Below are 144,179 nucleotides of genomic sequence, written 5' to 3' on the forward strand. Positions count from 1 at the left end.
ACATAGACCCAATCATAAATTGGATCCCCATATTTTAGCTAGTGCTCCCATATTTTCACTGTTCAGCACATTTTCCCTGTGACATGCTAAACGGAAACCAGCAGCTTCCAAGGAGGTGATCAAGCAGTGTACCATTTTTTCAATCAGATGTTGGAACATTCTGTATGAACCGGGACACGGTAACACAACTTTCAGAGTTCCCCTGCCCATTGTCTACAAACAATGTAAGCCATATGCCATAATTTCCACCACATGTTGTCATCACTTGAGTCATCAGTTCCATTGCTGTTTGGAGTGTTTTTCCCTATGTAGACTCAATAAGATATGTGTATGCAGCTTTAGGGGAAACAAAATGTAAACTAGATCAAACACAATATGCTAGACCAATACCTATGTGTTTGTTAAGTGAGGTTTCACCTATATCCGTGGTGTCTCATAAGTGAAGTCTAAATAAATCTTGACACAATTGATTCCATAAAGAATGTCAAGTTGTCCTATGTTTTATGGCAGACAGCATCCATTGCTTTGTATGAAGGGACAGGGGTCACTGTCTTCACTCATCCCTTGGAAATATTTGGCAGATTGCATATTATGAATGGTTTCATTCAAATTCAATGGATCATTTTTTATTTATTTTTTAATAGGAACACTATAGTGAATATGTGCGGGAAAAGGGACATATTTTAAAGTATGCAAAGTGATGCACTCTATTGCCAGCTGGAGACACCATTATAGAGGAAGAGTGTGTGATATATATCAAAACCTGTGTTGATGTAAAGTTGCACATTTTCCAATAGCAACCAATCAGATTGCTTCTTTCAATGTGCTGAGGCCAAGTTGAAACAGTGGTAAGCATGTAATTTGTTAGCTTTGTTAAAATAAGCAACTTTAGATCAAGACAGGTTCCCCAAAATCTCCACTATTGTTGCATGAAATTGCGCGCTAAACAGCACCTTACGTCCTTTCTTCTGCGATTTGTTTGCCCATGTAGATGTTGTGAGATTTTTTATTAAAATAATAATGGGGGACATTTATCAAGGGGTTTAGTCAGGTTTTCTTTACTATAATTGTCGCAACTGCGACTATGTGTGTTTTCGTGCGACAATTTGCGTGAAGAACAAGAAAAGCAAGAAAATTTTAACTTGCTTACGTAGTAAATTTTTCAAAATGGATTTGCTTTAGTCAGGTATTTATTAACTGCGACAGTCGCAGCTGCGCAATAAAATGTTGCAACGGCCGTAAAAAATTTACTATATTTACTCCAGCTCAAACATGGAGCAGGAAAAGCTACTGCCGCCCGGGTTCCGACATACTTTCTCCCCGCTACCCTCACTTCGCTACAGGGACACTGCAGTGATTTACATCCCACCCCTCTCACCTGCCAGCACCACACATCTCCCATTTGTCTGCTAACTGTTGCAAGACTACATGTCCCAGCATGCCCTTACAGTGAGGATGCTGGAAGTTGTAGTCTTGTAGTAGCGGGAGCTGAGCGGCGCGGGCGGGAGACAAGGGGGGGATGTATATCAGTGTCCCCATCATTATTAAGTGAGGGTAGCGGGGAGGCAGTATGAGGAGCCCGGGCGGCTGCACTGTAATTTCAGCCCGGGCTCCTTATAACTTATACCGGCGCTGCAGACTCCAAAATCCCCTGCTGTCATTTCACATTTCCCGCTGGGTCCTGTGATTTGCCAGGACCAGCAGCCAATCACAGGACCCGACCGGAACATTGACATAACATTAGGGGATATAGGAGTCTGTCAGGGGGGGGTCAGTCAGCACCCCCCCACGGCTTTCACCTCCGCTGTGCCTGTCTGTAACACCCAAATCCCCCCCGCCTCTGTCCTTCACCAGCACTGTGCCCGGCCTCCGCCCCCACCAGCACCCCCCCCCCCATGGCTTTCACCTCCATTGGGCCTGTCAGTAACACCCAGATCCTCCCCCCCGCCCCTCCGGGCCTTCACCTGCACTGTGCCCGGCCTCCGCTCCCAAGTCTTCGGTTGCGCCAGCCTCCGCTCCCACGTCTTCGTTTGCGCCGGCCTGACGTCCCTCCGTCAGTGACGTCACTCGCAGGGCGCCCGGAGAGGAGCTCTGCGCTGGATGGTGAGTGTGTGTGTCTGTCTCTCTTTCTGTCTCTATCTCTGTCTGTTTGTGTGACTGTGTGTGACTTTCTGTCTGTGTGTGTGTGTCTGTGAGTGTGTTATGTGTCTCTCTGACTGTGTGTGTGTGTTTGTGTGTGTGTCTCTCTTTGCAGGACTACAACTCCCAGCATGCCCTAACTGTAAGGACATGCTCACAGTTGTAGTTGTGCAGTGCAGGCGAATGACATGCTTGTCCCCTGCCCCCAGCTGCAGGACTACAACTCCCAGCATGTCCTTACTGTAAGGGCATGCTTTGAGTTGTAGTCCTGCAGCTGGGGGCAGGGGACAAGCTTGTCACTTGCCCACACATCTCCTGCACCACACAACTACAACTCCCAGCATGTCCTTACTGTAAGGGCATGCTAGGAGTTGTAGTCGTGCGGGGCGGGAGATGTGCGAGCAGGTGATAATAAATGTACTAACCCATTTTTTGTGTTTTTTTTTCTCTTCTCATTTCTGATCCGTGTATCCTGTGGACTCCTTCGGATTCGGTGGACTACTTCGATGACCAGCGTTTTTCTTTGTTTGATTTTAATAAAATGGTTAATGAGGGCTTGTGGGGGAGTGTTTTTTGTAATAATAATTATTTTTTAAACCTGTTGTGTTTTTTTCTTACTTTACTTGACAGGCTTAGTAGTGGAAGCTGTCTTATAAACGGAGTCCATTACTAAGCTGGGCTTAGCGTTAGCCACAAAATCAGCTAGCGCTAACCCCCAATTATTACTCCGGTACCCAACGCCACAGGGGTGCCTGGAAGAGCCGATACCAACATGCCCGGAGCGTCAAAAATGGCGCTCCTGGGCCTAGGTGGTAACAGGCTGGCGTTATTTAGGCTGGGGAGGGCCAGTAACAATGGTCCTCGCCCACCCTGGTAACGTCAGGCTGTTGCTGTTTGGTTGGTATTTGGTTGGCATAGGGGACCCTATGCGTTTTTTTTTTTTTTAAATAAATAAATATTTTAAAAAACGCATAGGGTCCCCCCTATTTTTATTCTCAACCAAATACCAACCAAACAGTAACAGCCTGGCGATACCAGGGTGGGCGAGGACCATTGTTACTGGCCCTCCCCAGCCTAAATAACGCCAGCCTGTTACCGCCTAGGCACAGAAGCGCTCTTTTTGGCGCTCCGGGCCTGTTGGTACTGGATCTTCCCGGCACCACTGTGGCCGTGGGTACCAGGGTAATAATTGGGGGTTAGTGCAAGCTGTTTTTGTGGCTAACGCTAAGCCCGGCTTAGTAATGGACTTCGTCTATAAGACAGCTTCCACTACTAATCCTGTCAAGTAAAGTTAGAAAAAAACACAACAGGTTTTAAAAAAAAAATTATTACAAAAAACACTCCCTCACAAGCCCTTGTTAACCATTTTATTAATATTGAGCAAAGAAAAACACTGGTCATCGAAGTAGTCCACCGAATCCGAAGGAGTCCACAGGATACACGGATCTGAAATAAGAAGTAGCAAAAAAAAAAAATAATGAGTAAGTACATTTAGGTAGAAAAATCAGTGGTAAATTTTTTTTTATAAATACACACAAACACACGTATATGTGTGTATATATATATATATATATATATATATATATATATTGCTGCAAAGTGGTGTTCTGTAGTCATTATTTGGTTTTTGCTTATGTGTGCTAAAAAAAATGGTATTTAACCCGATAACGACCACCGACGAGTATAGACGTCCAGGTTGGCGGCTGTTCCCGCACCTGGACGTCTATACTCGTCAATTATTCTCGTGGGTGCTGCCCAGTGCACCCACGAGATTGCGGCAGGGACTCGGCTGTATCACACAGCCGGGACCCTGCTGCACTGCCAGGACCGAAGTAAACTTCGGTCCCGGCAGTTTTAACCCTTACAGCCGCGGTCGGAAGTGACCGCAGGCTGTAATTGTTATGACAGAGGGAGGGGGCTCCCTCTGTCACTCCTGCAGCACCCCGCATCCCGATCGCGGGGTGCTGTGTGTGGCCGCAGCTGGCCAGGACCTGCCGCACTGCCGGGAGTGAAGTTCACTTTACTCCCGGCAGTTTAACCCTTACAGCCGCGGTCAGAAGTGACCGCGCGCTGTAAGGAGTTCTGACAGAGGGAGGGGGCTCCCTCTGTCTCTCCTGCAGCACCCCGGAGCATCGTGGGGTGCTGCTGCATACCTGGGCAGCCGGGGGTCCTACAAAGACCCCCAGATCTGCCCTGGGTATTGCCTGAAAGGACGTGCCAGAGGCACGTCCTGATATGCTGCCTGCTAGTGAAAACTGGCAGGCAGTATATAACTGCAATGCTTTGGAATACTAAGTATTCCAAAGCATTAAAAAGTGTAAAAATAAATAAATAAAATAAAAGTGTAAAAATAAATAAAAAATGTAATAAAAATAATATAAAAAAAAAATATATATATATATATATTAAAAATACATTTATTAAATGAATCTAATTAGAAAAAATGCATAATGTGTAGGATCGCATTGGCGGACATCCGCAGCATGTAATATGCTGCGGATGTCCACCATGTGAACCTACACATTATGCAGCAGTCACAGTAATCAGCTCCCTGCTGCGGCTGGGTAGCTTTGTGTGTCCACTCATAGCGGCGGATTTCCCGCCAGCAGTCATGAGCGGACACACTGAGCTACCCAGCCGCAGCAGTGATGGATATATTCGCCATGAGCGGGTGCTTATTCCCACAACATGGCGGATACATCCATCAGGAGCCTTAACTGTCACAGACAGACGCGTTATACTGCCAGCCGACCAAGGACCAATCAGAGTGGTCCCTGGTGCAGCCAATAACTTGTAGGGGTGAGGTATATAAATGGGGTCACTTGTGGGGGTGGGGGTACTGTTCTGCCCTGAAAGCCAAATGGCGCTCCTCTCCTTCTGAGTCCTACCACGCGGCCAAGGAACCATATATGGCCAAAGCGGGGGTATTTCCGAACATAGGACAAGCAGCTAAATAAAATATAGGGTGCAATTCTTTCAATATCAGAAGTGATTTACAAAAAATATGCCCCCCAAATGATGCATTTGTGAAAAATAGCAAATTTCGAATTTTTAACACTGACTTTGCAATAATTCCTGCCAAAAAACTATGGTGTTAAAATACTCACTGTACCCCCTAGCGAATACCTTGAGGGGTCTAGTTTTTAAAATGGGGTCATTTTGGGGGGTGTTCCTATTTTCTACTACCTTTTAATTTCTGCAAACCTTGCATAGCACACAAAAAAAGATGTACTTTTCAAATTTTCTAAATTTTCAAAATTTCAAGTTAAATTGTTAGGCTTCTAACTAATTTAAAATGTTAATTAAAAACAAAAAAATGACGTCAAAATAAAGTAGACATCTGAAAGTATAAGTTTCATAAACTATTTGGTCAGTATGTATAAATATATGCAACCTATTAGTGTTAAAATAGCAAAAAATCTTCATTTTTTGTAAAAATTTCATGATTTTTTGCATTGTAAAAAAAAACTACAAATGATATCGGCTTACTTTTACTATTTACATGAAGGACAACTTGTGACAAAAAAACAATGTCAGAATTATCGTGATTGGCAAAACGTTACCAGAGTTATTCTCTAATAAAGACAGACATCGCCGATTTAAAAAAACAGGCCTGGTCTTTCAGGGGCGTACAGGTTTATTTGTATTGGTCCTTAAGGGGTTAAAAGTGATTTATTGGTTTTTGCTCATGTAAGCCAAATTTATCAACCCCCTGTGATAGTATGATAAATATGTCGTACATAAGCAAAAAAATAACAAGAAAAAAATGACTACAGAACTTGCTTACCAAAGCAACGGTGATAAATGTCCCCGATAGTCGTTCATTTTGGGTTACAACATATCTCAGACTACTGCGCCCTATATGTGCCTCAAGGTCACAAAATTGCTATCCTGACCTTACACTCTCCTCTCTCTCTCATGTCATGTCATTATGTCACTCATTAAATTCAAAATGCATGTTGAAGCTATTGCAAACAAAGTTCCAGTATAATTACTAGTTTAGAGCATAAGCATATTTTACCAACACATTTTGTTTGAAAAAATCTACACACAATTGCCCAATGGGTTATGTTAGCTATGTCCAAACTAAGAATGTAAAGATGTGTCAAAACATCTGTCTAGGCTTTCTTGATGCATGTTGTGAGTTACAGTTGTGCCACATCTGTAGAGACACATGGGTCATGGGTGTCCAATCTGCCACCTACAAGATGTATCAAAACTACAACTACCAGCATGCCTGGCCAGATATTGTCTGTATGGCAATTATGGGCTTTGTAGTTTTAAATCATTTTATGAGACGCAGTTTGGACAACACAAAGACAAATTGTTATCTACATTCTATGAGTGCGAAATATTCCGGAAAAATGAAATAAAATAAAAAATCTAAGGGAATAAATAAATAAATAAATTTCAAAGTAAATCTACCTTAGCAAAGAGATATGCAAGCCATGCAAATAGAAGGAACAAAGTATGAACAGAAACACGGCAGCCAGGAGGATTGTAACAGTACAATTTATTGAACCCCCAAAAAAACCTTTATAACAAGGTATAAACGGGAGGAGTCACTAGGCAATTCAATCCATAAATTACTTACACCTGGACATTTGAAGACAAACTACATGTCAAATGTTAGCTAAAAAATGTCTAGCATAAAAAATGTCTAGCATAAAAATAATTAGTGTTCTGGGGAAAAGTGTCTAATGCCAAGGGCAGAAAGCCTCCGGCAACCCAATCCGCCAGTGTTATGTCTTAGTAATGTATAAAGTGTTGTCATGCATAGTCAAATGTCAGAGTATGCATATCCATAGTCTAATATTATGATATATATAGTCATAGGGGGACATTTATCAATGTTTGCTTAGTATTCCTTTTTTTAGTAATTTTTTTCTTACAATTTTTTTTTGCTTATGTGCGACGTATTTATCAACTGGTTTCAGCCTGTTGATACATTTCGTTCACTTAAGCACTTTTTTATTTATTTTTTTTGCTTTGGTAGTGGCTTTTTCTGCTCCATGTCTGAGCTGGAGTAAATTTAGTAGGTTTTTTTATGCAATGCGACTTTTTTTGCGACTGTCGCACTTCATAAATTTCTGACCACTTCAAGTCAATTTCTTTTTTCTACAAAAAAAAAAAGGCGGGAAAGAAAATTTGCTTTTCTCGCTGTCTGTAAAAAAAAGTCGCACGAAAAAATCACGCAGGCGCAACTGCGACAATTATACGACAAACTTAGCAGAAAAAACATGACTAAAGACATTGATAAATGCCCCCCATAGTCCATAAGTTGTGTTATACCATATATAGATAAAACTTAGCACACTACTTTTGAATTGAATCAAGGTAACTTTATTTGCAATCCCAAAAATTATGATGTTTCGGTCCACATTGGACCTTCATCAGACCTATGAATTATATGAACATAAACAGAAATCAGAAAAACATGTCTAGTAACGTGGACGTTTAAGGAAAATTTACAGAGACTGATGGAAATCGTAAGTACCGAGTGAGTGAATAACATATATAGAACAACATAGAAAAAATTACTGTCTATGTAAAATAAATCAAATAACAAAATATGACACACATGGCCATAAGAAATCATGAAAACAAGCATCCATTTATCTGTACCTGAGATACAAGCTATGGAAAAATATATTCAGGAAAACCTTCTAAAGGGATTCATCTGGAAATCAACCTCCCCTGCTGGGGCTGGATTCTTCTTTGTAGGAAAGAAGGATGGTTCTCAAAAACCGCTATCCTTTGCCCTTGATTTCTGAACTCTTTCATCGGCTATGTGGAGCCAGAATCTTCACTAAACTTCACTTTGCATTCGAAAAGGCGATGAATGGAAAACGGCTTTTAACACCCGAGACGGCCCTTTTGGGTACCTAGTCATGCCTTTTGGACTCTGCAGTGCTCCTGCAGTCTTCCAAGAATTTGTAAATTACATTTTCCGTGATCTATTGTATACCTGCGTGGTGGTATAGCTGGACGATATTCTGGTTTTCTCTCCCAATTTGAGACTTCATCGTGTTCATGTTCGCCAAGTCCTGCAACGACTCCGGGAGAATCGTCTGTTTTCTAAATTGGAGAAATACTTCTTTGAAAGAACAAGTCTTCCTTTTCTGGGTTATTTAGTCTCCCATCTTGGACTACAGATGGATCCTACCAAGCTTTCTGACGTTTTGGACTGGCCACGTCCTTCTGGTTTGTGTGCAACTCAAAATTTTGGGGGGTTTGCCAACTACTATTGTCAATTCATTCCCCGTTTTTCTTCTTTGGTGGCCCCAATTGTAGCTCTTATCAAAAAGAACAGCAACTGCAAAAATTGGCCACCAGAGGCTGAAGAGGCTTTCACTCAACTAAAATCTGCCTTCGCTTCTGCACCTCTTCTCTCAAGACCTGATAGGAGCTGGCGCAGTTCTGATGCAAAAGTCTCCCAAGGGCAAAAACATAACCATGTTTTTTCTCCAAGACCTTTCTGCGGAAAGAAACTATTCCATAGGCAAACAGGAACTCCTCGCCATCAAACTTGCCTTAAAAGAATGGCGCCATCTTTTGGAGGGTTCAACACATCCTGTCAACATTTTCACAGATCACAACAACCTTTTATATCTACATTCTGCACAATGCCTGAATCCCAATCAAGCAAGATGGTCGCTCTTCTACTCTCAATTCAATTTCAACATTCATTTTCATCCTGCTGAGAAAAATATTAGAGCAGATGCTCTTTCTCGATCCCCTGATATTGTTGGTCAGGATTTCACCCCATGTCATATTATTCCTCCCCAGTGCCTTATTCCTGCGGCCCCAGCTTCTCTCTTTCAAGTCCCACCTGGGAGGACATTTGTACCTCCCCATCTCAGACATCGTGTCCTCAGTTGGGGACACTCCTCACTGCTGGCTGGTCACTCTGGAATCAAGAAGTCTTTGCAGATTATCTCCCAACTTTATTGGTGGCCGCATCTCAAACGGGATATCACCGACTTCGTTAGGTCTTGTACTACCTGTGCTTGTGACAAGACTCCACGGTTGAAACCTGCAGGACTTTTACAGCACTTACCCATTACGGATGCTTGGTGGACTCATACAGCCATGGATTTCATCACCGATCTTCCTCCTTCCTATAACAATACCATCATTTGGGTGGTCGTTTATCATTTTTCCAAGATGGCACATTTTATTCCTTTGCCAGGACTTCCTTCTGCTCCTCAGTTGGCCAAACATTTTATTCAACAAATCTTTCACTTACATGGTCTTCCTTCCCACATCGTCTCGGATCGTGGAGTACAATTTGTTTCCAAATTCTAGCGTGCCCTCTGTTCTTGTTTAAAAATGTATCTAGACTTTTCTTCTGCCTACCATCCACAATCCAATGGGCAAGTGAAGATAGTTAACCAAATTCTCGAAGGCTATCTGCAACATTTTGTCTCGGCCCAGCAAGAAAATTGAGTTGATCTTCTACCTTGGGCAGAATTGTCTTATAATCACAGAGACTCTGAATCCACAAAGAATTCTCCCCTTTTTATCGTCTATGGTCTTCATCCTGGTCCACCTCTTCCCCTACCTGATTCCTCTGGACTGCCGGCCGTAGATGCTTTAATTAGAGATTTTGAATCCATCTGGCAGGAGACTAGACTTTTCTTGTTTTCTGCTTCCTCCCAAATGAAGTCTCAAGCAGACAAGAGGAGAAGACCTCCTCCAACTTTTTCTCCCGGTGACAAGGTCTGGATCTCCTCCAAGTATATTCGTTTCAAAATTCCCAGTTACAAGTTAGGTCCTCATTACCTGGGTCCGTTTGAAGTTCTTCAAAAGATCAATCCTGTTGCTTACAAATTACGTCTGCCCTCCTCTCTTCGCATTCCTAATTCTCTCCATGTTTCTCTGCTCAAACCTCTGGTCATTAATCGTTTTTTTCAAAAAGTCATTGCTCCCACTCCTGTCTCTGGTTCTTCAGATATTTTCAAGGTGAAAGAAATTCTTGCCATGAAAACTGTGAGAGGAAAACATTTTTTTCTTGTTGACTGGAAAGGGTTTGCTCCTGAAGAAAGGTCCTGGGAACCGGAGGAGAATGTTGTGGATTACAGCTTGGTTCGAGATTTTCTTAGACCCAAAAAGAGAGGGAGACCCAAGGACTGTTAAGAGCAGCACTCCAGCCATTCATTCTGGCCATCAGCACTCCCTCCTCCCTGGTGGATGCAACCCCGGCACTTGCGGTGTGGGACGCTCCTGCATGCGTGTCCCTGGCATTGCTATAGGTAACGCTCCGGCCGTTCAGTCCGACCGTGAGCACACCCCCTTCCTACCTACGGTGGCTCTGGGACTTGCTTTGCGGGACGCGCCTGCATACGAGTCCCAGGCATCCCCTTACCTCTCTCCCCGGACCTTCTCCTTCTGCTCATCGCTGGCGTGAGCATCCCCTCACCTTGGAGCGTGTACGCGCTGGCACTTTTTGATTTCCAGCTCTACTGTCCCACATATACCCTGGCATAGTGGACGCCTGTTGGAGGTGTGGTGAGCCAGGTGGTACAATGTCTCTAATTTGGTTACACTGCCCCTCACTTATTCCCTTCTGGAATAGGATCCTAGATACCATACACAAACTAACCTCAGTACGACTTGATCTTGCCCCGACCCCTCTCCTCCTTTCCATTCTGCCTCCCTCTGTTTCTAACCTGTCTGATCAGATTTATGCTCCTGGCTGCCAGATCAGTAATTCCGACACTGTGGAAATCCAGTCTCCCCCCCACCTCTTTCACCTCCTGGATTCAGGAACTCTTGCATTTACATAGAATGGAGGAACTCATTGCCGACTCCAGACATCATTTAATGAAGCATCACATGATCTGGGGTCCTTGGACCAATTATCTCTCCTCCAATGACTTCAGATCCCTACATTTAGTGCCGTAATAATCTGTTTCCCTCTTACCTTTCTCGTCCATGTTGCCCAACCCACAATGCCATGCTGCCCGTCCCCAGGGGTCCCTCCGGCACTCGCTGTCCTCCGAGGTACGTACCATACTTAAATTTCCTCTTCTGTCCCTCCCTTCTCCTTTTCTCCCTCTCCCTCCTCATTCTCTCTCGTCTTTTCTATTCATCTTACGTTCTCTTGCATCTTTATCTTTACTACTTTACATATGCAAACTCTACTTCCATTTCTGGCCTCAACTATCCATATGTGGTTTGTTTCTCCCGGTTAGGTTTACTGTAAGAATACACTCCTGTTACTATATTGAAACAATGCCTGACTATCAGTTTTAGTGTTGTACCGAATGACCAAACCCTCAATGGATGCTACATGTCATTATCATGAGCGGTCTTGTTGTTTTGTCATTTGTTGTCAATACCCTTTTGATTATGACTGTGCTTGTTTTATTGTTATGTTTTACTGAAAACTTTAATAAACATTTACTATAAAAAAAAAATTAAAAACACGCCACTAGATAGCTCTGTTTTGTTCCCTGCCACAATTAATACAGTGAGTTTGGTCTCCTCCCGGCCTGGCAGGAGACCAAACTCAGGAAGTGTTTCTCTGCACTGAGCTTGATTGACAGCTGCGCAGAGCCTTACTGAAAGATGCCTAGAGGCTCACTGAAACATGCACAGAGCCTCACTGAAAGCTGCAAAGAGCATTAAAGGCTGCACAGAGCCACACTGAAACATGCACAGAGCTTGAGGTCTTCTATTCATCACAGCACTGCAACCATGTGAGGAAAAAAGTGCTCCCCCAGCAGGCTTCAGTGAAACACCCACTTTATCCTGCTGGGAGATTGCACTATGTGAGCAAGAATAAAGGTATGATACACAGCTTTTTAAAGCTCTGACATTTTTTTAAGGGTGGGAGGAGTGTTAGGAGTAGTTAGGGAACATAGCTAGTTTAGGAAAGTTTATTTGCGGACAGGTACTTTTTTTTAACATTATTGTTGACAAGATTCGCACTAGCCTCAGTTTGAAGGTTTAAAAAGTTACGTTAACAATTTTGGTTTCTTATATGACATCTCCTCTTTATGCATGAAATCTGATGAAGTCCTTTCACAAAACCGCAAAGAACCGCAATTTTTCTGATTCTGGCATACGGGGTCTATAAATGTACAAAGAGCTACGAATGTGTACTTGTACTATACCTCAGAAATTGGATATGTGCGGTTCTGTAAAATATCTGGTTTATAATAACTGATAGCTGATGTTTATCCAAACATTTATGTAGCATTAAGAGTCATCTTAACATTTCCAGTTACTGTTGGGTTGGCAGAGAGAAGCTTTTCAAAACTAAAATCAATAAAAACCTCATATCAACAGAGTCAAAAGAGATTATCTGCCCTGCTAATGTGCTGGATCAAAGATGTGGTCCTGTAAAAGATTAAAACTGTCAACACCTCAGCAGTTTTTTCAATTTTTTCAAAATGAACTGGTTCCAGAAAGTTAAACAGGTTTGTAAATTACTTCTAATAAAAAAAATCATACAGTACTTATCAGCTGCTGTATACTACAGAGGAAGTTGTGTAGTCCTTTTCAGTCTGACCCCAGTGCTCTCTGCCGACACCTATGTCCATGTCAGGAACTGTCTAGTGCAAACAGAGATTTGATATGGGGATTTGCTCCTACTCTAGACAGTTCCTGACACGGACAGAGGTGGCAGCAGAGAGCACTGTGGTCAGACTGGAAAGAACAACTCAACTTCCTCTGGACCATACAGCAGCTAATAAGTACTGGAAGGATTACGATTTTTTATAGAAGTAATTTACAAATCTGTTTAACTTTCTGGCACCAGTTGAGTTTAAAATAAATAGTTTTCCACCGAAGAACCCCTTTAAAACGACACAAAAGCATTGGTCCATCTTGCCTCTCATCAACAGTTCAGGCTAGTGGTGATGTAATGGTGTAGGGGACGTTTTCTTGGCACACTTCGGGCACCTTAGTACCAATTGAGCATTGTTTAAACGTGACAGACTAGGTATCACATATTCCACTATGGCCACTTTGGTACTGCGCTGCTTTCTATGTTTTTAATTGCCAGTCTGACTTCTCTTTAGCTGTCTGTTTGCTTATTCTCTATGTTTTGTTATTGTCTCTAGTTCTGTGCTTGTTAACCATCTGTATCCTGACCTGTTTCCCTGACTTCTGTACGATGTTTGTTTATTTGTATTGGACATCGCTACTTCCACCCCATGAGACAGAGGTTTGGGTGAGCTCGAGGCTTCACTTATCCCTGCTCGACTTCACACTACCTGAGTATTGTTGTTGATCATGTCCATCCCTTTATGACCACAGTGTACCCATCATCTCATACATGACAATAGACTCAAATGGCTTCCACAGTCACCAGATCTTTATCCAATAGAGCACCTTAGGGATATTGTGGAATAGGAGATTCACATCACAAATGTGCAACTGACAAACCTACAGCAACTGCATGATGCCATCATGTCCATATGGACCATAATCTATGGGGAATGTTTCCAGCCTTGTAGAAAGTATGCCATGAAGAATAAAGGCAAAATGGGTCCAACCAAGTACTAGTATCCCTAATAAAGTGGCCACTGAGTGAAAGTCTTGACAGAGACTCTCAACAGCTGCCAGTTTAGGTCATCAGATTCATGGTCAGGCCAGGACTTGCGCCTGTAATATGTCTGTGTGAATCCTGCCTAAATGCAGTTATTAGGAAATGCAAAATCTACTAGTGTTGCAACGCGGGAGAAATGAATCGGTATGGCCATTAATATCGCTCTTTCACAGGGATTTCCAGTATCATACAGCAGTACATCAATGTACACAACCTGATCTTTTTAACAAGATAAAACAAGAGTTAAAAATAAACTCACAAGCTCTTTAGTCAGTGTAGGATTCTAAGCTTTATGTCATTTGTGAGAAGAATCTGGAAATATAAACAAGGCCATTCAATGAAAACTTGTCTACTCAGCCGTGTAACTCACCATCACTATAATGAATTGTCAGGACAGTAATAGATGTGTATAAAGAAAGACACACAGGGGTAACAAAGGGGCCATAGAAAGGAGCAAGCGGCAGAAGGGGACGCTAAAAATATCCACAATTTAATAGCCTGAAAATAAATGCTTTGATGGGCAACACTTAATTGGTGCTGATTCCTCGGTGGAGTCTGGCACTAGTAAACATAACACTTTTATTCTATTGTATCCATCTTCTAATAATGGCTGTAACCTGTCTACTGTTAACTCTGTAAAGCTAAGGAGAATCTCTGGCAGAAAAAGACCTCTTCAAATAAGAGCATACATCAAATGCCCAACTAACAAAAATCTAGACGGCGCAATAGCACCCAATAGACTGCTCCCAAACCTCCAATAAGCGTCGTAAAGAAATGTGTCCTGTACCAGAAATGGTGATTTTTTTTTTTTACCCATACGTACGTGGTGAGTGCTGCCCGTTACTTCTATGGACTTATGCTTTACGGATGCTTTGCTACTGGGTACTAGCCACACCTGATTTGGTAAATTGGTAATAATTGGGAACCTGATGATTTTGAGCTGCGGGAGGACTTCTATTGATATATTAGGCTTGAAATGCAGACCTCTTTGCCTGTATACATTGTCAACAGGGGCAGACTAACAACACCCAGGCCCCCAGGAACAAATAAAGTAAGGGCCCTTTGTGAGACTCTGACCCTGAACATACCTCTGTCACACCCCTGTCCCACCCAAATCCCTCCTCATGCCCAACCCCTACACACAAAATAAAATTATATATATATATAATAATCATATACACATTAACAAAGGTAGGATAGTTTTCTATGATTAATAATACCGGTATACAAGAAGGAAATATATATCACCACACAATAAATGGATAATACCATCCTACTGTACTGAATAAAACCACTATACACAGACCAGTATTCCCCCATACAGTGACTATATAGCAGTAGATACCAGCTGTACACAGGATCTGTATACCATATAAGTGATTATATACAGGACCATGTGGTGGTAGATACCAGTTGTACACAGGATCTGTATACCATATAAGCGATTACATACAGGACCATATAGAGATAGATACCAGCTGTACACAGAATCTGTATACCATATAAGCGATTACATACAGGACTATATAGAGGTAGATACCAGCTGTACACAGGATCTGTATACCATATAAGTGATTATATACAGGACCAAGTGGCAGTAGATACCAACTGTACACATGATCTGTATACCATATAAGTGATTACATAAAAGACCATATAGAGGTAGATACCAGCTGTACACAGCATCTGTATACCATATAAGCAATTAGGACTATATAGAGGTAGATACCAGCTGTACACAGGATCACTATACTATATAAGTGATTATATACAGGACCATAGAGAGGTAGATACCAGCTGTACACAGGATCATTATACCATACATATAAGTTATTGCAGTTACATCTAGGGACTCACAGACATCTTTTATGATTGGCGGCATTCTCTTTCCTTTTCTTCTTTGTTCGGATCAGACAGCCATGATTACTTCTTCCATCCAAAACTCATCTCTTAACATCTGCAGGACAAACATGTTAGACTCTGCATTTTTCCAGTGCCATTCCCTCTTCTACACAATCTCCCCATCTATAGGCCCCAAGTTGTTATAATGCCCTCCTTGGTGTCCTGCACAGAAAAGAGCAGGTAGGTAGGTAGCCAGGTAGGTAGCTAACTATGTAGTTGGGTAGGCAGATATGTAGGTAGGTAACTAGCCAGGTAGGTAGGTAGACAGGCATGTAGGTAGGTATGTAATTAGGTATTTAGGTATCCAGGTACCTAGCTAGCAAGGTAATTAGGAGTAGGTACATAGGTAGTTCTGATGCCAGGTATGTAAGTAGGCAATTAGACAGCCAGGTATGTAGGTAGGCAGCCAGGTATGTAGGTAGGTAGCCATGTATGTAGGTGGTTAGGTAGTTAGGCAGCTAGGTATGTGGGCCAGTAGTTAGGCAGCCAGGTATGTGGGCCTGAAGTTAGGCAGCCAGGTATGTGGGGGCCCCCTCCCCTCCACAGTGCAGGTGCCGATGAGTGACATTATCGGTGCCTGCACTGAGCAGCAGGTGCGGAGGTCACATCTCTCAGTGTAAGCCCCACATGTAGACAGTGAGCCATGGATACAGGTAAAAGCAGCGCTAGCCTGGGGATCCGGGATAAGTGTCCGAGATCCCCAGTAGCAGCGGCGGCAGTGGGCCCTTTACCCGGCCGGTCAGTCTGCCCCTGATTGTCAATTTTGTAATGATGTTACTCATTTTGCCTCAATATCTACGCAATGCTAGAAAAATTCTTTATGAGGAGGAATTGAAAAAACTAAATTCAATTTTGCAACTTTTGCAGTTTTTTTTTCTACGCAGTGTAGAAATAAGGAAGATTTATCAAAACCTCTGCAGAAGAAAAGTGGTGCGGTTGCCCATAGCAACTAATCAGATTGCTTCTTTTATCAGTTTGGCTGCTATGGGGAACTGATCAACTTTTCCTTTACACGGGTATTGATAAATCTCCCCAATTATCTTCTATCTGTAGGTTAATCCAATTACAATACTTAATTTATATACCGTATTTATCGGCGTATAACACGCACTTTTTAGGCTAAAATTTTTAGCCTAAAGTCTATGTGCGTGTTATACGCCGATACCGCCCCAGGAAAGGCAGGGGGAGAGAGGCCGTCGCTACCCGCTTCTCTCCCCCTGCCTTCCCTGGGGCCTAGAGCCGTGCTGCCGGCCCTTCTCACCCCCTGGCTATCGGCGCCGCTGCCCGTTCTGTCCCCCTGACTATCGGTACCGGCGCCGATAGCCAGGGGGAGAGAAGGGGCAGCGGCACCTATTGCCGGCGCCGCTGCCCCGTTGCCTCCCCCCATCCCCGGTGGTATAATTACCTGAGTCGGGTCCGCGCTGCTGCAGGCCTCCGACGTGCGTCCCCTGTGTCGTTGCTATGCGCTGCACGGCGCGGCGCATGACGTCAGTGCGCCGCGCCGTGCATAGCAACGACGCAGGGGACGCACGCCGGAGGCCTGCAGCAGCGCGGACCCGACTCAGGTAATTATGCCACCGGGGATGGGGGGAGGCAACGGGGCAGCGGCGCCGGCAATGGGTGCCGCTGCCCCTTCTCTCCCCCTGGCTGTCGGCGCCGCTTCTCTCCCCCTGGCTATCGGCGCCAGCACCGATAGTCAGGGGGAGAGAACGGGCAGCGGCTCCGATAGCCAGGGGGAGAGAAGGGCCGGCAGCATGGCTCTAGACCCCAGGAAAGGCAGGGGGAGAGAAGCGGGCAGCGACGGCCTCTCTCCCCCTGCCTTTCCTGGGGGTGTATCGGGGTATACACGCACACACACGCACCCTCATTTTACCATGGATATTTGGGTAAAAAACTTTTTTTACCCAAATATCCTTGGTAAAATGAGGGTGCGTGTTATAGGCCGGTGCGTGGTATACCCCGATAAATACGGTAGGTTTGTTTTATTTTATTACTTTTAAATAATTATATTCTATCTGTTTGTAAGAAAATGAGTATGCTAAAAATTGTCCTCTTTTGACCCATATACACAATTTTTTTCTGTATACACAGATCTATGAAGGCTCATTTTTTTTGTACAGGGATCTGTAGTTTTTATTAGGACCATTTTTGCTTAGATCTTTTTGATCATGTTTTATACTTTTTTTCTGGTATATGAAGTGACTAAAAAAACTGCAATTCTGTAATTTTTGTCATTTAGGAACAGTCACTGTTCGGTTCCATTAATGTTGATTTTTAATAGGTCGGACATTTCCAAATCTTTATTTTATTAGAAAAATGGGAATTGGCAGGTGATTTAAAATTTTATTGGGTGAGGGGCTTTTTTTTCCTCTATTTTTTTGTCACCATAGGGGACTATTACATGTATTACATGTTTCAATAACAAACACTGTTCTATCATTTGCCATACCAATGCATTGATCAGTGTTATCAGCACTCTGTTTATATTAGGTGCTGAAGCTGCCTGTATTTACAGAGCGTTGATCCAACTGTACTGAGGCAGGTATAGACACTCTGGACCCCGCAATCGCACTGCTGAGGTCCCGATCAAGCCATTGAGCTAACCGGCTACTTTTCTTTTTTCAACATTTTAGATGGATCATTTTCTGAAAGGTAATGCCTGGTATCATCAACAATGCTGGTGTCTGGCTTTAGCGGCCGGTGCTTTAGCGGCCGGGTATAAGCCCTGTGCCCTATTTTTTTAAAATTTTTGAAAATAATCTTAAAATCTTGAAGTTTCTATTCTGGCCACTAGGCCTTAACCCCTTAACAACCACGAGCGTAAACTTACGCTCGTGGTCAGCTACCGTTATGTGAAGCACGCTCAGGAGCTGAGCGCGCTTCATACCCGGCAGGTCCCAGTTGCTATCAGCAGCCAGGACCCGCGGCTAATACCGGACATCGCCGATCGGGCTGATGTTCGGTATTAACCCTTTAGACGCTGCGTCGGCTAAAACGGGAGAAAATTGTTGCCGGTTAACTCAGTGGGCTGTTCGGGACCGCCGGTGAAAATTAAATGGCCTCTTGAAAAGCTGAGAGGACAGCGGGGGGCTTCTTACCTTGTCTCCCGCTGTGGGATCGTCACTCTGCTGCTCCGTGCCTGAGATCCAGGCTGGAGCAGCAGAGCACCGATACCATTGATCAATGCAATGCTATGGCTTTGCATTGATCAGTGTCTGCAATCCAGGTATTGCATGTTATAGTCCCCTATGGGAGCTATAACATTGCAAAAAAAAGTGTGATTTAACCCCTTCCCTAATAAAAGTTTGAATCACTCCCCTTTTCCAATTAAAAAACTAAATGTTAATAATAATAAACATATGTGGTATCGCCGTGTGCAAAAATGTCCGACCTATGAAAATATAATGTTAAGTAAACCGCACGGTTAATGGCGTACACGTAAAAAAAAATTAAAGTCCATAATTGCGTATTTTTGGTCACTTTGTATACCCTAAGAAAATTTATAAAAGGCGATTAAAAAGTCCCATCAAAACGAAAATGGTACCGATGAAAACTTCAGATCATGGAGCAAAAAAATTAGCCCTCATATATCTCCATATACGGAAAAAAATATATATAGGGGCCAGAAAATGATAATCTTACACATACTAATTTTGGTGCATGTAGTTATAATTAATAAAACCTATATAAATTAGGTATCCTTGCAACCGTATGGACCTACAGAATAAAGATAAAGTGCACTGCATAGAATTGGAAGCCCTCAAAAGTTACAAAATGGCGTTTGTTTGTTTTTTTCAATTTTGTGCCACAAATATATTTTTTCTGGTTTTGCTGTAAATTTTGTGGTGAAAGGATTGATGTCATTATAAAGTACAATTGGTGGTGCAAAAAATAAGCCCTTATATGGGTCTGTAGGTGCAAAATTGAAAGTGTTATGATTTTCAGAAGGCGATGAGGAAAAAACGAAAATGCAAAAACTGAAAAAGCCTGCGTCCTTAAAGGGGTTATCCAGGAAAAAAAAATGTCATATATATCAACTGGCTCCAGAAAGTTAAACAGATTTGTAAATTACTTCTATTAAAAAATCTTAACTTCAGTAGCTCATAAGTACTGAAAAGATTGAGTTGTTCTTTTCTGTCTAAGTGCTCTCTGATGACACCTGTCTCAGGAACTGTCCAGAGTAGAAGCAAATCCCCAAAGCAAACCTCTTCTACTCTGTGCAGTTCCTGAGACAAGCAGAGATGTCAGCAGAGAGCACTGTTGCCAGACAGAAAAGAACAACTCAACTTCAGCAGCTGATATTTATTGGAAGGATAAAGATTTTTTAATAGAATAATTTACAAATTTGTTTAACTTTCTGGAGCCAGCTGATATAATAAAAAAAGTTTTTTTTCCTGGAATACCCCTTTAACCCCTTAACCCCTTAAGGACTCAGGGTTTTTCAGTTTTTGCACTTTCGTTTTTTCCTCCTTACCTTTTAAAAATCATAACCCTTTCAATTTTCCACCTAAAAATCCATATTATGGCTTATTTTTTGCGTCGCCTATTCTACTTTGCAGTGACATTAGTCATTTTACCCAAAAATGCACGGCGAAACGGAAAAAAAAATCATTGTGCAACAAAATTGAAGAAAAAACGCCATTTTGTACATTTTGGGGGCTTCCGTTTCTACGCAGTGCATATTTCGGTAAAAATGACACCTTATCTTTATTCTGTAGGTCCATACGGTTAAAATGATACCCTACTTATATAGGTTTGATTTTGTCGCACTTCTGGAAAAAATCATAACTATATGCAGGAAAATTTATACGTTTAAAAATGTCATCTTCTGACCCCTATAACTTTTTTATTTTTCCACATACAGGGCGGTATGAGGACTCATTTTTTGCACCGTGATCTGAAGTTTTTCTCAGTATGATTTTTGTTTTGATTGGACTTTTTGATCACTTTTTATTCATTTTTTAATGGTATAAAAAGTGACCAAAAATGCGCTTTTTTGACTTTGGAATTTTTTCACGCATACGCAATTGACCGTGCAGTTTAATTAATGATATATTTTTATAGTTCAGACATTTACGCACGCGGCGATACCACATATGTTTATTTTTTTTTTTTTACACTGTTTTGTTTTTTTTATGGGAAAAGGGGGGTGATTCAAACTTTTATTAGGGAAGGGGTTAAATGACCTTTATTAACACTTTTAGTTTACTTTTTTTTGCAGTGTTATAGGTCCCATAGGGACCTATAACACTGCACACACTGATCTTTTACACAGATCACAGGCGTGATTAACACGCCTGTGATCAGTGTTATTGGCGCTTGACTGCTCCTGCCTGGATCTCAGGCACGGAGCAGTCATTCGCCAATCGGACACCGAGGAGGCAGGTAAGGGCCCTCCCGGTGTCCTGCAAGCTGTTCGGGACGCCGCGATTTCACATAGCGTTTTTTGCACATATGACCACTGTCACTTTAAACATTAATAACTCTGGAATGCTTTTAGTTATCATTCTGATTCCGAGATTGTTTTTTTCGTGACATATTCTACTTTAACAAGGTGGTAAATTTTAGTGGTAACTTGCATCCTTTCTTGGTGAAAAATCCCCAAATTTAATGAAAAAATTGAAAATTTTGCATTTTTTTAACTTTGAAGCTCTCTGCTTGTAAGGAAAATGGATATTCCGAAAAAAAAAATTTTTATTCACATATACAATATGTCTACTTTATGTTTGCATCATAAAATTGACATGCTTTTACTTTTGGAAGACACCAGAGGGCTTCAAAGTTCAGCAGCAATTTTCCAATTTTTCACAAAATTTACAAACTCACTATTTTTCAGGGACCAGTTCAGGTTTGAAGTGGATTTGAAGGGTCTTCATATTAGAAATACCCCATAAAAGACCCCATTATAAAAACGGCACCCCCCCAAAGTATTCAAAATGACATTCAGTAAGTGTTTTAACCCTTTAGGTGTTTCACAGGAATAGCAGCAAAGTGAAGGAGAAAATTCACAATCTTCATTTTTTACACTTGCATGTTCTTGTAGACCCAATTTTTGAATTTTTACATGGGGTAAAAGGAGAAAATTTATACTTATATTTGTAGCCCAATTTCTCTCGAGTAAGGAAATACCTCATATGTCTATGTAAAGTGTTCGGCGGGCGCAGTAGAGGGCTCAGAAGCGAAGGAGCGACAAGGGGATTTTGGAGAGTACGTTTTTCTGAAATGGTTTTTGGGGGGCATGTTGCATTTAGGAAGCCCCTATGGTGCCAGAACAGCAAAAAAAAAAAAAAAACACAAGGCCTACCATTTTGGAAACTAGACCCCTTGAGGAACGTAACAAGGAATTAAGTGAGTCTTATTACCCCACAGGTGTTTCACGACTTTTGCATATGTAAAAAAATAAAATAAAATGTGTGTTTCCCCCCAAATTTCAAATTTTTGCTTGAAGAAAATACCCCCCAAAATTTGTAACCCCATCTCTTCTGAGTATGGAGGTACCCCATAAGTTGACCTGAAGTGCACTACGGGCGAACTACAATGCTCAGAAGAGAAGGAGTCATATTTGGCTTTTTGAGAGCAAATTTTGGTCGGGGGGCATGTCACATTTAGGAAGCCCCTATGGGTCCAGAACAGAAAAAAAAACACATTGCATACCATTTTGGAAACTAGACCCCTCACAGAATTTAATAATGGGTGCAGTGAGTATTTACACCCCACTGGCATTTGACAGATCTTTGGAACAGTGGACTGAGCAAATGAAAAATACAATTTTTCATTTTCACGGACCACTGTACCAAAAATCTGTCAGACACCTGTGGGGTGTAAATGCTCACTGAACCCCTTATTACATTACGTGAGGGGTGTAGTTTCCAAAATGGGGTCACATGTTGGGGGGTCCATTGTTCTGGCACTATGGGGGCTTTGTAAACAAACGTGGCCTTCAATTACGGACACATTTTCTCTTCAAAATCCCAATGGTGCTCCCTCTCTTCTGAGCATTGTAGCTCGCCCGCCGAGCACTTTACATCCACATTTGGGGTATTTTCTTACTCAGAAGAAATGGGGTTACAAATTTTGGGGGGCTTTTTTCCTATTTTCCCTTGTGAAAATGGAAAATTTTGGGTAACACCAGCATTTTAGTGAAAAAATTTTTTTTTTCATTTTCCCATCCAACTTTAACGAAAATTTGTCAAACACCTGTGGGGTGTTAAGGCGCACTATACCCCTTGTTACATTCCATGAGGGGTGTAGTTTCCAAAATGGGGTCACATGTCGGTATTTATTTTTTTGCGTTTATGTCAGAACCGCTGTAAAATTAGCCACCCCTGTGCAAATCACCAATTTAGGCTTCAAATGTACATAGTGCGCTCTCACTCCTGAGCCTTATTGTGCACCCGCAGAGCATTTTGCGCCCACATCTGGGGTATTTCCCTACTCAGGAGAAAATGTGTTACAAATTTTGGGGGTCTTTTTTTCCTTTTTTTTTTTCACTAACAGGCTGGTGTAGACCCCAACTTTTCCTATCATAAGGGGTAAAAGGAGAAAAAGCCCCCCAAAATTTGTAGTGTAATTTCTCCCGAGTACGGAGATACCCCATATGTGGCCCTAAACTGTTTCCTTGAAATATGACAGGGCTCCCAAGTGAGAGAGCGCCATGCGCATTTGAGGACTAAATTAAGGATTGCATAGGGGTGGACATAGGGGTATTCTATGCCAGTGATTCCCAAACAGGGTGCCTCCAGCTGTTGCTAAACTCCCAGCATGCCTGAACAGTCAGTAGCTGTCCAGAAATGCTGTGAGTTGTTGTTTTGCAACAGCTGGAGGCTCCGTTTTGGAAACACTGCCGTACAATACGTTTTCAATTTTTATTGGGGGGACAGTGTAAGGGGGTGTATATGTAGTGTTTTACCCTTTATTTTGTGTTAGTGTAGTGTAGTGTTTTTAGGGTACATTCACACTGGCGGAGGTTTACAGTGAGCTCCCTGCTAGGAGTTTGCGCTATGGCGAAAAATTTGCCGCAGGTCATACTTGAAGCAGAAAACTTACTGTAAGCCTTACTGTGTGAATGTACCGTGTACGTTCACATGGGGGGGGGGGGGGCAAACCTCCAGCTGTTTCAAAACTACAACTCCCAGCATGTACTGACAGACCATGCAGGCTGGGAGTTGTACTTTTGCAACAGCTGGAGGCACACTGGTTGGAAAACCTTCAGTTAGGTTCTGTTATCTAACTCAATATTTTCCAACCAGTGTGCCTCCGGGTGTTGCAAAACTACAACTCCCAGCATGTACTGATCACTGAAGGGCATGCTGGGAGATGTAGTTATGCAACATTTGGAGGGATCGCAACTACAACTCCCAGCATGCTGAGACAGCTGTTTGCTGTCTGTGCATGCTGGGATTTGCAGTTTTACAACATCTGGAGAGCTACAGTATAGAGACCACTGCAAACTGTGGCCCTCCAGATGCTGCAAAACCACAAATCCCAGCATGCCCTGACAGCAAACAGTTGTGTGGGCATGCTAGGAGTTGTAGTTTTGCAAAATCTGGAGGGCTATAGTTCAGAGACTACCATATAGTGATCTCAAACTGTAGCCCTACAGCTGTTGCAAAACTACAACTCCCAGCATGCCCAAACAGCTGTCTGGGCATGCTGGGAGTTGTAGTTTTGCAACACCTGGAGTGCTACAGTATAGCGACCACTATATAGTGGTCTCGGACTGCAGCCCTCCAGATGTTGCTAGGCAACTTACCGGCTTCTGTCGGATCCAGGGAGCCTGCTGCACGACATCGCCGCTCCCTGATCGTCGCCCGCAGCCTCCGCAGATCGGTAAGTGGACTCCGGCGCCAGTCCCCTTCGGCTTCCCCGTTCTGCCCTGCCTATTGTGGGTGGGCAGGACGGAGGAAAACGAAAGTTAACCCCCCCTCCCCCGATCTGCTATTGGTGGTCACGTCTAGACCACCAATAGCAGGGATAGGAGGAGGGGCACCCCTGCCACCTCACTCCTATCTCTTCAGGGGGATCGTGGGTGTCTTAGACACCCGCGATCCCCCTTATATTCCGGGTCACAAGGTCACCATAGACCTGTAATGACCCAGAATCGTGCAAATCGCAAGTGTGAATTCACTTGCGATTTGCGCCGATCGCCGACATGTGGGGGTCTGATGACCCCCCTGGGCATTTGCGCGGGGTGACTGCTGATCGATATCAGCAGTCATCCCGGTCCGGTCCCCACCCGGCGCGCGGCGGGGACCGAAATTCCCACGGACGTATGAGTACGTGCCTGGTCCTTAAGACCCAGGGTGCAGGGACGTACTCATACGTGCTTGGTCCTTAAGGGGTTAAACTAAGCTGAGACTTCTGTACTGATGATTTCCCAGCAGTGTCCTCCTTATCCTCACCGACAGGAGTAAAATTAAAGGTGACACCAGTGTATAGATAACATGCTATTCATGCGGATAGGACAGCTTCAGTCTATTGTTGCTGGCATCTCCCCTGGACTTATGTAAGGATGATGGTGCCCCTTTCCCACTGCCGGTATGCTTTTTATATTTTTTTGCATTTTGCCGGAGCATACTGGCAAATAACGGGTCCCGATGGACCCCATTGTATTCAATAGCAGCCGTTGTTTTTGGAGAGAAAAAACGGAGAAAAAGTCGGTGCAAGCACTACCTTTTCTCCGGATTTTCTCGATCCTAAAATAACGGGCTTCACACTGCCGAAGACAGCCGTATGAATGTAGCCTAAGCAGGCATGTTATTTGTCTAGAATGCCGGCCATGAGACATATTAAACAGGAATCATTTTATCTGCTCCTGAAGCTCAGGGAGGTTCTTGGATGCGTTTTTCTATGCATACTATGTGTATACTACTACTACTACATCACAGCCATGATAAAGGACTATAGGTCCGAAACCCTTTGGCTTTGTTTTTGAGGATATAATCTTAAAGTGCACCCGTCACATATTTTATGGGCGACACCTAAGGCTTAGGTGTCACAGACTTGGTGTATAGGAGGAGCAGGGTACAAATTTCTGTAATAAGCTTGCGCTGTCTTTTTCTCCCACTACTCCGCTGAAAAACAGCAGCGACCAACAGACCCCATTGACTATAATGGGGTCCATCGGGACCCTCTCCTGCCCGTCAAATGGCGGCCATCAAACTCGGGGGGAAAAAAAGAGCGTGTTTGATGGCCGTTCTTGACGGGGTGCAATGGCAATGTGAAAGAAGTGTCTGTTAACTTTCACATCTGGCAGTGGAGGAGAGTTTATAACTGATAACATCTGTAAAGGCCGGCGGCCGGCAGCATGCTTCATCCGCATCTGGGCAGCAGCCAACTGGAGGTTGAAGTGTTAAAGGTTTTACAAAATAATGTGAACAGTTATTTATACAAATAAAGCTGTGGCCCACTCCCATCGTCCATCAAAGAAATGACTGTGTCATGGTTTTATTGGTTAGATAGGGACTTATCCCACCATGTTCAGGGTTAATGTCATTCACCTAGTCTTGGTAAACAGGCCACACAGTGTAGAAGGGGTTAATATTTTAAGTCAGGCACACCTTTCTTAGTTGAATTCCTTACTTTTTTTTCCTTTTAAACAATTTTTCTCTCTGATCCAGGAGATGTATTTTTTCCTGTGCATGCTCGTACCATGGGTATTAGGGCACACGCACAGCGAGTACGAGAAGCTCTGAATCCCTCCCAGACTTGTGCGCCGTTATACACATTAAGGGTGCGTTCCCACCTGGCGTATTTTGCTGCGTATTTGCTCTGTATTTGCTGCTGCGTATTTTCTTGACTTCAATGGGAAAATAAAGTACGCAACAGCAAATACGCAGCAAATAAGCAGCAAATACTCCAGGTGGGAACGTACCCTAAGGGTACATTCACACGCCCTGATTTTTTTGCGGGCTTTCTGCTGCGTATTTGAAAGTGGACAGGCTCTTCTTGGCTGTCCGCAGCAGATTTTCCGCAGCGGAATTTACGCTGCAGAAAATCCGCCACAGTCCCTACTGACTTCAATGGGGCTTGCGTCGGATTTTCCGTAGTGTACATTCCGCAGCGGAAAACCCTTTCAAATACGCAGCGGAAAACCCGCTAAAAAATCCGCACGTGTGAACGTACCCTAAAAGTACCTAGGGCTGCTGCGGGCAGGCAAGCCCTGTGTGTCAATCACAGGCAGGACATGGCATGACATCTGCTTAGAGCACTGTTTCCCAACCAGAGAGCCTCCAGCTGTTGCAAAACTACAACTCCCAGCATGCCTGGACAGCCTTAGGCTGTCCAGGCATGCTGGAAGTTGTAGTTTTGAAACAGCTGGAGGCACCCTGGTTGGGAAACACTAGCTTAGGCTAAGTTTGTACTTGAAAAAGCACCAGTGCAATTTCCTGGGCCTGGCGTTTTTTCTGTAGTTGTGTGGAGATTGCATTTTTGGCCCCTTTGGCATTTTTTTTTTTATTTTATTTTTTGTACCAAAAATTTGTTGGGTAGCGAAAAACAAATAAAAAAGTAGTGGTGGGAAAAAAAAATGTATTTAACGAAATTTATATTTTTTATAACGAAATTTTATTTTTTTTACAAAGTATGTGTGTGTTTCACTTTTCTCTCTTTTTTTAAAACATTTTTTAGGTAGTACTACTATTCCCAGCATGGAACAGACTGTTCCATGATGGGAGTAGTAGTACCTGTACTAATAGACATATCGCCCGATGCAATCATCCATAATATAGCAGAGATGTGGAGTGGCTCTATATAGCGCTCACATCTCTGCTCTGTACTCCGGCCAGTGATGTGAATAGAACATCACTCATTCATATTTTTTTCCCAGAGTGGTGATTGGCCGGATGGTTGCAGCCAATCACCGCTCTCTGAGGGAAATATGAATGAGTGATGTTCTATTCACATCACTGGCCGGAGTACAGAGCAGAGATGTGAGCGCTATATAGAGCCGCTCCACATCTCTGCAATAGATAGGACGATGGCATCGGGTGTCAGGAGTGACACCCGCTGTGATCTTTCCTTAACTGCAGGTACTACTCCTCCCATCATGGAGCATGCTCTGTTCCATGCTGGGAGCTGTAGTACCTGCAGTTGACAGATCGCAGCAAGTGTCACTCTTGATACCCGCTGTGATCTTCCTGTATAATGTATAGATGTGGCGGCCGCTCTTCTATGGTCCCCTGCACTGACGTGTATATATATACACATATTCGTATTTCCCACAGAGCTGTGATTGGCTGGAACCCTCTGGCCAATCACAGCTCTCTGCGGGAAATATGAATAGATGTATATATACGGCAGTGCAGGGGACCATAGAAGAGCGGCCGCCGCATCTATACATTATACAAGAGGATCGCAAGGGACCCCGGCGATCTGTCAATTAGTACAGGTACTACTACTCCCATCATTGAACAGTGTGTGTTCCATGCTGGGAGTAGTAGTACCACCTAAAAAGAAAGAATAAAAAGTGAAAAACGCACACACTACATTTTTATTATTGTTGGCTATATTTTTAGGTCCCTGCCCGCCCACATAAATTGATCCCTGTTTAAAAATTAATAAAAATGTTGTTATGAAAAAAGATACATTTCGTTAAATACATTTTTTCCATCACTACTGTATCTATTTTATTATTTTTCTTTAATGGTACCCTACAAAATATTATTAAAAAAGGTATCTCCATCACATTTTTGGATCGCTAAAGTCCAAAAGAGAATAAAAAACGCCTGAAAAAACGCCAAAGTTAAAACACACATGGCGTTTTTCTTGGCGTTTTTTTTTTACTCCCATAGACTTCTATGGGAGAAAAACACCACGGTTTCAGGGGGAAAAATGCCAGTGGCTCAACATGCTACGATTTTGCAAAACCGCCAAGGAGCTGAAAAATGTCAAAAGGATTACAAAAAGCCAAACTGAAAAACACCAAGTGGAAAAAGAATTTTGCAATTTCTGGCCGCAGCGTTTTTTTGGCCGAAAAAACGCCATGCGGCAGAATTGGCGTTTTTCTTGCCGTTTTCCCCCCCAAAAAAAACAAGTAGAAACTTAGCCTTAAAGCAGGCATAGGCAACCTTCGGCACTGCAGATGATTTGGACTACAGCTCTCATGATGCTTTGTCAACATTTTGGCTGCAAGAGCATCATGGGAGATGTAGTCCAAATCATCTGCAGTGCCGAAGGTTGCCTATGCCTGCCTTAGAGTATGGTTGCAATCCCTGGCATGGTAGACCCTGGACCACACCTCTTTGATACTCCTGCACGATAGAAAAACCTTTTTTTCTTTCCAAAGGAAATAAGGCAAGAAATTCTACTAATAAAAAAAAAAAAAAATATATATATATATATATATATATATATAAACACATATATATATATATATATATATATATATATATATATATATGTAACCCCTTATAAACTGAACAGATAAAAGAAGATGTTTCAGATGATCTAGCTGTAAACAGCAAAGAAGCCAATGGCTGTCTGGGCGAGCCGAGAGTTGTAGTTTTGCAACAGCTGGAGAACCACAGGTTAGAGACCTCTGATCTAGGCTGTCCAGGCATACTGGGAGTTGTAGTTTTGCAACAGCTGGAGAACCACAGGTTAGAGACCACTGATCTAGGCTGTCCAGGCATGCTGGGAGTTGTAGTTTTGCAACAGCTGGAGATCCACAGGTTGGAGACCACTGATCTAGCCTGACCGGGCATGCTAGGAGTTGTAATTTTGCAACAGCTGCAGGTCCCCAGTTTGGAGATTACTATTCTAGGCTGTCCGGGCATGTTAGGAGTTCCAGTTTTGCAACAGCTGGAGGTCCACAGTTTAAAGACCACTGATCTAGGCTGTCTGGGCATGCTGGGAGTTGTAGTTTTGCAACAGCTGGAGGTCCACAGTTTGGACACCACGGATCTAGGTGATACATTCCTATAAGACCCAGTGCCCTTGCAGTAAAGTTGGCAGAGGCGGTAGACCAGGTCATGCCCACCTCCCAGTCAGCACACTTCTCAGAAAGAACTTTTCATTCCATAAAATAAGACGAGCTCCCAAAATGCCCCGTTACCCATAGCAACGCGCATCCTGCCCAGACCTGTGATCCTCTGCCGGCGCGAGTCTCTCTGGGTAATGTAGTCCGTTCTATTAGATGGTCCATCTAGCTAATCCCGTCCTGAAACTACAACTCCCAGGTAGCAGCGCGCAAAGCTTTTGTTGTTGTGGGACAGCTGATTTCTGAGTGCGGGGGTAAGCGGTTTTGTTTGTTCCTATGGGGGGTGCGGGGTGCTCTGTGCGGTGCCGCAGCTTCCTGTATGAGGGCGGGTCGGGATGTGTTGGGTTTTAACGATGCGTGAAGCCGGGACACAAGTGCTGCGCAGCCAGTCTGCAGCGCTGTATAGGCCTAGTACAGCAGATGGAGGAGGTGCAGCAGCAGCGGCGGCGCCGGGGAGTTCTCTGTCCATCATAAGTTTTTTATTTAGAGTAGCCCAATGACTATAGCAGTGTTTTCCAACCAGGGTGCCTCCAGCGGTTGCATAACTACAACTCCCAGCATTTTTTTCATTTTGCAACAGCTGGAGGCACCCTGGTTGGGAAACACTAGACCAGTGGTCTTCAAACTGTGGCCCTCCAGATGTTGCAAAACTACAACTCCCAGCATGCCCGGACAGCCAACGGCTGTCCGGGCATGCTGGGAGTTGTAGTTTTGCAACATCTGGAGGGCTACAGTTTGAAGACAGCTGCACTAAACTAAAAAAAAAAATAAAACAGACACCTGTGACTAGTCCTGGCCCCGCCTCGTCTTCTGTATGAGACCTGTTACCATGAGGGTGGTCACCCAGCTTTCCTGTGCCCCTGTAAACCAGCAGTTCACACCTGGCCAACATCACCAAGCATTTTGCTGCAGAGATTTAACCCTTTGCAAGCGTTTTGCACCACAAGACTCCCAGCCTGGTGACATGGAAGCAGTAATGCATTCATGTTGGCTGCCACCCAGCTTTCCTAGACAGGATGTAATACGAGAATTTGTAATAACATATAAGCACTTATCATCACTTACATCACCATTCAGTAGTGAATACTTGGAATTGTCTATGTTCACACCATGCAGATCTGCTGCAGATATTCTGGCAGAAAGCTCCCTACAGAATTTCAGCTTTGGATATTACGGTGCAGTAGAAATTCTGTAGTGTGAACACATGCAAACTACGGAATCTCCACTTGAGTGTGCTTGGCGCTAGGACCCCACGATCATTGCTGGTTCACATAGCCGGCAATGCATTCCACTTAATATTCCACCGAAAGAATGACCTTGTGAATTTAAGCTGTGTGAAGCTCTTTTTCTTTCCATGCATGCTGGGAGTTGTAGTTTTGCAACAGCTGGAGGCACCCTGGTTGGGAGACACTTCTTTATATCAGTATTTCTCAACCAGGGTGCCTTCAGCTGTTGCAAAACTACAACTCCCAGCATGCCCGGACAGCCAAAAGACGTTTACCTAGAAAACGCAGTTTTCCCCTGTATATACTACAAAGGTGGGACAGTATCCTACTTGCAGGTTATGTAGTTACCTAATATCTGTGGAGGGAATTTACTTGTAAAGGCCAAGATTTTACAACTGCACGTAGAACTTTCGGCTTCTGCAAATGAGAAGTGCAAAGTTCAGTCTATATAAAACTTAGGAATCAAAAACTCCTGAGGATAGGCCATCTTTTTCAAAGGTCGGATTATCCCTATATATAACCCCCTGGGATTTTTTATTTTTTTTTCTTCTAAAAACCATCTGTTTTCAGTGTGTGTGTGGTATTACACCAGAAAGAACAGCCTAAGGCTATGTTCACAAGGCATCATTTCTGTGATTCCACTCAAATTCTGTTCTTCAAAGCTGACTGCTGATTTTTTGCAGAATTTTTGTGCACTAAACACGAGTCCCATTGACTTTAATAGGAGTCATATTGACTACAATTGACTTCCACAGAATTCCACAAAATTTAAAGACTGGTTTAATGTTGTTGAATAATTTCCGTAGTGGAAATTCCGCCATGTGACTGGGACAGTGGAATCCGCTTTGTGGAATTTCCAGCTGATTTCAGTGTGAACATAGCCTAAGGGTACGTTCACATTCGCGGATTTTCAGTGTATTTTACGCTGCAGATCCGCTGGTGAAGGCCCGCTCTATGCTGGCAATATGTTACTACCAGCAGACACACTGCGATGTGTGAGTCTCAGTATAGTCGCACATCGCGGGAGCTCTCTGCCTAGCTCAGAGCAGGGAGAGCGGCCACGATGTGCGAGTACGCCGCACACATCGCTGCACTGTGTCTGCTTGTAGCGGCGTATTGCCTCTACCAGCAGGCACATGTAAAGCCAGCATATCACCAGCGGATCCGCAGCTAAATACGCTGAGAAAATCTGCGCGTGTGAATGTACCCTTAGGCTATGCTTCCATATCAAACTTTATGTGGAATGTCCATCTGGAAAATTTCTGGTGGACATTTGGCAAACAGCAGGTGCCAGCAGAACATGCTCATGCTAGGACCGCTTGTTAATGCGCTGGCTTCCTAGACCACAATGCATTTCATGGAGGATTCCACAGAAAGAATTTGCCATAGCAATTCTTTCTGTGGAGGTAGGAATCGATTTTTCCGCGGCAGGTGTTTCCATGGAAGAAATTCCCCTGTGTGCACAGTGCAGCAGAATCTCATTAAAAACATTGGATTTCTGCTGCAACTGAATTTCCGGCAGAAAAATTCAGCTTGCAAGTTCTGCTGTGTGAACATGGCGTAAAAATCTGCCAGCAGATTTTTTTGGCCTTAGTCAGCGCGGAGAGCTAGTCATGGAGCTTCTATTGATTTCCGCGGGAATTTTAGAGCATAGCCACGCAGAAAAGAAAAGGACACTTTTTTTCACACACCCCCCAGTCTCCCATTGAAGAAAATAGTGCAGGTGCCACGGCTCTTCAGAACAGCTGATCAGAAGGTGTGCAGGGTTTTGGCACCCTGCTGATCACATATTGATAGCCTATCCCGAGGATAGGCTATCAATATCTTTTCACTGGAAAATCCCTTTAAATATCAATTGGAACCAGTTACTCCTAGTATATATCAGTCATCCATAATTTCGTAGGCAGATAAGCTACTTGGCATCTGGAATATAAAGAGTTAACACTGCATTTGAAGAGAGGAAAGGATGATTCATGACTTGGCAAACCTCACGTAAAATTATGGAAAGAAGCGAAGCTTTGCCCACAAATGAAATCCTGATTCATGTCCTTTTGGTTTTCGTGCAGAGTTTAATTGGGATTAAAAATATTAAAGTCAATTCATTATAAAGCGCACTATGAGGACCTAGCGAAAACGGCCGCCACAGGTTAGGGCACCGGCGCAGTAAAACAAAGCAACAGATTTAATTTTTCTCCATGAGATCTGGAGGAGGTCCAAGCTGCATGAACCCATTGGCATTGAGCTAAGAGGCTTTATTCTGAATGCACGGCTCTATTATTTTTATAAAGAGACCGGTGGACTATAAATTTAAGGACCAGGCTATGCTTACTGAATACTTCTGAATATGGAATCAATGTTAGTCAGTAAAGCTTTATTATATACTGCAGTATTACTCTACAGCAGTGTTTACCGACCAATGTGCATCCAGCTGTTGCAAAACTACAACTCCCAGCATGCCAGGACAGCCGAAGTTTTGCAACAGCTGAAGGCAATGGTTGGGAAACAGTTCTCTACAGACTGCATTTCTAAATACAGAGCATGAAATATAGGAGGCCTCCTTCTTCCCACTGAATTCTATGAAGCCTAAAAAAACAATGAAATAGCATGGAACTTTAAAGCGTACCTGTCAGATCCCCCCCCCCCCCAAAAAAAATTTTTTTTTTATATGTTCCTGTGTCTACAACCTATATTTTTCTCAGAATTACCTTTATTTACTTGCCATAATTTTCTCAGTGAGGTTTCTGTCCATGCAGAGGCATATGGGGCGTGTCCTTCTCTTCTCCTCACTGTGATGCCTCCTCCCTCACCTGCCTGCAGCCATTCAATCACTCATGGTGTCCAAGACGTGTCGATAACCTCTGGACACTGCAGGACTGGTATGTGTCCCAGGAGGCAGGGGGACCCCTAGTGGCCAGTTTTTTGACTGGCTTTTTCAGTATAAAATATTTTCTGATTAAAGCAATTGCAAAACATATTGTTTTTTCATGCTTTACAACATATCAAAAGGTATTGTATCTGACAGTGCCCATTTAGGTGGTTATCTCAAGATTTTAACTTATCACCTAGCTGTCACGCCCCCTCCCATAGACTTGCATTGAGGGGGCGGGGCGTGATGTCACACGGGGGCGGAGTCGTGACGTCACGATCTTCCGTCCCCGTGGTCGGGAGGAATTAGCCTGAGAGCCTCCAGCGCTTCCGGAAGCAGTTACAGATGGGTGCTGCTTGCTATAGGGGATAAGATGTCTAGGGGAGGAGTACCCCTTTAAGTGATGTAGATTTGCAACTCTTAACATATGTCTCAGTTATTAAATAAGTGAACACTGCGTGGTGAAAAGGATAAATGGTTTACTACAAAAAAACATTGTGAAGAATGTCTATTTGAAAAGCTACAAAAAAATTTGCAAAAAAAAAAAAACACTGCGCCCAAAATGTGCCAAATATAGACAACAAAACAGCTCTAAATGGAATGATAAAAGTCCCCTATGTCTCTAATAATAGTAGTTTTTTTTTTCCAATTTTACTGATAGGAGATCACTGACAAATATGGAACTGAACACAGTGTTTATATGTATTTTATTAGACTTGTGTGTATGAGGTCTAAATATTTACATTGCTTATAAAACATACAGCATGAAGAAATGTCAAAGCACTTTTCCAAAATTAGACTTTTATGATGTACTGTCACTTTAATACTGATTAAATGTGTATTCCAATTTTTTTTTCTTTTTCTTCATTATTATGAAGCAGTTAATGTCTAATTGTTTTCAATAATCTGCATTAAATGAAAATAACAGTTTTATTTGTTGTTATCCATAGACATAAAGAGTGACCACCATGGAGGAGTCTCTATCTCAGGTGTCATGCATAAGCTTCTTGAATGTGGCCCAAACCTATGTGCCCAGTACCAAAGTAGAATGCCACTACACCCTGCCAGCCAGAATGAAGAGTTCTACCAGCGACTGGATCGGCATTTTTAAAGTGAGAAACCTGAGTTGTGTTTTGTATATGAATTTGCCTATGTCTTCAAGTACTGGTTACCAAAATGAGATATAGTTATCTGAGTTATTCTGTTTACTCAGAATTATTGGTTTTCTATCTCTTTATAGGAGCAGAAAACCAAACATAACCGCAGTGCTGGATCTCTTACATGTCAGACACCAGTGGTGCCGAACAAACGTCACCTATTTTAAAGGGGTCTGTTTGGTTTCTTGGACCAAAAAATGCTACATGCTGCATTATTTAGTCCTGTATTATTTTTATTTTTTTTTAGAAAAATCTGCAATGGAGGCTCCAGCACAGGTGTGAATGTGGCCATATGTCTCTGGTTGTCAAGGCAGACATTTTGGCTAGGTTCAGACTACGGAATTTCCGCCTGCAATTCCGCTTTGAAATTGCAGGCGGAAATTCCGCTTGATAAAATGTATAGTGTAGTGAATGGGTTTCCGTTCACAAATTCACACTTCGGAATTTGTGAAGCTGAATTTATGAACGGAAAATCCGCTTGGAAATTTCCGCCAGAAGAATGGCGTTGCTCTTTCTTCAGGCGGAAATACTTGCGGAAAACATTGCAATCTATTGGAGACTGCAGTGTCCACACGGTCCTAGCGCCAACTCATTCAGTCGGCACTGGCCGCACTCGGAATCTGCTGGCGGAAATTTTCCGCCCGGAGATTCCGTAGTCTGAACCTAGCCTTAGGCAACTGTTCCATTAATGAAGAATTGAAGAAGAAATCCATGCAGACACAACACCATTCAGATGTACAGAGCTGATTTTCATCTGCCGAAATTTCTGCAAAAATCCGCTGCTGTGTGAACAGACCCTTACAGGGTGATAGATAGATATGGCATAGATAGATAGATAAGGCTTCTTTCACACTGCCGTTATGACATGCCAGTGTGACGGCCATCGGGGGAGTCGGGGAAAATAGCGGGAGAAAAAATACTGCAAGCGCCGTCTTTTTCTCCTGCTATTCCCATCAAAAAACAACAGCACCAGATGGCCCCCATAATAGTAAAAGGAGCCGTCGGGACCCATTGTTGCCCATTTCTCCCCATCACGAGAACGGCCGTTAAAGTCACACACAAAAAAAAAGAGACTTTAACGGCCGTTCCTGACGGGAAGCAACGGCAGTGTGAAATAAGCCATATCTGTCTAGGTAAGCATTAATATTTTCTAGTTCAGAACTCTTAAGTTAAGCAATTTATGTGTTGTCTCCATAACAGGTGGAAGTTTCTTCTATACGGGACTATGAAACTTTTGTCTGGGCAGGGCCCTGTGAAGCACCTGCAAGTGGATCCAAATATCACTGCAATGTTCAATTTCAAGGTTAGAAATGTATGAGTAACACATTACAGAAGCTTTTTCTATTCTGGGACATTTTGGACTGAAAATGAAAATTCATGATGCACTTGGCCAAAAACCCTTTTCCCCAATCACTTTTTTTTTGTATTATATTGGACTTTTTAAGAGGCAGTAAGTAACACAATAAAGGGCATGTACTGGTATGGAGCAGTGGTCCGCAACCTGTGGCTCTGCAGCTGGGGCAGAAGTACAACTCCAAGCATGCTGAGAGGGTTCTGCACCAGCTGCAGAGCCACAGGTTTTAGGCTGCAGTTCCCTGTTCCTCCACTAGGTAGTCAATTTAGAGCTGCCTGGATTGCCTATAACCTCAGCAGGGCCATTCCCTCTATGGTTACTAGGGTCAGAGGCCACTCAGCTGAGTTCCAGCCATAATAAAGGGGTAAATGTTTGTCTACTCTTACCAAAAAACAGAACATTGTGTATGCCTTATTACAGCATCTAGCGCCTTCTGCAGCCTTCCCATTGTCCCTCCCTGGGTGTCCTCCTCTTACTATCACAACATTATGAAATCTTGATTAACATATAAAGATCCATAATTAACTTTATACTGTTCATCATCTTCGTATGTAAATTTCCCCACTAGAAGATGCCCTTCCTCTAAAGCCGCCTGCAATATAGATTATAAGCAAATGAAAACGTCTCATGTCAAGTTTTACAAAACATGTATTAACCCACAGCCTGTTATTTACCGCGCCCTGGTGAGCAGCAATATCATTTTCGTTATGTGGATGCCCACGGAGTGGTGAAAGGGGTCAGTGACCCTTTTGTATTCAATCTACCACGTCCCATAGAAGACTTGGTCACTTTGGAAGATGAGGAAGCATCTCTGGACATGATCTTGGTTATCCCAAAAGCTACTTTCCTGCAGGTACTTTAGTGTCTTATTACCTTCATGTTAACTGAAAACAGAATCTGCCATATCTATGTGAAAGTTCATTTAGATGGATCAGTTTTACCCATCATGTTATGTTCTGAAATGGTGAAGAGGACTAACACCAGCAACGTTTACTAGTCTAGACATAAGTCAAGAATACCAGACACAATCCATGGACAGGTTTGGTGCTTTTCCAAAAGGAAATTACCATATTTTCTAACCTTGGACAACCCTTTTAATGCCTAAAGTTATTACCACATAAGCAGAAATGCCAGATTTAAATGGGCACTGTCAGATCACAAAACTTTTTATATGTTGTTACTGATACAAATTAAAGAGCTTTTATATGATTAAAAAAGTTTGAATATTTAATAAAGAAAACTAGGGGTCCACCAAGCATCAGGCTTGTCCTTGAGTCATGGACAAGAGATGACTCATGGACAAAGCTACATGAGCAGACACACCAATCACCTCCCACCACCACAAGAGAGGAGCATGCCCTGAGAGGATTTCTAACACTGTGAACTAATGAAAAAAGGTATTTTTTTATAATAAATATAGGTGATAGAGGCATACAAATTAGATGTACATGGTCAGGATTAGGTACTAAGTAACAGATATATATATATGTTTTTTTTTTGTGGAATCTGACATGTACGCTTTAAAAAAATGGGGCTGTATTGTTAACCCCTTAAGCACAACGAGCGTATATTTACGCTTGTGGCCGGCTCCCGTTATGTGAAGCACGCTCAGGAGCTGAGCGCGCTTCATACCCGGCAGGTCCCGGTTGCTATCAGCTACCAGGACCCACGGCTAATACCGGACATCGCCGATGGGCTGATGTCCGATATTAACCCTTTAGACGCTGCAACCAAAGTTGGTAGCGGTGTCTAAAACGGGAGAGAAGTATCGCTGGTTAGCTCAGTGGGCTGTTCGGGACTGCCGCAGTGAAATCGTGGCGTCCCGAACAGCTGAGAAGACAGCGGGAGTCTTCTTACCTTTCTCCCAGCTGTCCAATCGGCACTTGATTGCTCCAAGCCTGAGATCCAGGCTTGAGTAATCGACCGCCGATAACACTGATCAGTGCTATGCTATGGCATAGCATTGACCAGTGTATTCAATCAGTGTAATGCATGTTATAGTCCCCTATGGGGGCTATAACATTGCAAAAAAAGAAAGAGTTAATAAATGTGATTTAACCCCTTCCCTAATAAAAGTTTGAATCACCCCGTGTCATTTTAATCATATGGATCTACAGAATAAAGATAAGATGTAATTTTTACTGATAATTGCACCACAAATGTCTGACCAGTTGGACCCCCTACGATCTCCTGCATGACGCCCCGGCTCCCTGCATGAATGACGTGTGTCGGCACAAAGCTGTGGCCGGCATGCCCACTTCATGCCTCTTTATGGGAGAGCTGGAGATACCCAAACGCTGTATCTCTGGCTCTACCATAGAGATGCATAGAGGGGGCATGTAAGCCACAGTTTTGTGCCGACACATGTCATTCATGCAGGGAGACAGTTTTTTTAAACTCCTTTAAGGAAGCAAAAAAGGTCTTACCTCTTCTGCTCCCCAGCTCTCACTTTGCACCCTCTGTTAAAGGGGTATTCCGTCACGCCCCCTACTATAGACTTGAATGGAGGGGGCATGGTGTGACGTCACTAGGGGGCGTGGCCGTGCCGTGACGTCACATCCCTGTCTTAGAGGCAGCAACCAGCACAGAATTCTGAGGGTTCCGAGATTGCAGGGGTCCCCAGCAGCGGGACCCCTGCAATCATACATCTTATCCCCTATCCTTTGGATAGGGGATAAGATGTATAAAGCAGGAATACCCCTTTAAGTTTTGACATGTCGATCACTGCTGAGTCCCACTATGATCGTGACTGGCCTGGGAGTGGAGGGCAATTTCACCCAGACATATATGTCATATTTGTGGGTAAGCCACTAAGACAACTCATTTACTTTTTATTGTTTTCTTACCCATTACCATTTCATTTTTTCTCCATGTAAAATATTTTACATTTCTTTTTCTGATGTATTACTGATCACGTTATATAGGAGGTTGGTATTGTAATTCCTGGCCTCTGTATCTGAATTGGTTTAAAGAGTACCTCTCATTTGAGCCAGGCAGCAGAACCCCAGCACAAAACTCAGTTTCTGCAGCTAAAACAATTGATATATATGCAGGTGTATTGCAATGCAAGTCTACAGGGCTTCCAGCAGTTTCTTATACCACGCGCTTTAGGAGTGGAGAATGGAGTTGCCAGGATTTTGCGGTGGGACTTCTCCGTCTGGTTTAAATGAGAGGTAGCCTTTAACATCTTTCTGTTGTCTATCTATCTTTTGATTTACTACTTGACATTTGTTTAATAGCAACAGTTGGAGCTCTCCCAGCAGGAGAGGAATGATCTGATGAGGGTCAGACTTGCCCTGGAGGAGGATGTCGGCTCTCTTAAGAACCAAATCAAGGAACTTGAGGCTGCATTGGAGACATCAAACAACAAACATGCCAAACTCAACCACCAATATCAAGTATGCTATTTAATTACACAGTAGTAGCAAATGCTTAAATTAATATGTTTTCATCAATATACATTAATCTTATTAAAAAAGTTATTTTTAGTTGGTTACCATATCTACGTGCAAACATCCAGGTTTGCATTATTTTTCAGTATAGCATTTACTATATACAAGCTATGAAATTCATAGTTTGTGCATAGACAGAGTAGTCTTGAGAATTTGGAGTTGTACATACCATGAAACTGCCAAAAAACTGCCCAAAACTAGTGAGTGGGCCATAGTGAAATGGGACAATGAGATGTAAATAATTGGATTAATAGATTAATGGGGTACTCCACTGGAAAACATTTATTTTTTTTAAATCAATTGATGCCAGAAAGGTAAACAGATTTGTAAATTCCATGTCCAGAGTAGGAGCAAATCCCCATAGCAAACCTATCCTGCTCTGGACAGTTCCTAAAATGGACAGAGGTGTCAGCAGAGAGCACTGTGGTCAGACAGAAATTCAAAAAGAAAATAACTTCCTCTGGAGCATACAGCAGCTGATAAGTGCTGGAAGGATTAAGATTTTTAAATAAAAGTAATTCACAAATCTGTTTAACTTTCTGGCACCAGTTGATTAAATATATATATATATATATATATATATATATATACACACATTTTTTTTCCAGGGGAGTAGCCCTTTAAATAAGGATAAGGAATAAGTGTATAGATTTCATTATCTATTATATGATCTAACTTAGTAGTGGGCCAGAAGTAAGATTGTTACCAAGAAGGAAAAATGTCTGTTTTGTCTACTATCTTAAATGTACTGTAGTAACAATGATTTATTTCTTTGAAGTGTACAAATTTAAAGCTTTCTTGGCAACTTTCTTCAAAAGTTTAACTTGCTAAGATATCATTCTAATCATTTTGCAGGATCTCTACGTGAGAGAACAGCAAGTAAGGGAAGAACGTGATGTACTGAGCTGTAAGGAGACTGAGAATAAAGATCAAATCGCGAAACTTGAGGGCGATCTCCACATCATGAGTTTAAAGCTGATGGAAAAAGCGAAGGAGCTTGAAATGTAAAAACTTTGTTCTACTCTTAGTAGTCTGATTTTGTTATACACACCAGTCATTATACATGTACATCTAAGCTGCTTGTTCAGGATTTTAGAATTTATGTTCAGTAAAAAATCTTTGAAATCTGATTAATTTCTTAACTTTACTTCTTTATCACAAGAAGATATGTGTTTATTTATTTATTTTTTTACTCTTTTCTGGCTTTTTTTCTGAGCTCCTCCAGATTACCTGCATAACCATGGGTAAATTATCTAGTTCTATTTGCCTGCAGCCTCAACTAGAGCCAAATTAGAAGCTATACTGTTTTCCCCTAAATATCAGTATGCAGTATATACTTAAAGGGGTACTCTGCCCCTGGACATCTTATTCCCAGAGGATAGGGGATAAGATGTCTGATCACGGGGGTCCTACCTCTTGCGATCTCCCTGCAGCACCCGAGGTTCGTTTAGAATGCCGGCTGCGGCACTGGAGGCTCGTGACGCTGTAACAATGGACTAGGCTCAATGTCAATGGACTCGGCTCTTTCAGACGCAGTCATGCCCAGCATTAAATAATTGGGAAGGTGAGGATAACGATTTTAGCATATATAACGCATTGTCAAGCGTTATATATGCTAAAATCTGCTGATTGGTTCCCTTTAAGCATCCAAATTCTATGACAATAGATAAGTTCTCTGAGATACAATAATTCAGTAAAGCCTGTTGTGTGTTGTGAGATGTACTTGAATACTTTACAAAATATGTCCAGTTTCTCAAGTTTTCGAAACTCTAATACTAAACATTTTTATATATTTTTTTTTATCACTTAGGCTGGGAACAAAAAAACTGTCTCTGGAAACTAAGAAGGACGAACTAAAACAACGTCTTACAGAGACAACATCAGAGTTGGAACGCTCCCAGGTATGTTTCATATGATAGACATGACATGAGGGAAATTCTCTTGGGCATTCTGACATCATGTTTCTGCCATGTTTTTTTATCCATGTATAACCTTTCCATGTTTCCATCTTTGCCTGTACACAATCAGGCCTTGATCATTATATCTTTAAAAGGGTTATCTGGTCAGGGAGGTGGGGGTTCCAATTTCCCATTGTGTGGAATAAAAAAGAAAATAAACCTTTACTCACCCCCAGAGCTCCCGTTGAGCCTCTAGTTTTCTGCTTCAGTCCCCCAATACAATCATTTTTTGAACGAATCGCTGGCTAAGGCGGCACATTGGCCAGGTATTTGCAGAGTGTCGGAATGGGCACGGGAGTTTCCGGGGCCAGACATGTCACACTGCAGCTCAGATGGACAATCGCACCCGGAGACTGGAGCAGGACACTGGAGGCATCACGGGAGTGATGCAGGTGAGTACAGATTAATTTTTTTTAGATCTCATAGCCCCTTCATCCTGATGATCAGCATATGTTCTAAATGACAGACTCCCTGACAATCACTGATGGCCTAACTTGAGGTTTGACTCTTAGAAAGCCCCTTAAATCAGCTATTGGTAAGGCCCACACCCCTGATGGCTGTTTCTTCCTATGTCTCCAAAGTGCCATACTAAGTATTTTTCTGTGAGTCAGGAGAAAGCGCAGTCGGCACTGCTGCACCTATCGCAATCACACACACCTTGCTGGAGACGACCCTCGATGCAATGGTAACAACACACTCTGAGCTTGACCGTACCGGTGCTCAGTGAGTAGAGACAAGTACTGCAAAAACTTGATAGTAGAAGAAGGAAAATAACTCACGGCACCCGATGGTCATGCTTCTTTCTTTTATTCCACAAGAGGTATCTTCACATGTCGGGAGGGGGTGGAAGTGAAACGGGATGACGAGCGTTCGTTTTGCGGCTACAATCCGCTTCTTCCGGTCCCTGGGGACCGGCAGAAGCAGCTTTTAGCCGCGAAACGAACGCCCGTCGTCCCGTTTCACTTCCACCCCCTCCCGACATGTGAAGATACCTCTTGTGGAATAAAAGAAAGAAGCATGACCATCGAGTGCCGTAAGTATTTTTCTACTGGGAGTCTTTAGGCTATTTTTATAATACTTACTTTCTTAACATGCTGACGTTATTTATGTATTTATAAAGCTACAAATGGACTCGCTACGTGAAAAGCTGCGCTGCACACAGGATCTACTCTCAGCAAGCCAGCAGAAAGTGATGCTACTGGGAGAGGAGCTAACCACAGTCTCCTCCATACGTGACCGTACTATCTCTGACCTTCACAAGAGTCATCTTGAAACGGCCGACCTTGCCATTAAAGTATCTGACTTGAGTCTGAGATATAAGGAAGGTATGGGGCAGTGGTGGCAAGAGAAGACGGCACTTAATCATAGCATGGAGGTAAACCTGATGATGATATAAAACTATACTATGTATAAGTATTTACACTCTTCCACATATCACCTCACTTTTTCATCACCTTATTGCTGATTTTTGGTGAATGTAATATTCAGTAAACAGACCCTGATAAATTCAAGTTTTTGAATTAAAGGAGTTTTTTTGGTCACAACCTTTTGATGATCTATCTTCAGGATGGCTCCCTGCCAGACTCAGTCTCTCCTTATACCAAATAGGGATCAGTAAAGATGAATTGGGTGGGGAAAGCCCACAAGAACACCTCTTAGACACTTCCTCGGTGCCACAGCCTGGATTTTAAACTGTTTTTCTCTGAAACATTTAGCATTTCAGAGTTAAACTTAGTTATTAGTAATGAGAGAGCCTATCAGGATTTCATGCTGCCCATGTTTCAGGCAGCATAAATCTACTGACAGACTCTCTTTGAAGGTGTATTATCACGTACAGTATCCTATGCTCATTTGATGCACATGATTTTAAGCATTTATACTGCAGAGTTCAGTGTAAACCAAATGACTGAACACCGCTTCAAATCCTGCACATTAAATATGCACAGGATACTGTGAATAGGCCCTAAAGTTATATTCACATCATGTTTGAAGCCTATTTTTTGTGTTTAAGCCAGGAAAAACATATTCATATGGCTCTATTCACTTAGTAGAGGCCAATAACGTGTCCTTTTGGCATCTGTTGGGCCACTGTATCTCAGATATGTTTTTATGCAATATGGTATAGCTTAGTAGAGTACAAAAATCCATATATACCATTCTGTATGCCTTTTTATACAATTGGAACCTATTATTGAGTTATTCCTCTGTATACTTATACAATGGGATAGATCACTGCCATCCATCAGAGACAAACTTCGGGAGACCTCCCAATGTTTGCTTTTGAAATAAGCTCCAAACTTAATTTGAACCGTTTAGACTACTTACAAGTAAATATTGCTCTGCATTCCAGGCTAAGAGGGACCAGATCGTCAATCTGAAAGCTGAAAAGTTGAATTTGGAGAGCAGCCTACATGAAGAGAGAAGTCAGAGGCATTCACTTCAGTGCCAGTTAAACCAGCAGAAAGATGCCAGTCAGGTACCAGATATACATTACAATAGAAAGCACTTAGAGGGTCAACCGCTATTAGTTATGTTACATTCAAATTCATTTTTTAGACTTTGTTCATATTCATACTTCACAGTCATCTGTCCACAATCTAGTAAAAAGTTAACTTTTATTTTTGTATTTGATAACTAACTGGGGTCTTGCAAAGTCAAATTTGCTATTTTGCTACAGTTTTTGCAGAATTGTGGTTCTGTTTTGCTGTAATTCCATAAACACTGCAATTTGACTGTGACATGCTAACAGACCCTTACATCATTCATACTGACAAATTACAGTACTTGTGTGGTACAGATCCTTTTTTTATTTTGATCTTATACAAATAATGCCTGCCTCCAAGGTGCTTTTCCAGGAATTTTGTGAATGCATGTCAAAATAAATCCCCTAGTAGATTCTGAGTCTTTCACTATGCTTCCTTAAGTAAGCTGCTGCCCCCCTGAAGAAATAACTATCCAAAGTTGTAGATACTTATAAAACTGGGTATGTGATAAAGCAAATTTAGTTTTGAGTTGCTCATAGAGTTTCAACTGGCCACCGGAATAAAGCTAAGAAACACTCAGCATCTCTCCAAATTTCTTGAATTTCAGAATATCCATGGAAACAGAGACCCCCAGATATTTAAAGGAAAACGTTCACCCATTCACCCGCACTATAACCCAGTACACCGGGTTATAGTGCTAGTGAACAGGAGACTGATGCAGGGTCTCGGACTGCTATACCTACCTGCAGTCCAGAGCCCCGATCCCCCGAAAGTCCCCCCTCTTCCAGCGCTGACTCGCGCTTTGAGGCGGGCCGCCGGCTGGATTTACATATTCATAAGCGCTGGTCACGTGAGCGCTCAGTAGGCCCGAGCGCACACTTGACAAGCGCTTATGAATATTTAAATCCTTTCGGCGGGCCCGCCTCAAAGCGCAAGTTAGCGCTGGAAGAGGGGGACCTTTGGAGGAGTGGGGCTCCGGATTGCAGGTAGGTATAGCAGTCCGAGACCCCGCATCGGTCTCCTGTTCAACCACACTATAACCGGGTGTATCGAGTTATAGTGTGGGTGAACGGGTAACCGTTTTCCATTAAAAGTTAAGAAAATGTAGCTTGAATGTGACTTGGGATTCTACAGGTATAAGTGTGCACTTCTGCCAATTTATACCCAGATCTAAGTAGTAGCCAGACTCATCTACAAGGGAAATTGCTGTAAGAAGGGGAGTAGAGGCATTACTGAAATAAAAGATTGTCAGCATGCAACGCCAATTTATCTTACCAATTTATCTTACCTTGAAGCCAACCACCCCACAATGAGAATGCCTCAGGGAAGTCAGAGGCTCAATAGTCAAGACAAAAAGTAGAGGCGAAATGGGACATTCTTGCTGCACCTCCCGGTGGAGTGGGAGAGGTCAATAAACCTCCTTTAAATCTCAACTAGGTCATATCAGACTATTAAAGATGTCTGAGAAAGAGAAAAAAACAGGAACAAAATGCATCTTATCCAGGACAGCCCAAAAAAATGCCCATTCAACGCTTTTAAATGCCTTGACTGTGTCCAGTGAGCAAACAAGTCTAAATTTTGTATCTTAATAATTTAGGGTAAGTCTCTCGCATTGGCGATAGTGGTACTGATTCTTAAAGTGTACCTATCATTTCAGGTGATTTTTCTGGATAAACTACCCTGTGTGTGCACATGAGGAGCAACACTATTTTTGGCAATTATATAACTTGTATATGGTATTTTTCAGCAGATTTCTTCTCTGTGGGCTAAATCTCTAATATGCAGTTCTCTCAGAGCTGGTGGCTGGAGCTCCCTCCTCCCCCCTCCATAGACTTGTATTGCTTGTCTTGAAGACACAGGACAATGTTGAGATGATTTTCAGAGATGATTTTGCCATCAGGAGGGAGGAAAAAGTTTAACAGGAGAAAGAAGCATTTTTTCTCTTATACGATATATTACAAAGTGTCTTATATGTTTGTACTATTCACCTATGCAAAGTTTTTTCAAATGACAGTGCCTATTTGATATCTGCTTTTATCTATAGAGTCTTAATATAGACTGTTGTTTGCTGTCCCACAGGGTCCACTTATTGCCATGTGCATAGTGTGAATAACACCACATTTTAAAAAATGATTGTCTTTTTATATACAGGTGCAGCTGTCAGAGAGCAGGAGAGAGTTAAGTGAGCTAAAATCTGCACTGAAGGTTGCTCAAATGGAAAAGGAGCAGCTCAAAGAGGAAAGACAGGTGAGGCATTTGCCACTGTATACCCAACACTGCTTCTCTTTCAATTGGTCTTATTTTTCTTTTTGATTGATCTCTTTTTCTGTTGCCTCTTTAGGAATTGATGCAGTATGTGAGGAGGCTGGAGGAACGTCTGGACAAACTTGCAGATGAGAAATGGAAAGAGGATAAAATCGCTGAAGAAGATCTGCCAACAGCATTAAGTACGCATATAAATAAATATATATCATTAACCCCTTAAGGACACATGACGTTCTCATACGTCTCCATTTCCGAGTCCTTAAGGACACATGACGTATGAGAACGTCATGTGTTTTACCGGCCCCCCGCAACCATCTGGAGCGGAGCCGGTGCCCGATGCCTGCTGAAATCGTTCAGCAAGCATCGGGGCATATCGCCCAGGGGGGTCATGATGACCCCCCATGTCGGCGATGGCCGCAGATCGCTGGACAATTCAGTCCAGCGATCTGCAGCGGATTCCGGGTCAATCGGGTCTCCAGTGACCCGGTGACCCGGAATTATTGGCTGATCGGGGCTGTCAGAGACGGCCCCGAACAGCCATAGCCAGCAGGGGTGAGGTGGCACTGGTGCCACCTCACGATCGCCCTGATTCGTCGGCCGGATTACCAGCCGACCAATCAGGGCGCCTGCTGCGGGTGTCACTCCCGCAACCCGCTCCGCCCTTCTTCCGGAGGACGTGAGCGGGTGCGGGACGTGCACCCCGAGTGCTGGGGACCCCGATCCCCGGCGTCCCTGTTGGGATCGGGGCCCCAGGAGCAGCGACGGCGGTGGCGACGACGAGGGACTGACCTGTGCGGCTGGATCGTTGGAGGTGAGTGACAGCCTCCTGCTGTTGCTTAGCAACAGCTCCCAGCATGCAAAAAGGGCATGCTGGGAGCTGTAGTTATGCAACAGCAGGAGGCAGACCACCACAACTCCCAGCATTCCCTTATGGGCATGCTGGGACTTGTAGTTTTGCAACAGCTGGAGGCACATTCTTTCTATGGAAAAGTGTACCTTCAGCTGTTGTATAACTACAACTCCCAGCTTGCACAATCAGCTAAAGTGCATGCTGGGAGCTGTAGTGATGCATCTGGTGGTTGCATAACTACAACTCCCAGCATGCCCGTTGGCTGTCGGTGACTGCTGGGAGTTGTAGTTTTGCAACAGCTGAAGGCACACTGAGTTAAGTAGCAAACCAGTGTGTCTCCAGCTGTTGCATAACTACAATCCCCAGCATCCCCAGCCAAAGTAGTATGCCTCCAGCTGTTGCATAACTACAAGACCCAGCATGCCCTTCCGCTGTCCGTACATGCTGGGGGTTGTAGCTTTTTTGCAACAGCTGAAGGCACACTGGTTGCAAAACACTGAGTTTGTTACCAAACTCGGTGTTTCACAACCAGTGTGCCTCCAGCTGTTGCAAAACTACAACTCCCAGCATGCACTGATAGACCGTACATGCTGGGAGTTGTAGTTTTGTAACAGCTGGATGTTCCCCCCCCCCAATGTGAATGTACAGGGTACACTCACATGGGCGGAGGATTACAGTAAGTATCCGGCTGCAAGTTTGAGGTGCAGCAAAATTTCTGCCGCAGCTCAAACTGCCAGCAAGAAACTACTGTGAACCCCCCGCCCGTGTGACTGTACCCTAAAAACACTACACTAACACACAATAAAATAAAAAGTTAAAAACACTACGTATACACATACCCCTACACAGCCCCCCTCCCCAATAAAAATGAAAAACGTCTGGTAAGCCACTGTTTCCAAAACGGAGCCTCCAGCGGTTGCAAAACTACAACTCCCAGCATGCACTCATAGACCGTACATGCTGGGAGTTGTAGTTTTGCAACAGCTGGATGTCGTCCCCCCCTAATGTGAACGTACAGGGTACACTCACATGGGCGGAGGATTACAGTAAGTATCCGGCTGCAAGTTTGAGCTGCATCAAATTTTCTGCCGCAGCTCAAACTGCCAGCGAGAAACTATAGTGAACCCCCGCCCGTGTGACTGTACCCTAAAAACACTACACTACACTAACAAAAAATAAAATAAAAAGTAAAAAACACTACATATACACATACCCCTATACAACCCCCCCCCCCCCTCCCCAGTTGACTGTCTAGGCATGCTGGGAGTTTTACAACAGCTGGAGGCACCCTGTTTGGGAATCACTGGCGTAGAATACCCCTATGTCCACCCCTATGCAAGTCCCTAATTTAGGCCTCAAATGCGCATGGCGCTCTCACTTTGGAGCCCTGTCGTATTTCAAGGCAACAGTTTAGGGCCACATATGGGGTATCGCCGTACTCGGGAGAAATTGGGCTTCAAATTTTGGGGGGTATTTTCTGCTATTACCCTTTTAAAAAATGTAAAATTTTTGGGAAAACAAGCATTTTAGGTAAAAAAAATATATATTTTTTTACATATGCAAAAGTCGTGAAACACCTGTAGGGTATTAAGGTTCACATTACCCCTTGTTACGTTCCCCGAGGGGTCTAGTTTCCAAAATGGTATGCCATGTGTTTTTTTTTTGCTGTTCTGGCACCATAGGGGCTTCCTAAATGCGGCATGCCCCCAGAGCAAAATTTGCTTTCAAAAAGCCAAATGTGACTCCTTCTATTCTGAGACCTGTAGTGCGCCAGCAGAGCACTTTTCACCCCCATATGGGGTGTTTTCTGAATGGGGAGAAATTGGGCTTCAAATTTTGGGGGGTATTTTCTGCTATTACCCTTTTTAAAAATAAAAAATTTTTGGGAAAACAAGCATTTTAGGTAAAATTATTATTTTTTTTTTTACATTTGCAAAAGTCGTGAAACACCTGTGGGGTATTAAGGTTCACTTTATCCCATGTTACATTCCCCGAGGGGTCTAGTTTCCAAAATGGTATGCCATGTGTTTTTTTTTTGCTGTCCTGGCACCATAGGGGCTTCCTAAATGCGGCATGCCCCCCAAAAACCATTTGTTACTCCTTCCTTTCTGAGCCCTCTACTGCGCCCGCTGAACAATTAACATAGACATATGAGGTATGTGCTTACTCGAGAGAAATTGGGTTTCAAATACAAGTAAAAATTTTCTCCTTTTTACCCCTTGCAAAAATTCAAAAATTGGGTCTACAAGAACATGCGAGTGTAAAAAATGAAGATTTTGAATTTTCTCCTTCACTTTGCTGCTATTCCTGTGAAACACCTAAAGGGTTAATACACTTACTGAATGTCATTTTAAATACTTTGGGGGGTGTAGTTTTTATAATGGGGTCTTTTATGGGGTATTTCTAATATGAAGACCCTTCAAATCCACTTCAAAACTGAACTGGTCCCTGAAAAATAGTGAGTTTGAAAATTTAGTGAAAAATTTCAAAATATCTGCTGAACTTTGAAGCCCTCTGGTGTCTTCCAAAAGTAAAAACTCATAAATTTTATCATGCAAACATAAAGTAGACATATTGTATATGTGAACCCCAAAAAAATATATTTTGAATATCCATTTTCCTTACAAGCAGAGAGCTTCAAAGATAGAAAAATGCAAAATTTTCATTTTTTTCATCAAATTTTGGGATTTTTCACCAAGAAAGGATGCAAGTTACCATAAAATTTTACCACTAAGTTAAAGTAGAATATGTCACGAAAAAATAATCTCGGAATCAGAATGATAACTAAAAGCATTCCAGAGTTATTAATGTTTAAAGTGACAGTGGTCAGAATTGCAAAAAACGCTCCGGTCCTTAAGGTGTAAAATGGCCTGGTCCTTAAGGGGTTAAATGAGTAACAGTCAATGGCATTTAAGTGGAAATTCCACTGTTTTGGCTATACATGTAAAATGGTTGTATTGGACAAAATCATCTACCTATTTGTCACTAGTATTCAGTACTGGACAACGCACGTGCTGATTTATTTGTCAAAGGATACATATTAACTGAATGATTTGTGTACATCAAATTGTCTGATAATTACAGTTTTATTTATTTATTTAAATAAGTTTACTTTAGGTAGTTCACCTCATATAAACACTAAGGGTTTGGATAAATAGCTGACAATATATACATGTAGGAGTTCTATTAATGTCTTGGAGTCTTGTTTATTTGCATTACGCAGGTTCATCAAATTCATTACAGGGTCTCCCCGACTCAGATGATGAGTCTGTAGAAAATATGGCACTACCTCAAGAGGAAGACCTCTACAAAATGAGTGAACAACTCTCTTCTAGTTTACCTGTCTTCCCACGCGAGTGTCAGAGAGTGGTGATCAACCAACCTGCCCCTATTGCCTGTCAACTGCAACCACTGCCTGAAGACAGCTCTGACTCTGTGAGTATATTTCAGCCTGATTAAAATGCACTTAAAGTGCATCTGTCATGTACAAAACACTTGGGCTTTACAAGTGTAATCCAGTTATACATTTGCTCTTACTTTAAGGTGTTTATATATACATAAAAAAACCTTTGAAAAGTGTCCATAAGCTTCAGAGAAGCGGGATCAGCAGTGCCCTGGGTGTGCAATGCCTCTCTCTGCCAATGTCATGTCCACTCCTCCTCTTGATTGAAACACAGGGCTCGCTTGCCCGCTGTGGCCCTGTGTAGTTGTCCTGTGCACGCACCATCCTGAAAATGAGCTGTCACGAGTGGCAAGAAGGATATAGATACTCTAGAGAGAGTTCAGAGAAGAGCTACTAAACTAGTACATGGATTGCAGGATAAAACGTACCAGGAAAGGTTAAAGGACCTTAACATGTATAGCTTGGAAGAAAGAAGAGACAGAGGGGATATGATAGAGACTTTTAAATACATAAAGGGAATCAACACGGTAAAGGAGGAGAGCATATTTAAAAGAAGAAAAACTACCACAAGAGGACATAGTTTTATATTAGAGGGGCAAAGGTTTAAAAGTAATATCAGGAAGTATTACTTTACTGAGAGAGTAGTGGATGCATGGAATAGCCTTCCTGCAGAAGTGGTCGCTGCACATACAGTGAAGGAGGTTAAACATGCATGGGATAAGCATAAGGCTATCCTTCATATAAGATAGGGCCAGGGACTATTCATAGTATTCAGATTATTGGGCAGAGTAGATGGGCCACATGGTTCTCATCTGCCAACACATTCTATGTTTCTATAAGAAGCAAGCAAGCTCTCTGCCTCTAGCTATTACAACCAACATGCAGTGGGTCATAGAGGTTCTGAATTGTTAGTAGACTCACCTCGCATATGCCGTGATATATCACGGTGCATGTGCGGGATAACTAGAGAGGGCCGCTGCGGGCAATCGAGCCATGTGTGTCAATGAACGCCTTATAATTTTTTTTATGGATAAAAAGCACCCTAATGTCAAAGCAAATGTATGACTGGATAATATTTGTGAAGCCCTAGTGCAATGTGTGGACAGCCCAGCAAGTTTTGTTCATGATAGATGCTCTTTAAGTGCATATTTGTGCAAGACACCATACTTTAGACCTAGAGAAAATGTGAACTAAATGGAAAAAGCTTTTGTAATTGTGTGCTAATATTCAGTCATGGCTGTAAATGTTGGCACCCCTGAAATTTTTCTAGAGAATGAAGTATTTCTCATAGGGCTGGGCGGTATACCGGTTCATACCGAATATCGAAATTCTTTCCCTGCACGATATGAATTTTCCCCATACCGCAAAAGCGGTCGGGCCCCTCCCCCTCAAATGAATGAATTATCAGCCGCAGCGGCTGTCCCCACATCGGGGAAATAATCATCATCATAATCCTGTGAGCCGCCCGCGCTTTAAATTAATGAGATGCAGGCCACGGTGCTATAAATGGTTAAGATGCCGGCCACGGTGCTATAAATGGTTAAAATGCCGGCCGCAGTGCTATAAATGGTTAGAATGCCGGCCGCCTGCGCTATAAATGAAATGCGGCCGTGGCAAGCTGTCACCTCCCCCTACAAGCGCTGAAATCCTGGCTTTTAGCGCTTGCATGGAGAGCTGACAGCTTTCCGCTTGCAACTTAAAGGAAACCTGTCAGATATTTTCTCCCATACTATCCTGGTGGATAGTACGGGAGACGCTGATTAAAACGAGCCCTACCTTACCCCTACCCGGATCCGCCCAGCCGTTCGCCCGCAATTGTAGTTTTATTCTCTGTGTATATCTTGCTGTAACTGGTAAGATCGGGGCTTCTGCAGGTTAACTGGCACTGACCTCAGCGCCGCTTATGACTATTCATCCCCCCTCCCTCCAGCTCTCCCTCTCTTCGCCGCTCCTAACTGGAGGGGATGAATATTCATAAGCGGCGCTGAAGTCGCAGAAGCCCCGCCCATGGCAGTTACAGCAAGATATACACATAGAATAAAACTACAATTGCGGGCGAAAGGCCGGGCGGATCCGGGTAGGGGTAAGGTAGGGCTCGTTTTAATCAGCGTCTCCCGCACTATCCATCAGGATAGTGCGGGAGAAAATATCTGACAGTTTTCCTTTAATCGTTTCCAGCACCGCGGCCGCATCTTATTAATTAAAAGCGCATGCGGCTGGCATCTTAACCATTTATAGAGCATGCAGCCGGCATCTTAGCCATTTATAGTGCAGCGGCTGGCATCTCAGAGCAGCGCCAGAGTCACACATGATTAGTTCCCCAGGGAGGAGGAGGGGGGGTGGATACCGTTAAATACTGTGGAACCGTCATAACTTACAAAAATACTGTGATATGCATTTTTGGTCATACCGCCCAGCACTAATTTCTCACAGAAAAAGATTGCAGTAACACATGTTTTGCTATACACATGTTTATTCCCTTTGTGTGTATATGAACTAAACCAAAAAAGGGAGGAAAAAAAGCAAATTGGATATAATGTCACACCAAACTCCAAAAATGGTCTGGATAAAATTATTGTCACCCTTAACTTAATATTTGGTTGCACACCCTTTGGGAAAAATAACTGAAATCAGTCGCTACCTATAACCATCAATAAGAGTGTTGGACCACTCTTCCTTTGCAAACTGCTCCAGGTCTCTCTTATTGGAAGGCGCCTTTTCCCAACAGCAATTTTAAGATCTCTCCACAGGTGTTCAATGGGATTTAGATCTGGAAGCGCTTTGTTGCCATCCATTTCTGGGTGCTTTTTGACGTATGTTTGGGGTCATTTTCCTGCTGGAAGACCCAAGATCTCAGATGCAAACCCAGCTTTCTGACACTTGGCTGTACAGTGCGACCCAAAATCCTTTGATAATCCTCAGATTTCATGATGCGTTGCACACATTAAAGGCATTCAGTGCCTGAGGCAGCAAAACAATCCCAAAACTTCATTGAACCTCCACCATATTTCACTGTAGGTACTTTGTTCTCATTCCGTTTTCGGTAAACAATAGAATGATGTGCTTTGCCAAAAAGCTCTATCTTGGTCTCATCAATACACAAGACGTTTTCTCAGAAGGATTTTGGCTTACTCAAGTTCATTTTGGCAAATGAACTTGAGCCTGCAGGACAGCTTGAATATCTTTGGAACTTGTTTGGGGCTGCTTATCCACTATCCTGCGTTGACACCTTTTATCAATTTTTCTCTTCTGTCCATGCCCGGGGAGATTAGCTACAGTGCCATGGGTTGCAAACTTCTTGATAATGTTGCGCACTGTGGACAAAGGCAAATCTAGATCTCTGGAGATGGACTTGTAACCTTGAGATTGTTGATATTTTTCCACAATTTTGGTTCTCAAGTCCTCAGACAGTTCTCTTCTCCTCTTTCTGTTGTCCATGCTTAGTGTGGCACACACAGACACACAATGCAAAGACTAAGTGAACTTCTCTCCTTTTTTCTGCTTTCAGGTGTGATTTTTATATTGCCCACACCTGTTACTTGCCCCAGGTGAGCTTAAAGGAGCATCACATGCTTGAAACAATGTTATTTTTCCACAATTTTGAAAGGGTGCCAATAATTTTGTCTGGCCCATTTTTTGAGTTTGGTGTGACATTATGTCCAATTTGCTTTTTTTCCTCCCTTTTTTGGTTTAGTTCCAATACACATAAAGGGAATAAACATGTGTAAAGCAAAACATGTGTTACTGCAATCCTTTTCCATGAGAAATACTTCATTTTTTAGAAAACTTTCAGGGGTGCCAACGTTTACGGCCATGACTGTGTGTTCCCTCCAAAAATTACCTGTTTTATATTGCTTGAATCTGAAGGACTTTTTTTTTTTTAACCATTCTTACTATGTAACAATATTTTTACTGTATTTTATATGCAGTGTTGGCATCAGTTTATAGACTTAGCAGAGTACTTACTGGGTTCCTCTTCCCTAGACATCCAAAGGATAGGGGATAAGATGTTTGATCGCTGGGGACCCCCGCAATATCTCCTGCAGCACCCACTTGTCATCAGCCTCACGGAGCGAACATAAAGGCCGTCACGCCCCCACCCATAGACTTGCCTATGTCTCGAGGGGGCAGATCCGTAATGTCACGATACTCCGGCCCCTGTATCATGAGTCATTAGACACGGAGCGATATTCGCTCCATGAGGCTGATGACAAGTGGGTGATGCAGGAGAGATTGCGGGGGTCCCCAGCTACAGAACCCCTGCGATCAGGCATCTTATCCCCTATGCTTTGGAAAGGGGATAAGATGTTTAGGGCTGGAGTACCCCTTTAATATAATTTTCACATCCCAGAGAATCTGGAGATATTGCAAGCAGACACAGGGAGAATATAGATACTTTATGGAAATAGGCTTGGTTTATTTACACCCATGGCTCCAAAGCTACAGGGCAATACTGTTACCTCACCACTATGGATGTCCATCTGGCAGCTGCTCTACATTCCTGAACTTAATTTTAACCAAGAACAACAAATGCATGGAATGGAGTTTTCTCCAGATACAGTGATCCCTCAACTTACAATGGCCTCAACATACAATAGTTTCAACATACAATGGTCTTTTCTGGACCATTGTAAGTTGAAACCAGACTCAACATACAATGCTATGGACAGTCCAGATCTGTGCAACGTGTCAATGGCCGGAAGAACTGACCAATCAGGATGGGCAATTTACTGGTAAAACACCTGTATTACTGAAGCGTATGCACTGACTGATGTCTGGTAGTGCCCCCTACAGTACAGGGAGGTATTACATGTTCTGTACTACTCTTTACCTGTACCAGGATTAGCTGCTCCTTTGGACACCAGGTGAGGGCGGCTCCATGTTACTTTTTTAGGACATTGCATGTACTGTACAGGACCCTGAAGAAGCTCCTGTCCTCTACATAGACCAGTGTTTCCCAAGCAGGGTGCCCCCAACCGTTGCAAAACTACAACTCCCAGCATGCCCGGACAGCTGTCCGGGCATGCTGGGAGTTGTAGTTTTGCAACAGCTGGAGGCTCCCTGCTTGGGAAACACTGACATAGATAGTGATTTACAGCTCCCAGCAGATCTTTCTTACTTTTATATGTAAGGATTTGCTTTATCTATATTAGTTATCTACTTATTTTTCTTTAATTCTCACTTTTTCCTATTTTTGGATGACATTTTGGTGCCTTTAGAACCGATTACCAGGTTTCCATAGAGTTATGGTCTCAACATACAATGGTTTCAACATACAATGATCGTCCTGGAACCAATTCATATTGTAACTTGAGGGACCACTGTACTCAGGTTTCCTTCCAAACTCTAAATAAAGCACACATACTGATAAAACAACTGACTTCTAAAGAAGTTGTCCCTAGTTGTTTTTTTTTTATGAAAAAGAATTTCAAATTTTAGTCTCACCCTGAACAGTGACTGGTATAAATGATGTCAATCTCTGTACAGTGCTACACAATATGTTGGTGCTATGTAAGCCTCAATAAAATATAGTAACATACAGTGGTCCCTCAAGTTACAATATTAATTGGTTCCATGACAACTTTTGTATGTTGAAACCAGCGTATGTTGAGATCAGAATTCTATGGAAACCTGGTAATCGGTTTTAAAGGCACCAAAACATCATCCAAAAATAGGAAAAAGTGAGAATTAAAGAAAAATAAGTAGATAACTAATACAGATAAAGCAATTCCATACATTAAAAATGTAAGAAAGTAAGTAAGTAATCTGCTGGGAGCTGTAAATCACTTTCTATGTCAGTGTTTCCCAAGCAGGGAGCCTCCAGCTGTTGCAAAACTACAACTCCCAGCATGCCCGGAAAGCCAAAGGCTGTCCGGGCATGCTGGAAGTTGTAGTTTTGCAACAGCTGGGGGCACCCTGCTTGGGAAACACTGGTCTATGTAGAGGACAGGAGTTTCTTCGGTGTACTGTACAGTACATGCAATGTCCTAAAAAAGTAACATGGAGCCACCCCCACCTGGTGTCCAAAGGAGCAGCAAATCCTGGCACAGGTAAAGAGTACAGAACATGTAATACCTCCCTGTACTGTAGGGGGCGCTACCAGACATCAGTCAGTGCATGCACTTCAGTAATACAGGTGTTTTACCAGTAAATTGCCCATTCTGATTGGTCGGTTCTAGAGATGAGCGAACTTACAGTAAATTCGATTTGTCACGAACTTCTCGGCTCAGCAGTTGATGCCTTTGCCTGCGTAAATTAGTTCAGCCTTCAGGTGCTCCGGTGGGCTGGAAAAGGTGGATACAGTCCTAGGAAAGAGTCTCCTAGGACTGTATCCACCTTTTCCAGCCCACGGGAGCACCTGAAAGCTGAACTAAATTATGCAGGAAAAGTCATGAACTGCCGAGCCGAGAAGTTCGTGACGAATCGAATTTACTGTAAGTTCGCTCATCTCTAGTCGGTTCTTCCGGCCATTGACACGTTGCACAGATCTGGACTGTCCGTAGCATTGTATGTTGAGTCTGGTTTCAACTTACAATGGTCCAGAAAAGACCATTGTGTGTTGAAACTATTATATGTTGAGGCCATTGTAAGTTGAGGGATGACTGTATACATGTTATAATATCATTAGGTATTGCCACAGCTGTGTGTTGTCCACTATGGCAAACAACCTCTGCAGCTTTTAGCTGCTGATATTTTTAATCTATGTCCTGTAAGAACGTCCACGTTTAAGCTTCTTGGGGGAGATTTATCAAAACCCGTCCAGAGGAAAAGTTGCTGAGTTGCCCATAGCAACCAATCAGATTGCTTCTTTCATTTTTAACAAGGCCTCTGAAAAATGAAAGAAGCGATCTGATTGGTTGCTATGGGCAACTCAGCGACTTCTCCCCTGGACAGGTTTTCATAAATCTCCCCCAAGCTTGTTTTTCACCTTTGCCTTATCTGTAGATCCTCGAGGGGAACGTTTTGCTGCCTAATGCTGACAGCTTGCCAATGCACTTTGTCAGTTTTACCATCTGAAAAGATGTCTGTGTCTACGTCTTCTACCTCCCCACCATTATCACAAAGGCAGTAGACACAGCTTCAGGGGCATTAAAGCTAACAAAGACAGAGACAGTAGTAAGGACAGGAGACAACTTGCGGTCAGCTACTCCCTGTGCGCCAAATTAAGATCTGCGGCCATTGACGAGCACACAAAGTTCAGAATACAGGGGGAACGATAGCGTAGTGCTCTCTGGACATCTCAAAGCATTAACTTTTAATGTTTAGCAGATTTTGTGAAGCTTCCTTATAGGTCGTTCTGGAAGGGAAGTGCAGCACTTACTTGCCCACCTTAGTGTGTAACCCTTTTGCTGCCAGAATCAGGCTTTTCTTCTACACAAGCAGCAGTTTTGCATTCTGGAGCTTTTAGTAGAAGCAATTTGCTTATTGCCGTCTCCAGCTGGAACCGAAATCATTGATCTGTTCATGCTGGCTTCTTTCTTGTTTTCTATCACCCATCTGCTCTGTAGTTGGAGCACATTGTTTTTACAGCACTCTGTACTACCATATCCCTGTCCTTTGCAGTTATATGTCTCCAGTGCTGGGCTTTACATCAGAAACACCTTTCTCATACTGTAGAATATAAAAATACCTCCTGGTACTGCAGGTAGGCATCTCCCTTATGTCTTTCTGTACTCTGCGGGGTTATACACATCGTACAAGAACAGAGTGCTTATAAATCTGCAGTGTGGGGTGCGTGCTGGAAGTGCCAGCCGTCAAGGGTCAAATGAAATGTACCTCCATGCCTAGTTAGTTTGCAGGTCCATTAAGCAGGTTATAGCAATTTATGATCACACGAAGCACACTTACTGCGGAACATTTTTGATTGTATGCCTTGGTAACACTTGGCTGTCTGAGAATCACCACTTGTGAAATTAAACATACTGAGCTCGCATTGCTTCTGTAGAGCATAGAGATGAGCGAACTTACAGTAAATTCGATTCGTCACGAACTTCTCGGCTCGGCAGTTGATGACTTATCCTGCGTAAATTAGTTCAGCCTTCAGGTGCTCCGGTGGGCTGGAAAAGGTGGATACATTCCTAGGAAAGAGTCTCCTAGGACTGTATCCACCTTTTCCAGCCCATCGGAGCACCTGAAAGCTGAACTAATTTATGCAGGAAAAGACATCAACTGCCGAGCCGAGAAGTTTGTGACGAATCGAATTTACTGTAAGTTCGCTCATCTCTAGTAGAGCAGTTCCTTTCTGTTACAGTGGTCCCTCAAGTTATAATATTAATCGGTTCTGTGACGACCGTTGTATGTTGAAACCATTGTATGTTGAGACCAGAACTCTATGGAAACCTGGTAATTGGTTCTGAAGCCACCAAAATGTCATCCAAAAAAATAGGAAAAAGAGAGGATTAAAGATAAATAAGTAGATAACTAATATAGATAAAGCAAATCCTTACGTATAAAAGTAATAATGATCTGCTGGGAGCTGTAAATCACTGTCTATTTCAGTGTTTCCCAACCAGGGTGCCTCCAGCTGTTGCAAAACTACAACTCCCAGCATGCCCGGACAGCCTTCGGCTGTCCGGGCATGCTGGGAGTTGTAATTTTGCAACAGCTGGAGGCACCCTCTTTGGGAAACACTGGTCTATGTAGAGGACAGAAGCTTCTTCAGGGTCCTGTACAAAACACGGAATGTCCTAAAAAAAAAAAGGTAAAGAGTACAGAACATGTAATACCTCCCTGTACTGTAGGGGGCGCTACCAGACACCAGTCAGTGCATACGCTTCAGTAATACAGGGGTTTTACCAGTGAAATATCCATTCTGATTGGTCGGCTCTTCCAGCCATTGACACGTTTCGCAGATTCCATAGCATTGTATGTCGAGTCTGGTTTCAAGTTACAATGGTCCAGAAAAGACCATTGTATGTTGAAACTATTGTATGTTGAGGCCATTGTAAGTTGAGGGATCACTGTATACATATATCTGATCTCAACCGCTTACTTGTTTTATTAGATCTATTGATTCTCAGAATTACATCCAATGCCAGGGGAGCAAAATCTCTTCCACCCTTAAACAGGGGGAATGTTTAAGCCACAGATTGATCACTTGTCCTCGGCACAAGAACCTTACACTGATAGAGATCTAGTCTTAAAATACTTGAACATTTTATGGCAACCTTTTTACAGCCAGGACCCAAGGGGCAGGCCCCTAATAAGTGGTGGCTCTCTCTCTAACAGCCAAAGTGCACCATCTATTGAATTGTATTTGTAATTGTAAAAGCAGAGTTCTAGTTATAAAACAATTTTAAGGTTATAGGAAGGATCGTCATACTAAATGTAAAATTACAGCATAGCTATAATCCATTTACACCGGACAATTATTGTTAAGGTTCGATTTTTAAGTGATCGTAACAATAATTGTCCAGTGTAAATGAAGAAAAAGCTGAATTTATCGTTGATCTTCTTTTATTGTGTCACCGTAAAAATTGTTGGCATGTTCTGTGAATGTAAATGCTGCTTGTAGTGATGTTAACCGTAACATTAGACATAGCTTGCCTTGTGTACAGCTCAGTCAGCAGTGATACCCCATTGGCCAGCATGAAGAAGCTACCTCCTCGCCAGCAGTGAGGCTTAAAGGGGAACTCCGCTCCCCAGCTTCCGGAACATTTAGTCCCGACTGCTGGGTGCGGGCTTTCGTGGTTGCCCCGCCCCCTCAATGCAAATCTATGGGAGGGGGCTGTCATGCCCCCTTCCCATAGACTTGCATTAAGGGGCAGGGGTGTTGCGTGACATCACGAGGGGGCGGGGATACCACTGAAGCCCGCACCGAGCTAAATGTTCCCTTTAACCGGATAGGAATGACCATTATACCCTTGCCGTACACCATTTTAAATCACTGATAATTGATTAATGCTTTAAAACGCTTGTCCTTTAAAAAGTATCTTTAAAGGGAATCAGTTGTCATCAGTGTCACCCACACTAACCTGTTGGTACAGGCTGGTAGTGTGGATAACACTAATGATAATGATACTTACCTATCCCCGATCCGTGGCCGTTTACCTGTTATCCTCCTCATTTGGGCGACAGCCTTGGTGCACGGGAGGCACTCTAGGAGCACGCTGATGTCACATCTGCTGTTTATTCCAGCCTGCTCTCAGCCAGGCCTAGTTACAAATCTGCAGCAGTGATGTCAGCGTGCTCCTGGAGCACTGCCCGCGCAACAATCCTGCCGCCCGAATAAGGAGGATAATGGAAGAGCGGAATGAATGATCGGGGATAGGTAAGTATAATTTTCATCAGTGTCACCTGCACTACCAACAGGTTAGTGCAGTTGACATTGATGGCAGATTTCCTTTAAAGGGGTTCTTTGGTTTAGAAACAAGTTTTTAAAGGCATTGCCGTCTATGGAAACAGCACATTTCTTAGCGGTCTTAGCGCCATGTCTTCTGGTGGACATTCCACAAATATTCTGCTGTGAACATAGCCTATTAGAAACATTGGTATCATTGTTAACTGTGTAGCTGAATTCAGTCTATTGTTCCCTGTTATCAGTGACTTGACTGCAATCTCTTTAAAATGGAATACTGTGCTCCCATGATCACGTTATCTCATATTTATCTAGTTTTTAGAAGCCCCAGAAATATTTCCATGCATACGGTATGGGTATAGTAAAAAAAAAACTATGCGTATATAGAAAACTCATGACTACAATTGTTTACGTGAAATGTTAAGTATACTAAAAATATGTATTTTCTGGAATCAGATTCCATTTTCTACAAAGCATTGGGATGCCTGCAGGGTTCAAGTCCTGCAGGAACGCATGGGAACAGAGTTCCTGCACTTTTTCCACAGCAGGTACACTGTTCCCATTAGCAGGACCAAAAATTGAGTGGATATCTTGGGTGAGTTCCCACACTTTTTTCCCCCGGGACTTAACCCCTAAATGCCTGTAACATATTTTAGTGAATAGTTTTTGCTGGCCCACTTCTTATTCTTTCAGAAGCTTATGATAATTTATCTGGCTTCTCCTGAAACAAGAGTTTGAATATAAAGATAAACAGATGCAGTTTGGCTTTTACATATTGATGTTAATGTGAATGATCAGTGATATATATCAGATCACACAACTGAAGCGATTTCCTAACTATGTATAGTAGTTGTAGTATTTTCACATCAACGAATGTGGAACAACCTTTTCCTCTTTAGACCGAGGTTATAGTTGATGTGTGTTTGTGGTAGGTGACCATACCAGTCATTGTGACCACACAGCATTGCCAACAGTGCTCCCTAATATTGCCATCCATAATTAATGCCAGTTAGGACCCACCCAGTACAGCCAGCAACAGTGTCTCCAAATAATAAAAATTCCTCTACATATTGTAGTGCTGGGCGGTATGACCAAAAATGCATATCACGGTATTTTTGTAAGTTACGGCGGTTCCATGGTATTTAACGCTATCCCCCCCTCCCCCCACGATAGGGAACTAATCATATGCGACCCTGGGGCGCTGCTCCCCCTGCCCTACTGTGAGCCGATGGTGCTTTAAATAAATGAGTTGCGTGCCGTGGCGCTGGAAATGATTAAAGGACATCTGTACTGATGAACTTTAGATATTCCTGTGCCCAGGCTGCAAAAAAAATAAATAAATAAACTTTGACTCACCTTCATATGTTCCCCTGTTGCCCCAGATATCAGTCTCATGGTCCTCCGCTGTCCTCATGGTCCTCCAGGCCAACATGGTGGATTTTACACCACAAAGCCACCACAAATTATAGTAAATGGGATATATATGTGGTTTTTTTTAAATGTCATTTACATATCACCCAATTTTTCCAAAGGAAATTTTAGAGACTGACAAATTTCACAATATGTTCACAGTACTTGTCAGCATGAAGGTGTATACTGTCAGGTATAGGCAGCATCTCCTTTACCACTCACGCACCCTGTTTGCTGCTTTGTGGCAAGGCAGCATATTCTTCCCATACGGGAAGAATATGCTGCCTCGCCACACTACTTTTGCAATAATTTTCAGGTGTATAGCCTCCCATGTTAAAATAAAGGTATCATGCAAAATATGCGTTTTGGGGGGAGATGGGTCTTAATACCATAACCTACTCAACTACAGTGTTTTGTCCAGTGAAAAAGGGAAAACAGATATTAAAATATACTGCTCCAACTGAGGCCAAAAGGTCACTCTTTTTGTCCCTGTTGGGTCAATGGGGACTGTGGAAATTGGCACCGACAGATTCAAAAACATTTTGATGTTGTACATCTTGGCAAAACATTAATCCATTAAATATACTTCATAATAAAATGTATCTTCTGTTTATAGAAATCATGGCTTATAAAAAAGACCACTGGGAGTCCCCATACCATTCAGAACATAATCCTGTCTGGCTGCAGCATCATCTTTGTCCCAGCTGAAACACAGACTGGGACCAAGTCCAGGAAGTGAGAGTAGGACTAGCTCCTCTGTGCTCACTCCTGTCTTGTCTATCAGACTGCAGTATGGAAACAGAAAAGAGTGGGTTACAGCGCAGCCTGCAGTGATTGGCTTTGGATACTAAAACATGAGACATCCCAAAGTCAGGGATGGTTCTGCCTATAGGCAAAATAGACAGCCGCCTAGAGCGCCCTCCTGATGGGGGTGCCACTCTGCCTGCTGCAAGAAAGTAACCAGTCAGCATCCAAAGCACCCGCTGCTCATCCAAAGCACCCGCCCAGCCAGCACCACTGTCACAACCCCCCCCCCCCCCGTACCATAATAATCTGCATTTTTCAGCCTGAGGAGGAGGCTTGCTACAGAGTCACAGTGCATTGTGCACCCTACCTGTATCAACTCAGCAGACTCAGGGAGGAAGTGAAAGTATGGTGAGTGAGGGCGGGCTCAGTGCTTGGCTCAGACACGTTACTTTCTGAGCAGTTGATGTCAGAATGAGTGAGCAGCAGAACAGAGGGATTTTTGAGGCAAATACAGAAGCTAGATACATAAAAAGGGCATGTAAAGAATCTGCATGACCTAGTGAGTTACATATATAAGCTATATATATATATATATATATATATATATATATAAAAAACAAAAGGGCAACAGCACTCAAAAAGTCCAAACGATATATAAGAGAAGGTGCAGGCAACCTGTAAAAGGATCAAGTCCAACGATCCATCCAAATGTAAAAAAGGAAGATCAGGGCAGCACTCCAATAGTGTGAAAAAAAGATAAAATTTATTCCATAAAAAAAAAGTGTGCAAAACAGCAGCGACGTTTCGATCCTCTCCAGGATCTTTTTCAAGCTTGAAAAAGATCCTGGAGAGGATCGAAACGTCGCTGCTGTTTTGCACATTGTTTTGATGGAATAAATTTTATCTTTTTTTCACACTATTGGAGTGCTGCCCTGATCTTCCTTTTATATATATATATAATATATATTTTTTTTTTTTCTGGTATATGACATGTATGCTTTAATGTATAGGTCAGAAGTTTTTACATTGTAAATTATTTATTTAAGTGAACTCAAAAGAGAAGGGTATACTAGGCGCTCCTACATGCCTCTTTGTCCAATATAAATATTATATTATATTGGACAAAGATATATATAAAATTCTATACATTACCCCAGACTGTTCACTTTTCACAATAGAGGGAAAAAATAAAACTCATTAAATATCCCAGCTCTTGCAGGAGAACAAACATTTTCTACCTCCAACAAGACATTATATACTCCTCTTAATTACTACCGACTAACTAACTCTCCTAAACTGAGTCTACCCATTCATCCTCTCCCCTTCTGAGTTCAATTTCCTCCAAATATATCACCACAAACAACACAAAGCAAAAGATGACAAAATGGAAAAAGACAAAAAAAAGAGAGAAAGGGAGAAGAAATAAAAAAAAATTTGCCTATGTCCCTCCTGCTCTTCCTCACATTATTACCACTTCTATCCCCCAGTTCCAAGTAGGTCTATCCATCTCCCCTCTATCCCTTTTCAAAGCCCATCTGTCCTCTCAGATCTAATTAATGGAACCCACTATATCAGCATATTCCTCCTTCTCTCTAAATTCCATCCATGGATACCAAGTCTGGAAAAACCTCTCTGATGTCCCGTGAATGGCAGCTGTCAAATCTTCCATCCGCATCAGATCATTCACCTTAGATACCCAAAGCACCAAGGATGGATTGCATTGCATTGATCCAGCTCCTCAGCCAAATTATCGCTTGACAGCCATAATTGGTCTTCCAGAAAATGGCAGACCCCAAATTTCCCTGCTGTTGTCCATGCCCGAAACACTGGATCCTCCAGCCCCGGCGAGAATGCCGGATTGCCCAATACGGTTGTTAATAGGGACCCCTTTGGAAGTAGATAAGTACCCACCATTTTGTCTCTTCATATCGATAGTGTGAGGCCCATAGTTGTATGTATACATAACTGTGAAATCTCCCTAGGTCGGCACCAAGGTATGCAGTTAAGAGGGATCTGCGTAAAAGATTGCTCTATTGCCACCCATTGCTTCAACTGGGCATGAGGACACCAGTCCACAACTCTTGTCAATAAAGCCGCTTGGTGGTATGTCTGAAGATCCAGTAAACCTACCCCGCCTGCCGACCTTGGACAACACAACACTGACCTCTTTAAACATGCTGCCTTTCGACTCACACTAAATTTGTTTTGAAGAGAGACCAGGGATCTAAAAAAAAAACAGGAGGGATCTTCACTGGCACACACTGAAATGCTTACAAAATTTTTTATAAAATCGACATCTTAAATACCGCACATCTGCCGAACCAGGTGAATGTCCCTCTAGCCCATGATGTACGGCGAGCCCGTACTTCATTCAATAATGGAGGAAAGTTTGACTGGTACAGCTTACTCAGATCTTCTGAAAGAAGCACTCCAGATACTTTAAGTCCTCCCTAGCCCAGCGGAAAGAGAAAGAACCTTGCAATACCCTAACTATGTGGCGCCCTAGAGATAAATTCAAAGCCTCCAACTTTGAAAAATTAATTTAAAAATTTGAGTGCCTTGAGAACCATTCCAATTCTTTCTTAAGGACCGGAAGGGATATCTGTGGCCTCGTAAGAAAAAAACAAAAGATCGTCCGCATATGCTGCCACCTTGTATCTGGTCCCCTATACTGTAATTCTCCCTATATCCACATTCGCCCTGATTCGGCAGAGAAACGTCTCAAACGTCAAAATTAAAATCAATGGAGATTCCGTTCTGTATGGGGAAGTCTTCAGAGAGGATGCCGTTCACCCAGACACAGGCGGAAGGTGAAGCATATAAAGCCATTACCCAATTTAAAAAAACGGTACGTAGCCCCAAAAATTTGTGTCTCTACCATAAAGGTCCAATTAACCCGATCAAATGCCTTTTTGCACCAGTTGACAATAGCATTGCTGGAGTTCCCAGACTTTTAGCTTTGTGGATCAGGTTAATTGCCTTAACGGTATTATCTTGGGCTTCTGTTCCCTGCTTCTCTTCCCTGCATGAAACCCGCCTGGTCAGGGTGAACCACATCTCCCAGAAGACTCGCTAATCTAGATGCCAAAATTTAAGTGAAAAGTCCACATTTAGGAGCGAAATTGGGCGGTAATTGGAACACTGAGAAGCATCTTTCCCCTCTTTAGGTATTACTATTATCAGGGCTCGGACGGCATCCCTTGGGAGTGTAGTCCCTTGCGCCACTTCATTAAAAGCCCTCAAAAAGTGCAGGGAAAGTAAATCCACAAAACATTTATGATAATCCAAAGTGAAGGCATCAGGCCCCGGGGCCTTCCCTTTTTGAGTTCTTTTAATTACAGAGAGTAGTTCTTCCTCGGAGATTGGGTTCTCCAATAGGAGAACATCTTCTTCCCGCAAAACAGGCATACCTGAATCCCTAATGTACTCCTGTATTTTATCTCTAAAATTTAGACTACTAGTCCCTAAATGCTTCAGCTATTTCTGATGTATTAATGTATGGGGTCGGTTACGTATTGAAGGCATAAATGGTCTAGCCTGTTATTTACACAACGTCCGGACTAATGTCCTCCCACATTTATTCTCAAATTCGAAAAAATGCCGTCTCACCTTGAATAATGTTGCTTTTGCCTTATGTAATAAAAGGGATCAAAGTTCTTCCCTTTTCTGCAGTACTTCCACCTTCTACTCTACCAATGAGTGTGACTTTGTCGTATCTCCAGTTCCCTCAACTCCCATATCAAATTAACAAGTTTATACATTGTACACATTCAGTGTGTGTGTCACGATGCCGGCTGGCAGGTAGTGGATCCTCTGTGCCAGAGAGGGATTGGCGTGGACCGTGCTAGTGGACCGGTTCTAAGCCACTACTGGTTTTCACCAGAGCCCGCCGCAAAGCGGGATGGTCTTGCTGCGGCGGTAGTGACCAGGTCGTATCCACTAGCAACGGCTCACCTCTCTGGCTGCTGAAGATAGGCGCGGTACAAGGGAGTAGGCAGAAGCAAGGTCGGACGTAGCAGAAGGTCGGGGCAGGCAGCAAGGATCGTAGTCAGGGGCAACGGCAGAAGGTCTGGAAACACAGGCAAGGAACACACAAGGAACGCTTTCACTGGCACTAAGGCAACAAGATCCGGCAAGGGAGTGCAAGGGAAGTGAGGTAATATAGGGAAGTGCACAGGTGATTACCCTAATTGGAACCACTGCGCCAATCAGCGGCGCAGTGGCCCTTTAAATCGCAGAGACCCGGCGCGCGCGCGCCCTAGGGAGCGGGGCCGCGCGCGCCGGGACAGAACAGACGGGGAGCGAGTCAGGTAGGGGAGCCGGGGTGCGCATCGCGAGCGGGCGCTACCCGCATCGCGAATCGCATCCCGGCTGGCAGCGGGATCGCAGCGCCCCGGGTCAGAGGACGTGACCGGAGCGCTGCAGCGGAGAGAGTGAAGCGAGCGCTCCGGGGAGGAGCGGGGACCCGGAGCGCTCGGCGTAACAGTACCCCCCCCCTTGGGTCTCCCCCTCTTCTTGGAGCCTGAGAACCTGAGGAGCAGACTTTTGTCAAGGATGTTGTCCTCAGGTTCCCAGGATCTCTCTTCAGGACCACAACCCTCCCAGTCTACTAAAAAAAAATTTTTCCCTCTGACCTTTTTGGCAGCCAAAATTTCCTTGACCGAGAAGACGTCCGAGGAGCCGGAAACAGGAGTGGGAGGAACAGATTTGGGAGAAAAACGGTTGAGGATGAGTGGTTTGAGAAGAGAGACGTGAAAGGCATTAGGGATACGAAGAGAAGGAGGAAGAAGAAGTTTATAAGAGACAGGATTAATTTGACACAAAATTTTGAAAGGACCAAGATAGCGTGGTCCCAACTTGTAGCTAGGGACACGGAAGCGGACATATTTAGCGGAGAGCCATACCTTGTCTCCAGGGGAAAAAACGGGGGGAGCTCTTCTTTTCTTATCCGCGAACCTCTTCATGCGTGAAGAAGCCTGTAAGAGAGAATTTTGGGTCTCTCTCCATATAATGGAAAGGTCACGAGAAATTTCATCCACAGCGGGCAGACCAGAGGGCAAGGGGGTAGGGAGGGGGGGAAGAGGGTGACGGCCGTACACCACGAAAAATGGGGATTTGGAGGAAGATTCAGAGACCCTGAAGTTATACGAGAATTCGGCCCATGGAAGGAGATCTGCCCAGTCATCCTGGCGGGAGGAAACAAAATGTCGCAAATAATCACCCAAGATCTGGTTAATTCTTTCTACTTGTCCATTGGACTGGGGATGATATGCAGAGGAAAAATTTAATTTAATCTTGAGTTGTTTACAGAGAGCCCTCCAGAATTTAGACACGAATTGGACACCTCTATCCGAGACAATCTGCGTAGGCAACCCGTGAAGACGAAAAATGTGTACAAAAAATTGTTTAGCCAACTGAGGCGCAGAAGGAAGACCAGGAAGAGGGATGAAATGTGCCATTTTGGAGAATCGATCAACGACCACCCAAATAACAGTGTTGCCACGGGAAGGGGGTAAATCAGTAATAAAATCCATACCAATCAGAGACCAAGGCTGTTCGGGGACAGGCAGAGGATGAAGAAAACCAGCGGGCTTCTGGCGAGGAGTCTTATCCCGGGCACAGATAGTGCAGGCTCGCACAAAGTCCCCAACATCCGTCTCCAGAGTCGGCCACCAATAGAAGCGGGAGATGAGTTGCACAGATTTCTTGATGCCCGCATGACCTGCGAGATGGGAGGAGTGACCCCATTTGAGGATTCCGAGGCGTTGGCGTGGAGAAACAAAGGTCTTCCCTGGAGGAGTCTGCCTGATGGAGGCAGGAGAAGTGGAGATCAGGCAGTCAGGTGGAATGATGTGTTGCGGAGGGAGATCAACTTCTGAGGCATCCGAGGAACGAGAGAGAGCATCGGCCCTAATGTTCTTATCGGCAGGACGAAAGTGAATCTCAAAATTAAATCGGGCAAAGAACAGAGACCACCGGGCCTGGCGAGGATTCAGCCGTTGGACAGACTGGAGGTAGGAGAGGTTCTTGTGGTCGGTGTAGATAATAACAGGAGAACTTGATCCCTCCAGCAGATGCCTCCATTCCTCAAGTGCTAATTTAATGGCTAGAAGCTCTCGATCCCCGATGGAGTAGTTCCTCTCCGCTGGAGAGAAGGTCCTAGAGAAAAAACCACAAGTGACAGCATGCCCGGAAGAATTTTTTTGTAGAAGAACAGCTCCAGCTCCCACTGAGGAGGCATCAACCTCCAATAGGAAGGGTTTGGAAGGGTCAGGTCTGGAGAGGACGGGAGCCGAAGAAAAGGCAGACTTGAGTCGTTTAAAGGCGTCTTCTGCTTGAGGAGGCCAGGACTTGGGATCAGCACTTTTTTTGGTTAAAGCCACGATAGGAGCCACAATGGTAGAAAAATGTGGAATAAATTGCCTGTAATAATTGGCGAACCCCAAAAAGCGTTGGATAGCACGGAGTCCGGAGGGGCGTGGCCAATCTAAGACGGCAGAGAGTTTGTCTGGATCCATCTGTAGTCCCTGGCCAGAGACCAAATATCCTAGAAAAGGAAGAGATTGGCATTCAAACAGACATTTCTCAATTTTGGCATAGAGTTGGTTGTCACGAAGTCTCTGAAGAACCATACGGACATGCTGGCGGTGTTCTTCTAGATTGGCAGAAAAAATTAGGATATCGTCCAGATATACAACAACACAGGAGTATAACAGATCACGAAAAATTTCATTGACAAAGTCTTGGAAGACGGCAGGGGCGTTGCACAGTCCAAAGGGCATGACCAGATACTCAAAGTGTCCATCTCTGGTGTTAAATGCCGTTTTCCACTCGTCCCCCTCTCTGATGCGGATGAGGTTATAGGCGCCTCTTAAGTCCAATTTAGTGAAGATGTGGGCACCTTGGAGGCGATCAAAGAGTTCAGAGATGAGGGGTAAGGGGTAGCGGTTCTTAACCGTGATTTTATTAAGACCGCGGTAGTCAATGCAAGGACGTAGGGAGCCATCTTTTTTGGACACAAAGAAAAATCCGGCTCCGGCAGGAGAGGAGGATTTACGGATAAAGCCCTTCTTTAGATTCTCCTGGACGTATTCGGACATGGCAAGAGTCTCTGGGGCAGAGAGAGGATAAATTCTGCCCCGGGGTGGAGTAGTACCCGGGAGGAGGTCGATAGGGCAATCATAAGGCCTGTGAGGAGGTAGTGTCTCAGCTTGTTTTTTGCAGAAAACATCCGCGAAGTCCATATAGGCCTTAGGGAGACCGGTTACTGGAGGAACCACAGAGTTACGGCAAGGGTTACTGGGAACCGGTTTTAGACAGTTCTTGGAACAAGAGGACCCCCAACTCTTGATCTCCCCAGTGGACCAATCCAGGGTAGGGGAATGAAGTTGAAGCCAGGGAAGTCCAAGGAGAATTTCCGAGGTGCAATTGGGGAGGACCAAAAGTTCAATCCTCTCATGATGAGATCCGATGCTCATAAGAAGGGGCTCCGTGCGGAAACGTATGGTACAGTCCAATCTTTCATTATTTACACAATTGATGTAGAGGGGTCTGGCGAGACTGGTCACCGGGATGTTGAACCTGTTGACGAGAGAGGCCAAAATAAAATTTCCTGCAGATCCAGAGTCCAAGAAGGCCACAGCAGGGAAGGAGAAGGCAGAGGCAGACATCCGCACAGGCACAGTAAGACGTGGAGAAGCAGAGTAGACATCAAGGACTGTCTCACCTTTGTGCGGAGTCAGCGTACGTCTTTCCAGGCGGGGAGGACGGATAGGACAATCCCTCAGGAAGTGTTCGGTACTAGCACAGTACAGGCAGAGGTTCTCCATACGGCGTCGTGTCCTCTCTTGAGATGTCAGGCGAGACCGGTCGACCTGCATAGCCTCCACGGCGGGAGGCACAGGAACAGATTGCAGGGGACCAGAGGAGAGAGGAGACGAAACGCCTCGTGCGAACAGAGTCCATATCTTGGCGGAGTTCCTGGCGCCTTTCAGAAAAACGCATGTCAATGCGAGTGGCTAGGTGAATGAGTTCATGTAGATTAGCAGGGATTTCTCGTGCGGCCAGAACATCTTTAATGTTGCTGGATAGGCCTTTTTTGAAGGTCGCGCAGAGGGCCTCATTATTCCAGGACAATTCTGAAGCAAGTGTACGGAATTGTACGGCATACTCGCCAACGGAAGAATTACCCTGGACCAGGTTCAACAGGGCAGTCTCAGCAGAAGAGGCTCGGGCAGGTTCCTCAAAGACACTTCGGATTTCCGAGAAGAAGGAGTGTACAGAGGCAGTGACGGGGTCATTGCGGTCCCAGAGCGGTGTGGCCCATGACAGGGCTTTTCCGGACAGAAGACTGACTACGAAAGCCACCTTAGACCTTTCAGTGGGAAACAGGTCCGACATCATCTCCAGATGCAGGGAACATTGGGAAAGAAAGCCACGGCAAAACTTAGAGTCCCCATCAAATTTATCCGGCAAGGATAAGCGTATCCCAGGAGCGGCCACTCGCTGCGGAGGAGGTGCAGGAGCTGGCGGAGGAGATGACTGCTGAAGCTGTGGTAGTAACTGTTGTAGCATAACGGTCAGTTGAGACAGCTGTTGGCCTTGTTGCGCTATCTGTTGTGACTGCTGGGCGACCACCGTGGTGAGGTCAGCGACAACTGGCAGAGGAACTTCAGCGGGATCCATGGCCGGATCTACTGTCACGATGCCGGCTGGCAGGTAGTGGATCCTCTGTGCCAGAGAGGGATTGGCGTGGACCGTGCTAGTGGACCGGTTCTAAGCCACTACTGGTTTTCACCAGAGCCCGCCGCAAAGCGGGATGGTCTTGCTGCGGCGGTAGTGACCAGGTCGTATCCACTAGCAACGGCTCACCTCTCTGGCTGCTGAAGATAGGCGCGGTACAAGGGAGTAGGCAGAAGCAAGGTCGGACGTAGCAGAAGGTCGGGGCAGGCAGCAAGGATCGTAGTCAGGGGCAACGGCAGAAGGTCTGGAAACACAGGCAAGGAACACACAAGGAACGCTTTCACTGGCACTAAGGCAACAAGATCCGGCAAGGGAGTGCAAGGGAAGTGAGGTAATATAGGGAAGTGCACAGGTGATTACCCTAATTGGAACCACTGCGCCAATCAGCGGCGCAGTGGCCCTTTAAATCGCAGAGACCCGGCGCGCGCGCGCCCTAGGGAGCGGGGCCGCGCGCGCCGGGACAGAACAGACGGGGAGCGAGTCAGGTAGGGGAGCCGGGGTGCGCATCGCGAGCGGGCGCTACCCGCATCGCGAATCGCATCCCGGCTGGCAGCGGGATCGCAGCGCCCCGGGTCAGAGGACGTGACCGGAGCGCTGCAGCGGAGAGAGTGAAGCGAGCGCTCCGGGGAGGAGCGGGGACCCGGAGCGCTCGGCGTAACAGTGTGTCACAAACACACTGTGAATGTAGCTCTAGATGTACAGGCTGTAGACATTTTAGAGGAACCTGCAAACTGTTTAACATTTACACAGCATAGTCTGAGAGACTATAAAGTTTTTTTGGATTAGTTATATATGTCAGGCATTTTTACAGCACACAAGGTGTAATGCGCAAATGCTGGCATTGTTGCATAATTCCAACAAATATCATCTACATAGGTGAATAATAGGTGGCCCCCTTTAGGTCTGTGCTATAGATCGTTAAATGTTGTAGAGATGTGAATAAACAGCATGCAGCCCCCATATAGAGCACAAATGTGTCTGTAAGTTTCCCTGTAAGATTGATCCCACTCATGGTTCATGTTGTCACACTTCTTATAGCTGCAAGAGCAATTCAGTATATAGACACTATGAGATGTAATGCATAATGTAAGATAATATCAAATAGACATTCTGCCTTACAGGTTGGTTTTAATACTGTATACAAATAAGACATTTTCTGTGGTACGATGCATAAGGACCAGATTTTTGATTCATGCCTGTTCGAACTTTCCTCGACAAGACACAGGTGATATTTGGAAAACATTTTCCCTCCTTGCTCCGGAATAGGGCAACAGCCGAGAAGGGTTGCAACCTGCGCTCTGATATAAATCCGCCTCTCTCCAGTGGGAGTAAAAGGGACTTTTACAGCCGGAGGCCATAAAGATGGCAGGCGGGGAGGGGGAAAGATGTACAGCATTGTCAGGACGCTTCAGAATCAATTTTCAGCATCATTAGATTCTTTTCTCCTGCAGTCAGACATAGGGAGAGAGGCTATGAGGAAAAGAATAGGGGTCCGGGGAGGGAGGAGGAGGCAGCACAATTTGCAAGTGTAATGGATAAAATCAAAATGGAAGTCTTTTGAAGAATGTTGAGAAAGGAGGAGGAGAGGAGCAAGTGAAATATCAAAAGGAAGGAGAATGGGAGAAGGCACCTTGACAAAAATGGGATAGACAGACATATAAAAGGAGATGTATCAATGCTTTTAATATTTTACAGAAAGTGTAGTGTAACACCTGCGCTCTGGCCGGACACGCCAGCCGTGAGCGCTCTCTGCTTATGTCCCCGCTGCTGGCGGGGCTGGGATTCACATCGCGGGACGCGCCCGCATGCGAATCCCAGCCCGTCACTCACCTCCCTCACCTTCCACCTCTCCATGTCATCGCAGCCCCAGCGCACGTGCTGCCACCTCCTAGGTCTCCTTCTGTGCCACCTCCCAGCTACCTGTGTGGACGAGTTGTGCCAGGGGTAGCGACCTGGGTGCCGCCTGCCGCAACAAGACCATCCCGCTTTGCGACAGGCTCGGGTAAAAACCAGCGGCACCTTAGACTCTGCTCCCTGGCACGGCTCACGTCATCATCCACACAGGCCCAGAGGATTTACCACCTGCCGTGACCCCTTACAGTAAGATCCGGCCATGGATCCCACTGGGGTGCCTTTGCCAGATGTCTCGGATCTTCCCACCGTCATGGCTCAACAGTCGCAGCAGTTAGCCCATCAGGCACAACAACTGAATCGACTCTGAGCCATGGTGCAACAGCTTCTTGCTGCTCAGCAGCAACAACAGCAGCAGCCACCTGTTCCCGAGCCTCCTCTTGTGTCTGCAGCTTCTCCTGGGACCAAGCTTTGTTTGTCCTTGCCTTCTAAGTATGACGGAGATCCCAAGCTGTGTAGAGGCTTTGTGACACAGTGTTCTATCCACCTAGAACTCATGGTGAATCTGTTCCTGACGAAGCGTGCTAAAGTGGCGTTCAGTGTACTGTCTGGAAAAGCTTTGGCCTGGGCTACTCCTCTCTGGGATTGTAGAGATCCGGTCTCCTTGAATCTGTCACACTTCCTTGCAGAATTCCGCAATGCATTTGAAGAACCCGTGCGAGCCTCCTCTGCCGAGACGTCTCGACTGAACCCCTGCCAAAGGAACTCCTCCATTGGCGACTACGCGGTTCAGTTCCGCACTCTTGCCTCAGAACTTTCTTGGAACGACGAGGCCTTGTGTGCTGCCTTTAAAAAAGGACTTACCTATCAAATCAAGGATGCTCTCGCAGCATGAGATTCTCCGGATAAACTAAGCGTACTTATCCATTTAGCCACTCGAATTGATGTGCGTTTTGCCGAGAGACAGGAGGAACTTCCTTTGGAAAAAGAACCTGCCCGAACACAGCGTTTACCTCATCTGGCCCCCGTGTTCCAACTACCACCCCAACTTTCTACTTTGCCTCTTGCCGAAGAGGCTATTGAAGTGGACCGTTTTCACTTAACGCAGCAGGAAAAATCCCGTCAACACAATGAGAATTTGTGCCTATATTGTGCCAGTCCGGAGCACTTTCTCAAAGACTGTTCCATACGTCCTCCCCGTCCGGGAGAACGCTCTCAACTTGGACAAGTAGGAGTGGCTTCCCTAGATGTTAATATTACCTCTCCTCGCTTGACCACCCTGGTTCAAGTATTTTCCTTTGCCAAGACGTCTTTCATCGCTTCTGCTCTTTTGGACTCCGGTTCCGCTGGTAACGTCATTGGTGCCTCCCAGGTCCATAAACACCGTCTTCCAGTGTCTCGTCTTGCCAAGCCCTTCTACATCTCTTCTGTTAATGGACAAAATCTGAACTGTGAGGTGCATTTTCGCACGGAACCCCTCGTAATGCAAGTAGGAAATTTGCATAAGGAAAAAATGTTGTTCTATGTGCTACCACATTGTACTTTGGAGCTTGTTCTTGGTCTTCCTTGGCTTCAACGTCATTCTCCACAACTTGACTGGAAATCTGGTGAAATTACTTGTTGGGGACAATATTGCCAAGATCACTGTCTTGTTCCCCCTGTGATGTCTTCTGTGCCTGTTAAACTCAGACGTAAAGTCTTGAATTGGGGACATTCTTCCTTGCCAGTTGGTTAACTTAGAAGACGGAAGACTCCACGACAGAAGCCTGCAAGTTCCTTACAGCCTTTGCCCATTCCAGAAACCCCCTGGTCTCATGTAGTGGGGAACTCTCTGAATATCAAAGAAGAGGGGGAGACCAATGGGGGGGTACTGTAACACCTGCGCTCCGGCCGGACATGCCGGCCGTGAACGCTCTCTGCTTCTGTCTCCGCTGCCGGTGGGGCTGGGATTCGCATCGCGGGACGCGCCTGCATGCGAATCCCAGCACGTCACTCACCTCCCTACTCTTCAGCCTCTCCGTGTCCTCGCAGCCTCGGCGCGCGTGCCCCCGCCTTCTACGGTGCGCACTGGAGCTCTTTCACTCTTTCAGTGCTCTATTAATCATGTGTCTACACCTGTCCCCTGTCCTTAAATATCAGCTTCTCCCTTGTTTCCCTGCCGGATCTTTGGTTGCCTAGTGCCATGGTGAAAGTCCTGTGTCCCTGGACCGTGTACCTGTTCCGTGCTACCTTACCTACCCTGCACCTGTGTTACCTGCCCTGACCTTCTGCCATCTTGCCACATCCTGCCAGTCTCCTTCTGTGCCACGCCACCTCCCAGCTACCTGTATGGATAAGTCGTGCCAGGGGTAGCAACCTGGGTGCCGCCTGCCGCAGCAAGACCATCCCGCTTTGCGGCGGGCTCTGGTGAAAACCAGCGGCACCTTAGACTCTGCTCCCTGGCACGGCTCACGTCATCATCCACACAGGCCCAGAGGATCTACCACCTGCCATGACCTGTTACAAGTAGTAGATGCTTGGAACAAACTTCCAGCAGATGTGGTTGGTAAATTGGGATAAACATTTATCTATTCTAGATTTATAAAAACAAAATAATATAATGTTAGCCTAGATGGACCCTTGGTCTTTGTCAGCTAAACATCTTCTGTTTCTCTATTTCTTTTACCTTGTTTGAAAATCTAGCAAATACTATAGAGCAGTATACCAGAGTTAGTGGATGTGCCCCTGTGTATCAACACATAATACATCTAGTATGAAGAAGAAAGTCATGGCATTCACCAGTCATTTAAAAGTCCATTTTTATTTCCATTGTTTGGAGCCTCGGCTTTCCTTTACAGCGGCACGTCACGACCTCCACACAAAGCAGGGGCCACCACGTCCCCTCTATATAGTTCTATGGGAGAGCCGAAGATTTACAAATGGCTCTCCCATCGAGCTATATGGAGGGGGCGTGGCAGCCTCCGCTTCCGGCAGGGGTTGTGACATGCCGGGGCTCCAAGCAGCAGATCGCGGAGGGCCCCAGCGCTCAGACCCCCCGCTATCTAAAACTTATCCCCTATCAATCGGATAGGGGATACATTTTTTTTCATGATACTTATCATTTAATTTTCTATGCTAATGATAGTCCAGCAGTGTTGTTGATGTGGCAAACCCCTTTATCCTCTACGTGACTCACAGCGGTTTTAATCTACCAAAATATGCAGAATATCCGCCTGGACATTCCTCACATATTCCTCCGTGTGAACATAGCCGCTTTAGGGTGTATGGAGTGGGCTCCTGACTCAAGGCTGCTCCATACCTGGGTCCCCCAGCTGATTTCAGTATCTAGGGGCTGCCACTAATAGCGACATGTGGCAATTGCTGCAGCGAGCTATAAACACTAAAAATGCTTCTATCAAAGTTGACAGTGGCATTCAAATCCTTGGCTGCCGATCTGCTCCTATTGATAGAGCCCGCCTGTGGCAGGCTCTACCTAGAGCGGAAATTTCATCGATCAATGCAGTATATAGATAATGCATTGATCTGTATGAGCCATCTAATTATAGCTCTTACAAGTCCCCTATGGGGAATAATTAAGTGTAAAAACAAAAACGCCCTTTTTCCCATTTTTCAAATAAAGCGGAAACAAAAAGAAAAACCCCTAAACATGTTTGGTATTGCTCTCCCACTCTCAGGTTCGACTGAGATCTTTTTTGTTTGTCTACCAACGACCAGAACATACATAGAACATACATATAAAAAATAATACCAAACACCAGAACCACATTTTTTATCACATCACATCCGTTGAAGAAAAAAACTATAAAAAAATCGTATTAATAACAAAATAGTAGCAATAACAATTACAGATCAAGGTGCAAAAAAAGCCCTCAAACAGCTCCGTATACGGGAAAAAAAATGTAGGGGGTCAGAAAATGGCAATAAAAAAAAATTTCTAAAAAGTTTAAAAGTAGTAACACATGACAGAATCCATACAAATTGGGTATTGTTGCAATCGTATGGAGCTGAAGAATCAGAATAGTATGTCAGTTTGACTGCACAGTGTACAATGTTAAAATGAAGCCCCTTCCCCCAAACTAATTTTTTTTAAATTTCACCTCATATATACCGTATATACTCGAGTATAAGCCGACCCGAGTATAAGCCGAGACCCCTAATTTCAACCCAAAATCCCAGGAAAAGTTATTGACTCGAGTATAAGCCTAGGGTGGGAAATACATCATCCCCCCCTGTCATCATCCAGACCCGTCATTAACATCCTCATCATCATCCCCTTGTCATCATCCCACACATCCCCCCTTCATCATCCCCTTGTCATCATCCCACACATCCCCCCCTTCATCATCCCCTTGTCATCATCCCACACATCCCCCCTTCATCATCCCCTTGTCATCATCCCACACATCCCCCCTTCATCATCCCCTTGTCATCATCCCACACATCCCCCTTCATCATCCCCTTGTCATCATCCCACACCCCCCCCCTTCATCATCCCCTTGTAATCATCCCACACACCCCCCTTCATCATCCCCACCCCCCTTCATCATCCTCTTGTCATCATCCCACACCCCCCCCCTTCATCATCCTCTTCTCATCATTCGCCCTCAGTGGTCTTCAACCTGCGGACCTCCAGAGGTTTCAAAACTACAACTCCCAGCAAGCCCGGGCAGCCATCGGCTGTCCAGGCTTGCTGGGAGTTGTAGTTTTGAAACCTCCGGAGGTCCGCAGGTTGAAGACCACTGCGGCCTTCGACATCATCCAGCCCCCTCTCACCCCCTTTAGTTCTGAGTACTCACCTCCGCTCGGCGCTGGTCCGGTCCTGCAGGGCTGTCCGGAGAGGAGGTGGTCCGGTGGGATAGTGGTTCCGGGCTGCTATCTTCACCGGGGGCGCCTCTTCTCCGCGCTTCCGGCCCGGAATAGAGGCGTTGCCTTGACAATGACGCAGAAGTACGTTGGCAATGAACGCACCTCTGCGTCGTTGTCAAGGCAACGTGACTATTCTGAGGCCGGGCCCGAAGCGCTTAGAAGAGGCCTCCCCGGTGAAGATAGCAGCCCGGAACCACTATCCCACCGGACCACCTCCTCACCGGACAGTCCTGCAGGACCGGACCAGCGCCGAGCGGAGGTGAGTACTGTACAGAACTAAAGGGGGGTGAGAGGGGGCTGGATGATGTCGAAGGCCGCAGTGGTCTTCAACCTGCGGACCTCCGGAGGTTTCAAAACTACAACTCCCAGCAAGCCCGGACAGCGGATGGCTGCCCGGGCTTGCTGGGAGTTGTAGTTTTGAAACCTCTGGAGGTCCGCAGGTTGAAGACCACTGCGGGTGGGGGAGTTCACTCGAGTATAAGCCGAGATGGGTGTTTTCAGCACGAAAAATAGTGCTGAAAAACTCGGCTTATACTCGAGTATATACGGTAATTTTTTTTTTTTCAGTTTTCGAGTACATGTTATGAAAAAATGAAGGAAGTCTTTTAGAATGTACAGTTGGTCCCACAAAAAAATTAACTTTCATATGGGTGTGTAAATGAAAAAATAAGAGTTATGGCTATTAAAGCGTACCTATCATAGTGTAAAAAAAAGTGATATGTTACTCAGTACCTAATCCTCATCATGTACATATCATTTTTATGTGTCTAGGACCTATATTTCCCTAACAAATAGCATTTACATGTTGCTCATCTGCTCTGAGTCTGGGAGCAGCCTGTGAGTCTGCAAATCACTGCACAGTAAAGATGGATGCTAATCAACATAGCTGTCACTATGTTTGTCATTCAGCTATGTTGATTCGCATCCAGCTTTACTAGGAACAGATAAAAAATGTATGCATAAAAACTACTGTGCAGTGATTTGCAGACTGCCAGGCTGCTCCCAGACTCAGAGCAGATGAGCAACATATAAATGTTATTTGCTGGGAGTTGTAGTTTTGCAACAGCCAAAGGCAACACTGCACTTTACAAACATTGCACCTTCAGCTGTTGTAAGACTACAACTCCCAGCATGTCCACACATCCCTTGTCTGTAGTTTTTGCAAGAGCTGGAGAAACACAGCAGGTGAATACACAGCTCTAAAACAGAGTTTTACAAAGTTTGTATCCCCAGCTGTTGTAAAACTACAACTCCCATAATGGGAGTTGTAGTTTAGGAACATCTGAAGGCTGTAGTGGTGCAATGGTGATCTCCTATACTGGATACCAACAAACTTTACGGACAGTATCCAGTATGCTGCAAAATACAGAGTAGTCTGTCTGCATAAAGATAGATGACCCCTAGTGGCGGTTATTATAATTTTTTAGTAAAATTTTTTATTTTTTTATTTTTATAAATGTATATTGAAAAAGTCATCTTTTCAATAGTACTGCAAAATATAAATAGTTTTTCAGAATGACAGGAATGAAAGGAAAAATACAGGTGTGCAAAAACAAAAACGTGCCTGGTCCTGAAGGGGTTACATTTGGAGTTTGCTTTCTTTGTAACTGTTTATATTACAATGTACATATTTTGATTTATCAAATTGTATGAGAGAAAAATTGTGTTTTTTTTCTTTTTTTTTTTTTTTTTACAAAGCAGCCAATCATAGCTCAGATTTCACATCAAGCTCTGGTAAAGTGAAAGCTGGTAAAGTGAAAATCACTCCAGTTTTTCTCTTACACATTTAAAGGGAACCAATCATCAGATTTTACCCTATATAATGCTTGGCAAAGCGTTATATAGGGTAAAATTGTTGTCCTCACCATCCCCGGGGGATGCTCCTGCCCCCAGGGATGGTGAAGATATGAAGTTATAAACTAGTCACCGCCGCCACCATAAGAAGTCACCTGGGCGGGGAGCTCTTCTCATCTACTCCCGTTCTTCGGCCGGGAGCGACGCCCCCTCCGCTTGATTGATGGGCCGCGTCATTGTTCCGCTCACTAAACAGACGGAGCAGAACGATGACACGGCCCATCAATCAAGCAGAGGGGGCGTCGCTCCCGGCCAAAGAACGGGAGTAGGTGAGAAGAGCTCCCCGCCCAGGTGACTACTTACGGCGGCGGCGGTGACTAGTTTATAACTTCATATCTTCACCACCCCTGGGGGCAGGAGCATCCCCCGGGAATGGTGAAAATAAAGATTTTACCCTATATAACGCTTTGCCAAGCGTTATATAGGGTAAAATCTGATGATTGGTTCCCTTTAAGCAATCTGGGCCCATAGTTCCATACTGGCCACTAGAGCAGTATTTCCCAACCAGGGCATCTCCAGCTGTTGCAAAACTACAATTCCCAGCATGCCTGGACAGCCTTTGGCTATGAGTTGTACTTTTTCAACAGCTGAAGGCAAACTAGTTGGAAAACACTGCACAATACACATTATGCTGATACTTCACTAGAGTAGGGTTTTTACTAAAAATCTATTGTCTGATACTTTTTTACCACAGGAATAGTTACTCTACAGATGGAAAAAATCATTAGTGTCTCCATTACAGTGTTTTCCAACCAGGGTGTCTCCAGCTGTTCCAAAAGTACATCTCCCAGCATGCTTGGACAGCATGGCGGTGGGGGTATGCTGAGAGTTGTAGTTTTGCAACAGCTGGAGGAACCCTGGTTGGGAAACACTGCTCCATGAAGTACACACATTCCAGTCTCAGCAGAAAGAATTGAAATGTCAATACTCTTTGCAGAATCCGCTTATGATGGCAATGCCATCTATGGAGACAGTGCATTTCCAAGCCGCTCCTCCCACTGGCATGTTCGGCCAGTGCCCACTGTCTTCAGAATGTCCACCAGGAAAATTGCCTCAGGGCATAGTCCCTGAAACACTGCTGAAACACTGCTAAAATTCACCTGGCGGAATTCAGCTTCCAGCAGAGTCCCATTGTTTTTAGTGGGATTATGCTATTCTGTGCACACCAGAGCAGCATTCCACACCAATTCAGCTCCAATTCCGCACGGAATTGAAAAATTTTTGCACAACGAGAGCAGCGGATTCAATTGAGAGCGAACAAGCTGAATTTCAGCTGTGAGACAGCAGTGGCTAGGTTCACACTTAGGCTAGGTTCACACTATGGAATTTCCGCATGCAATTTCAAAGCGGAATTTCCGCTTACTAAAATGTACTGTATAGTGAATGGGTTTCCGTTCACAAATTCACACTTCGGAATTTGTGAATGGAAAATCCGCTTGAAAATATCCGCCTGAAGAATGGTGTTGCTCATTCTTCAGACTGAAATACTTGCGGAACACATTGCAGTCTATTGGGGACTGCAGTGTCCATGCGGTTCTAGCGCCGACTGATTCATTTTCTGCCCAGAGATTCCGCAGTGTGAACCTAGCCTAAGGGTCTATTCACAAAGCAGAATTTCCACCTCAAATTAAAGCCCATTGACTTCTATAGGATTCTGCTCTCCCATTCATATTTCTGAATTTCCAAAAGCGGAATTTCAGAAGTGTGAATGGAAGTGTGGAATCCCATAGAAGTCTATGGGCTTTAATTTGAGGTGGAATTCTGCAAGCAGAAATTCTGCCAGGTGAATAGACCCTCCAATATCATACCATAAACTTATTGAGTGAACATAATATGATCAGGCTATGTTCACACGGCGGATTTTCTTAGAAGGATTCTGTGGGGATATTCTGCTTGGAAATTAATTTCAATGGGATTCCATGGAACTGTGCACACAGATGTCTCTGCCACGGAAATCCCAATTCCGGCATCCGCAGAAACATTAAAGGGGTACTCCGGCGCTTAGACACGCAGCACCCCGTTAAAATCAGTCCCCGGAGCGTGTTCGCTCTGGGTCTGATTACTGTCGATCACGGGGCCGGACCGTTGTGACTAGAGATGAGCGAATCGAAGTTGACGAACCCGAATTCCTTACGAATTTCATGAAAAATTCAATTTGCAACGAATACGAATATCGCCGCGATTCTATCGCACGAATCGCTTCATTAAACTCCATTTTACAGTGTTCCAGGCTATTGGGGACCTAAGATGGCGGATCCACATGTGAGTACATGGGGCAGGGGATTATGGGAGCACTCAGATGGAGAGGACGGGACTGCGTGTGTGTGAATAGCTCATACCACAGCGTTACACTGCAACTGCTAGTCACATCAGCATTAGGGAAAGACAGGAGTGCAGAGTGCTGTGCTGTTACACTGAGAAGGATCATTGATTGCTAAACCTCCTATTCACGTTATTGAGCATTGCAGCAGAGAGGGGCAGATAGCTGTCAGCTGCCTCATACAGATCTCCAAGCTGCCTGAACTTTCTGAAGCATCTTATCTCCTCATTGTTCAGCCCAATTGAGTTTATTTTTTTTGCTCCACAAAACTTCTGCTGCTCAGAATTGTGTGACAGAGTGCAATTTAGGGTTTAATCCCTGGATTTTTTTTTGTGGTGCTGCACTGTTGGGTCCTTCTGCTGTTCAGAAATATGTGATTGTTCAGTGGACTGTAGTGCATTTGCACCATTTTGTACCTGTTAATCTGTCAAGGGGCTGGCTACATACTGTGCAAGTCCAAACAATACTATTCACCGGCTATTTTTTTTTCTAAACAGTTTTTTCTGCGTATAGTTATGCATATATAACTGCCCTCATCAGTGCCTACCGCATAGGTACATGCAAGTATTGTACCATTTAGTACCTGTTAAGCTGTCAAGGTGCTCCATACCGTCAAAGTCCAAACAATAGTATCCACCGGCTGGTGTTTTACAAAAATAGAGTTTTTTTCTGCTAATAGTTAGGCATATTACTGCTCTCATCAGTGCATACCGCATACGTACATCCAAGTATTGTACCATTTAGTAGCTGTCAAGGTGCTCCAAACCGTCAAAGTCCAAACAATAGTATTCCCCGGCTGGTGTATTACAAAAATACAGAGTTTTTTCTGCTAATAGTTAGGCATATTACTGCCCTCATCAGTGCATACCACATAGGTACATCCAAGTATTGAACCATTTAGTACCTGTTAAGCTGTCAAGGTTCTCCATACCGTCAAAGTCCAAACAATAGTATCCACCGGCTGGTGTATTACAAAAATACAGAGTTTTTTCTGCTAATAGTTAGGCATATTACTGCCCTCATCAGTGCATACCGCATATGTACATCCAAGTATTGTACCATCTAGTACCTGTTAATCTGTCAAGGGCCTACATACTGTTCAAGGACAGCCGTAAGTAATCACCTGCTGCTGTTCTAGACAAATACTGTTTAAAGAGTAGTGTAGCGTATTGTAATACCCTCATAAACACACTAAGTATGTCAGGCAGAGAAGTGCCAGGACATGCACAGAGGAGTGGCAGAGGGCTTAATACTTCAGGCAGAGTTGGCAGCAGACTTGGGGCGAGTGGCAGCAGGAGTCGGGAGGCCTGAGCTCCCGTTATCAGCCAGCGGTCGTGTCTCCACCAGCAACCCATCTGCCGTCGTCAATTGGTTAACACGCTCATCCACATCATCACAAGTGACATCTGACACCCCCAGTCAACAGTAAGTGGGTTCCTCAGACACAACCCTCAGTTGGCATGGCCCGGGAGCAGTCCGTGTCCTCCCATTGCCTTTGTCCTATGCTGTTCCCTCTCCTAGAGAAGTATCTTATGCTGTGGGTTCAGCTCCACTATTTACTGAGGACGATCCAATAGAGCACAGGCAGCAGCTACTGGACAGCCAAGAAGGGGAGGAGACATGCGCCGCTTGCTCCGCTAGGCGCCCAAGTAGTGATGCGGAGAGTGACGTGGGAGGCGGTGTTGCAAGTGTTCAGGGTCCTGAAGCAGACACTGTTGGGGAACCTGAGGAGGACATCAGTGACGTGCACACAATTGTTCATGATGATGAAGCCGATCGCAATTGGGAGCCGGGTGCAAAAGGGGCTTCATCATCATCAGGAGAAGAGAGTTGCAGGTTGCCCTTGAAGCAGCAAGGCGGTAGCACGGTTGGCAGTCAGCGTGGTGGCAGTAGTGGAAATTCAGGAGCCAAACGTGCCCGGGGGAGACCACCTGCTTCGCGGCAGCCTACCTTTCCGGGAGGTAGTAGAACAGGGGTTCCTGGAGACGGCGCCAGTAGCAGTCAATTAGTGCGGACTGCGCGTGGGAAAATCAGCTACTCGGCGGTGTGGAAGTTTTTCATAAGGCATCCGGAGAAGGCCACATGCAAATGTAAACATTGATCTTTAAATGTAAGGGGTTATGAAACGCTCTTGGGTACTGCGAATGACTTCTCCAGACTCATTCTGTGTCTTTCACAAACTACTTGCCTCACTGGTGCCTCAGGCCTTGGGCCTATAATTTTTTGAAGTTTAGCATTAGCTAAATACATGCTTAATGCAAATGTTAACATTGATCTTTAAATGTAAGGGATTATGAACCCTCTTGGGTACTGCGAAGGACTGCTACAGACTAATTCTGTGTCTTTCACAAACTACTTGCCTCCTTGGTGCCTCTGGCCTTGGGCCTTAAATTTTTGGATGTTTAGCAGTAGCTAAATACATGCTTAATGCAAATTTCAACAATGATCGTTAAATTCTCATTGCTCTGCCAGGGCCTTCTCCTACCCCACCTGGGCCGATCAGAGGACCTCACTAACCAATCCAATCGGTTGTAGTGACGGGCGGTGTGTACAAAGGGCAGGGACTTAATCAGCGTGAGCTTATGACCCTCACTTACTGGTAATTCCTCGTTTTAAGGGTAAATAATTGCAATCCCAGATCCCTATCACGAACTGGTTTCAGCATGTAACACGCACCTGTCCTTGAAAGATAGAGACACGCTAATCCGTTCAGTGGAGCGCTAGTGCGGCCCAGGACATCTGAGGCCATAAGACACCTGTCATTGCTTGATCTCGCAATTGATCGGGCAAGGTAAGGGGTTATTAAAGCCTCTTGGGTACTGCTGAGGCCTACTCCTGACTGTTCCTGGTGCAATGTATAGGATAATTAAACACTCTTGGGTAGTGTTATTGTTACATTTACTGATAATTTTATCAGTAATAAAATTGAAATTTTACAGAATGCTAACCGTTACACAACGGAACGCTTGTTGCGTGTGATTTTTTTGTGAAAATAAAAAAAAAAATCCGGAGAGGGTTTAACTCTGCTTAATCATTTTTGGCGAAAAAAATCCTTCGGTGATCTGATCTTTTGGAGACAGATACGCTTACACACATATGTAATAATTGTTTGAACATAATTTCAAACATTTTGTGGTTTATTATTTTTGAGAAGAAAGTCTCTGGGTGGTCCACGGTCCTGCATTATAGAGTCTTCTGAAATGTTGGATATGCACTTGTTCTTACACAAAGGTATCCATTTTTTAAAAAATGTATACAATTTTGTTAATTTTGTGTCCTTGTGATGTGTCCTTCAGGCACTATATGGGTTCCTGATGCCGCAGAGGTGGGGCCTGGGTCTTGGAATTAAAAATTTTTGGATAGCGGGTGCTACCTATGAGAAATCTTTGTCAAACATTTCTCATTTTGTGTTGTTTTCTGGGGGGGATTGTGAAGCCCTGGTATGTAGTGTACTCGTGCATCAGCCAACTCCCCGCTGTGCCATTCAGCCACTATATGGTGTCCTCATGCTGCCAACACCTCCACGCTGTGCCATTCAGCCACTATATGGTGTCCTCATGCTACCAACACCTCCACGCTGTGCCATTCAGCCACTATATGGTGTCCTCATGCTGCCAACACCTCCACGCTGTGCCATTCAGTTGATGGTTGACAACATTTATTTGCATTCCCTTAACGCTGTTACTAAGACCTGGGGTAATGGTTTTCTGCTGTGAAATCTGGATGGTCTTGGTAATGTTTATGGATAGGGACCATTGAGCCATGGCGGAGTTCATAGTGATGGCCGGTGCGCTCCTCTTCAGGCTGATATTTTCCCGGGCGTCCATCAATTTTGGCGGTTTTTCTGCAAAACCCACCTGCTGCTTTTTAGAATTCAACATCTCTCGGGCATCTTGCACTTTACCCTTTATTCTGAAACGTGCATCTTTGGCGACCATTTTCTCACGGGCATCCTTCATGCCTAGCTTCAGACGGGCATCTGTCACGCCAATCTTCTGATGGGCATCAAACGTTCTCTGGAAACTTTTTTGCAGGGATGCACGTTTCAGAATAAAGGGTAACGTGCAAGATGCCATTGCAAGCCAGCTTGTCCTAGTAAGTTTTATCTTCCGAGGATGTCCTACATTTGGGGAAACAGGGTAATAAATTTGAAATTTCAAGAAGGATAACCATTACACAACGGAACGCTTGTTGCGTGTGATTTATTACATAAAATTTTACAAAAAAATACAAAGAGGGATTAATTCTGCTTCTTCATCCTTTTTGGTGAAAATTATGATTTTGGTGGTCCACCGTCCTTAATTTTGGGGCCTCATCAACTCGTTCATTTGAGATTGTTTTTATCACAAAACATTTAAAAATCTTTGTCAAAAAATTATCATTATGTTGTGAAGCCTTGGTGTGTACTCTTGAATCAGCCAACTCCAGGCTGTGTCCTTCATGCTATATATGGATTACTGATGCCGCAGAGGTGGGGACTGGGTCTGTGAATTTCAAAATTTGGGATAGCGGGTGCAACCTATAAGAACATTTCTCAAGGTCTTGTTTTTTGGGAGGGGGGGGGGATTGTGAAGCCCTGGTGTGTACTGGTGCATAAGCCAACTCCAGGCTGTGTCCTTGAGCCAATATATTGGTTACTGATGCCGCTGTGGTGGGGCCTGGGTCTGTGAATTTCAATTTTTTTGGATAGCGGGTGCTACCTATGAGAAATCTTGGTCATAAATTTCTAATTGTGTTGTTTTTTGGTGGGGATTGTGAATCCCTGGTGTGTACTCTTGCATCAGCCAACTCCAGGCTGTGTCATTCAGGCAATATATGGGTTACTGATGCCGCAGGGGTGGGGCCTGGTTCTGGAAATTTCTAATTTTTGGTTAGCTGGTGCTACCAATGAGAAATCTTGGACAAAAATTTCTCATTGTGTTATTTTTGGAGGGGGGATTGTGAAGCCCTGGTGTGTACTGGTGCATCAGCCAACTCCAGGCTGTGTCCTTCATGCAATATATGGGTTACTGATGCCGCAGAGGTGGGGCCTGGGTCTGTGAATTTCAAAATTTTGGATAGCGGGTGCTACCTATGAGAAATCTTTGTGAAAAATGTCTCAATGTCTTGTTTTTTGGGGGGGATTGTGAAGCCCTGGTGTGTACTGGTGCATCAGCCAACTCCAGGCTGTGTCCTTCAGGCAATATATGGGTTACTGATGCCGCAGAGGTGGGGCCTGGGTCTGGGAATTTCACATTTTTGGATAGCGGGTGCTACCTATGAGAAATATTTGTCAAAAACTTCTCATATTGTGTTTTTTTTTTTTTTTGGGCGGGGGGGGGATTGTGAAGCCCTGGTGTGTAGTGTACTAGTGCATCAGCCAACTCCACGCTGTGCCTTTCAGCCACTAAATGGTATCCTCTTGCTGCCAACATATCCATGCTGTGTCATTCAGCCACTATATGGTGTCCTCATGCTGACAACACCTCCACACTGTGTCTTTCTGCCACTGTGAATTTCAATTTTTTTGGATAGCGGGTGCTACCTATGAGAAATCTTGGTCATAAATTTCTAATTGTGTTGTTTTTTGGTGGGGATTGTGAATCCCTGGTGTGTACTCTTGCATCAGCCAACTCCAGGCTGTGTCATTCAGGCAATATATGGGTTACTGATGCCGCAGGGGTGGGGCCTGGTTCTGGAAATTTCTAATTTTTGGATAGCTGGTGCTACCAATGAGAAATCTTGGACAAAAATTTCTCATTGTGTTATTTTTGGAGGGGGGATTGTGAAGCCCTGGTGTGTACTGGTGCATCAGCCAATTCCAGGCTGTGTCCTTCAGGCAATATATGGGTTACTGATGCTGCAGAGGTGGGGCCTGGGTCTGTGAATTTCAAAATTTTGGATAGCAGTTGCTACCTATGAGAAATCTTTGAGAAAAATTTCTCAATGTCTTGTTTTTTGGGGGGGATTGTGAAGCCCTGGTGTGTACTGGTGCATCAGCCAACTCCAGGCTGTGTACTTCAGGCAATATATGGGTTACTGATGCTGCAGAATTGGGGCCTGGGTCTGGGAATTTCACATTTTTGGATATGGGTGCTACCTATGAGAAATATTTGTCAAAAACTTCTCATATTGTGTTTTTTTTTTTTTTTTTTTTTGGGGGGGGGGGGGGATTGTGAAGCCCTGGTGTGTAGTGTACTAGTGCATCAGCCTACTCCACGCTGTGCCTTTCAGCCACTAAATGGTATCCTCTTGCTGCCAACATATCCACGCTGTGTCATTCAGCCACTATATGGTGTCCTCATGCTGACAACACCTCCACACTGTGTCATTCAGCCACTATATGGTGTCCTCATGCTGACAACACCTCCACGCTGTGTCATTCTGCCACTATATGGTGTCCTCATGCTGCCAACACCTCCACGCTGTGCCATTCACCCACTATATGGTGTCTTCATGCTGCCAACACCTCCACGCTGTGCCATTCACCCACTATATGGTGTCCTCATGCTGCCAACACCTCCTCACTGTGCCATTCAGCCACTATATGGTGTCCTCATGCTGCCAACACCTCCACGGTGTGCCATTCAGCCACTATTTAGTCTCCTCATGCTGCCAACACCTCCACGCTGTGTCATTCTGCCACTATATGGTGTCCTCATGCTTCAGCCTCATCCAAGCTGTCATTCAGCCACTATATGGTGTCCTCATGCTGCCAACACCTCCACACTGTGCCGTTCAGCTACTATATGGTGTCCTTATGCTGACAACACCTCCACGCTGTGTCATTCTGCCACTATATGGTGTCATCATGCTGACAACACCTCCACGCTGTGCCATTCACCCACTATATGGTGTCCTCATGCTGCCAACACCTCCTCACTGTGCCATTCAGCCACTATATGGTGTCCTCATGCTTCAGCCTCATCAAAGTTGTGGCATTCAGCCACTATATGGTGTCCTCATGCTGCCAACACCTCCATTCTGTGTCATTCAGCCACTATGTGGTGTCCTCATGCTTCAGCCTCATCCAAGCTGTGTAATTCAGCGACTATATGGTGTCCTCATGCTGCCAACACCTCCATACTGTGCCATTCAGCCACTATATGGTGTCCTCATGCTGCAAACCCCTTCATTCTGTGTCATTCAGCCACTAAATCGTGCCTTATCCAAGCTGTGTCATTCAGCCACTATATGGTGTCCTCATGCTGCCAACACCTCCACGCTGTGTCATTCAGCCACTATATGGTGTCCTCATGCTGACAACACCTCCATTCTGTGTCATTCAGCCACTATATGGTGTCCTCATGCTTCAGCCTCATCCAAGCTGTGTCATTCAGCCACTATATGGTGTCCTCATGCTGCCAACACCTCCACGCTGTGCCATTCAGCCACTATATGGTGTCCTCATGCTGCCAACACCTCCACACTGTGCCATTCAGCCACTATATGGTGTCCTCATGCTTCAGCTTCATCCAAGCTGTGTCATTCATCCACTATATGGTGTCCTCATGCTGCCAGCACCTCCACACTGTACCATTCAGCCACTATATGGTGTCCTCATGCTGCCAAGACCTCCATTCTGTGTCATTGAGCCACTATATGGTGTCCTCATGCTTCAGCCTCATCCAAGCTGTGTCATTCAGCCACTATATGGTGTCCTCATGCTGCCAACACCTCCACGCTGTGCCATTCAGCCACTATATGGTGTCCTCATGCTGCCAACACCTCCACACTGTGCCATTCAGCCACTATATGGTGTCCTCATGCTTCAGCTTCATCCAAGCTGTGTCATTCATCCACTATATGTGTCCTCATGCTGCCAGCACCTCCACACTGTACCATTCAGCCACTATATGGTGTCCTCATGCTGCCAAGACCTCCATTCTGTGTCATTGAGCCACTATATGGTGTCCTCATGCTTCAGCCTCATCCAAGCTGTGTCATTCAGCCACTATATGGTGTCCTCATGCTGCCAACACCTCAACGCTGTGCCATTCAGCCACTAAATGGTCTCCTCATGCTGCCAACACCTCCACGCTGTCATTCAGTCACTATATGGTCTCCTGACACTGATGCCACCACCAGGCTCTGTCATTGTGCTGCTGTGCGGCAGTGATTCTAAAAGCGATGCCGGTAATCTGCATGTTATTCTGAATAACAGTATTATTTCACTAACCCAGCACACTCCATATGCATTTTAGAACACGGCAAAGTGTTCTATACCCCTATAGAGGCTGTATGTGGGCTAGAAATAGCCTTTTTTAATATAGATATGCCGCGATCGGATCTAGTTGTGACGTCACGGCTCCGCCCCCTCACTGCAAGCCTATGGGAGGGGGCGTGACGACCGTCACGCTCCCTCCCATAGACTTGCATTGAGGGGCGGGGCGTGACGTCACACGGGGGCGGAGTCGTGATGTCACACTCTTTCGCTCGCATGCTCGGGATCCGAAGCCTCCAGCGTTGCCGGAAGCCGTTGAGGTGGGTGCTGCAGCCGAGATCCCGGGGGTCCCCAGGGACCCCCAAGATCAGGCATTTTATTTCCTATCCTTTGGATAGGGGATAAGATGTCTAAGCGCCGGAGTACCCCTTTAAACTGAATTCCGGTCGGAAAAAAAATTTGCACTTCCAAGCTTTCCTAGTGCCGCCAAATCAAATATGCAGAATATCCGCCTGGAAATGAACATAGCCTAATGAGACAAATATATATATATGTATTATTTCCATTCCGTGTATACTACCATAATTAGTGAAAATAAACCTACAGGGCTGTTTGTATTTATAGTAGCTGTTAGTAATATATTTAATGTTTTTTTCCTTGCAGTGGTAAGAGCTTATTCTTCCAACAAGATTCGTTTTGTAGAAGACTGTGGTAGTTGTTTCCCACAAATGTTAAAGGAGGACGCTCAGTTCATCTTCCAGCTATGGCGCCAGTGCTGTTTCGCTCCTTGACCAGACAGCCACCATTATGCAATGACTGAACTATGTGTAAGATATTATCGCTAGTTTTTTTAATGGCTTTCAAGTGGACCTAAACACCGTTTCTTTTTTATTTCAAAGAGCTATTTTTGTGTAACCTTTGCAGCATCATCAACTGCTCCTTGCACTCGTGTAACCTGTTACTGTCACCTTTTGCATTAATAGATGCATTGTTCACCTGGCAGTATAATTGTGGCACTAAGTTAGATGAACCCTAAATTGTCAGACATTTATGTAATGTTTGTATGACATATGTATGATAGTGCCATTTTCTATAGGAAAGGTACCTAAGGCACAGAACTGTCATGAAGGGCAAAGTATGTTCTTTCTTATAGCAATAATATTCCTAAAGTAAAAAACACAGAATGATCACTCATCAGTTAGATTTATATTTGTCCCTATGTATTATATATGTTCTGTCCTAAAGACTAATTTAGTGTCAAGTTATTTTTTATAATAGCTTCAGTGCTTACTCTTTTTTAGTAATTTGTAGTCATTTTTGGCAAAGTAAAGCAAGTTATGACTGGCGCTTGTAGTCCTGCATGTTTAGGGTAAATTAGCAAAAGGTGGATTTGCTTAGAATTTTTCCTACCGATTTGCACCAAAAAAAAAGTTCTGACGAAGAATACAGTAGCAGTGGATGAGATTTTAACAGATCTGGAAATTGACCAGCGAAATTAAAGGGGTACTCCGGTGGAAAACTTTTTTTTTTTTTTAAATCAATTGGTGCCAGAAAGTTAAACAGATTTGTAAATTACTTCTATTAAAAAATCTTCCAGTACTTATTAGCTGCTGAATACTACAGAGGAAATTCTTTTCTTTTTGGAACACAGAGCTCTCTGCCGAATCATGAGCGCAGTGCTCTCTGCTGACATCTCTGTCCATTTTAAGAACTGTCTTATTATTTGCTGAATACTACAGAGGAAATTATTTTCTTTTTGGAACACAGAGCTCTATGCTGACATCATTACCACATTGCTCTCTGCTGACATCCCTGTCCATTTTAGGAACTGTCCAGAGCAGCATATGTTTGCTATGGGGATTTTCTCCTACTCTGGACAGTTCTTAAAATGGGCAGAGATGTCAGCAGAGAGCATTGTGCTTGTGATGTCAGCAGAGAGCTCTGTGTTCCAAAAAGAAAATAATTTTCCTCTGAAGTATTCAGCAGCTAATAAGTACTGGAAGGATTAAGATTTTTTTTATAGAAGTAATTTACAAATCTGTTTAACTTTCTGGCACCAGTTGATTTAAAAAAAAAAAAAAAGTTTTCCACCGGAGTACCCCTTTAAGAACTGTCCATAGTAGGAGAAAATCCCCATAGCAAACATATGCTGCTCTGGACAGTTCCTAAAATGGACAGAGATGTCAGCAGAGAGCTCTGTGCTTGTGATGTCAGCAGAGAGCACTGTGTTCCAAAAAGAAAATAATTTCCTCTGTAGTATTCAGCAGCTAATAAGTTCTGGAAGGATTAAGATTTCTAATAGAAGTAATTTACAAATCTGTTTAACTTTCTGGCACCAGTTGATTTAAAAAAAAAAAGGTTTTCCACCGGAGTACCCCTTTAATGGGGAAGTCAAAATCTGCAATAAAAGCGGCAAGCAGTGTGTTGTTGCAGACTTTACTGTGGATTACTCACAGATCACCCTAGAAATTCTCAACTGCAGGTATCAAACCCAAATCCACAGAAAAATCCTCACCAAAACCCACACAACTTCGTGTGGATTTTCTTCAGGAATTATCCACAGTGCATCCGACGCACATGAACATACCCTTAAGGAGGGTATGATTACTTAGTAGCATGGTTTTATCCTTAAACTGTCAAAAGCAATATGCTTTTATATTCAGATCTTATGTTAAATCTTGAATTAAAAGAAAACATCTATCTGTACATACAGTATTTGTGCACCCTGTATTCCTTGTTGCAGAATGGTTTCTACATTTTAGATTTTAGCAGCTCCAGTTTTCTCCATCAGACATATTTTTCCATATTCATCAGACTTCATGTTATTACTCCAACCCTACACAGGTAATAAAACGTGAGGTGCAGTGAGTCATGTGACAGCTGAGCTCCACCCTTTAACGATGCTTTTTAAAGGGAAACTGACGGCCGGTTCACCCACACTAAACCCAATACACTGAGTTCTAGTGCGAATGAGTAAAATGATGGATTACTTACAAAAATTGGTCCAGCCATTTCTGAGTTACAGATAAGTAAAAACAACTCTTGGCACTCACACTTTGGTGAAACAGCAGTTGAAAACGGCTATTGCCGAAATGCTTTCTGCGTAACACTTGTGCGATGATCCTTCATGTGTGAATAAACAACAAATGTTCTTCAACAATTCATGAGTGCTGAAAGTTTATTACTTGTGGACTGCCTTCTCTGCCGGCACCACGTGGATACGAGCACCGACCTTATCTCCATAAACATTTCTGAGTTACAGGTCTCATTGCTAGTATGCAAATATGTCCCTTTGTGCAATGGAGGTAGGAGCCTGCTATTACGAGCTTCCCTGCCCCCTTCCTCTATCTCCCATATGATCATCCATCTTCTGCATATGCATAAATATTCACCCTTATATCCTAATGATGTGAGAGCCTCTGCCCACGTGAGGCTCCTGGCTTGTCATCAGATGCTGTGTGAGCCGGGGGTGTGTCAAAGAGCCTAGAGTCATAGGGGGTATTTATCATTTTTATCTGTTGTCAGTTTCTTTTTACCCTTTTACCCATTTTACTTTGGTTTTCATGGACATGCGCCAAATTTATCATTTGGCACATGTCCTTTAGTAACTTTGGCGCATACCATATTCTACCTTTGGTATGTGTGTTTTCCATGTCAGATGATTGTTGGCGGTTATTTGCATCAAACATATGTAAAAAACAGGCAAATTAACGCCAAAATACAATTGGTGCAAATTACTGACCACTGCAAAAATCCTACACAGGACAGTCAAAATCCTAACACAAACAAATAAAAAGACACTGCACCAAACATATGCAATAAAGGACACATAAATCCGTTGATAAATACCCCCCACTGATTGCACAAAGCCCTGCTTGTCCTCAGTGTACAGAGACCTGCTTGTCCTCAGTGCCCAGAGCCCTGCTTGTCCTCAGTGTACAAAGCCCTGCTTGTCCTCAGTGCACAGAGCACTGCTTGTCCTCACTGCACAGAGCCCTGCTTGTCCTCAGTGTACAGAGCCCTGCTTGTCCTCAGTGTACAGAGCCCTGCTTGTCATCAGTGCACAGAGCCCTGCTTGTCCTCAGTGTATAGAGCCCTGCTTGTCCTCAGTGCACAGAGCCCTGCTTGTCCTCAGTGTACAGAGCCCTGCTTGTCCTCAGTGTACAGATCCCTGCTTGTCCTCACTGCATAGAGCCCTGATTGTCCTCACTGCACAGAGCCCTGCTTGTCCTCAGTGCACAGAGCCCTGCTTCTACTCAGTGCACAGAGACCTGCTTGTCGTCAGTGTACAGAGACCTGCTTGTCATCAGTGTACAGAGCCCTGCTTGTCATCAGTGTACAGAGCCCTGCTTGTCCTCAGTGTACAGAGCCCTGCTGATCCTCAGTGTACAGAGCCCTGCTTGTCCTCAGTGTACAGAGCCCTGTTTGTCCTCAGTGTACAGAGCCCTGTTTGTCCTCAGTGTACAGAGCCCTGCTTGTCCTCAGTGTACAGAGCCCTGCTTGTCCTCAGTGTTCAGAGCCCTGCTTGTCCTCAGTGTACAGAGCCCTGCTTGTCCTCAGTGTACAGAGCCCTGCTTGTCCTCAGTGCACAGAGCCCTGCTTGTCCTCAGTGCACAGAGCCCTGCTTGTCCTCAATGTACAGAGCCCTGTTTTTGCTCAGTGTACAGATCCCTGCTTGTCCTCACTGCACAGAGACCTGCTTGTCGTCAGTGTACAGAGCCCTGCTTGTTGTCAGTGTACAGAGCCCTGCTTGTCGTCAGTGTACAGAGCCCTGCTTGTCCTCAGTGTACAGAGCCCTGCTGATCCTCAGTGTGCAGAGCCCTGCTTGTCCTCAGTGTGCAGAGCCCTGCTTGTCCTCAGTGTACAGAGCCTTCTTGTCCTCAGTGTACAGAGCCCTGCTTGTCCTCAGTGTACAGAGCCCTGCTTGTCCTCAGTGTACAGAGCCCTGCTTGTCCTCAGTGTACAGAGCCCTGCTTGTCCTCACTGTACAGAGCCCTGCTTGTCCTCAATGCACAGAGCCCTGCTTGTCCTCAGTGTACAGAGCCCTGCTTGTCCTCAGTGTACAGAGCCCTGCTTGTCCTCAGTGTACAGAGCCCTACTTGTCCTCACTGTACAGAGCCCTGCTTGTCCTCAGTGCACAGAGCCTGGCTTGTTCCACCTCTTCTTCCTGTATTTTGTTTCAGCCGAGACACACAGGCAATAGCTGCAGGGATAAGACAGCATTTTTTACTCCAAAGTATTCACATTTTTTAACCAATGTATATTACAAATATACATATAGATTTATCAAAACCTGTCCAGAGGAAAAGTTGCCGAGTTGCCCATAGCAACCAATCAGCTCACTTCTTTCATTTTTAACAAGGCCTCTGCAAAATGCTAGAAGTGATCTGATTGGTTGCTATGGGCAACTCAGCAACTTTTCCTCTGGACAGGTTTTGATAAATCTCCCCCATAATGTTATCATCTACATTATATAAAATGTTTTTTCAAATGACAGGTACACTTTAATAAAAGCCATTAATATTTTATTTTTACTGAGAAGGTTTAAAAATGAAAGAAGTGATCTGACTCCAGAGTGTTTATCCAATGTTATTATTCTGTCATTTTTAGGCCATATCTTTATTTGTATCCTGTAGGAATATTATTTCTCTAACTATATATAGAAGGCCCCTTCTTTGTTTCCTTGGCACAGTCTTACAGCTCACTGCAGCTTAGTCTCATTAAAGTAAATAGGGCAGCATTGCAAAGCACTGGTATTACCAAAACTATGGAGCTGTACCTGGTAAACTATTTATCTAACAGCCCCTTTAATCAGCTGATTACCAAAATAATGAAAAGCCAGACCCCTATTTATATTGATGGGCTATTCGGAGGATTGGTGAAACTCTTCAATGATTGTTGCAAGGAATGGCTCCATTCTGACAGATATAGCATGTTTTACATGGTTGTTTATAACATTTACTACAATCTGCGACTACTTTTAGGGTCTGCTGTGATCAGCTGATTGTTGCACAGCATACATTTGGAAAAGGATTGCCCTCTAGCTGTAATTGGCTCTTGTGCTCACTTTATAGCCGTGAGTGATGGCTACTATTGGTAGCTGGACACTCACCACAATCCCGCTGCTCCCTGTCATCAACCATTTAGACGCTGTGATCAATGCCAATTACAGCATCTGAAGTCTTAAAGGGGTTATCCACCATAAGGTGATTTTAGTACGTACCTGGCAGGCAGTAAAGGACATGCTTAGGAAGGATCTGCACTTGTCTTGGGACTAAATGGCTATGTTCTGAGATTACCATAATACTGTGGCTAGCTTTTTGTGAACTGGTATTTCCTGTTTGACTTTTCTTTTTTTGACTACAAATCCCATAATTCCATTTTCCTCCCTCCCACACATCAGCCACCCCACCCATTGAAACATAAATGAGCTGCATCCATCAAAAGACCTGTGGTTTTCAATCAGGGTGCCTATAGCTGTTGCATTAGTTCCAGATTGATCTCTCTCCCACCAAGCGATCGCTCCACCCATTGAAGTAGACAGGCTCCCTGTCATCATCTGACTAGTGAGTCAGGTCTCGGCCGCATTGCAACCTGGGAAAAATCTGAGACAACAGTCATTTAGTATGCTGGTAAAAATAAATATTGGAGTGAAAATCACAGAAGAATTGTGAGAAAACTGTCACACACAGGTACAGACACTATATTATGAACTACACTAACTTTACAGCCCCTGTAGCATAGTCAAATAAAAAAAATTACTGGAATACCCCTTTAAAAGGAAACTGACAGGCTGTTCACAGTGGAGGTGAGAGCCAGCTTGTTGAGCTCCCCAGGCTCCTCTGTACGTAGCGCTATGCCCGCCCCTGACATGAATATTCTAATTTCTTGACACCCCCGTCCTAGTGACGTTAGAGCCTGGGGGTACATGAGCACCCTGCTATTGTAGCCGAGTGCAGGCGCCACATCTATGTAGGCTATCACGTCACTAGGACAAGAGAGTGAAGAAACGAGAATATTCATCATATGAGAAGGAAAAGCGCTCGGCAAGCCAGCTCTCCACCTTCTTCATTGCGCACAGCAATGTATATCATAATTTTTTTAATAAAAATTTATCAAAAAGTCCCATCAAAACAAAAGTGGTACCGATATAAACTAAAGATCACGGCACAAAAAAAAAGTTAAAAAAAATATAAGAGTTATAAGGGTCAGAAGAGGACAATTTTCAGCATACTGATAAAAAAAATAAAGTTTGACTGAAGTGGTACAGTAATAGAAAAACTATAATGACCTACAGAATAACAGAACATGTCATTTTTGCCATAAAGTGCACAGCGTAAACACAACCCCCCATAATTTGTAAAATTACGATTTTCTTTTTAACCCCCCCCCCCCCCCCCACCTATATAATGGGGGTTTTGCCATACATTTTATGGTAAAATAAAAGGTGTCATTACAAAAAACAATTAGTCACCTTAAAAAACAAGCTCTCATGGGTCTGTGGAGGAAAAAATAAAACAGTTATGCCTCCATATAGGCGAGGCGAAAAAGAAATCGAAAATGAAAACTGTCTGTGTCCTCAGGGCCAAAATGGGCTGTGTCCTTAACCCCTTCCCACAAATGGACGTATATTGCTATTAGCAACCAGGACCCGCGGCCAATGCCTTACATCGCCGATCGGGCCGATGTCCGACATTTACCCTTTAGATGCCACGATCAGAGTTGATTACAGTGTCTAAATGCGGTAAATCCCGTTCCCAACTAGCTCAGCGGTCTGATTGGGACTGCCACAGTGAAACCACGGCATCCCGATCAGCTGAGAGGATGGTGGGAGGTCTCTTACCTTCCTCCTCGCCTTCTGAACGGTGGTCTAAAGCTCCTGTCAGCCATGGCAGGCTGGAGTAATACAGCACTGATGACACTAATCAATGCCTTCCTATGGAGAAGCATTGATCAGTGTATGCAATCTAAAGATTGCATGTTATAGTCCTCTATGGGGACAATAAAAAAAAGTTAAAAAAATAAATTGTAATAAATATGCATTAACCCCTTCCCTGATAAAAGTTTAAATCACCCCCTTTTTTCCCATTTTTCAAATAAAAAATTTAAAAACTAAATAAAACAAACATATGTGGTATCGCCCATGTGTAAATTTCCAAACTATAAAAATATAATGTTAATTAAACCACGCGGTAAAAAAAATGTCAAAGTCTAGAGATGCATATTTTTGGTCACTTCATATACTAGAAAAAAAATGAATAAAATGCGACAAAAAGGTGCCATCAAAACAAAAATGGTCCCGATAAAAACTAAAGATCACAGCGCAAAAAGAGTCCTCATACATCTCTATATGCAGAAAAATTTAAAAGTTATAGGGGTCAGAAGTGGACAATTTTAAGCATACTCATTTTTGTACAAAAAGTTAGAATGTTTTGAAAGTAGTAAAATAAAACAAAACCTATATATATTGGGTATCATTTTAATCGTATGGACCTACAGAATAAAGATAATGTGTCATTTTTACTGAAAGGTGCACTGGCTAGAAACAAAAGCCCCAAAAGTTGAAAAATTGTGTTTTGTTTTATTAATTTTGCCATACAAATAATTTTTTGTTTGTTTCATTGTACATTTGGAGGTAGAATGAGTGATGTCATTACAAAGTACAATTGGTGACGCAAAAAACAAGCCCTCATACTGGTCTTTAGATGGAAAAATAAAAAAGTTATGTCTATTAGAAGGCGAGGAGGAAAAAACAAAACCTCAAAAAAAAGTCCCGTTCCTGAAAGGGTTAAGAGGTACATTTTTAAAAAGACCTCTGAAAAATAAAAAGAAGCAATCTGGTAGGTTGCACAATAATATTTGCTAAGATGCTAGATTTACAGTCACCATCTACATAATAGCAGGCAAATGTGATCTTGGAAGAGCAAATGGTCATGGTTTGCCATTCTCATAATGTTGAAATCCCCTTCAAATACATTCTGTGAAATTTGAGTGTACTGTGCAATATATTACTGACACAAAATAGTTGATATATCGTTGTTAATATTGTACCTATTCATTAGCCCCTCACACATACTTCTGCTCCACACTATTTGCAAGGGAATGTCCAGATATTTGTAGTATTAATGGACATGGATAGATCTCTGTTCTCTTCACCAGCACCTTTTGTATTTCATGGCCAGGACACCTAGTATTTAGTAAGAGCAAATATTTGGTGTATGCATCGCATTCTATAATATTACATTTCTTTGCATATTAAATAAACAAGCTTATTTTAGATTATCATTTGTTGTTGTGTTTAGTGTATTTAAAGCTGCACTATTGGTCAGGGCCAAGCTGTAGTTTCGACTGTTAGTAAACATTTATGATCTATTTGCACACAATGGGGAGGTTTATTTAAAGGGGTATTCTGGGATTTTTGGTTTTTTTAAATGTGAGATAGTGGCAGCAAAGATTACTAATATACTTCACTTACCTATGTTTGGTGGATGGTATCACATTTCTTTGTCTTTCCTTTCCCCGAAAGTTAATTTTTTTGAAGCTTACAAAATTAGACCTTTCCCAGCTTGCTGTATGGCCCGAGACAATACATCACAAGTCGGGTCCTGAAAGGGGGCTTGGCTGCTTCGTCTGTTGTATGTGAAGCCAGCCCCCTGATGACATTACCGGTAAACATGTGCATGTGTTAATCATCTTGCATATCCACAGCTTGTTTTGTCAGGTCATGTCAGGCAAGTCATATGTTCAAAGGAAGTATGGCTGTGCTGCAATGGGTGGGGCGACCGATGTGTGGGAATGAAATAAGTCACTTCTCACCTTGAAACAAAGGATCCTGGGGATTGTAGCCTGAGGGGAGGGCACAGAAACCAGAAGTAGCCAGTTCACAAAAAACAAACCAGCAGTGTGATGGGCGACACAGGACATGGCCATTTACCACCAACACAAGCACAGGTAGATATGTGCATTACTGTATGACAATTACTAAAGTCACCTTATGTTGGATAACCTCTTTAATGGTTATCAAACAAAACAAATAAATAGAATAGAAGAGTTTTTTTTTATAATAAATATTTATTATATACATACAATATATACAGTACAGACCAAAAGTTTGGAAACACCTTCTCATTCAGAGTTTTCTTTATTTTTGTGACTATGAAAATTGTAGATTCACACTGAAGGCATCAAAACTATGAATTAACACATGTGGAATTATTTACATAAAAAATTGTGAAACAACTGAAAATATGACATTCTAGGTTCTTCAAAGTAGCCACCTTTTGCTTTGATTACTGCTTTGCACACTCATTCTCTTGATAAGCTTCAAGAGGTGTTTAAGATACTTTTAACTCTTCACTAGAATGTTTTCAGAGGTGTGTTGAATAAGGGCATGGCTTAGTGGGGTCATAACATGCAACAATGGGGACCAAATACAGGTGTAAAGTAATGGTATGTTCACACAGCGAAAACAAGGATGGACATTTCTCACGTTTGCATGTTCTCCATAGATGGCAATTCATTTCTGAGTGGAATCCACATAAGCATTGAACCGGTTCAATGTGTCTGTGGATGCCAGAACCGGGATTTCAGGAATCTGCCTCAAAAATTCAGCCGTGTACACGGTGCAGCACTGCAGCCGAATTTCCCAGTGAAATATTTCCACAGAATTGCACCTGGAAATTCCACCATGTAGGGATTGTGGAAAAAAGCAAAAAAGACCAAAAGTTTGGACACACCTTCTCATTCAGAGTTTTCTTTATTTTCATGACTATGAAAATTGTAGATACACATGTGTTAATTCAAAACTATGAATTAAGTTATTAACACATGTGAAATTATAGACATAACAAAAAAGTGTGAAACAACTGAAAATATGTCATATTCTAGGTTCTTCAAAGTAGCCACCTTTTGCTTTGATTACTGCTTTGCACACTCTTGGCATTCTCTTGATGAGCTTCAAGAGGTAGTCACCTGAAATGGTCTTCCTACAGTCTTGAGTTCCCAGATATGCTTAGCACTTGTTGGCCCTTTTGCCTTCACTCTGCGGACCAGCTCACCCCAAACCATCTCGATTGGGTTCAGGTCCAGTGACTGTGGAGGCCAGGTCATCTGGCGCAGCACCCCATCACTCTCCTTCTTGGTCAAATAGCCCTTACACAGCCTGGAGGTGTGTTTGGGGTCATTGTCCTGTTGAAAAATAAATGATGGTCCAACTAAACGCAAACCGGATGGAATAGCATGCCACTGCAAGATGCTGTGGTAGACACGCTGGTTCAGTATGCCTTCAATTTTGAATAAATCCCCAACAGTGTCACCAGCAAAGCCCCACACACCTTCACACCTCCTCCTCCACACCAGTACACCTGTGAATTGAAAACCATTTCAGGTGACTACCTCTTGAAGCTCAACAAGAGAATGCCAAGAGTGTGCAAAGCAGTAATCAAAACAAAAGGTGGATACTTTGAAGAACCTAGAATATGACATATTTTCAGTTGTTTCACACTTTTTTGTTATGTATATAATTCCACATGTGTTAATTCATAGTTTTGATGCCTTCAGTGTGAATCTAAAATTTTCATAGTCATGAAAATAAAGAAAACTCTGATTGAGAAGGTGTGTCCAAACTTTTGGTCTTTTTTGCTTTTTTCCACAATCCCTACACGGTGGAATTTCCAGGTGCAATTCTGTGGAAATATTTCCCTGGGAAATTCCGCTGCAGTGCTGCACCGTGTACACGGCTGAATTTTTGAGGCAGATTCCTGAAATCCCGGTTCTGGCATCCACAGACTCATTGAACCGGTTCAATGCTTATGCGGATTCCACTCAGAAATGAATTGCCATCTATGGAGAACATGTAAACGTGCGGAATGTCCATCCTTGTTTTTGCTGTGTGAACATACCATTACTTTACACCTGGATTTGGTCCCCATTGTGGCATGTTATGACCCCACTAAGCCATGCCCTTATTCAATACACCTCTGAAAACATTCTAGTGAAGAGTTAAAAGTATCTTAAACACTATAAGATACATATGTATTTAGCTATTATTTCATACGACTCACCCCACCTAACCTACCTGCGCCTCTGGTTTCCTAAATGTCCTTTCTATTCTTTTTAGCAGATAGAATACAGTATGTGTCTATCTATAAACAAGTTTCTCCCTGAAGCTGCTGGTAACAAAAGAAGAAGTAGTCAGTTAATTTATGCAGTATAAGTCATGATTAATTGCTATGGTGGAAAACATTGAGCTCCTTTTTGATTTACAGATACAGTAAATATGCCATAAAAATTCATCCAGATTGTAAGTATGGGTCATCAATCCCCTCAGTGCTTTAATTAGCTAAGGGTTGTGCCATTCATTCTGCAGACGAGCAGAACACTCCGTGCTGATGGCCCCATGACAAAGACCACAGTAACACCATAAAGAAAAGACAAAAGTCCCATTGTCAAGCACAATATACTTGTACTGCGAAACCACTTATAGATCCTTCACTAGTGATTTATCTGGAGGACTTGGGGACTGCTAGGGATGTCAGACATGTGTAGTGTGCATAAATCCTGTATTTACATAGACTTTTACCTAACGTGAATGTTGGATAGAATAATAAGACCATGCCGCCTCTTGTCAACACACCTCTTTATCTTATTGGATTCTGCATCATTAGAAACTGTAACTTTAAAAGTCAAAAAAGTAAGATAGATAGGGATAAGATGTCTGATCGATTGTGGGGGGCCCGCCGCTAGGACCCCCCACCCCCACCGTGATCTCCGTGCAGCACCTGTGCTGGGCTGCTGCTCCAACCTCGGAAACCTCAGATTACTCTGGATTGGAGTTGTGACATCATGCCACACCCCCATAGACATGAATTGAGGGGGGTGGCGTGACGTCACAAAGGGGGCGTGACGTGATGGCACGAGGGGGTGTGGTGTGATGTCACAAGGGGGTGTGGGGTGACATCACGTCTCCAATCTCGGAAACTCATTGGTTTCCGAGATTGGAGTAGAAGCCCAGCACAGAATGACAGGTGCTGCACAGAGATCACAGGGGTCCCAGTGGCGGGGCCCCCACGATCAGACATCTTATCCCCTATTCTTTGGAAAGGATTGGATAGTAAATCATTATACAGTTTTCATTGAAATCAGTGGATAGTCCATGTAGTGCATGTATGTGTTGGGTCCTCCAGAGTGGGAGGGGCTCTTTGTAGCTGCTCTATGCCCTGGTTAATGAGAACCCTAAATGGCGAAAACCCCTTTTTTAACCCTGAATTTTTAAAAGTATATTTGAAAATGGACAACCCTATTTAAGGCTTTCCTACAATTTGTAGAAACAATTTATATTTTTCTAATATCTTTGATAAAGCTTTAGCAGGTCGTTACAGAGCAATGTTCTGCTATTCCCTCTAAAATTCTTGGCTGCTTGTTAGTACCACCAGAAAGTTGTATATGGCTTCAACTGCCAAATCTTCCTTTTTTTTTTACTCCTTATTTTTTCGTCATCATAGCCATAACTTTTTATCTTTTTTGGGGTTTTTTTTACCATTACACCATTTTTTGATACATATATTTATGGGGAAAAAAAAAAAAAAAAACAGCAATTCCAGGTCTTCTGCATTTTTTATTCACTTTTTACCATAAAGTGAAATTAGAATTTTTGTTAAATTTTTTGTGGTAGAACTCATAACTTTTCCATATGCTCAGTGGAAGCTAAAGGCACCTGATACACTGCACTAACTTATAATAAAGCCTGGTAGATTCAGCCCAATGCATGCTGTGCTATTTTTGTTCATGAATTTTTTTTTAATGAAATATGTCCCCCCAATTGCTTTGTTAAATATACGTGGTTTCTACACAGTGACTAGATACACTACTGATGTATATTTGTTGTAGGGTTTTCTGTGGTAATCTATCCAATGTACTTTGTTTAAAGACAATTAAGTTTTCTATGTTTTATTTGTGTTTAAAAAACCTTCCACTAGGTGTCTCCCAACTTGTCTAGAGAACATTTCCCCCGATCTCTTGCACAGACTGGACTCCTGCTGGCCTTGCAGAAGTCCGAAATTGGGAAACGCAGACTGGAGTGCTGGGGGGAGGGGGGGTGCAGCCATAGCCAAGCATAGCTTATTTCACACTGAACTGCTTTGGGCTGTGTGTAGCAGAGTGAGGGTGATAGTTCTCACCTGTATGGAGACTGAGCAGAAAATACAGAGCAATATCAAGGTACAAAACAAAAAAAAATAAAGGCAGGGGGTGGTTTATCATGATTGGGGCAGTGAACTGGGAGGATTATAAAATTTAACAAGATCATGACAGGTACTCTTTAAAAACCCATTTTATTTGATAAAATAAATTGAACAATATGTGAAAATAATGATTAAAGTAAAAAAACATATAGTACATGCCAAATGTTGTTGTAAAGAACAATTACAGTTAATAATGGGGTGCTAGATGTAGTGTTCTACCTTACGTTGATTAAAGGTGGAGCTCCACATACTTTCCAGCAACTGAACTGAAGCAGGTTCATAACTACTGTACATTATAATGGACATCTTTTCATACAATTGCTATATTTGTTTTATGACATATGTTGTCAGCTGACATGAGTGAGCTGTTTACATTGTTTTACTGTTATTATCCATCTACTTAGTAAAGCCCTTGACCCATGTATTACCATTTACTATCTAATTTTATATTCTGTGCTTTCAGGACATTTTATAAGCACATACTTATGCACTCAATGATGTCAATTTTGACACATTTTGAGAGTGCTAAAGGTACTTAGTCTTTGGCCTCATGCCCCTGCGCAGATCTAAGACATTTGTCAAACCATTTACTGCACAATTTGTCAATGATAATTGAAGCCAATTATGGTGTCAACAAGTCTGCAAACAGCCTAATATCCACAGTGCCCAGGAGCCTTTCCCTTGTAGACCTGTTTCCTGCCATGCCTGTTTGAAGCCATATTTATTCTTTGCACCTGTTTTAACAGGGAAAGTAGGTGATCCCATAATACTGACTGCACTGCTCATTTTTACAGCTATGGCAAGCAGTTAAACCTAAAAAGCTACCTTTCCCACAGATTATCCTGATGGAGAAGGCATTAGGTTTTGTTTACATGAATACTATTTGAGGCATAGGTTGAGAAATCGAATCTTTGTCATCTCCATATGAAGTCCCCAATATGGTCCCCAAAATATGCAATCTTTAAAATACTGTCTGGAATATAAACAAAGGTCAAGTGTTGGATCTAGTCAAGGGTCCAAACCAGGTAAAAAAACACCATGTGGACTATCTATGGAGCGGAAGGAGCATGCTTCTTTAGACTAGGGCTCAGCCTGTGTCATATACTGTAGCAGAAACCAGAGGTATTGTCCAGTCAGCCTCACTACTGTTGGATATAGAGCCATAGCCATTACATCGGTAGAAAATCCCCAACACCTGTGATTTTCAGTTTTCATATGTAACCCAAATCCATCACTTTATCTTTTAACACCAAATAATTACTATATATTACTTTATGTTGAGTCACAAACATTTACGTGTTTACCATTATGCCAGTCAGAAAGGCTCATTGACAGATTGCATGCCACCGTATAACTTCATTGGGATATACTGAAAATGCCCTAGTTTAAAAAGGTCTATTAAAATGAATGATTAAGGCAGAAATAATGTATGCCTTTGCAAATAATTTAGGTTAAATACATCCCATTGTTTTATGTGTACAAGTCCTATTAAACATGCATGTCTCCATGGTAACAGACTACATTCAAATCCTGTGTAGTCAGATCCCGCAGTTGTTCTTAATTATGTATGTCTGCTTCTTAATTGGTCGGTTCACATATGTCTGGAATATTTTCTCCATGCAACATTGGATTGGATCCAAAAAACATTGCATGCAGCGTTCTTTAATCTGGCAAATTTACAGGTGCCCAGCACGTGTCCCATTTAAGACCTCGAGGCACCAGAGAGGTGCAGCACATTCTGCTTGTTGCATTTGGTGTTCCTGTCTGAGGTGGCTTCAGATCCCCAGACATAAGGGGTAAACCCTGTACTGAGCTACTGAATGTATGCTTGCAAGACGTAGGAGACAGAAGGGATTATGACAGTCTGTAACCATGGGGATACATAGGATAGTAAAGTAGCTGTTGGCACATATGGTATTTATACTATATACAGTGACCCCCCGACCTACGATGGCCCCGACATACGATCATTTCAACATGTTGAAGGCAGCATCAAACATACAATGCTTTTGTATGTCGGGGCCACCGCATAAACGGCTATCCGGCAGCGCAGACTGCTTCAGCTACCACCGGATAGCTGTTTACGGTGCCCCGTGTGGTCCGCTGATGATCACTTACCTGTCCTCGGGGCACCGGCGCGTCCTCTTCGGGATCCCCTGCATCTTCGGCGCTCTCCATCGTCGTCATCACATCGCTGCGCACGCCGTCCCGTCATCCAATAGGAGAAGGTGGCGACGGAGGGCGAAGATGCCAGGGAAGCAGAGGCCTTGCCGGAGTGGCGGGGACACCCCGGGGACGCGGCTACAGCGATCGAAGGCGACATCCAGGGCAGTGGTGACGGTCCGGAGCGGTGTGGACACGTGAGTATAACCTCCAATACCAGTGGTCTTCAACCTGCGGACCTCCGGATGCCTGTCCGGGCATGCTGGGTGTTGTAGTTTTGCAACCTCTGGAGGTCCGAAGGTTGTAGACCACTGTCCTATACTTTACATTGCACGGATCCCTCAACATACGATACGAACGGATTACCACCATCGTATGTTGAGGGACCACTTTATAGCTTTTAAGCCTTTTCTTTACATATTATGGTTTGTAATACAATTTTCTGATTATTTTCACAATATAAATGGTGTAGATACTGTGTATGTGAACCATGAATTTCAGCTTTTTACATTTTTTCTCTCTTATATACAGCAGGCTGAGGCTGCATTCTCTGTATCTAATCTAAAAGCATATTAACCACTTTTATGTACATGTCAGCTGCACAAATGTCATTTTTTTCTCACTTCTTAATCCTCATTACAGAGCAAATTGCATTATCTTTACACGTCGCACAGATCTGTGTTATAAATACTCTCTAATTTCTTCTCTGCACTTAACACTTTGCAATTACCATTGGAAAGTGTTTAATTCCTAATATTACTGCACGGCTCTGCTGGATGAACAATTAATTATTAATGCCATCAATTCACTGACAGATGCTCCTGCACTCAAGTGCACTCCATAGTAAACTTTCATAAATTCATAGGAATGGATTAACAGTGGCAACCTGACAAAAATGGCTGCTTGTCTACAGCACTTTATCACTACAGGGCGGTACTGTACTTGGAGGATACCAGTTGGCAGAGGATGGGTGTCCAGTTATGGGAACAAAAAACAAGCAGACACTCCAAATTACTATTTGGACATTTAAAAAGCGGCAACAAACCTGGACTTAGGGTAGGGTCACACATAGCACATATGCAGCATATTTCATGCGGCAAGAAATCCGCTGCACAGCTGGAAATACACTGCGCATTTAGCTATGAGCAGACATACAGAGCTGCAGCCCTGTGTGTGCAGTAAGGTTTGGAAGCACACGTCACAGTCACATGGGTTTGCTGGGCCCGCCTACAAACCTTACTGCTCACGCAGGGCTACAACGGGAAAGCTCTGTCTGTCTGCTCAAAGCTAAATACGCTGCATATTTCCCACTGCCCAGAAGATTTTCTGCAGTGTAAAGTATGCAGCATAAACGCTAGTTGGGACCCTGTCCTAAAAAATATAATTCTACAGAGTGACAGCTGGGGCACAAAATTGTTGTCAGAATTGTGTTCCTGAAATTCATAGATTAAAAAAAAAAAGTCAGCTAAAGAAGTTGTATGATATAAGAACAACATGGTGACCTACCATAAATAAAAGATCACCACTCTCCTCACACATTAACATGTGATAGATATATTTTTTAATGTTTATGGATTTGCCCCACCATTGAGACTTGTCCCTTATCCTGTGTATTATTGAACAGGTTCACTAGACTTATCTCCTGCATCTCCCATAAATAATAGATGAGCTGTGCACATGCACCACGGCCACTTTATTCTGACAGGAGACTAAGGACTCCATTCTTCAGATTATGTGGTGTCCCAGTAGTTGGACCCTCCACAATCATACACTTTTTCCCTATCCTGTGGTGGGACAACACCTTTCAATAAGCTTCTTTTCATAGCCATTTTAAGCCTCATTCATACATCTGCATTATGTATCCGTGATGAGACGCCCATTGGAATTGCATTCTAGGACTTCTGAAGACAACTTCTGTAACACTCTGATGTTTTTCATTTGTCTTTTTTTACTTTTATAGTTATGTGAGATATTTACTGACAATGTACTTTATTCTGTTTTTGTTTTGAAAGTTCACTTTCTTTAGTATTTTCATTCTGACTTGTGCTTGTCTGAATAAAGTTTGATTGGTTAATCCATACTGTTCTGCCATGTCTCAGATTTTATACAGAGGTTTTTATCTCACATTTTGTGTCAGTTTCTATCATGTGGCATAACATGAAATGGTTTCATATGGGGCAGCATACAGATTGTCTGCAGATCCATAATGTAGACCCACAGGCACTCTGTGTTCCCCAATACACAACTTTGCCAAGTACATGAGGCCTTAGGCTGTCCAGGCATGCTGGGAGTTGTAGTTTTGCAACAGCACTAGGAACTCTGTTTGGAAACACTGTCTTAGTCTATATTCAGATTTCACTATATGCAGATTTCACTCAAAATGTATTACCAATTGACTTTAATGGGATTCCACTCTCCCATTTACACAGTGGAATTTCCGACATTTAACTGTCCGCAAAGTTCCCGTCTTTAATTTTGCAGAATTCTGTGGTGGAATCCCACTGCATGTATTACAAATGCTGCAATCTTAGCAAACAAGAAAGGGGCAAATGTAGTTATTAAGCATACCGGTAAAGTTTTATTAAAAAATAAATAAATAAAAATGAGTCCTCAGAACCAAAATCTATCCTGACACACTCTACTTAACTTTTATACCCTGTCATTCTATTAGCTGGAGCCAAAACAGTTTCATATATGGTGATTAGCCACATTTAGAGATGAGCGAACTTACAATAAATTCGATTCGTCACGAACTTCTCAGCTCGGCGGTTGATGACTTTATCCTGCATAAATTATTTCAGCTTTCAGGTGCTCCCGTGGGCTGGAAAAGGTGAATCCAGTCCTAGGAGACTCTTTCCTAGGACTGTATCCACCTTTTCCAGCCCACCGGAGCACCTGAAAGCTGAACTAATTTATGCAGGATAAGTCATCAACTGCCGAGCCGAGAAGTTCGTGACGAAACGAATTTACTGTAAGTTCGCTCATCTCTAGCCACATTATACCAGTTATGGGTAACTTACTAGGTATGAGAGATATGTTGTAATATACTGACTTGCATATTGTATATTCTTTTGTTCCCTGGCACATGTCTCATTTAGACGTGTATATTGTATGTCTTTACTATTTCTCTCTATATTACTTGTTTTTGTTCTTCTCTGGAAAAATTGTTTAAAACTTTTCAAAATAAACGGTTATTTAAATAAAAATAAGTAAAGTTCAGCACTGTGCACAATGGTCTTTCTTCAAAACAACTTGAATTTTGATATCGGTGCCTAAATACCTTTATGGAGCAGCTGTTGTCCCCACTCCCTGCCGCTTCTAACTGTGCATATTAGGAGATGAAGCTTCTTGCTTCATTACCAGAGCACATCTAGTGCGAGACCCAGTGCTATTGAATCCTATTATGGTGGGTCTCATGCTAGCTACAGGTGCTATGGGGCTCTGTCTTGTAATGCATAGTTATGACCAGCAGAGACAATGAATGCTCAGTAAAGATTTGTAGGCACCGATTTCAAGTATTTTAGAAAAATTACTATTGTGCACAGTCCTGGATTATAGTAATTTTTCATAAAACTTTACAGGAAAACTTTAAAGTGTAGCTGTCGTTAGCAAAAACTTTTTATATAATGTAGATAATACCATTATATGTATATTTGTAATATACATTGGTTAAAAAATGTGTAGATTTATGGGTAAAAAAAAATGCTGTCCCTGCAGCTATTGCCTGAGGAGACCAAATACAGGAAATGAGGGCAGGACAAGCAGGGGTCTGTGATGGCTCCTGGCTTGTCAATCATCCTGATGTGTGAGCCAGAATGTGTCCTAGAGCCTTTGTGTACAGAATCCTTCTAGTCCTCAGTGCACAGAGCCCTGCTTGTCCCACGTGTACAAAGCGCCTGCTTGTCCTCACTGCAGAGAGCCCTGCTTGTCCTCAGTGTACAAAGCCCTTCTTGTCCTCAGTGTACAGAGCCCTGCTTGTCCTCAGTGTACAAAGCCCTTCTTGTCCTCAGTGTACAGAGCCCTGCTTGTCCTCAGTGTACAGAGCCCTGCTTGTCCTCAGTGTACAGAGCCCTGCTTGTCCTCAGTGTACAGAGCCCTGCTTGTCCTCAGTGTACAGAGCCCTGCTTGTCCTCAGTGTACAGAGCCCTGCTTGTCCTCAGTGCACGGAGCCCTGCTTGTCCTCAGTGCACGGAGCCCTGCTTGTCCTCACTGCACAGAGCCCTGCTTGTCCTCAGTGTACAGAGCCCTGCTTGTCCTCAGTGCAGAGCCCTGCTTGTCCTCACTGCACAGAATCCTGCTTGTCCTCAGTGTACAGAGCCCTGCTTGTCTTCAGTGTACAGAGCCCTGCTTGTCCTCAGTGCAGAGCCCTGTTTGTCCTCAGTGTACAGAGCCCTCATTGTCCTCAGTGTACAGAACCCTGCTTGTCCTCAGTGTACAGAGCCCTGCTTGTCCTCAGTGTACAGAGCCCTGCTTGTCCTCAGTGCAGAGCCCTGCTTGTCCTCAGTGTACAGAGCCCTGCTTGTCCTCACTGCACAGAGCCCTGCTTGTCCTCAGTGTACAGAGCCCTGCTTGTCCTCAGTGTACAGAGCCCTGCTTTACCTCAGTGTACAGAGCCCTGCTTGTCCTCAGTGTACAGAACCCTTCTTGTCCTCAGTGTACAGAGCCCTGCTTATCCTCAGTGTACAGAGCACTGCTTGTCCTCAGTGTACAGAGCCCTGCTTTTCCTCAGTGTACAGAGCCCTGCTTGTCCTCAGTGTACAAAACCCTGTTTGTCCTCAGTGTACAGAGCTGGGCATGTCCTCAGTGTACAGAGCCCTGCTTGTCCTCAGTGTACAGAGCCCTGCTTGTCCTCAGTACACAGAGCCCTGCTTGTCCACTCACCCTTCCTATATTTGGTCTCCTCACAGAGACACACAGGCAGTAGGTGCAAGGACAAAAATGTACACATTTTTTAACCAATGTATTAGAAATATACATTTAATGTTATTTTTTACATCATATTTTGCTAATGATAGGTACACTTAGAAAACCTGTGGTCAGCCCCCCAAAAATCAAGTCTAGCATTCAAACCCCATTCTGCAAAAAACTTCCCGTCCATCTGACTATGCAGTGAAAAGTACAGATAGTCAACGAAATAGTAGAACAACTAGGGAGGGGTAAGGTAAGTAAAACAGCTGTTGGAATCAGGACACCCGAGGCTACAACATTTTTACAGGTCCTGTTTGAAAAAGGGATGGTGGCACCAAGATGTCTTGCAAGTGGTAAGGAGGGTGGTACTAAGGATTACTATTCATCATTATCATGGGGCTCCTTGACTTTGCTGTCACTGGACGCTGCAGCACATCTGTGACGTTTACGGGTTTTACTTAAATTCTATTATTTTGTCCGGTTTAGTTATAAAAATGACTAATACATTTTTTTTTGTTTAGCTAATATCAAAACGCATTGCACATACATTAATATTTCAGTAATCATTCATAAAAGGGACATTGCGAAGGTGGAAAGGGTGCAGAGACGCGCGGCTAAACTAATAAGGGGTATGGAACATCTTAGCAATGAGGAAAGATTAAAAAAATTACATTTGTTTAGTCTTGTCCTCACTGCACAGAGCCCTGCTTGTCCTCAGTGCAGAGCCCTGCTTGTCCTCAGTGTACAGACAGCTGCTTGTCCTCAGTGCGCAGAGCCCTGCTTGTCCTCAGTGTACAGAGCCCTGCTTGTCCTCAGTGTACAGAGCCCTGCTTGTCCTCAGTGCAGAGCCCTGCTTGTCCTCAGTGCAGAGCCCTGCTTATCCTCAGTGTACAGAGCCCTGCTTGTCCTAAGTGTACAGAGCCCTGAGTGTCCTCAGTGTACATAACCCTGCTTGTCCTCAGTGTACATAACCCTGCTTGTCCTCAGTGTACAGAGCCCTGCTTGTCCTCAGTGTACAGAATCCTGCTTGTCCTCAGTGTACAGAGCCCTGCTTGTCTTCAGTGTACAGAGCCCTGCTTGTCCTCAGTGCAGAGCCCTGTTTGTCCTCAGTGTACAGAGCCCTCATTGTCCTCAGTGTACAGAACCCTGCTTGTCCTCAGTGTACAGAGCCCTGCTTGTCCTCAGTGTACAGAGCCCTGCTTGTCCTCAGTGCAGAGCCCTGCTTGTCCTCAGTGTACAGAGCCCTGCTTGTCCTCACTGCACAGAGCCCTGCTTGTCCTCAGTGTACAGAGCCCTGCTTGTCCTCAGTGTACAGAGCCCTGCTTTACCTCAGTGTACAGAGCCCTGCTTGTCCTCAGTGTACAGAACCCTTCTTGTCCTCAGTGTACAGAGCCCTGCTTATCCTCAGTGTACAGAGCACTGCTTGTCCTCAGTGTACAGAGCCCTGCTTTTCCTCAGTGTACAGAGCCCTGCTTGTCCTCAGTGTACAAAACCCTGTTTGTCCTCAGTGTACAGAGCTGGGCATGTCCTCAGTGTACAGAGCCCTGCTTGTCCTCAGTGTACAGAGCCCTGCTTGTCCTCAGTACACAGAGCCCTGCTTGTCCACTCACCCTTCCTATATTTGGTCTCCTCACAGAGACACACAGGCAGTAGGTGCAAGGACAAAAATGTACACATTTTTTAACCAATGTATTAGAAATATACATTTAATGTTATTTTTTACATTATATTTTGCTAATGACCTGTGGTCAGCCCCCAAAAAATCAAGTCTAGCATTCTAACCCCATTCTGCAAAAAACTTCCCATCCATCTGACTATGCAGTGAAAAGTACAGATAGTCAACGAAATAGTAGAACAACTAGGGAGGGGTAAGGTAAGTAAAACAGCTGTTGGAATCAGGACACCCGAGGCTACAAAATTTTTACAGGTGCTGTTTAAAAAAAGGGATGGTGGCACCAAGATGTCTTGCAAGTGGTAAGGAGGGTGGTACTAAGGATTACTATTCATCATTATCATGGGGCTCCTTGACTTTGCTGTCACTGGACGCTGCAGCACATCCGTGACGTTTACGGGTTTTACTTAAATTCTATTATTTTGTCCAGTTTAGTTATAAAAATGACTAATACATTTTTTTTGTTTGGCTAATATCAAAACGCATTGCACATACATTAATATTTCAGTAATCATTCATAAAAGGGACATTGCGAAGGTGCAAAGGGTGCAGAGACGCGCAGCTAAACTAATAAGGGGTATGGAACACCTTAGCTATGAGGAAAGATAAAAAAAATTACATTTGCTTAGTCTTGAGAAGAGACATTTAAGGGGGGGGGGGGGGATGATCAGTGTACATATACAGTAAGTATATAAATGGCCCATACAAAAAATATGGAGGAAAACTGTTCCAGGTTAAACCCCCTCAAAGGACGAGGGGGCACTCATTCTGTCTGGAGAAGAAAAGTTTAGTCTCCAGGGGCGAGAAGCCTCCTTTACCATAAGAACTGTGAATTTATGGAACAGTCTACCTCAGGAACTGGTCACAGCAGGAACAGTTGAAAAATTCAAAACAGGGTTAGATACATTCCTAGAACAATATAACATTAATGCTATCCCACCATACCCCTTCCCTTCAATTCCTTGGTTGAACTTGATGGACATATGTCTTTTTTCAACCATACTAACTATGTAACTATATTTAAGAGTTTAGAATGTAGATTGTGTATCAGAAACCAGGGATGCACCATCCATTCACATTCACTATTTATGGTCCTATGGTGGGTATATGTTTTAAAGGGGTATTCCAGGAAAAAACATTTTTCTTCATTTTTCTTTATATCAACTGGCTCCAGAAAGTTAAACAGATTTGTAAATTACTTCTATTAAAAAATCTTAATCCTTTCAATAATTATCAGCTACTGAAGTTGAGTTGTTGTTTTATGTCTGGCAACAGTGCTCTCTGCTGACATCTCTGCTTGTCTCAGGAACTGCACAGAGTAGAAGAGGTTTGCTATGGGGATTTGCTTCTAAACTGGGCGGCTCCCGAGACACGTGTCATCAGAGAGCACTTAGACAGAAAAGAACAACTCAACTTCATCAGCTCATAAGTACTGAAAGGATTAAGATTTTTTAATAGCAGTAATTTACAAATCTGTTTAACTTTCTGGAGCCAGTTGATATATAAAAAAAAGTATTTTCCTGGATAACCCCTTTAACCCCTTAACGACGCAGGACGTATATTTACGTCCTTCGCCGGCTCCCGCGATATGAAGCGGGATCGCGCCGCGATCCCGCATCATATCGCGTTGGTCCCGGCGCTCATCAACGGCCGGGACCCGCGGCTAATACCACACATCGCTGATCGCGGCAATGTGCGGTATTAACCCTATAGAAGCAGCGGTCAAAGCTGACCGCCGCTTCTAAAGTGAAAGTGACCCGGCTGCTCAGTCGGGCTGTTCGGGACCGCCGCGGTGAAATTGCGGCATCCCGAACAGCTGACCAGACACCGGGAGGGCCCTTACCTGCCTCCTCGGTGTCCAATCGGCGAATGACTGCTCCGTGCCTGAGATCCAGGCAGGAGCAGTCAAGCGCCGATAACACTGATCACAGGCGTGTTAATACACGCCTGTGATCTGTGTAAAAGATCAGTGTGTGCAGTGTTATAGGTCCCTATGTTAATAAAGGTCATTTAACCCCTTCCCTAATAAAAGTTTGAATCACCCCCCTTTTCCCATAAAAAAAATAAAACAGTGTAAAAAAAATAAATAAATAAACCTATGTGGTATCGCCGCGTGCATAAATGTCCGAACTATAAAAATGTATCATTAATTAAACCGTACGGTCAATGGTGTACGCGTAAAAAAATTCCAAATTCCAAAAAAGCGTATTTTGGTCACTTTTTATACAATTAAAAAATGAATAAAAAGTGATCAAAAAGTCCGATCAAAACAAAAATCATACCGATAAAAACTTCAGATCACGGCGCAAAAAATGAGTCCTCATACCGCCCTGTACATGGAAAAATAAAAAAGTTATAGGGGTCAGAAGATGACATTTTTAAACGTATAAATTTTCCTGCATGTAGTTATGATTTTTTCCAGAAGTGCGACAAAATCAAACCTATATAAGTAGGGTATCATTTTAACCGTATGGACCTACAGAATAATGATAAGGTGTAATTTTTACCGAAATATGCACTGCGTAGAAACGGAAGCCCCCAAAAGTTACAAAATGGCGTTTTTTTTTTCGATTTTGTCGCACAATGATTTTTTTTCCATTTCACCGTGCATTTTTGGGTAAAATGACTAATGTCACTGAAAAGTAGAATTGGCGACGCAAAAAATAAGCCATAATATGGATTTTTAGGTGGAAAATTGAAAGGGTTATGATTTTTAAAAGGTAAGGAGGAAAAAACGAACGTGCAAAAACGGAAAAACCCTGAGTCCTTAAGGGGTTAAAGGGGTACTCCGCCCCTAGACATCTTATCCCCTATCCAAAGGATAGGGGATAAGATGTCAGATCGCCGGGGTCCCGCTGCTGGGGACCCCGGTGATCGCTGCTGCAGCACCCCGCTATCATTACTGCGCAGAGATCGCACTGCACGTAATGACGGGCAATACAGGGGCCAGAGCATCGTTACGTCACGGCTCCGCCCCTCGTGACGTCACGGCCCGCCAATACAAGTCTATGGGAGGGGCGTGGCGGTCATCACGCCCCCTGCCATAGACTTGCATTAAGGGGACGGGCTGTGATGTCATGAGGGGCGGAGCCATGACGTCACGCTGCTCCGGCCCCTGTATCGCCCATCATTAAGCACAGAGCTAACTCGCTCTGTCCAGTAATGATGGCGGGGTGCCGCAGCAGCGATCCCCGGGGTCCCCAGCAGCGGGACCGCTGAGATCTAACATCTTATCCCCTATCCTTTGGATAGGGGGTAAGATGCCAGGGGCGGATACCCCTTTAAGGTGTCTCTGTAGAACAGTGTTTTCCAAATAGTGTGTCTCCAGCTGTTGCAAAACTACAACTCCCAGCATGCCCGGACAGCCTTCGGCTGTCCGGGCATGCTGGGAGTTGTTGTTTTGCAACAGCTAGAGACACACTATTTGGAAAACTCTGCTTTAGAAGAATTAAACATCTATTCAGACCTATGTGACAATGATATATTTATGTGTGAATGATATATTTATTAAATAAAGGCTTTGTTTGTGCACTGTTGTATATTGTTATATCTCTACAAATGTGGGTTTTACTGAATGTTTATATTTTATCTTCTCCTGATGTGTTAATACAGTGTATACATAGTTGTTTTTCTCTACATTATAGCAAAGCCTTATCACCACGAACACAATGCAACATCAAAAATCCTCACAATGGAAGCAGAATAGACCTTGGTAAAGAGCGCACCACATACCCAAGTGTCCCATTTTCCCAGCACATTTAATTGAGAATGATGGAGTATGCAGGCCGTTTTTACATCTACACCCCGCCACTGGGGCATACAGCTGAGGCAGACAGGCTTTGTTTTTCCTGAAGAGGGGTTTGTACAAGCCCCTCCTCTATGTCGCTGCCATTCTGGCCGCAGAACCGTAAAATCAATTTTTATCACCAATGGGCTTTCATAACTCTTTAAAGTCTTCAAGGAAATTAACCCCTTTGCCCCATAGCTTTGCATGTGAGATGCATTACAGGAACCAGGTTGCAAGCAGATGTGCTGAAAGTTTTTTTTTTTTTTTTCGAAGCGGAGAAATGTGGCTGCTCCAGTCTACCGTTCTGCTGACTCCGGCAAATGTTAATCAGCGCTGTGTTTACTTTTGATGTACAAATCTCTATAGCAAATACCAATTCAGCTGTAAAGGAGAAATATAGTTTATGTTCAGCAGCCGACGCAGCAGCTCATGCCTCTACAAAGGCTTCAGGGCTACAGCTTGCTTGGATCCAATAACCAACTAAGTATATGTAGTAGAGCACCTGCACGTGTACGCAGCATTGCTCACATCAAATTGAGTTTCTACCTTTTTTTTCCCCCCATTTCCCTGCTCAGTAATTTGCATATATTGCGGTACAGCAAAAGGCAAACAGAAGATTTCTATTTCCTTTAAAGGGCAATCCATTTTTTAGTAAATTTAAAGGGGTTATGCAGAAAAAATAAAAAAATTAACTTTTTTTTATATATCAACTGGCTCCAGAAAGTTAAACAGTTTTGTAAATTACTTCTATTAAAAAATGTTAATCCTTTCAGTACTTATGAGCTTCTGAAGTTAAATGGGTAGTCCAGTGGTGAAAAACTTATCCCCTATCCTAAGGATAGTGGATAAGTTTGAGATCACGGGAGGTCCGACCGCTGGGCCCCCTGCAATCTCTCTGTACGGGGGCCAGGCTCTCCGGCCAGACAGCGGGTGTCGACCCCCGCACGAAGCGGCGGCCGACACGCCCCCTCAATACATCTCTATGGCAGAGCCGGAGATTGCCGAAGGCAGCGCTTCGGCTCTGCCATAGAGTTGTATTGAGCGGGGGGGTGTCAGCCGCCGCTTCGTGCGGAAGTCGACACGCCCCCTTCCCGCGGGCTGTCGGGGCTCCGTACAGGAGATTGCAGGGGGCCCCAGCGGTCGGACCCCCCGCGATCTGCAACTTATCCCCTATCCTTAGGATAGGGGATAAGTTGTTCACCACTGGACTACTCATTTAAGGTTGTTCTTTTCTGTCTAAGTGCTCTCTGATGACACGTGTCTCGGGAACCGCCCAGTTTAGAAGAGGTTTGCTATGGGGATTTGCTTCTAAACTGGGCGGTTCCCGAGACACGTGTCATCAGAGAGCACTTAGACAGAAAAGAACAACCTTAACTTCAGCAGCTCATAAATACTGAAAGGATTAAGAATTTTTTTTTTCCTGGATAACCCCTTTAATTAAAGGGGTTTATGAGATTAGAAAAAGGGCTGAGCTGCAATACCAGACCAAACCCATAGACAGGAAGGGGGGTATTTATCAATTTTGCCTGTTGACAATTTCTTTTTACCCTTTTCTTTTTTCACTTTAGTTTTTGTGGACATGCACCAAATTTATCATTTGGTGCATGTTGTTAGTAATTTTGGCGCAAATGTTAAAATCAGCTGTTCACAGCGCCTTTTACACAGAACTTACCACCACAGAGGACGCATATTTTACCCTGTAGAGCAGCCATTTCCCTCCTGCAGTATATCAGCAAGCGACGGGAGTTATTTTCTTTTGTGGGGTTTATAGCCACAATGTGAAATGGATTTTATTTTTAACTTAAGTGGGTTTTTTTTTTCCTGAACCTGTGTGGACATATCCAATGCTGGCTCAATGGAGGGTGAAGGTTCCTCTGAGACAACTATGTAGCAGGATAGTATTGAGCAGCCCCGGAGGTGTCGCTGCTTTCACCAAAAAAATGTTTTTAATGTATTTTGACGCCTTTACATTTTCTGACATTGCTATGTGTGTTTTCCATGTACAAAATTTCTTGGTGGTGAATTGCACCAAAAAAGCCCCCTAAAGGCGCAAAATTGTGCCAAAGATCAAATGGCGCAAATGATGAATTACTGACCAAAGTAAAAATCACATACAGGACCGTGTGATTTTGAGAAAGCTAAAAAAATGACAGTGGAGAGAATGCGCCAAACTTTGGCACAAAAAGACACTGCGCCAAAGAATTGCGGTGGGAAAAAGCACATAAATCCTTTGATAAATACCCCCCGAAGAGCCTTGTGTCTGGTAAAACAGCAGACTATCTTTGCTAATCTTAAAGGGGTATTCCAGTGAGAAACTTTTTTTTTTTTTTTCATATTAACTGGCTCCAGAAAGTTAAACAGATTTGTAAATGACACACTTGCCTACTGAAGAAGGGGTCAATTTAAGCACCCTGAAACGCGTCTAGGCCGTTTTGTCTGAACAGAGCGCTATTCAAGCACTACCTCAATACAAGCATCACTTTAATTCCAGCCGGCACGGATGTTCGCAATCTCAATCACCTGCTGCACTAAACAACTGACCTTGCACATAAAGTCCACTGCAAGTCTGAGTCCGACATTCCCATCGGTGGGTGCTGACACCACGGAACGCTGACGAGGGAGCCCCTTGCCGGAACCCTCCACCTGCCAAGGCATTCACGCCAAGATCACCGCAGAGACCACAGCACTTGCTTCTACCGGCCCGTCACCTTACGGGACCAGCAGTCAGGGTGAGACCGATCCATCTATTTTTATAAAGACTGTGAGCAATCCATTCTATGCCACTTTAAGTAACCATCACTGGAACTTTTATTGTGTTTTTGCCAGACTAACGGCCCATTTCCGGACCATTGTTACTGACAATTTATGGACCAATTTAGGTTGTATTAGGTAGTAGCTTTTTCATACATTCTGTCATTAGGGCCCAATGACAGTTTATAATTATTAACACTCTGATCTTTTAACGAGAAGTTTTATGTTATTACAGTTTTTTATTAAAAATCTGCATTTTTTCAAAAACCTTCTGTCTCATTATATATTCATTGTGTACCCAATAGAGTGATATTCTTGAGGTGTGGTTAAATCTGTATATTTGATTTTTCATTATTTGATCGGTGGGGACCGATTTTTTTTATCCACATCAACCTCGAATATCTGGTTGTGAGCTGCACACACAGCTTTTTCAGATTTTGTAAATGACTTCTATTAAAAAAAATCCTAAACCTACCAGTACTTATCAGCTGCTGAAATTAAGTTGTTCTTTTCTGTCTGACCACAGTGCTCTCTGCTGACACCTCTGTCTGTCTCAGGAACTGTCTGTCCAGAGCAGCATAGGTTTGCTATGGGGATTTGATCCTACTCTGGACAGTTCCTGACATGGACAGAGGTGTCAGCAGAGAGCACTGTTGTCAGACAGAAAAGAACAACTCAACTTCAGCAGCTGATAAGCACTGGTAGGATTAAGATTTTTTAATAGAAGTAATTTACAAATCTATTTAATTTTGTGGAGCCAGGTGATATGATTTTTTTTTTTTTTCACTGGAATAACCCTTTAAAGGAGAACTTCAGCCAAAACTAACCTATCCCCCATGCATAGGATAGGGGATAAGTAGCTGATCTCAGGGGGGGGGGGGGGCCTCTGTGATCTCCAGAATGGGACCTGGCTCTCGATGAGGAGTGCGTGCTGCAGACAGCACATGCTCTATTTATTTCTATGGGAGCGCAGAAAAAACCTGAGTACAGCACTCGGGCATCACCAGCACTCCATTAGAAATATATGGATCGTGTGCCGTCTACCTGTATACGACACACACTCCTCACTGACAGCCAGGGTCCCGTTCCAGAGATCGCAGGGGGGTCCCAGCGGTCTGACCTCCCATGATCAGCTGCTTATCTTCTATACTGTTAGATTGAGCTGGAGTTCTCCTTTAAGTTGACCATACATGTAAGATAAGTCAGCCAACATCAATAATTGACTGAAAATGTGATCTATCAAATTGGATTTTTTTCAGCCAATATCAACAAAAAAATTGTCAACTAAAAAAGTCATGCTATGCCATGTCCAGCTAAATTCAGCAAATTGTCTTTCACTTTGCACAAGCCCATTGTTTTTGTTTTATTATTTGTTCCCAAGATCATCCAGTTTTAGGCCACGTTCACACTGCTGCTGTGGTATGGTAAAGGGGGGTCCATCTCTCACTCCATTAAAATGACGGGAGTTGAGTGGAGAAAAAAAAGGTGCATTTGCAATCTTTTCTCTCCACTCAATTCCTGTAAAATACAGGACCCCATTTTATTTTATTTTGACCCGTTAAGGCGTTTCAGAGGCATCCTAGTTTTAGGATGGGCTCCAAGTCATCAATGCAGTCCCCACCAGTACACCGCACTGACCTTACTCACTATTGGGAGGGATCTATCAATCATGGCCAGTGGTGTAAAGACAAGCTCTTAAAGACCACTGAGTCCCATTCCCTGCCTGTCTTACACCTCTGATTTCTTTTTAACGCCACAGCATTTTCTATAATGTATTGTACAAAAATGTAAACATTGTAAATGCAATGTATATATGTATGTTTGGTTTATTTTGGGATGATGTGCCTTATGTGGTCTGCGCTCCTTGAGGTCCAATATGACATAGATTGGTGGGCCACATTATGCTGTGACCTGTCACAGTTGCTGTCAGCTAACAGAAGGGGGGCTAAAATGAGAGTGGGCTCACAAGTGCCTGAAGCTGATGTAGGGTTGTGCATTATGGAATACTGGAATGCTATACCACAATGCTAATAATAGAGGCATAGAGAAAATATAAGAGCAAATGTAAGACTTTGTTGCCAAAGTGCAAGGTACCTGGCTAACATGTACTTGGTCTATGAGATCGGCCTGGGCCTTTAGCTGGGTCTAGGAGGTTGTGTGAAATATCAGCCTTGGAGGGACGAGTGACCAGAATATGTTAGGAGGTTAGCTGCCTTGTCATCTGGAAAGTGGCCTGAAAGGTTTGGTTCTGTGACATAAGAGGACCGAATGGAAATATAGGGGGGTTGGATCAAGAAGGGCCTTCAGGGAGAATAACCACCCTCCTGTTATAGAAAAACTGTCATAAGTTTCTTGTGGCCTGAACCACAAGTCTTCAGTCAGTCCCCAGTGACTTCAGCCTTCCTCCATGTGCTTAATTGGTAGATATGTCTCTATAGCCATAGAGAGATGTCTATCAATCAAGGCAGGAGGGGAGAAATTGGCAGGGACTGTTCCAATTACTCCCTGAAAGCAAAGCTCCCATCTTTTATACCCCTACCCCATGTCCTCCTGTCTGCTTAGATTAGTAATGTGAAGGGGAAGCATATATTCCTGTTCATTAGATTTTAAGGCATAAGAAAGCCTTTCTCAGTCACAATAGTTTCCTTCAGAGCAGGCTCACCGCTGTCTTATTTGAGAAATGCTTTCTGTTGCCTTAAAATCTGAGGAGCAGTAATATGAGCTCCCCCTCTCCCCATCAATGGTCTTACCCTGAGCAGACAGGAGGCAGGGGGAACAGAGACATGAGCTCCGGGTGTGACGTGATGTCACAGCTACAAGGGAGAGATGGAGAGATCTGTGCACTATGGCCAGTAACATTATATTAGTAAGTTGCTTTATTATACTTTTTGACACCATACACAGGATGTTTCTTTCACTGGAAAACCCCTTTAACATTTACCTTAGTTAAGATTTATTTGTTTACAGGACTGCCGTAATTGTGTTCTAGAAAACTCAAATATAGCACCGCCTTTAGTGTATTGTAACCATCAAGTTTGAGCCCTTAATGTGAACTGTAACCAGAAAGTGTACTGTCAACTATTTAATAAAGCACATAGTGTGTGTCTTTAATATAACGGTGTACAAATAGCCATTCTCATATGGCCCCAATAAAGGCGCCTTACGGCATGGTTTCCAAATTAAAGTGTCATACAGTTAGCTATTTAGCTATATATAGTTACACAGTGCTACCACCACCATACGCTTCAATTTTATACTGTACCTTTATACTGTATGTATATCCTTTTTTATACTGTAATTATATACTTTACTGTGCACACAATGTATAGATAAATTCGAGAATACAGTGCACACATTACATAATGCTATTAATTTTAATATTGGTGATGGTTGTCAGGTCATCTGTGGTACCCCCTTCAGGTTAAACACCCATAAGCCTGGCCCCCTTAGGTCATGTTCATACAGCGGAATGTCCACGCAAACAATTCAGCACCGACATTCTGCTGCAGCAGAGTCCCATTGATTTCAATGGATTCTGCTGCACTGTGCACATGGCAGAATTTCCGCGGCTGATACTTTTGCCGTGAAAATCCCTATTCTGGCCTATGCAGAACGAATAGACTAGTCTATTCTTTTAGCGGAATCCACTCGGAAATGCATTGCTGTCTATGAGACTGCACAATCCCGTGCGGTCCTAGCTCTGGCATATTATTCCGGCACCCGCTATGTTACAGGCAGTCATTCCGCCGTGTGAACTTGGCCTTAGAGGTTAATTACCTTCAAAATCGTCATAAATTCTGAGAATAAAGAATAATTTGTCTCCATTTGAAGAGGAAATATGTCTATGCATGCATGGTCCCTCTTCACTAAAAATAGCCAAGGGATCCTGGAAGAAGACAAACATTTAAAACTATGGGGGAGATATTCAAAAACTACTGTAATTTCTGTTACATCAATATTAATTACACTTTTTTTTCCCCTCACATCCTCACATTTTCAAAGGTCTCTTTGGTCTGCTTTGAAAATATGAAAATATGTGAGAGCTCATTTTCACATTTTTTTTTGCGCCAAAAAACGCCAAATTTGGCGCCCAATTTTTCTTTGTTGCCGCCATATTGGATTTTCTTTGCACAAAAATTGCTGAGTTTGGCTCCAAATTTTACACCCCGGAAAATTCTGGCAGAAGCATCTGATGTAATATTCTATGATTACTAGTGCCCAGACAAGCGATAACTGTATAAATAAAAAATTTCCAGGGCTTAAATGTGAATTCCGGTGCACTGACTATTTAACAAAAAAAAAAAGAAAGAAAGAAAATTGTTTTTATTTATGTTTTTAATAACATTTTACAATAATAATTATTTCTTTTTCAATAATTGATTAAATAACACCTTTTTTCAAAAAAACAGAAAAAAAAAACAACTACAACTATTCTTGTGGTTTCTACACTAGCAAAAAGCTGGTGCGAAATTTTTGACGTAAAATGGACTCTAACCCCTTCGAAAATATCATGTAAAACAGAAACAAAAAACATTACATTTACATAGCCACGCCCACTTTTGGAAAACTGGTGTGACTATTGTAAATCTTTGGATATCTCACTTTGAATATCTGATGGGAACATATTCAAAACTCTTCACATCAAAAATGTTGTGTTTTTATCTGAACCTCTATGAATTTTTAAGAATAGCACCCCATGTTATATAACAGCCAATGGGGTGACATAAAACCATGGTTAGATTAGAGGGGTATTCCGCTGGAAAAAATTTATAAAATAAATATATATATAAAAACTCAATGTGTGTGTGTGTATGTATGTGTGCCATGACGGTATGTGTGTATGTTCCAGCATCACGTCCAAACGACTAAAGATATTAACATGAAACTTGGCACACATGTTACTTATATGTCTACAACAAACATAGGATTGGTGATTTAACCCTTAACCCTCACCCCCATTCGCCAGGGGTGGGGTTTTTGTTTAAAGTCCCATACAAGTCTATGGGAAAGATATGTTACTGTATAACTTCCAAACAGCTGGAAATATTTCGATAATACTTGGTCACATGTTACTTATATGTCCACTTAAAATATAGGATAGTTAATTTAACCCTTAACTACCTCATCGCATGTTGAAGGCAGCATCAACATACAATGCTTTTGTATGTCGGGGCCATCACATAAACGGCTATCCGGCTGCGCTGACTGCTTCAGATGCCACCAGATAGCCGTTTACGGTGCCCCGTGTGCTCCGGTGATGGTCTCCTACCATTCCTCGGGGCTCCAGAGCCTCATTTTCACGATCCCCTCCATCGCCGGCGCTCTCCATCGTCGTCATCACGTCGCGCGCACGCAGTCATGTCATCCAATAGTAGCGGCGTGCGTGCGTAGTGACGTGATGACGGCGACGGAGAGCGAGGATCCCGGGCAAGCAGAGACGTTCCGGAGCGTCGGGGACATCAAGGGGACACGGCCGCAGCGATAGAGGGCGACATCCAGGGCAGCGGTGACGGGTCCGGAGTGGCGGGGACAGGTGAGTACAGCTTCCTATACTTTACATTGCACGGATCCCTCATCATACGATGGTTTCAACAAACGATGGTCCATTTGGAACGGATTACCATGGTATGTTGAGGGATCACTGTATGAGGACGGTATATGAAGTCAAAAGCTTCCTCCTTTGTTTATTTTCCTCCCCAACAAGGATTAGGAAGGAAAAACGGGGCAACGCTGGATACTCAGCTAGTATATATATATATATATATATATATATATATATATATGTGTGTGTGTGTATATATATATTTATTTATTTATTTATTTTTTTCAAATCAGCTGGTGCCAGAAAGTTAAATAGATTTTTTAATTACTTCAATTTAAAAATCTTAACCCTTCCAGTACTTATCAGCCGATGTATGCTACAGAGGAAGTTCTTTTCTTTTTGAATGTCCTTTCTGTCTGACCACAGTGCTCTCTGCTGACACCATAGCAAACCTATCCTGCTCTGGACAGTTCCTGACATGGACAGAGGTGTCACCAGAGAGCACTGTGGTCAGACAGAAATTCAGAAAGAAAACAACTTCCACTGTAGTATACAACATCTGATAAATACTGGAAGGATTAAGATTTTTAAATAGAAGTAATGTACAAATCTGTTTAACTTTCTGGCACCAGTTGATTTAAAAAAAAAAAATGTTTTCCAGTGGAGTACCCCTTTAAGCTGCTTGACACTATACAACAACATTGTATGTTTCCCTTTTTATCATATAGTTCAGTGTTTCCCAAGCAGTGTGCCTCAAGCTGTTGCAAAACTACAACTCTCAGCATGCCTTCGGCTGTCCGGGCATGCTAGAAGTTGTAGTTTTGAAACAGCTGGAGGCACACTGCTTGGGAGACTCTGCACCCCTGAAATTTTTCGAGAAAATGAAGTATTTCTCACAGAAAAGGATTGCAGTAACACATGTTTTGCTATACACATGTTTATTCCCTTTGTGTGTATTGGAACAAAACCAAAAAAGGGAGGGAAAAAAGCAAATTGGACAAAATAGCTGAAATCAGTCACTTCCTATAACCATCAATAAGCTTCTTACACCTCTCAGCCGGAATGTTGGACCACTCTTCCTTTGCAAACTGCTCCAGGTCTCTCTTATTGGAAGGCGCCTTTTCCCAACAGCAATTTTAAGATCTCTCCACAGGTGTTGCTGGCCACTTCAGAACTCTCCAGCTCTTTGTTGCCATCCATTTCTGGGTGCTTTTTGACGGATGTTTGGGGTCATTGTCCTGCTGGAAGACCCAATATCTTGGACACAAACCCAGCTTTCTGACACTGGGCTGTACAGTGCAACCCAAAATCCATTGGTAATCCTCAGATTTCATGATGCCTTGCACACATTCAAGGCATCCAGTGCCAGAGGCAGCAAAACAACCCCAAAACATCATTGAACCTCCACCATATTTCACTGTAGGTACTGTGTTCTTTTCTTTGTGGGCCTCATTCCGTTTTCGGTAGTAGAATGATGTGCTTTACCAAAAAGCTCTATCTTGGTCTCATCTGTCCACAAGACGTTTTCCCAGATGGATTTTGGCTTACTCAAGTTCATTTTGACAAAATGTAGTCTTTTTATGTCTCTGTGTCAGCAGTGGGGTCCACCTGGGTCTCCTGCCATAGCGTTTCATTTCATTTAAATCTCGACAGATAGTTCGCGCTGACACTGATGCTCCCTGAGCCTGCAGGACAGCTTAATTATCTTTGGAACTTGTTTGGGGCTGCTTATCCATCCGGACTATTCTGCGTTGACACCTTTCATCAATTTTTCTCTACCGTCCATGCCCAGGGAGTTTAGCTACAGTGCCATGGATTGCAAACTTATTGATAATGTTGCGCACTGTGGACAAAGGCAAATCTAGATCTCCGGAGATGGACTTGTAACCTTGAGATTGTTGACATTTTTCCACAATTTTGGTTCTCAAGTCCTCAGACAGTTTTCTTCTCTTCTTTCTATTGTCCATGCTTAGTGTGGCACACACAGACACACAATGCAAAGACTAAGTGCACTTATCTCCTTTTTATCTGCTTTCAGGTGTGATTTTTATGTTGTCCACACCTGTTACTTGCCCCAGGTGAGTTTAAAGGAGCATCACATGCTTGAAACAATCTTATTTTTCCACAATTCTGAAAGGGTGCCAATAATTTTGTCCAGACGATTTTTGGAGTTTGGTGTGACATTATGTCCAATTTGCTTTTTTTCCTCCCTTTTTTGGTTTAGTTCCAATATACACAAAGGGAATAAATATGTGTATAGCAAAACCTGTGTTACTGCAATCCTCTTCTGTGAGAAATACTTCATTTTCTAGAAAAATTTCAGGGGTTCCAACATTTACGGGCATGACTGTCGTTCTAACAGGGGCATGCACAAACAATTTTAGGGGCATGGGCTGAACTAAAAAGAAAAATTATTTTAATTATTTATATAAATGCCCACATAATGATGGCAGACCACCCAGGGCACTTATAGGAGGAACATCAAAAGGGCAGGGGCTCAGGCCCCCTTTCTAGTCAACCTGTGCACATCCCTGAGTTCTAGTGTATTGTCTAACACATTCGGATTCCCCACAGCCATTCATTTGCATGGTAACAGATATTTCACAGGCAGCGTGTAGTTATGGGCACCATGTTCCCCAGGCTGTGATCATCCTCAAGAGCATAAGGCAGAGATACCTTGCTATTCATCAGCTTATTCTTCAGAGAGTCTGAAAGGAAAGAGATAGAGACTGTCCACTGTCACCGCGTCATTTATCAGGTGTAAAGAGGGAATGTGAGAGCCTACGAGCGATGGATAGACAGACAGACAATACATTACATACTTCGGATTGAAAATCTAAACCTATGAGGTATAAAGAAGGAATGAATTGCAGACTAGAACTGCCCAGTCATGACAGCACATAAATATGCTATATCTCAGTCTTACAGTCCTTTCAAGCCTTTGGAATACTTGCTTATTTTGCCTGAGTGTAAGGTTTCCCTTTATATTCACCCCGTCTCCCCTCCCTCGCCCCTTTGCCTGGCTGTGATTCACGGTTTGCTGGTGCCATTATATTGCCGTATAAATTTACTTTATTCCCGTCCAGCCTCATATTTCTAGCCTGGGACCTTGCGTCGGCTACACAATCCATTTATAGACAAATCAATTAAATATTTCTTCCTAATCTGTCACCTCTTATACAAAGATGCAAAGAATTATTTAGTGCCACGGGCATGAGTAACTATAGAGCACAAGGAAGAGGAGGACACCAGTGGAGATCACTAGATGCTATTAGGTGAACAGAACCACTAGCAAATGTCACGGGTCCAACAGGGATCCATATTTTACAGCTTTTCTGGCATTTTTGAAGGCTGCTAAAGCCTTCAGCTTGAAAATTAAGAAATGACACAGAGGCTCGGAGGAAAGCAAAAAGGACTTTTATCTAAAGCATTCAAGGTTTAGGTTGAAATTCATGGAATAACACAGAGAGAGCGTATTATTATTTTAATGCCCTGAAACGCTAAACCCATGTATAGCGTATCACATGCAGAAGAAAGTGTGCTGGTTTTTTTTTTTCTCCCATTGAACATCCATTATATTAACAGGGAATTTTATGCTGCTTTTTTTTTTTCTGATGTCAAGCTGTTATCCGGGCTATGCTTGGCAGCTCTCCCCACCAACCAAGATGCTACAGGCAGATCAGGTTAATGAACCAAGAAGAGAAGAAACTTCTGTAGAATGAGCCCATAATTCTTCCCCAGTGACTTATGGGTTAATAAATTATCATCGAATTTGCCGAAAAGACTGCAGCACGGCATTGGCTCTGCAGCACGCACAGGGTTAAAAACAGCCAGGTGCCCGAACACCTCTTCAATCTCCAGCCATAAATCTGGCTTGTTCTCATCACCTGAGCCTTTCTCGTTATTGATTTCCCTTTAATGAAAGTTAATTATAACACCGATTTAATTAATGGAATCCCTCTGCCGCTTTACGGCTTCCCGCATTAAAGCGTTTTTTTTTTCTTTGGGGGGGGGGTAGGTTGCACGCAGGCTGAGAGATAAATCAGAAATGTATAGTGATCATGCCAAAAAAAACTCTACCAGTAGGTAAATATGTAGTCGGATAGAAAAGAATATTAACCCAGTGAACACTGGAGAAATTTTTTGGGTGTAGAAGGGGGAGGGGGATAAATCAGGAGTGTATAGTGGTCACACCAGAAACTGTAACAGTAGGTAAATATGTAGTTGAATAGAAAAGAATATTAACCCAGTAAACACTGGAGAAAATTCCAGATTATTTCATGATGAGACGAGAATATGGATAGTTTTGCTGGCTACCTCTTGCCCTAGTATGTGTGTTTATGTATATACCTAGTAAAAAGACACTAGGACCCTCACTAGAAACAGTGGCTTTATAAATAATTATATAAAAATAATAATAAAAAAAAATGAGGACAAAGAAATGAGGGAAATAATTGTAACGAATCGTTAAAATTGTGCAAAACACCAAATAAGGTCAAACTGATCCAGAGGGGGAGGTATAATAACCGTGTATAAAATAAAAGCAAGGAATCGGTATAAAAGGAAAAGAAATTGTGAAGCAGCTATCAGACAAAAGCGAAGAGTTCCATAGACTCCCAGACATTAGAACAGTAAGGATGAAGGGGGAGGGAGGCACACGCTAGCAGATGCAAAGTAGAAAAGATTCCTGAGGTGCTGGGGACCCCTACTGGAGCAATGTGCAGGACAATGTCAGCGCCTACCTGCAGGACCCTGGCTGTGTGTAATACGCCACTATAATGAGATCTGGGGGAGACTAATGAAAGGCAGGGGAGGGAAATTTCTCTGGTGGCATGGTCACAAAGTGGGCATTAATCATCTGCCAGATTCATGGTGCCAGAATACAAAGCAGGCGACGGAGTGTGTTCTCTACAAACCTCCACAACATTTGTTTATATCTCGACATGTTCAGATTTGGGCAGGGAGAAAGGGACGTGTAATGAATGTATGAGCAGAAACCAAACGTACCTTGATTCCTATGGTCTAGATAAAATCATTTTAGGCTGGGTTCACATATATATCAGTTGTCTGGCACAGTTTCCGTGCACTGGAGGGAAACAGGTGCTAGAACTGATCCTATTCATTTCAATGGGACAGTTTACAATCATTCAGCGTCTCAGTTTTGACTCCGGATGTTTGGACATGCCATGGGGCATCGGAGAGGGGAACCCAGCTTGCTGCGTTCCCCTGTCCAGAAACAATGGAAACTGGATGCCACACAACTGATGACAACTTGTCATCAGTTGTGGCATCGTTTGTGTCCAGATCTAGGCCGAGTTCACCTATGCCGGATGCCAGACATATGTGAGCCCAGCCTTAGAGAGTTGTCGCTTGACCTGGTAAATGGCTTGTAGATAAGTGTAGCTCATGTATGAAGGGTCAGAAGAAGTCAGAAGTTAACCAAACAAATAATATAGAATATATAATATTGTCCTCCAAAAGTAATACACAGGTAATGTCCCTTGAGTAGAGGAGATAAGCTATGGCATAGTATGTTCTATTATATTAGTTGTGTATACTAGGTTGATAGCTATTGTGTATACTAGGTTGATGCGTGAGTGGCTATACTGTCATGCGGGTGCCGCGGGGCACTGTGCCGTCACCATGGACGGCTATGCAATACTCACGGAATTCTGTGCAAAGAACGAACATGTTCTTTCTTTGCGTGGAACAATTTCAGCGGCGGAATTGTCCGCCGCTGAAATTCCGCAGTGTGAATGGGTCTCATGGAAGACCTATTCACACTGATGGTTCTGTTCACTGCGCGGAATTCTACTCTCGGAATTCCGCTCTTGGAATTCTGTAGTGTGAACGTACCCTTAAAGGTTGTCCCACAGATTACAGTTTAATGACAAGGGACATATAGGGATTGTCCAAAAGCAGAGAACCCCTCTAAAGCAACAGATTTATAAATTACTTATATTTAGAAATTTTAATCCTTTCAGTACTTCTCAGCTGCTGTATACTACAGAGAAAGTACTTTTTTTTCTAATTTATTTTCTGTCTGCCCACAGTGCTCTCTGCTGACACCTCTGTCCATGTCAGGGACTGTCCAGAGCAAGATAGGTTTGCTATAGAGATTTGCTTCTCCTCTAGACAGTTCCTGACACAGACAGATGTGTCAGCAGAGAGCACTGTGGTCAAACAGAAAATAAATGAAAAAGGAAAAGAACTTCCTCTGGAGCACACAGCAGCTGATAAGTACTGGAAGGATTAAGATTTTTATATCGAAGTAATTTACAAATCTGTTTAACTTTCTGGCACCAGTTGATTAAAAATAAAGATGTATTTCACCATAGTACCCCTTAAATCTTTAACATTGGCTGTATACAGGGCAAATATTAGATCTAGCATTTTCTTTTTTACTAGATCTATACTATTTTGTTGTGAGAAAAAAATCAAATTTTTTGCTGTAATTTGCACAAAACTTTACCACATCATGCCCTTTAGTTCCAATATGGGCCTTCTCTGGGAACGTGAAACATCCAGTCAGTAGGTAAAAATCCAATAGTAAACCCTCTGAGACCAAAGGCTCATGAGGTCTAGTAGAAAGTAGCCCATTTGCCGCTTAGCTTTTTTCACTTTTTGGGTTATTTCATAAGTAAACTATTAGTAATTACTGATGTTATAATTAGGTCCGTCTACTTTTATTTGCTCTGTTCCAGGGGTCTTCAAACTGTGAACCTCCAGATGTTGCAAAACTACAACTCCCAGCATGTTGGAGATCCACATTTGGGAGACCATTGCTCAATTCGATCATATGGAGGTAGTAGATATAAGACCAGAGCAGCAATAACAGTTAAGGGTACGTTCACACGTACGCAGATTTGATGCGCAGGATTTTCTGCTGCAGACTTCAATGTAAACTAAATCACTGAGCACAGCTTCTAATCTGCAGTTACAAATCCTGCGCATCAAATCAGTTCAGGATCCTGTACGTATGAATGCACCCTAAGGGTCTATTCACACGTACAGTATTCTGCACAGATTTGATGCGCAGGATTTCAAGCTGTGTTCAGTTTACATTGAAATCTGCAGCAGAAAATCCTGTGCATCAAATCTGTGCAGAATACTGTACGTGTGAATAGACCATAAAGAAGTATTTCAGTTATTTTTATTTTTTTTTTGACTATGCTACAGGGGCTGTAAAGTTAGTGAAGTTCATAATATAGTGGGATGGTGGTCTCGCAATTCTTCTGTGAATTTTGACCAAAAGTTTATTTTTAACAGCATACAACATGAGTGTTGTCTCATTTTCCCAGGATGCAGTGCGGACCAAGACATTTCATCCCTAGTCAGGTGATGACAGAGAGACTGTCTTTGCTTCAATGGGTGGAGTGACCACTGGGTCGGAGAGAGATCATTCTGCAACTAATTGTATTTTTGCAACAGCTGGATGCACCCTGGTTAGAAAACACTGGTCTTTTGCATGGAATGCAGCTTATTTGTGTTTCAATGGGTGGGGTGGCTGATGTGTGGGAGGTAGGAAAGGGACCTCACACTCACAAACAAGGAATCATGGGACTTGTAGTAGTAGGGAGGGAACTCCAACAGGAATTATCCAGTTCACAAAAAGAAAGCCACAGTATTATGGTAATCTTACAACATAGCCATTTAGCCCCAAAACAAGCACACATTCTTCCCAAGCATGTCCATTACTGTCTTACAGGTCCATACTAAAATCACCTTATGGTGGATAACCCCTTTAATCTCAAAGAGCCCCAACATCAGGACCACTTCTACTAGCTAGCTGCTGGGAGACCCTTAAGCAAACAAGGGGGTTGTCAAAATGAAAATAAGTATACCGTTCTGCAAATACGCTTGGAGGAGCCAAAAAAAGCTAAACCATATGAATGTGTAAAAATCATCAAAAAGCTTATGAATACAGGAACTCCAAATAAGGCTGCATTCACATCTCATTTTGTACATACGGGTGCCGAATTCGGCTGGGGGAGGGACAAACCGGGCGCTCCCGCACCCCAGCCGGATCAGCCCATTTTTGGGCTACGGTTTTAGGTCCGGTCAGGAAACCGCATACGGGTCAAAACTGAGCCGACCGGAGTCACCGTTTGACTCCGGTCGGCTCATTAAAGTAAATGGAGTCACGGGCTGATCCGACTGGGGTACGGGAGCACCCGGTTTGCCCCTCCCCCAGCTGGACAAAACACTAAACACTAACTAGTGACTCTAAAAACTGTTATTTATCAAAATATCCATCAATGGCAGCTTGATGGTGAATTTTTCATACAACTATTTTTTTATTTATCACAATGCACAAGTAAAAAGGCAGTTTTGTAAGCCAGGTCTAAGCGGGTGTAGATTTTTGGTGTTTTGGAGGGGTTTGCAACTTTTTGTGTTTTGCACATGAAAAATCAGTTACCACTGCAAGTAGACTTTTGCATAATTGTTTGTAACTGTTTTGCTTACTGTGCAAAGTTTCAAAAAAAGTGCTTAGGCGCACATGCAACATTTCACAGGCCTTTATTATTTATGCCCCTAAGGCTCCGTTTATACTATTTGTAGTGTCTGTTTGCCCTAACCATTGGGAAACCTCCCATCTCATACAGCCAATGTGTTCATGGACCCCAATTCTTCAACAGAAGCCACAAGTGTATTGTTACTCTCCGTTCTGGTGGTTTTCATCAGGTTTTTGTGCTTGAGGGAATAGCACAAACCTTTTTACTATTTTATAGAACAGGATCCAGTAAAAAATAAAAGTAAAGCACTCAGTACACCCCAGAAGTATACCTTTATTGGACACTAGAATGTAGAATGTAGTGTGAAAAGACCCCTGGAAAGCGAGTGGCTTTTGTAGTTTTTTCCTTGTGCTTTATCATTGAAGTCAAGATTAATATAGAACTGTCTGCAGTTAAAGGGGTACTCCGGCCAAATACATCTTATCCCCTATCAAAAGGATAGGGGATAAGATGTCTGGTTGCAGGGGGCCCACCGCTGGGAACCGACCTCCCCCCCCCCCACCGCGCGCGTGATCTCCGTGCAGCACCCGCATTCTATGTGGGGCTGCTTCTCCTGTCTCGGAAACTTCTGTCTCACCACGCCCCCTTGTTACATCACACCACGCCCCCTCCACTCATGTCTATGGGAGGGGGCGTGACGGCCGCTCGTAGACATGAATGAAGGGGGTGTAGTGTGACATCATAAGGGGGCGTGGCGTAACTTCACGTCTCCAATCCCGGAAACACAGAAGTTTCTGAGACTGGAGAACATAGAATGTAGGTGCTGCATGGAATGCGGGTGCTGCATCCTTTGGATAGGGGATAAGATGTATTTGGCAGGAGTGAGCACAGAGGAGAGCTAGTCCAGCCCTCACTTACTGAACTTTGTCCCAGCCTGTGCTTCAGCTGGGACAAAAATAATGCTGGTAGACAGACAGGATTATGCTTTGGATGGTATGGGGACACATAGTGGTCTTTTTTCCTGTTTAACCATGATTTCTATAAAAAGGAGATAAACATTTTTATGAAGTATATTAGAAGTTAATATTTTGCCAAGATGTACAACCTATGAAAAGTTTTTGACTCTAACAGCACCAGTCTATCTCTGGCTCTACCATAGAGATGAATGGAGGGCGCGTGCTGGAGCGCCATACAGGAGATTGCGGAGGAGTCCCAGCAGTTTGACCCCCGCGATCAGACACTTATCTCCTATCCTTTTAACCACTAATTACACCATAAAAAACAACAACTAAAAAGCCAGTTCAACGTAACATTTTTGAGACACTCTATTAATGTGGCATTGTGGTCTACTATGACTGCAAGTGTGAACTTGGCCTTGAGAAAAATGCTTTTTGGCAGAAAGAGACTGTGGTATAAGCCAGATCTGCTGGATAGTTAATCAATGACTAGATGCTGATGTAGACGATGACTTCTTGTTTCCTGGTGCACTGTGCTCTTATTGCGGTGCTCTCTACAGGATGCTTCCACCATGAGATTAACAGGATGCAGATTTACTGTACTGCATGTTGCCATTGTCTTACCACGTATGCTCACATAATGAACCATCACGTATCCCGATGAGAGCCTACTAAAATCAGACATTGTCTCACGCTGTTTTCTGAGCATTAAACATGCTGGGACATTATGAGCGCACTTTATGTTGTTAAAAATGAGTATTATAAACAATTGCTTTCAAACCATTACAGCTGCACAAACACGTATCCCAGAAGGAATGAAGAGATATACATATATTTGTGTATGAGTTGCAAAAACGTTCTATACAAAATAAAAATAAAATTGTGTCCATTGAGCTGGACATAATTAAAAAAAAACTATAAACCAGTTTACAAAACACTGTTAAACATTATATATTAACCAGCAGATTAATATACAATGTTATATATAGGGGAATAAAAAATTTACATTAGACCTCATACATATGATTGTAAGCATTTCGTCTCAAAATACAGTGCATAAAACAGGACCAAACTGTACTGTAGCTGCGTAGTCTGGGGGTTCTGTTTTATAAATGGAGTTTGTCTCCAGAAGCATCAAATTCAAAGCTTCTATAGGAGAAACATTAATCCGATATATGACATGATAATAGAGCATGCTGTGATTTTTTTATGCAGAGTCTGCATGGACTTACTACCCTGTAGCTCATTAAACTAGTCAGATACTATATACAGATTCCATGTGGTATGCTAAGCACTTCTCTGTAGTGTTATACACTCCCCATAAATCAAATAATCCTATATGGATCCCAGGGCATTAGTTTCTATAACAGTAACCCTTTGGGAGGACTAACTCATTGGGGGATAAAGAACCCTACGGGTTGGGCTCCACAAAAAACTATTTTTATTGGTATACTTTAAAATATTACTATTTGTGGTGAAAGAAACAACTAGTGATTTAAAATTGTCAGAGATCCTTATGTACTGTTGCCAGATCCTTATGTACTGTTGCCAGCGCACTATAGGGGGTCTCTCACACCCTCCTATATGGCTCTGTAGGGGGTCTCCCACACCCTCCTATACTAGTATAGTGCTATATATATTGTGAGGGGTAGTCCTCTAGAGTACTATAGGGGGTCTCTCACACCCTCCTATATTAATGTCATGCTGCTTGTGCTGTAAGGGATACTACTATATAGCACTAAAGAGGGTCACACCCTCTTATATGAGTATAGTGCTATATGTGTTGTGAGGTATGCTGTACCCCTTCTGACCGCTACAAGCTTTTTCCTATCTGTGCCTGTGTATGCCTTAGCACACTATGTCACCACTCTAATTTTTCTTTTTATATTGTTCCATCTCTGTGGATAGTCACTGTAAGGATCTCTGTACTAAAAGAGTTTATTCACCAGCCTTCCCGACGTTTCTCCAGCAGACTGGCTTTGTCAAGGTTAGCCTCGTTACCATTTTCAAAGCCAGTCCGCTGGCGAAATGTCGGGGAGGCTGTTGAATAACCTCTTTTAATACAAAGATTCTTACAGTGACTATCCACAGAGATAGAACAATATAAAAAGAAAAATCAGAGTGGTTAAATAGTGTGCTAAGGCATACACAGGCACAGATAGGAAAAAGCTCTTAGTGGTGAGAAGGGGTACAGCACTCCTCACAACACTATACTCATATGAGAGGGTGTGAGAGACCCTCTTTAGTGCTATATAGCACAAGCAGGTGTGAGAGACCCTCTTTAGTGCTTACAGCACAAGCAGGATAACATTAATATAGGAGGGTGTGAGAGACCCCCTATAGTACTCTAGAGGACTACCCCTCACAATATATATAGCACTATACTAGTATAGGAGGGTGTGGAGACCCCTACAGAGCCATATAGGAGGGTGTGAGAGACTCCCTATAGTGCTATATATATATATATATATATATATATATATTATTTGGTGACATTAACAACCCCATATGTGGAGGGTGCTATACAAGGAGGAAGATAGTAATCCCTGTTTGAAATCACCCAAGTACCACACAATAAATAGACATGGACAAGGATGGTGAAAGTAATTACCCCCCTCAATAATACTGCAAAAGTATACGCCACTACTCCACCACTAATAATACATATAGCCTAAAAACTGGCAACAGTACATAAGGATCTCTGACAATTTTAAATCACTAGTTGTTTCTTTCACCACAAATAGTAATATTTTAAAGTATACCAATAAAAATAGTTTTTAGTGGAGCCCAACCCGTAGGGTTCTTTATCCCCCGAGGGATTTTAGTCCTCCCAAAGGGTTACTGTTATACACTCTCCACACACCCGTGGAAGCAATCTGATAATACTTCTAAAGCCAAAGAAGATTCCCTGCCTGTACCCTCTGATACCCTAAAAGAGTGCAGATTGATTAAGAATATGAAAGGTCGATGGGTTAACTTCTATAGAAGTTTTATGGGAAGATATTTTTATTTTTAAATAGGAATAAAAACATGGCTTTGTACCTAACATGGTACTGCCATGGGATGTCCCAATTATAATTACAGTAACCCCCCGACATGCGATGGCCCCGACATATGATAAAATCGACATACGATGGCCTCTCATACGATGCTTTTATATGTCGGGGCCTTCGCATTAACTGCTATCCGACAGCGCAAAATGCTTAAGCTGCTGTCGGATAGCAGTTTAAGCATCCCGGACAGGTTCACTTACATATCCCTGCTGCTCCGGGTCTACTTCGTGATCCTCCGGTGTCTTCTGTATCTTCTCCAGGGTCCGGGTCTCGCTTTCCGGCGTCGTTATTACGTCCCTACGCACGCCACGCCGCCGCAGCAGCGTAATAACGTCACCAGAAAGCGAGGCCCAGACCCTGCAGAAGATGCTGAAGAACCTGGAGGATCGCGAAGAAGACGCCGAAGCAGCGGGACAGCATCGGGAGCCCCTGGGATAGCATCGGGAGCGGTGAGGACGCGGTCCGGAGCGGCGGGGACAGGTAAGTGTAACTTTCTATACTTTACATTGCACGATGGATTCGTGCAATACTTACATACTTTCTATACTTACATACGATGGATTCGACAAACGATGGGTCGTTTGGAACGAATTACCATCGTATGTTGAGGGACTCAGTTTTCTAATTCCTGACAAGATAAAGATGCCCAAAAACATTTTTTTTTTTACAGAGATGTTTATGTGAGTTTTAAACAGCTAAGAACAATAACTTCTCATTACTACACTGCTCAAAAAAATGAAGGGAACCCTTAAACAACACAATGTACCTCCAAGTCAATCACACCTCTGTGAAATCACACTGTCCACTCAGGAAGCAACACTGATTGACATCAATTTCACATGATGTTGTGCAACAGACAACAGGTGGAAATTATAGGCAATTAGCAAGACACCCCCAATAAAGGAGTGGTTCTGCAGGTGGTAACCACAGATCACTTCTCAGTTCCTATGCTTCCTGGCTAATGTTTTTGTCACTTTTGAATGCTGGCAGTGCTTTCACTCTAGTGGTAGCATGAGACGGAGTCTATAACCCACTCAAGTGGCTCAGGTAGTGCAGCTCATCCACGATGTCACATCAATGCGAGCTGTGCCAATAAGGTTTGCTGTGTCTGTCAGTGTAGTGTCCAGAGCATGGAGGCGCTACCAGGAGACAGACCAGTACATCAGGAGACGTGGAGGAGGGCAACAACGCAGCAGCAGGACCGCTACCTCCAGCTTTCAACTATGTAAAGATGAAAGTATTTCATACGATTAGTTCATTCAGATCTCGGATATGTTATCTTAGTGTTCCCTTTATTTTTTGAGCAGTGTGTGTAGAATTAAATGGGCACATTTAAATGTCAGATTTAAAAACTTTTGATATGTTGTACATCTTGGCAAATCATTAACCTTCCTAATGTGATAGAGGGTGTGATGCAAAGGGTAGATGGATTTACCCTAGTGGTTTTTCCTCAATACCACCCGAAGGTATACTGCTGTATCCTGAGCTAGGCCCGGGGGCAATAATGACTTAGACGATAAGTTACGGACAACGGTAGCTTTACTGAGGTTAGACAGGTGATAAAGTCTTTAAAATTCAGCCAGGCCCACGGAGGTGACCAGTGACTCAGAGACCTTAAGGGCTTGCTGGGAATTGTAGTAGATGGGGTCAATTTAATGCAGGCCAGGTTGACTTGACAAATGATGACTGTGACTGACATGACTGATGACTGACAGCATTGTGACTGGGGCTTACTTGCAGGTTTGTAGCTTGTGGCTGCAGACTGAACTTGAGGCCTCCTATGACTCTGGCCACACACTTAGGCACGACTTAATTGGACCACAGCAGGAAGCAAGAGAGAGCAGAGGCTCCACCCAGGGCTTTTATGGGGGAGGCTCTGGGGGTCCCATTGGTCATCCTTATGTCACCTGGTCACTGATACCTCCTGGGTAACAATAACATGACAACTCACATGTTAACAGTATTAAAGTGACATCGCTTTCCTTACACATTATACAGCATACTAAATAATAAACGTATGTACATGGGGGCAGATGCAAGGGGGGCCCAGGGGACACTAAAGGGAGGCTGTCTGACAGAGCAGCAAGGGTACAGGGGTACAACTCCTACCACACTAATATACTTTTTAAGAAAATTGTATTTCCTTTTTATAGATATTATGGCTTATAAAATCATGGCTTTGTCCAAGCTGAAGCACAGGCATGGACAAAGTCCAGTAAGTGAGGGTAAACTAACACTTCTCGGTGCTCTCTCCTGTCTGATAAGACTCCTCTGTGCTCTCTCCTGTCTGATAGTACTCCTCTGTGCTCTCTCCTTTCTGATAGTACTCCTCTGTGCTCTCTCCTGTGTGATAGTACTCCTCTGTGCTCTCTACTGTGTGATAGCACTCATCTGTGCTCTCTCCTGTCTGATAGCACTCCCCTGTGCTCTCTCCTGTCTGATAGGACTCCTCTGTGCTCTCTCCTATCTGATAGTACTCCTCTGTGCTCTCTCCTATCTGATAGTACTCCTCTGTGCTCTCTCCTTTCTGATTGTACTCCTCTGTGCTCTCTCCTGTGTGATAGTACTCCTCTGTGCTCTCTCCTGTGTGATAGCACTCCTCTGTGCTCTCTCCTGTCTGATAGCACTCCTCTGTGCTCTCTCCTGTCTGATAAGACTCCTCTGTGCTCTCTCCTATCTGATAGTACTCCTCTGTGCTCTCTCCTTTCTGATAGTAATCCTCTGTGCTCTCTCCTGTGTGATAGGACTTCTCTGTGCTCTCTCCTGTCTGATAGGACTCCTCTGTGCTCTCTCCTGTGTGATAGTACTCCTCTGTGCTCTCTCCTGTCTGATAGCACTCCTCTGTGCTCTCTCCTGTCTGATAGGACTCCTCTGTGCTCTCTCATGTCTGATAGCACTTCTCTGTGCTCTCTCCTGTCTGATAAGACTCCTCTGTGCTCTCTCCTGTCTGATAGCACTCCTCTGTGCTCTCTCCTGTCTGACAGGACTCCTCTGTGCTCTCCTTTCTGATAGTACTCCTCTGTGCTCTCTTCTGTCTGATAGCACTCATCTGTACTCTCTCCTGTCTGATAGCACTCCTCTGGGCTCTCTCCTGTCTGATAAGACTCATCTGTGCTCTCTCCTGTCTGATAAGACTCCTCTGTGCTCTCTCCTGTCTGATAGTACTCCTCTGTGCTCTCTCCTGTCTGATAGTACTCCTCTGTGCTTTCTCCTGTCTGATAGTACTCCTCTGTGCTCTCTCCTGTCTGATAGAACTCCTCTGTGCTCTCTCCTTTCTGATTGTACTCCTCTGTGCTCTCTCCTGTCTGATAGGACTCCTCTGTGCTATCTCCTATCTGATAGGACTCCTCTGAGCTCTCTCCTGTCTGATAGCACTCCTCTGTGCTCTCTCCTGTGTGATAGTACTCCTCTGTGCTCTCTCCTGTCTGATAGCACTCCTCTGTGCTCTCTCCTGTCTGATAAGACTCCTCTGTGCTCTCTCCTGTCTGATAAGACTCCTCTGTGCTCTCTCCTGTCTGATAGTACTCCTCTGTGCTTTCTCCTGTCTGATAGTACTCCTTTGTGCTCTCTCCTGTATGATAGAACTCCTCTGTGCTCTCTCCTTTCTGATTGTACTCCTCTGTGCTCTCTCCTGTCTGATAGCACTCCTCTGTGCTCTCTCCTGTGTGATAGTACTCCTCTGTGCTCTCTCCTGTCTGATAGCACTCCTCTGTGCTCTCTCCTGTCTGATAAGACTCCTCTGTGCTCTCTCCTGTCTGTTAAGACTCCTCTGTGCTCTCTCCTGTCTGATAGAACTCCTCTGTGCTCTCTCCTCTTATAGGACTCCTCTGTGCTCTCTCCTGTCTGATAGTACTCCTCTGTGCTCTCTCCTGTCTGATAGAACTCCTCTGTGCTCACTCCTTTCTGATAGTACTCCTCTGTGCTCTCTCCTATCTGATAGTACTCCTCTGTGCTCTCTCCTGTCTGATTGAACTCCTCTGTGCTCTCTCCTTTCTGATAGTACTCCTCTGTGCTCTCTCCTGTCTGATAGAACTCCTCTGTGCTCTCTCCTCTTATAGGACTCCTCTGTGCTCTCTCCTGTCTGATAGTACTCCTCTGTGCTCACTCCTGTCTGATAGCACTCCTCTGTGCTCTCTCCTGTCTGATAGCACTCCTCTGTTCTTTCTCCTGTCTGATAGTACTCCTCTGTGCTCTCTCCTGTGTGATAGTACTCCTCTGTGCTTTCTCCTGTCTGATAGAACTCCTCTGTACTCTCTCCTGTCTGATAGTACTCCTCTGTGCTCTCTCCTGTCTGATAGGACTCCTCTGTGCTCTCTGCTGTTTGAAAGTACTCCTCTGTGGTCTCTGCTTTCTGATAGTACTTCTGTGCTAACTCCTGTCCTATCAGGCAGCACAGAGGAGTACTAGCCCACGCTCCCTTACTGGACTTTCTCCATGCCTGTGCTTCAGCTTGGACAAAGCCATGGTTTTACAAGCCATGATTTCTATGAAAAGGAACATTTTTTTATAAAGTATATTAGAAAGATTAATGTTTTGCCAAGATATACAACATATAAAAAGTTTTTGTATCTGACAGTGCCCATTTAAATATAATTTGTCCTCAAGTGCAGCCCACATTTCCTTTTGAGATTTATTCCACCTTAGGAAAAAACATTGGAACAAGAATTATTTTGGTTTCCAAAAGCATTGGTTGAAGTTGTAAAAATCACACAGCCTTGGACTGCAATGGAAACCTGAATCATTCTCCACCAGCTAGAAGTGTTGATGTGTCGAGGCCTCGAAATCAGGAAGAAGACTGGGTCCGGAAAATGGGAGGCAGATACAGGCGACACCAGCAGGAGATAAGTTAACATTTATTATTTTAATAGAGGCAGCTCTGGCATATAGATTTAAAAAAAATTTGGCCAGAGTACCCCTTTAACACTTGTATTGGATGTATGGGTGGCAGGCAAATACTGGTTACACAAATATGTATTTTCTTATGTTTGGTGGGGGAAGAATAAATCCCAGTGTAGGACTGGAACATGAGACTCTACTTTATCATTGTAAGATACAAGGGCTAAGGTTCAGTCAACATGCAGCAGAAACTTTCTGCCATTGATCTCAACAGCAAATATGCAGTGAATCTACACGTCGATTTCATTGAAAAGGGTAAATTCTGCAGTGAAAATCTTCAACAAACCCACAACATTCTTATGTTTGTCGTAAGAAAATGCCTGAGGATGACATCTGTAAAATATCATACTATAGACTTCAATGTTAAAAAAAATGTATACCGCACAGTATATGTTTTTTCTGCTCTACAGAATAGTACAGAGGTCTGCACTATTCCATCCAGCAGAAAAATGGGAACCCTGATGGAAGCCACCCAAAGAGAAGCCAAAATACCTCTTCTGACAGGTTATGGAAGTCTATGAATACATTTGCAATATACTCCAGGAGATTTCAGACAGCAAACTGGAGAGATAGATATCTGCAAGATATTTTACCCATGCCTGATCAGATAAGTTTGTCTTCTCCTGGACCTTTGTGGCTCTGTTCTCATAGAGGCCATTATTGAGTCGGAACCAGGGCCCACTGGGGGATCCTCTGTTTTTTGTTGGGCCGGTCTAACATTGGTCTATGGCAGTGTAATGGTTTGGGATGGATATACTGATAAGGATATTAAAAACAAAATATGTGAAATGGTTACCTTGATAATTTACTTTTAAGGAATGACAAGTAAACAGATACAGAGATTGAACCTTAAAGGGGGTGCTCCGGAGAAAAATTGCTTTTAATTCAACTGGTGCCAGAAAGTTATACAGATTCGGAATTTATTTTTATTA

The 144,179-nt window shown here is 43.5% G+C and overlaps 1 protein-coding gene across 5 annotated transcripts; it reads left to right on the plus strand.

The window, feature by feature from the left end:
• Window positions 1-29,698: 29,698 nt before the first annotated feature.
• CALCOCO1 (calcium binding and coiled-coil domain 1) lies at window positions 29,699-94,324 on the plus strand. 5 transcript variants are annotated; one of them, XM_056555197.1, is made up of 13 exons: window positions 29,699-29,833; window positions 34,622-34,783; window positions 36,029-36,131; window positions 36,845-37,035; window positions 39,422-39,580; window positions 40,490-40,638; window positions 41,445-41,535; window positions 42,713-42,967; window positions 43,943-44,068; window positions 46,227-46,322; window positions 46,417-46,522; window positions 50,414-50,625; window positions 91,487-94,324. In XM_056555197.1, exons 2-13 carry the CDS (start codon window positions 34,640-34,642, stop codon window positions 91,490-91,492), a joined length of 1,638 nt encoding a protein of 545 aa, XP_056411172.1. In that variant the 5' UTR covers window positions 29,699-29,833; window positions 34,622-34,639; the 3' UTR covers window positions 91,493-94,324. The 5 variants fall into 5 exon arrangements, with proteins under 5 accessions (XP_056411172.1, XP_056411175.1, XP_056411174.1 ...); XM_056555200.1 differs by having other exon boundaries at window positions 29,724-29,833; window positions 34,630-34,783; XM_056555199.1 differs by having other exon boundaries at window positions 29,757-29,778.
• The last annotated feature ends 49,855 nt before the right edge of the window (window positions 94,325-144,179 follow it).

Source organism: Hyla sarda, chromosome 2 (genome assembly GCF_029499605.1).
Source record: "Hyla sarda isolate aHylSar1 chromosome 2, aHylSar1.hap1, whole genome shotgun sequence".
Taxonomy (NCBI): Eukaryota; Metazoa; Chordata; class Amphibia; order Anura; family Hylidae; genus Hyla; species Hyla sarda.

Excerpts from the sequence above, each read along its gene's own strand:
- CALCOCO1 (XM_056555197.1), top strand. The coding sequence starts at position 34,640 with ATGGAGGAGTCTCTATCTCAGGTGTCATGCATAAGCTTCTTGAATGTG. Across the intron at positions 41,536-42,712 it reads CAGAGTTGGAACGCTCCCAG|CTACAAATGGACTCGCTACG; the intron begins GTATGTTTCATA and ends GTATTTATAAAG. Across the intron at positions 46,323-46,416 it reads AGCTCAAAGAGGAAAGACAG|GAATTGATGCAGTATGTGAG; the intron begins GTGAGGCATTTG and ends TTGCCTCTTTAG.